General features: G+C 46.7%; 4 protein-coding genes, 1 long non-coding RNA gene and 1 pseudogene across 6 annotated transcripts; 4 read left to right on the top strand and 2 right to left on the bottom strand.

Moving 5' to 3' along the window:
* Nucleotides 1-5,886: 5,886 nt before the first annotated feature.
* Nucleotides 5,887-36,819, bottom strand: LOC144141039 (uncharacterized). 2 transcript variants are annotated; one of them, XM_077672542.1, is made up of 6 exons: nt 36,395-36,819; nt 32,817-32,951; nt 32,696-32,758; nt 24,588-24,708; nt 15,877-16,151; nt 5,887-6,044 (listed from the first exon to the last, which is right to left on the bottom strand). In XM_077672542.1, exons 2-6 carry the CDS (start codon nt 32,875-32,877, stop codon nt 5,995-5,997), a joined length of 570 nt encoding a protein of 189 aa, XP_077528668.1. In that variant the 5' UTR covers nt 32,878-32,951; nt 36,395-36,819; the 3' UTR covers nt 5,887-5,994. The 2 variants fall into 2 exon arrangements, with proteins under 2 accessions (XP_077528668.1, XP_077528667.1); XM_077672541.1 differs by lacking the exon at nt 5,887-6,044 and having other exon boundaries at nt 14,366-16,151; nt 36,395-36,773.
* Nucleotides 36,820-43,500: 6,681 nt separating this feature from the next.
* LOC144141037 (uncharacterized) lies at nt 43,501-64,732 on the top strand. The gene is made up of 3 exons (XM_077672540.1): nt 43,501-43,543; nt 61,264-61,429; nt 63,202-64,732. Exons 1-3 carry the CDS (start codon nt 43,528-43,530, stop codon nt 63,641-63,643), a joined length of 624 nt encoding a protein of 207 aa, XP_077528666.1. The 5' UTR covers nt 43,501-43,527; the 3' UTR covers nt 63,644-64,732.
* A 5,646-nt stretch (nt 64,733-70,378) lies between these two features.
* Nucleotides 70,379-107,623, bottom strand: LOC144141038 (uncharacterized). The gene is made up of 4 exons (XR_013316418.1): nt 107,261-107,623; nt 103,058-103,208; nt 75,890-76,052; nt 70,379-71,495 (listed from the first exon to the last, which is right to left on the bottom strand). It is a non-coding gene; the product is annotated as an uncharacterized LOC144141038 (long non-coding RNA).
* LOC144141674 (uncharacterized) lies at nt 96,765-98,258 on the top strand (annotated as a pseudogene).
* A 776-nt stretch (nt 107,624-108,399) lies between the features above and the next one.
* Nucleotides 108,400-111,574, top strand: LOC144141035 (uncharacterized). The gene is made up of 3 exons (XM_077672538.1): nt 108,400-108,408; nt 108,479-108,590; nt 109,699-111,574. The coding sequence occupies exon 3, from the start codon at nt 109,758-109,760 to the stop codon at nt 110,778-110,780; it is 1,023 nt and encodes a 340-aa protein (XP_077528664.1). The 5' UTR covers nt 108,400-108,408; nt 108,479-108,590; nt 109,699-109,757; the 3' UTR covers nt 110,781-111,574.
* A 6,920-nt stretch (nt 111,575-118,494) lies between these two features.
* LOC144141036 (uncharacterized) lies at nt 118,495-126,725 on the top strand. Its single transcript, XM_077672539.1, has 2 exons — nt 118,495-118,811; nt 125,753-126,725. The coding sequence occupies exons 1-2, from the start codon at nt 118,738-118,740 to the stop codon at nt 126,189-126,191; spliced, it is 513 nt and encodes a 170-aa protein (XP_077528665.1). The 5' UTR covers nt 118,495-118,737; the 3' UTR covers nt 126,192-126,725.
* The last annotated feature ends 5,296 nt before the right edge of the window (nt 126,726-132,021 follow it).

Genomic DNA, 132,021 nt, shown 5'->3' with positions numbered 1-132,021 from the left:
CGCATAGCGCCATCGGCCATCTGCGGCTTCAGCCAAAAGGAGGAAACACTTGACCACTTCCTGTTGTCTTGCCGGCGGTTCTCCTCCCTCCGAAATCATTACCTGAAGGTTCCCCTCGGGTGCTTGGGTCTCGCCTTGTCGGTGCCTAATTTATTGTCATTTGGGGCAATCCGGCTTCGTTGGTGCAACGGGGATGTTTGTCGCGCTCTTCACTCATTTATTGCCGAAACAGGTCGCTTGCCTAGTTAATCAATCGCATCAGCCAATTTTTAATCGTTTATTGAAACACGTGTTGATACAGTAGTATTGAATTTTTTTGTTCTAAAATTGTTAGCATCAGTTCTGTACTCTATTTTCCCTTCATTTGAAACTAATTCATAAGCTTCTTAAACAGTGAACCCACAATAAGACTTGGCCAATCCCCCAGAGTGGGTACGCCACATTCTCGTTCCGTATCCAACCAATTAATTTAAAGGAGCGACAGAGGGGTGGGAGAGGGAGAGGCGACAATTGCAGCCACAGGGAGGAGGCGGAAGCAGCCGAGGCGCAGGAGAGTGTGGCGTGGGGGTTTGATGCTGCCGTATAGCCGCTAAATGGTGTAGAGGGCGTTGCGCAAGAGCTGCGGAAATGCGGGGGAGAAGGGCGTCGAACGCGACACAGCTCCCGCTGCCAAACACGTGGACAGCGTCGGCCGACAAGGCGCAGCAGTTTCGTGCACTTCTTTGGACCACGCCCGAGTCAAATGATCGCTTTATTTTGCCAAAAACTAGGATATCCCGAGTCAATCGTGTTTTTTTTTTCATAAATGTACGCAGTCCAATGAAATCAAAACAGCTTCGCTGGCCAATCCGCCGCCATACGAACACTTCGGACAACCTTTTAACAGCAGAGCTGTTGTTGCTGGCCGTAATGTGAGTGAGTGAGTGAAAAGACTTTTTGATTATCCGGCGGACGACTATCCTAGCCCCACGAGGGGAGGGTGATCGCGATGCGGCCACACATCATCTCGGCATGGTGTCCTTTACTCGGCGAGCAGCCCTCGCTACTCCCGCCTTCTTCTGGCACCCGCACCTGCCCCTGTGCTGTGGTGGTAGCGAGCACCTGGACCTTCGCTCGGGTGCTGCTTTTCGAGGGCAGCCGAAATCCACTGGACGGCCCGTGTCTGTTGCTCCCGTTGGGCGCTTCCCGCAGCGGCCGCAAGCCACAGCGGGATCGTCGTCACTGTCCGTGCCTCCCTCGGATTTTGTTCAGTCATACAAAATGTGGGCCGCAGTAGCCGTTTCCGATGCACACACGCGACACAAGTCACTCACATATACGCCAGAGCACGCGTGTTTCATGAGCACCGGCGTGGGTAGCGACCCAATCTGTAGTTGCCGGAACGTCACTGCCTCGCGTCGGGTCAGGCCCGGGTGAGGCGGGGGCATAGTCCTGCGCCCTAGTCTATACCAGTTCAACACTTCACTATACTCCGTCATCCTGTCTTTGGCTTCGCACCACCACTCCTTCGTCGAGTCGGCCGGTTGGGCGGGGCGGTTGAAACCTCGCGCCGTCTCGTTGGCCATCTCGTTGTGGTTTGCGTTGCCTCTGGCTGACACGTCCCTTCCCATGTGGGCCGGGAACCACACCGCTCTGTCCGTTGGGTTCACCGCGCGCAGCACCCGCACTGCTGCCATACACACACTGCCTCTGGCGTGGCCGTAATGTGTGCGGCGTCATCAGAAAACATGTCATAGTTACTCCCGCCGTTTACCGCGCACGCGTTTTGCGATGATCGTCCGGCATCGTCCGTCCTGGCTTGCGCGTGGCGCTCGCAAAAAATACCAAGGAAACAGTCACGTGCGTCCGCGGCACAATGAAGAGCACAAGACAGCTCGCAGACGCCCAGCTCGCGAAGCCGGTTCTAGCGCGTGCGCGGCGCCTTCCACTCTTGGTGGAATGGGAAAGCCTGCGGACAAAACGATCCGGGTCAGCCAGTCATGCATGCGGACGATAGATGGATATGACGATGACTACTACTGCCACAACGAGAAGCGACGACGGAACACGTAAATAAACTGGTGTGTCATTCAGTGCTTACATCAAAAGAAATCCTCCAGCTTCGCCTTGTGTCACTTAGTGCAAGTTTCACCAATTTTAAAGACGAAGGTGTAACATCAAACGCGAAAAGTGACCGTATATATACGTGGCCGTCGACGGGGCCACTGCTGTATGGACTGGTGTACGACTTGAACTCATTTCTCCAGAGCAGCAGCCAAATCCTCTCACCACGGCGCTAAACCGGCACCTTGGCAGAATGGGACCTTGCTGCCACGTGCACGTGGCAGCACTTATACCCGTAAACGGATGCGCACACATAGCTGTTACTGCGGGGGAACTTCAGCGTGATGAGCATCCAGCCTGCTTGTCAGAAAACGAAGGCCTGAGTGCTTCTTTCTTTTTGGACAACAAACGTCACATGGTTGGCCGGTTCTTCAGCACTTGCAGTGGTTGGCTGTTGGACAGCTGCTGCTATGACCAGAAGCAACACTACTTACATGACGTTTGTATACGTATAATTATGTGCAACAACGCTGTTATCAATTTGGTGTTGACAGGAGCTGTGGGCACAGTTTATGTGAAAGACCATTGTTGGCGCTACTTTTGCTGCCCTTACCAGCGTGTGGTACAGAGCTGTGCTCTCGCTGTTTATTGATTACGAGCACAATTTTTACAACGGTGTGTGAAGTTGGTGAAATGAAGTACAGTGTATCTCCTGGATTGGTCGGTGCTTCCTGCTTCGGCGTGGTTCTTCCCAGGCCATCACTAACAAGGCTGGCAATGGGAAGCAAAAGCCAAAGTTTTTGACACTTTGTGATCAGTTCTTGTAGCACTGCAGTGTATCCCTTGCAACTTTGGAAGCTCGGAAAAGTTGGTACATGACCAAATATAGAGTTGTAGGCACGACGAAAAGGGGCATGAACAGTGTTTACTCCAAACATCTTTTTGTCACATCCAATAAACTTTAATTCTGACCCCTTTTGTACCAGCTGTGCTGATTTAACCCCCCAAAATAGGGCACCTGCTGGTCTTTCTATGCACAGAAAGTATGGCGACGTTGCATTTCAGGCTGCTGCGCCAAAACTATACGCACAAAAACGCTGGTGTTCAGCGGCGCGTACTAGAGTGCACAAGAGCAACTAAATAAGCTTATTTAGTAGAAGATCCAGTGGGCACCAGTAATCTAGGCCCAAGAGAACTCTTGTCAAATGAGGGCCTTTAAAGGTATTCCTTCCGCCTATTCTTCTCCCCACAAAAGCCAAAGATTCTATGATCTAAATGGGAGCGCAAGCAGGAAACAGCCTTCGTGCAACACTATATAGACCTTTGCCGGCAGCCTCTTTAGCCAGTGCCCACGTTTGAGGACACAGACCCATTCTTCCCTATTGAGCCACAGCAGATCAAACCTAATGGCGTGAAATGGCGCGCGCACACACCTTTCAAAATAAAAAGAAAGAAAGAAGTGGGGTTACAAAAGCCGGCGAACTTAAACGTGGAACACAACCCTCCGAATCCTCCACTCGGAGTGGTTTTGCCTTACCCGCAGGTGTGCCGTAGATAACACAACACTGAACGACAGCCGATGTACCAAGGAGGAGAGTTATCAGCCTGGCAAACAATGAAAAGCACAGCCGACCTAAACATGAGTGCCGGCACGGCCAACTATGCACGGCCGGCATGGTACTAGTTTCGGCGATCAACAAGAACGACTAAATCCAAAAAATAATAACAAAAAACAGGTGACGTCACTTCCGTGGGGCGCTCCAGCCGTTAGCGATCGGGCGAGGCTGGAGCACCCGGGGGAAAGGATCCCCGGGGTGGAGCTGCCTTTGCCTTGATTCTAGGCATGAAGGCCCAGTTAGCCACACTGAGAGCAACCCAGCGACGGCGGGAGGCGTGTCTTAAAAATTTGCAAAATAATGTATAAAAATACATACACAAGTGAAACATATACAAATACTATTGTTAAAAGGCTTTCAATAAGTAAATAAACATTTCAGCAGTTACAGTAGCTGCTAGGTTTGCAGGTCACGTGACCGGGACACATATTGTAGTGTAAAGTTGCGACACTACGAACCGCCACTCTTCCGATTTCAGAAAGTGTGCTGCCAAATTAAAATTATTTCTCCTAATTTTTTTATAAATTGCTTGTGGTTACCGGGCTATATAAAACGCTGGCTTTCATATATGACAAAAATCGGTTGTGGGCTAGGTGCGGTATTTAGCAAGCATCATGCATTTACCATTGTAGTGAACGATTTATTTTTAAATGCAGAGCATTTCTTTAACTCATGATGTCACCCGTTCTAGTTGTCCGTAGTAGTCCGCACCCCTCCCCCTACGCTATATAAAAACAATAATACTTACCGGCACCTGATTTCGATCCCACGACCCTGCGGGCGGAACGCAAGGTACATGGTGCTCTACCCACTGCGCCACAAAGCCGACACAGAATGAAATGCTACGAACGCGCCTTATATCCTTGACTCATTCAAACTACGTCAAGAAGCTGCTGATACAACGCATTCACTACCACCAACTCCCCAAACACTAAACGTTAACGCAATACACCCACCCCCTATGCGACGCATTTACTCGAGTCCCCAATTTTTTTAACTTATTACAGGCGCAACAACGTAAAGTTTGTTTCCCTTGGACTAGTGGCGGATGCAGCGGGGAGAACAAGTCTTCCAAGCTGTACTATTCTACAATAGTGCTGCTTAGAACATATTGTGATCTTAGCAGATCGGCGAATTACCAAAGAAAATGGTCGTGTTTTCACTTACCTGAATGCTTCTGTTTTGTTGGCATCTCAAGCAGCTAAACAAGGCACTCGTGGATGGGTTGGGGCTTCATGAGCTTTTTCATTTTTTTAATAGTATAGTGTTTTTGTTTAGATTTCGTGTGCCAGTTTTGAACAACCTTAGTTCGTATTCTTGCTGCAAGTTAAGTAAGGTTTCTTGCTGCAAATTTGATGTGCATAATAAAAAGTAAGGGGAGTTGTCTGCTGTGTAATGGCGCTAAATTGTTTTTTTGGGAAGTCACGTAATTGCTTGATGCAGTTCATTAATTGTGCCTTGCGGCTTGATTCGTGTTTTGTACGTGCCATTCTTGAGAAAATTATTTAATGCGTACGCAATAAAAAATTTTCTGTATAATGACATGTATAAAGCAGAAATCAGGCCGCGAGGCAACTCATAGAATAGACTATGGCCATAACGACTGGCCAGAAACCCTGAAATGTGCCTGAAAACAGCATGGGGTACACGCGTAGGCCATATCATGGTAATATGCTTTGCCAAGCAGTGTCCATATTGGCCTTCCAGAGCTTGGCCAATCGTTGGCTTGTCACCTTTCCCAAGCACCAACCAATAATGCCGACCGAGGTATTGCCAAACTTCGACGCACTGGCCACTGATGGCATGCCATGCTTGGGCTTGACACTTAATTTCTGCTGCTTGAGAATATACTCTATTTATTGCCTTATTTTACTTTTGTTATATAATTTAGTCACTGACACGGTATCCCGGTCCTAAATCATTTAAAAGCCGTTCAACTTTCGAATAGCCACCATAGAAAAATTACCAATAGACAAAACCAACAGCTTATTGGGTTATTGGCACCAATAATTATTGGGGTGCCAGTCTATATGTTTGTTGGCCTAGTCCTATAGGTGTATTGGTACCTATTCGTGTATTGGTACGGTAGCCTTGGCCTACAGGTGTATTGGTATCACGAGCCTATTTGAGCATCAATTGAAAAATGCCCACATGCAAATTGAGCAGCGACTTCAGCATCAATTGAAAAATTTCCAAAGCCTTTATTCCATTGCATTCATTTGGCGACATCACACTTGCTTCAGCAAATTTTTAAACACAGTGTGGTCCCACTATTCTTCAAATACCATAAAGCCATGAATGCTGGTTCACTGCAGCTTTATTCCACAATTATGTCCTACAGGCTGTTGCATTTCCGGTGCATTGGTCGAGTTAGTGCTGTAATACCTGAACAAAGAGTATTGCATAATTAAGGCTTCATAATGAAGAACTTGCGCAGCCATTTTACGCACAAACTTTCACGATTTTTAGCAAGATATCTTTGCCAACCTGGAGCTAGATGAGGTGCCCTGTTACCTTTTCATGCGCTGAATTTTTAAGGCCTAACCAAATAAAGCAACAATTCCGAGTGACGCTAAAAACCTATCTTATTGGGTATTAAAGTGCTTACGGTGTATCTGTCGCCATCGCTCACGCGCCATCCCAGGCACCAGAAGAGAGCCGACGGAGAAGCCCAACGGCAGTGTAATTACTCTGTAGCTCGGCATTATCACCATAGCTCACGAAAATAATGAAACAAAAGCTTCATTTATAGCTAACGTTCAATGACGTCACCTGAATACATCCGAACTCTCATACTGCAAACGTGTCTTGCTTCGATGTATGCTGGACGTCGTCAACCTGCAGTGGAAGCACGGCCGCTTGTTTGGAGAACACAAAGCCTGAAAGAGGATAGCTAGAACTCGCGTCCCACAAATTTCTTAATTCTTTGCAAGAAGCAACAACCCTAAGCAGCATTCAGGCTCGTCAACCGTTACAAACGACAGCTGATGTTTAGGCGGGAACGAGCGCGAGCTCTCGCGTACTGCGCAAAAAATGAAATGGTGACTTACGTTTACAGCTGACGGTCGCAATAGGCAAACGAAGTAATTTATCCAAGCAGATATCCTGTAAATACAGTCACTGACACCAGAACACACTTCACAGATACCTACAGGAGTACTATAGCGTTTTGAACGCCACAAAAGAGATGAAACCATCACAGCGACGGGCCGTCCGGTCCGAAGCCATGGAGACAATAGGAGCACGCAAGCGCACATCGGATGAGTAAACCGGAAACCGTTGCGTTAAGACACACCAATGACCAATTTCTACAGAACATGTAACACTGTCTCGCACGCTATTGTGAACATGCTGCACTCTAGTTTGAGTAGTCGTCGTTCCGTGACCCGGTGCTGTGGCTCTTTAGGTAACTACTTTTGGCTGCATCATTGCCTGTTCACCGCGCTAACTGTCGTGTTTGCACACGCGACACACACGGCATGCACTTAGGCACGAACCGATTTTATTGGTCTGCTAAAGCTTGGCTGACTTGGCCTGCGATGGGCTTTCTGTGTGACGCTCCTTTCGGTCGCCGTTTATTTGGCGCTCAATCTTTCATCCAAGTTACCGATGGGTGGCCGATAGCTCGGAACACAGTCTGCTCAGATAGCTTGTAGTGTGCTACTGAAACCTTCCCATTTGAACTTACACCCCGCAGTCTTAATCTGGATCCAAGAATTTTTCAATAACCGTTCACAATATGTCCTTGTAAATCATCAGCTCTCCAATTATATCCAGTTACATCAGGTGCCCTTCAGGGTTCCATATAAACCCCGTGATAACGAAATCCCGCGGGTACTAAATTCTCGCGGCAACGAAATATTTTCGCATCCCCGGCAAACGTCCATAGACGCCCATGTATTTTATATCGCGCAGGAACGAAACGTTTTTAGAAACTGATCCCGCGTTAACGAAATTCGCTGCAAGTTTGTCGGTATTTTACCTACCCATTGAAGGTTAAATGTGTCCAAAAAGTGCTGAAATTCATTTTTTGTTGGACTCAAAGAACGTAAACTTCTGTCACTGCACGCTTGCATGGCCGCCGCCATATTTGTTTACAAAAGACCGCGTAGCCGGCGGCCGCGGAGGCAGCCTCGCAGCGGCACCACCAGGGGGAAGTCACCATGTCTTTCCCCCTGTTGTGTTGTTTGCCTTCGGCGATCGGCATGTTTGCTCTTGTTAAGATGCCTTCACCAGCCCAAAAGTGGAAGTTTTTATCGCTTCTTGATAAGGCATCCATCACCGCCCAAGTCAGTGGCCCTAGTGGAGGAAGGGAGTATAAAGGGAGGATAGCGCCGAGGAGTTTAGAAACGCCTGCAGCTCGATCAACCATTTTGAAAAGCAAGGATCCCACCACTTCTCAATGGCGTACGTGCGCAAAACAAAACTGACGGCTGTGGCCTTTCTGGACGTCAACAAAGTGGTGCTCACTTAGTTTTCTAAACAGTATTGGCGCAAACGAGGCGCCACTCTGTCTGGCAAAGTTCGTAAACAGAAGCTGGGCTTCGCTTGCATGATCGGACATACTCGGTGCCGAGGGCCAGGGCGAAAAACGTGCAGAGAAGGTGAACCCACGGAATGTTTTGGATGCATTTGACACGATGTCGTCGTTCTTGGGCGCGCATGACGACTAGCAATGAACCACTTGTCCAATGAGAGCTGAACTGCGACGTTGGCTACAAGGTAAGGTTCACGAAGTAATGTACCGACATTAGCAAATAAATTTTTGGTTTGTGGTCGATTTTCCGGTCGTTTATGTTTCGTTCTCACAGCAACGAATTTTCTGGCTTTCCCCGGCAGTTTCGTTATTGCGGGGTTCGACTAGCTTCGACATCTTAAATGACAAAAGAATCGCGGGAAGTTGTTGCTGTTTTTTTTGCATGATGTGCTGAGTTGAATGGTCACTCCAGTCCGAGCATTTCTCAAGAACCGATGAAGAGGCGTTTTGCTTTGAGCCATGTGGTTAGCTGGTGTTTCGGCAGCCAGGCTGGCCGCCCAACATGGAGCCCGACCTGGAGAGCGTGCAAACATTCAAGCTAGCCATACGTAGCCACTATTACGTATTTTCCGGTCTATAAGTCACACCCCCCTCAAAACTGCAGTTTTACCAGAAAAAAAAACCGTGTATATGTCACACCGGTGTACAAGACGCAGCAGTGTACAAAACACACTTGCAGTGATGCTACCAGCTTAGGCCGCTTTGGAGCAGCTTTTGGAGCAGGCAAAAATGCGTTTTGGAGCAGCAAAACCAGCTTTCGGAGCAGGTGTTGATAGAAGCAATTTTAAGACATGTATGGCATTCATGATAGATAATCGCTAAAAGCACACCCTTCAACGATAATAAAGAATTAAAAGTACCCAGAACATGGATATTCTGCGCCCATTTTCATCAGTCTCCTGAAGAACGTCTGCATTGAATTTTGTGCACCGGCCTGCACAACAAAAATAAAAAAAAAAGCTCCCATTTTTATACAATAGCAGATTTACTATGAACAAACTAAAAATTGCTCGCCACAATGAACATGCTATGTAAAATCGAGCGCTATTGGAAGACTATCGTGGGAGTGCTGACCGATAACATCAGTAGCGCCACGGCTTTGACTGCATAACTGAACATCACGCTCCTCCCCGCGTTGCACATGCATCACTATTGAGCAGCGTCAGCGCTGCCACCATAAAGGTCTAAAACGACAAGCCACCGATAGCAGCGCTATTGTTTACAATGGCAGCGGGCAGCCATTTCTGGCAACCAACATGCATCACCAGGCTGAACCGTGCCCCTTCACGACACGTTTGTCGCAAGCAACCAAAACGCGTCCGTTAATGACAAGTTAGGCTATTAAAATCCGAATGAAAAATTGCCTGTGACGCGGGTGCACCGCCATTGCAACAATATTCAACGGCAAATCAGCCATCGCTTTTGCACCCCTGCTACATGGGCACTTGCAATGGCCATTAACGCAAACGGCAGTTGAATGCCCTAACAGCCATGGGAACTGAACTGTGGTGGCTGTGCTCACACGGCACTTCCCACGTTCTGTTCCGTTTGGATGATTTATCACGTTACTCTTGAAATGCTACCTCGCGAGCTCAAAATTTTTCTTCTCTAATTATTTTCTGCACTGCATGTTACACAGTGTATTTCTCTCACTCGTGGCAACCGTTTTTTGTAACAGTACAGTGAGTTTGCGACAGCGCGCTCGCCTGCAGCGGCGACACGTTGCTGGGCACAGCCATCTTGTTCATCTGTCGACGGAACGGAGACCGGTGACCTCCGTTGGCGCGATGATCACCGTTGGATTTCCAACGGCGCTCGCCCTGCCATGTAACCCGCCTAGGTGCCTTTAAGGCCAACTGCCGTTCTCGTAACGGCCATTAAGGTGCCCGTGTATACAGGTCTGGGCAAAAGAACCACTCCGTCATTCGTTTGCACACTGCTATGCCTAAAGGCGGTCATGAAATGAGACCCCCATCGACCTGCAGTGGCAAACACACAAGAAAAAGAAAATACAAGTAAAATGTACAAAGCTTTCAGCTTTGAAAACGCCGTCGACAAGGCCTGTCAACGGGCTTCGCACCCAGTTGTGCGCAGAAACTTCAGTTGACGTTCACACAGCAAAATGGGCAGGCACCTCGTAGGCGTTGTGAAATCCCTCCCCCCTACCCCGAGACTATGCTAATTCCTTGCGAGGCCACACGCGTGCATTTCACCTTCAATTCCCACGTATGTGAATTCTATGCCTCTATGAACTCTGCATGAAATCTAAGACAGGCTTCATCATATGCATGCCGTACTCTTGAAGCTTGGCAACGTCAGGAGTCGTGAAATTGCCGTACTCGCTCGCTGGCGCACGGCCCAAACTCTCTCACCGTTTCCTGTCCTTGCATACTATTTTCTCCCCCCTGCACTCTGTAAATTATCTTCTGTTTACAGTAAAATCTCGATGACTGAATCTCACGGGACCGCGAAAAACATTGGTATCATCCGAAATTCGTATGAACAACACCGACAAAAAAACTAAGCACTAAAACAATTTTTCATTTCTTTTTCTTTTCTTACTTTAGCATGAAGAAATCCGTGACGTTTTTCTGCTTTTTTTTAAACCTCCATGTCGCCGAGCGGTCCTTTCTGGACTTCCATCACTTGCGGTGCCCAAGCTCACTACAGGAGCGTTTTTACGCGCGATTCGTGCGCGTCTGCGTTGTGCACACAATATTTTCACGCCCGCGTCGGCCACTCGGCGACCGCGGTCAGAAAATCACGCGCGACGCGCGTGGCAGTGGGAGGAGCCTGACGACTTGCGCCAATGGGAAGGCAAGCGCTCGAGACAGCCGGCTGGCTCCGCCGGGGATGTTTAGGCTTAGCCCCCAGACAGATATTTCACGGGCGCTTTCACTAGCGGCGCGGATGATATTTTGTAGCACCATTTTCGCTCACATTATAAGCTCATTTACCGCACAAAAAACTTCGTGCGTGCTTTAAGCGGCATTTTAAAGAGCGGTTAGAAGCGGTCTTCTGAGCGCCCCGCACCACTTCGCGGCCGAAACAGCCGCCATGTTGCCACGACCGGCCGTGCCCTGCGCAGCGTGCGGGTGGTTTCGCGGCGGCGTCAGCGTGCCTGTGGAGTGTGCGGCGCGTTTTCGCGAGACGAAAACAGCAGCCCGGCCGTTCCTGGAGAAAGAGCGACAAAGAGGGCAGAGAGCCCGTACGTTGCCGTAGCTTGCTCGCTCGGCAGTCGGGCGCCTCGCTGACTCGTTCGTATCATCCGCCGGGCACCGCAGGTCCGTTCGTAAGAGCCGAAAATTTTCCCGTTTCAAACAATGAAATTTCGCCGGAACTTATCAGAAATTCGTATCATCGAGATTCCGCTGTAACTACAACTCCTGCGTCCTCATCTCTTGCCTACTTTTATTCCAGCACAACTCCGCCAGCACCCGGTCGACACGTACGCTGACGGGGCACGTTGGCGAGCGAGTACGGCAATTTCACGATGCCTGACGTTGTTGCCAAACTTCACGAGTACGGCACACATATCGCGGCCTGAAGACGGTGAGGAGGACGGCCGCGACGGCGGCAGCCGGTCTCGCGAGCGCAATAGGTGCGAAGCGCAGAAAGTGCAGCGAAAGTACACATGGTAGCGGCAGCCACCTCCTCTGAATGCATCCACCGGTAAGCAGTGCTAGAGACTTGCATCTAAGTCCAAAGTCTAGACAGAACTAACTTTTCACTATGGTTTATTGATACACAGAGATGGCATGCACTTACAGGCGGCGTTTAGGCAAAAATATCGAAGCCTTCTTCCTCCGAATCGCTGACAAATAATTCGTTCATTTAGACCATAGAGCTGTGGCTCTTAATGTGCGCCGACATCACGCAGCACACAGGCAACTTTTTGAGCGCGGACCAGGCGCGGCCGCCACGTACAAAGTTTATACCATATATAAGTCGCACCGGTCGATAAAACGCACCAACAAAAATTTCAGAAAAAGAAATCGTGAATTATTCACCGGAAAATACGGTACTTTATAAAAATAGTCTAGGTAGGTCGTTTTGCACAAAGTTAAACCCTTGCCGCCTCAGGGTAAAAAAACAGAAGAAAAGAAAAGGTGTCAGGACCGGCATGGAAAGATGACAGGACTCAAAGAGTGAGAGAGTAAGGAAGATACGGTGAGAGATGAACTCACATCACTGTGTAAATCAAAAGATTTATGAAAAATAGGTGCACAAAGGCTAAACAGAACAAAATAAAAGGTTTTCAAGATTAAGAGAAAGAGAACGGGACAGATGGAGAGAGATAGACTCACATCACTGTGTAAATCAAAAGAGGCGCCTGGCTGACTTCCCCAGAGTGGGTTCATTGTGAGGTACCGTCTGCAGTAAGCAGGTGCCAAAGTAGCATGATGCAACCCCCAAGGAGCCATAAAAGGTCCAAAACAACCATGGCTTTGGCTCAGCCAACAGGATGCCCTTTTTACTGGACATGGCTAAGAGGGCCCCCACAGCCAGGGCGTGGGTGGGTCCAACCCATATGGGCTCAGGTTCCGCGGCGTCGCCACTATCGTCACCTTGATACACAAGGCGCCCTGTGCGCGCATGGTGGCAGAGAAAATCTCGCAGCTGAACTACGTGCTGAGAGGCCCCAACACGGGACAAGTCACAGGGCCCATCCACACGAGCAAGCTCAAGCCGTACTTTCACAGCCCCGAGACAGCAGGAGACACGTAGTAATCCTGGAACCAAGAACCAATGGAGGCCCAATCCATGCATCCCCCACCACCACACGGCTACAACACTTGGTCAAGCGAATGAAATCGCCCACGCCATGGAGCAGCTAGCTTTCCGAACAGCTGTGAGGGGGCGCAGCGGCCGTAGCACAAATGGGCAGCTCACCGCAGTCGCCTGTGCAAGTCTGCTGACGAGAATTTGACAAGTACAGGGAGGCGAAATCGCTTTCCAACGCCATCTTGGGACCAAGGTGCTGTCGTTCAGGCATGAGTGCGGAGAGGGAGGAACCAACGAAACCCGCAAGTGATCAGCGAGGAGGTGCCGTCACCCTGGCTCATCGGCCAGTTGCGCATTCACGATTACATCATAAGAAACACAGAAACCCGGCTGTACAATGGGACGGAGGGGGGAGTGATATGACATTATTGGAAGAGGTGACAACTGACGCAGGAAGCCCCGGTGCAATGGTACTCAACGAGGCAACAGCTAGAGGAACAGTAGTGAAAGTAACCGGGCTTGTCTCAGTCAGCCTCAACCAACATTCGCTGCTTAAGCAATGCAGGAGCCGTCAACGCATAATATGGGAGCGATAGGGTGGATCCGCGAATAAACCTTCAGGATCTCTGTCATGGAACTTGCCTTCTGCCTTCCTTCTATTTCAGCGCCGTAGCCACGGCTTCCGTGTGTGGATTCTTCGAGTGTGACCCATGCCACAAGCTACACAAGGGCTAAGAGGTGCCCGTAATAGAGGACACTATTGTCCTGACCACCTAGGAATCGTTATTACGCGCCAAAATCTCAGCACAGAATTTGTGCTTTTTGCCTCTTAGAAAAGCACTGGCTGTGCCTAAGAATGGAATCTGCGCATTGGGCTCAGCAGCACAACACCCACACCCTAGCTACTAAGCCACCGTCGTGGGTAAAGCTCTTCAGCTGTTGTGGGGTGTGATAAAAGTTAGTGGCCACTTCAGTTAATGCACTGTTCTCATCTGCAGCTGGCCACTCATTTTTCCACGTATTAAAATTATTCCCAAGAAAAATTTTCAGGGTGAATATTCATGCCCTTTGAAAGCAAAAATAACAATTTGCAAACCGCCCACTGATGATTGTTACAAAGTGCACATCACAGGTCAAAAAGAATACCTGATCACTCTATATGCCTGTAGGACCAGAATAATTTCGGAGAAACACTTCTTTTCTGTTTTAATAATCATTACACTTTCACCGGTGCACAACTTTTTTCATAATTACGCTTGTTCTAGTCAATTTCTCCTGACAGCTGCTCCAGAAAGCTGTTAACATATATCCACCCATTCTTGGATAACAAGGTATGATTTATTAGGCTGTTTGATTCACAAGGACTGCATACAGAAGACATCTTATGAGTTTGTGAACAGTCACGCTTAGTCATTTTTTATGAGCACAGCTTTTCTCATTGATAAGACTGACAAAACAGTTATTGTGGAGTGCGGTCACTCATAACAGATGTTTAGTTCTCGAAAGTGTTTCCAAGAGACACTGTACACATGGGGCCCCCTGTCACTGTTCTCCGTCACCCAAGGTTAAAATATGCTTGCAAGTGAAGCTTTTTCAATGTATACAGTGGATGGACTTCACGAGTGTTCAATCTGTTTATCAGAGTGTGATACACGTACCACTAGAAATTTCTCTTCAATATTTTTCGTGACTGCACAGTCATAGTGAGTTATTGAAGCATTCTTCCGGGCAACTTTTTAAAACATTATGAACTGGGCTTTTTGTAGGTATGCATACTCTCATGTTTGACAAGAGACCCTTTGTGAGCAAAGCTTTTATGACGGGTGCTGCACTCGTAAGGACTCTCGTCACAATGCAGTACTTCATGATCAACCAAGTCAAATTTTCTGATAAACCTCTTCTGACAGATGCCACACACGTAGGGCCTCTCTCCAGAGTGCAATCTTTCGTGAGTAAACAGGCCGGATTTACAAGTGAAGCTCTTTGGACACATGTGACACATGTAGGGCCTCTCACCAGAGTGCAAGCTTTCATGAGTGACCAGAAGGCCCTTCCGAGCAAAACTTTCTTGACAGGTACTACAAACATAAGGCTTCTTGCCACAGTGAAGTCTTTGATGAGTAACCAGGTGGCATTTTCAAGTAAAGCGCTTCTGACAAATGCTACACATGTAGGGCTATTCGCCAGAGTGCAATCTTTCATGAGTAACCAAAGTAGATTTACGAGCAAAGCTCTTCGAACAGATGCGACACACGTAGGGCCTTTCACCAAAGTGCAAGCTTCCAGAATGCAATCTTTCATGATTAATCAGGTGGCCTCTTTGAGTAAAGCTCTTCGGACAAGTGCTACACATGTAGGGCCTTTTGCCAGAGTGCACTCTTTCATGATCAACCAGGCCTCCCTTCCTAACGAAGCCCTTCCCACAGATGCGACACACATAGGGCCTCTCACCAGAGTGTACCAGTTCGTGAGCAACCAAATTGCCTTTTTGAGTAAAGCTTTTCGGACAGATGTGACACACATAGGGTCTTTCGCCAGAGTGAAATCTTTCATGAACAACCAGGTCACCCTTCCTACAGAAGCCCTTCTCACAGATGGGACAAATGTATGGCTTCTCACCAGAGTGTACTTTTTCATGAGTACGCAGGGCACCTTTAAGAGAAAAGCTTTTCTGACATATTCGACACACATAGGGCCTCTCACCAGAGTGTACCAATTCATGAGCAACCAAACTACGTTTTTGAGTAAAGCGTTTCTGACAGATGCGACACACATGGGGTTTTTCGCCAGAGTGACATCTTTCATGAGCAACCAGGTTACTCTTCTTAAAGAAGCCCGTCTGACAGATGGGACAAACGTATGGCCTCTCACGAGAGTGTACTCTTTCATGATCATCCAGGGTACTTTTACGAGAAAAGCTTCTCTGACATGTTCGACACACGAAAGGCCTCTCACCAGAGTGCAATCTTTCATGAGCAACCAGCTTAGATTTTCCAGTGAAGCTCTTTTGACAGATTCCACACACATGGCACCTCTCGCCATTGTGCACTTTCACATGCATGTCCAGGCTGCGTTTCTGGCGGTAAGATTTTCGGCAAACTGTGCAGCTGTAGGGTGTCTGAATGGTGGAGACTTCCCAATGTGTTGCCCGGTGGTTGCTTTCTTGACAGGACAGGCAGGAATATAGCTTCCCTCCAAATTGAATTTTCTTACTGTCCGCGGAAAAACTCCTAAAAGGGTAAAATGAGACACCAAATTAGAAAAATTTCACAGGAATATAGCAACAAGCTAAATGCAAACTGCTGGACCTAACAAACCAGTTTTGTGCCCAAAAATGCATTGTTCAAGCAAACATTCTCACAGTAAGCATAGCAGAATAGTAAGGTGCATAAAAATGATGCAATTTATGTGAAGACTTAAAGATTGACTAGCAAGTCCAGCAGTAGGGCCTACATGCATCAATCACACCTGAAGTTTTTTAGATTTTTCACAAGCAAAGTAAGCTCCAATTAAAGTGGCCATGCACTCAAAATAAATGTTTTTTTATTCGAAACTTTCGTGTTCTGTAGTGCCCCCAGCACTTGCCCAGAAGCAAACGATGCTTTATTCACTGAAAAATTAATCAATTTAAGTTAAAATTTTCATTCTGCCACCAAATCGTATTTCCGCGACGTCTGCAATGACATCACAAGAGCATGTCTTCAAGCTAAACCTAGTGTACTGCGGAGCCTCGTTTATTGTTGGTCAACCTAGATGGTGCCACCATATGGCGGTGACCAGTTTCTGCCTTTGCTTTACTTTTGACTGTATTTGTACCTGGCTTGTTTTTCTTGAAAAAGAAAATAATCGTTTCGTGAAACATAGTGTTCACTCAACAAATATGGCCCTGTCAATTACGCCAATCGGCCAGCGTCATCTGAGAGAATCCCAAAGCGCTGCAGTGCTGTGCATAGTGCACACAGTACCAACAGCAGCACGCATCGTTACTTTCACGTTTACGTGTACTTTTGTAACTCCCACTGTTTACCCCATCATTCTTAGTAGTATAAAAAAATGTGCCCTAAATATAAGCACAAAAAGCTCACTCGTTTGCCAAGCTTATCAGCCCTGCCTAATTTGTGTTTGCTTTTGCCGGCCCTAGCCAATCACAGAGCAGTCACACATCATAGGTTCTGTTGCGGGTAAATGAGCTAGAGAGTTGCATGGACATTCCCTTTTTTTTTCTAATTATGCAGCTTATTTGAGTGAAGTTTATGTTAAAAGTGGTATGAGTATGATTCTAACGAGAAAATATTTCGAATGAACCAAACGTGTTTTGTCTGCATGGCCCCTTAGGGCTTCATATTTAACACATGTGAAAAATGCAAGTAATATTAACTTATGGTTCCCCAAATATATGGCAGAATGAATATATATAGTATCAGGAATTCCCCCAAAACTGTGTTTTACTGCCATATAAAATGCAGCAAACTTTCTTTTCAACTTAAAGTAATTGCAGTACTAAGAGTGAGTTAGATCCTCATGACTTTCCACAAGAAATCTTCAATAACATGCCCAATAACTCTTTTGCAAAACATTTTACCTGTTAATACTCTCAAACTCTGTCTCGAAGTTTCAGCCTAAAATGCAGGCTACCAGAACCAAAAGGCACTGTTCAATCAGTTATTTGATTGTTGACTGTAAAGCTATACTTTTAAGTATTTCTCGCCTTTTAATGAGGCACAAACTTGTCATAAGAGTGTCGGGAAATATGGAACTGCTGCAGGTTACTTGGTGTATCGGGATCACAGTCACCACAGAGGAACACGACATCATCACTCTGAGTTGATCATGAGTCTGAGTTGACAAAATATAGCTCACCAAGTACCATGTGCAGGAGCACAGCTTACCATGAAAAAAGTTTTAGCTCAAATTGAGCACAACCGGAACTAAAAAAAATTGGACTTATATCTGAATGTTCCCTAGCATATCTCGCCTATGACAATAACCATCTGGCGCCCTTGAAATGTAATCTGCTCCCCTCTCTCCCCATCACTCTGCATTGTTACCCCCCAGGTTACAGCAATCACAATTTTCTCAATGACATTCAATTTTAGTGTGCTTAGACTTCTCCCCACTGCATAATAGAAAAACGTGCGAATTGCTGCTTTTTTTTACTTATCATGGCTTATTTCATTTGTAAAAACTAGTAAAACATGCATTATTTAATAAAAGAATGTTGCTCTTGTCAGCTATACACCTACAACTCGCCAAAAGCTTGCCTGATGTTTTCTTGGTGCTGTATGAAAATAACTCATGCCCGTGGCACCAGAAAAAATTTTCACATTCGTTGCCCATGAAAGACTATCATCTTTCATATCATCTTTCATCTCACTATACAGGTGTTGTGCAACCAAATTTTAAGTCTGTAATAAGCCTGCTGTAGGCTTTCTCTGTATGCAAAGACCCTCAACACGAAGTGCTGGGTACAGCAAGCGCTTAATACATATTTTAATTCGCTTCTAAAAAGTACCTAAAAGCTCTTCTGGAGATCGGGACACATCGCTAGCACCACTAACCGTGACGTCAGTGAATTGCCATCATAACAAAGTTTGTGACGTCATACCACGTTAGCGACTCGAGCGACATCAACGTGAACTCCACTTACTACAGTTTGTATGGTCGCCTGGTCGGATGAGACACACTAGGCCGACACGACGGCGACGGCTCGCCAAACCATCGGCCAACTGCCAAATTTCCAGACCGCGTTGTCAGACTACGCCGACGGCGACACAAACACGTCTGTCGATAGAAAATCGCCGTAGTGTGACTGACCCACCGACCAAAGACGCCAACAAAACCGGTCGCCCGACGCGTCATCGGGAATCGACCGAGCAGCGAAAACTGCGTCCCGACAACACTCGTGCCGCAATGAATGCGGCTTTATTTTGTTAGTTTCTGGAGTGTAATAAACTCAGTAAGGTCCATGAAGCCCATACAACTCAACACTAGCGCTAATGCGATCCGTATTTTGGCGTTCGACGCTTCGGTGACGCCGCTACCCTGGAGCTGCAAACTGCATATGCATGTGCGATCGGCTCGCCTGTAGGAAATATAAGGTCAGTTTCGTGCAGAAGAGTTATGTAGGGTTATTTGGGTAATAAGAGATCAATATAGGCCAAGGTTTTTAACGTAAAACTTAAAACAAAAGTAAGGCAAGCACTATCCATACAGTGCAAAATCGCAGTCGCAGCCGAGCACACTTATTTTTGCGAGCGCTTTCGCGAAGGAGCAGACTTGATGGCGATAAGCTATTGCGGGGGCTGCGCGGAACCTTACTGCGCAAGCGCTATTTAAGAAATTTCAGTTTACCAGCCAGGAATTCTGTAAACTAGCTAGTAAACAACGACGTACGACTCGAAGGACGGGCCTCCATCTAGTACACTGGCTATTTCGCGGCACTTCACAATTTGCCCGGTAGCGCAGTGGTCTCGCGCGTCGCGCCCGCTCGGTCGACGTTGCGGGTTCAATTCGCGGCAGGGACAGCTTTTTTTTTTTTTGAGCAGTTTTTTAAGGGGCATAGTTTGCATATCCAATTGCATTTCCATGGTTTGCATATCCATGGTTTTGATTTCTCTGCATGTGGCCATGGAGACAAAGAGTCCGTGTCGGAGCTGTTGTCGCGGCTTGACATGACGAGTCGGCGTGTTTACTTCCGTGGTGAAGCATGTGTGTGCGAGAACAGACGCCGCAGTAAAGTCGCAGCGTACCGCAGCGCCGCATGGTAGACACACGTGGCAGAGCGTCCTCGTAACACTGTGACGTCACTGCTTGAATCGGCGCACAGAAACTGAAACCGAATCCTGTTCACATGAATCGTGCGATAATAAATTTTCTGCTCAGAATATGTGCATGTGAGAGCATGTATCATGCTTTCTAAAGATATATATAAAATGTTTGCAACAAAGAAAGCACAAGCAACAAATTGGGTGGCACAACACCTTTAAGAGTTGCAGGGAACATAAGCTTCCTGCTACACTGTGAGAACACATAAGCAACATTTTCTGTGGGTTGTGTGTGGGTGGGAGAGAATGTTGATGTCACTGGCAATAAAAACTCGTGAATCAGACATGATCCTGATGGCTGCGTTATCATGACTGACCGGTCCCCCTTACGGAGCAACGTCACAATTGTGGGTCAGTATGTTGACATCGCAGGCAGATGGGGTTCAGTGAATTGGCCATTACCTTCTTATGGCTGCTGTGGTTAGTGGCTAATCCACCTGAACGGATGTGTTAGTCCTAAATCCAACTTTACAGTAAGTCACATTATAGTGCCTAACCATATGAGAGCAACATTATACTCACTGAACCAGACAAACTCACTCTACAGCCGCCAGTAGCAAGATTCCATTTCCTTGTGGGTACAAGTCTGCCGCTTCCTAAACACATCCAGTGTCACCCACTTGTTCCCTTCTGACACTTCTGCTTCCCACAACCGCTAAAACAGCCTGGTGTTCAGTCTCAGTAGCATAATAGGCACAGCCTGGTAAAATCAAAAAGTAGTCGGGTCTGAAGAGATGCTTGAAGCAAACCTCGTGTGGTTGGAGTGTGAGTAAAAAAATTCAACAAAGAAAAAAAAACTGACAACATGCTCAATATACCTGCACAGGGGAGTGGGAAGAAGGTCAAGATGACGTGCAATGCCAAAAAAAGCAGGTTGAAAACACAGAGACAACTTCAAATCGAACAAGCACTAGAATTAGAACGAAAATTATGCATTACATAATTGACAGCTGTCTCAGGTCACCTCAGCAATTCCTCCCATAGGTTTTGCCAAATAGGAGAGAACTTTTGTGGATATGTAGAGCTATCAATGAGTTAGCTGCTATGGTGTATACAGAGTTAGGATGGCGCCTGAAAAATGCTAGAACAAAGGTGGTGTGTTGTAAGCGTACTATATGAGAATACTTTGAGGGCCAGTAACTTGTTAGGTTTGAAAATGGGGACTGTGAGGTGAACAAAGTGTGTGGCACAGTGGAAAACAACTGCTGCATTAGAAGTAAAGAGGCGCAGGCTGATCAGCAAACACGATGTGGTTTTTGGGGAAAAAACATGTAGATGGGGACCATTGTCATGATTCAAGGAATCCCACAAAGGATTGCAAAGACAATGTGTATAGGAGTGAAGAACGACAAAAAAGCAGAATTAAAATTTGCCTTTAGGGAGCAGACACACAGTGGAACAATGTGAATAAAAGTGGAAACAGTGTGGATAGGGCATGGACCCCGCGGGGTTGCAGCAAGAGGTGCCAATTAGGTATCACCGCGATAGCTGTAAGAAAGGATTTAGGCATGGCAGAAGCACGTGGTGAGGATAAGCGCAAGGAGAAGGAAGGATGCAGAACCAGAAAAGGACACTTCCCAAGAAATTTTGGCAAAGCAAGCCAGGAAAATGTGGCACAACCATCGAATACGAGGCGCACGCCTGCTGGGCAGGTGCTGGCAGATGTCGGATCTGGCCTGACCCGCTGGGCCAAATTGTACATTGGTAATCTCAGTGGCGACAGTCATGTGCTTGCATTCAGCGCCTACGCCCCGTAAATAAATGCTCCGACACCCAGCACGGACAGGCTCCCAGATCCACCCGATTCCTTTTACTGGTACAGCGGCAGTCTTAAACGCAATGGTTGCTTTGCGCGACAAGAGTACCAGAAGCCTACCTCCCCACACACGGTGTAGCCACAAAGCCAGCGCTACCACTGCCAGGGGCAGCAACGCCACCATCACTGTGCTACATGATTTGCAGTATGTATGTAACCTTTACGAATGTTCTGATTAGTTATTCTATAAAACAAGTGCAAAAAAAATAAATGCACCTTCCTGGGGTACACGAAAAATTAAATGTTTTTCGCAATGCCTGGCTTGACACGTAAGAATGAAAGAAAACACTTTTTTCCTCATTGCTACCGTGTGTTTTTATTTCCTACGTATGTAAGTGTAAGCAGACACTTATTATTGTTTTGGCTGCCTTTTGAATATTTTACCTTTACTAAAATGTTACAAGCCGGGCAAATAAAAAGCTATTGCAAACTTCCAACCTTCCCACTATCCCCCTTGTACACGCCCTCTGGCATCACCTTTTCATTTAGCATACTTTATAACACTCACCAAGCTAACAGTCATGAGCAAAATATGGCAGTTTGCTTTGCACAAAGTTTTCCCATGACAGTGTGTGCCCCCCTCCCCCCCCCCCCCCCCCCCCCCCCCCCAAAAAAAAGAGAAGAAGGCTTCCGATGTGCTTTACATGTCATTGGGTCAAGAGTGCCTCTCCAGCCTTTCTTGTACCCCGATCATGAGGCCATGCTCTAGAGCATTTTGTTCATTTTTTGGAGGGCGGGTTCAGTATGACTGGTCGTTCATTTAAAACCCAATTTTACCCTACTTTTACACCTGAACGTGTTTCAGTAGAGTCAGATTAAACCCGATTTCTTCCCGAATGGACCTTTCGAATCTGCACACTCGTGGGCTGATGTTCCGGCGGTCTCAACGAGTCCTTGCTAGAAGCAAGCTTCCCCACAAACACAGCTTTTGAACTCACTGAGCACTAGCACTAGTTACCCCAGGCTGGTAAATGCTGCACTAACATTGTTGTGCCTAGCTAATGGAAGTTGTGATGTCGAGAGAACTTACTCCCAGCAGAGATACGTCCAATGGTCAGAGAGGTCTTAAATGGAGACAGCCATGTTTCGCGTGCAGGTGATAAGAAACGCAAAGACGACTAAAAAAAAACGATGAACAGCTTCTTCTAAAAAAAAAGTTTCATCTCTTAGAAGTTATCGATGCTTTTTACTCTCATAATGACTGATCCTTATCCAAACAAATGTCAAATTTCTGAAAATATTTGCTAGGAAACCCTGATATCCCCTCGATTACCATCTTGAAACAAACACCAGTTTAAATCAGGGTTCGTACAGGCTTCAGAAGCAAAAATTCCCGGGTAATGAAGGACCCGAAAAAAAAATTTTCAAGGTCCCCATCTTATGGTGTATCTGGGGGTATAAATTTTTCAACACAATGCAAAAGTTTTTTATTGCACAATACCTAAGCAGATTAGTGCACATTTAGGTAGATAGGCGCCAATGGGTTCGTGAATGCTCCCCCAGCTTTATCTTTTATTTCACGGTTGGTATTTACAGGTTTTTATTTTTCTTGGTGTTTTGCTCAGGCTGTTTGATTTCATAATTTAGTTAATGCTGCCGGCATTCAGCAAGACTATCAGCTGAAATTACATCAGCAAGTGTTGCTGCAATGCAGGACGAACTATGTACACGTCCACCATTTGCACGTAAAAGCAAACGCAGTAGGAGCGTATGAGGCATAGCAAACATGCAATGAGCGAGCGTCCACACACTAGATGCAAGATAGAAAACTTCTGAGAAGCCGGCTTTCATTGGCTTGTATCGTGACATGCATTGGATTGAGAAGTGCCTGCCCCCAATGTTGTCTCGCAATGATGAAAATTCACCAAACTTGTAATTCCCGCCATACACTGAAACTTGATTGTTACAATGTTTCCTTACATTTGTTAAGACCTAAAATCCATGCCAAAGACATTAAATTCTTGTGAAAAGACAGGGCCATTGATTCTGTCCAGGAAATATCAAGGGTTTTGAAGGACGATCAAAAAATTCCAGGACTTTCCAGGCCTTGAAAATGACACTTCTAAATTCAAGGGTTTTCAAGGACCTGTGCAGAACCCTGTGCGAACGAATTAAATTTTAATGCGTTAAAGAAGCTCATGATGCCTGCTGATAAAAAAACTGAGTGTATAACTTAGTGCATCTGTAGATTTTCCCAATTTCTTCCCTATTATGTTTGAAAAATAGCATCCAATTTTTACCCCCCCCCCCCCAAAAAAAAAATAAAACCCATTATAAATTCTAAACACCAAAATTGCGCCCACCTCCCCGCGACCCCACCTCCACCTGTCGCAACGACCTTTACTCCATCATTGTTGCTGTAAGTGGGAGCTTCTTCTCTTTTATTGCAAGTGTTAATCATTGCCCCATCATGCGTTGTATCAGCAGCTTCTTGAAGTAGTTTGAATGAGTCAAGGATATAAGGCACGTTCGTAGCAATTTATTCTCTCTCGGTTTTGTGGCGCAGTGGGAAGAGCACCATTTACCTCGCGTTCCGCCCACAAGGTCGTGGGATCGAAATCGGGCGCCGCTAACTATTATTTTTTTTATAGTGTAGGGGGAGGGGTGTAGACGGACAACAATGCCGTATAGAGGGACAAGGCGAGTGAATGAGATGCAGTCGCATCTAAAAATGAACAACCCTAAGTATAACACACTAAAGCCACACGTATGCTACGTGGAGTACCACAGTGAATGGCTGCAGACTAATAGACACCAACCTTTGATGTGCGGTGAATTGTTGGCACGGGGGTGCTTCCTTTTTTGCCTATATCACGAAAACTGCAGCCGGAACCTTATTAGTTTTTGACCATGTCGAAATAAATGGCATTATAAGTGGATCAACATTTATGTAGTGTAGCTTTGAGAAGCTTCCACTGGGATTATTCTTTGGTTTGTGCAATACGTCCACAGGTGTTTGGCAGATTGCTCATGCCTATTGTTATTTACTAGAACTTTGAACAGCGCAAGCATCGCCCTAAACCCACCTTTCATCGCCAGTGGGTGGACAGCAGGAGCAACAGTGACAACCAGGCTTCCCAGCAATGTCTCCATCAGCCCGTGTAGCATGGTGCGTCTTCAGCGGTACACCAGCTTGGGCGTCGTCAACTTTAAGAACGAGGAAAGCCAAAGATCAGAAGAGCATCCAAATGCAATGACTGTCACACAAATCCCGAGACAAAATCCACACAACAATGCATCAAAGCACTAAACGTGTTTGCTCCTGCTCAGACATCAGAATTTGTGGAGACAGGGGCATTTTTAAAGCCTGCAGGATTTGCCTACCTCCATACAGCCTAAAACTGCCAAAGCGTGAATGACGGCAGCATACATTTGATGACTCCAAAAAAAGGCTAGAAAGTAGGCACTTGAAAATATGTTAAACTGCGTTTCAAAGCTAATAATGAGGCATCAGAGGCATGCCTAAATAATGGTTATGTGGATTCTTGGCCATTTTTGAAATCTGTAGGAGGCAAAAATACAGGTGGTGAAGCATAATTATGAATCGAGTTTAACAAACCCTGATTAAGGGTAACAGAGTGGATCCCCAAAGACGGCAAGGGTGGCAGGGGGTGGCAGAAAGCTAGGTGGGCAGATGACATCAAGAAGTTTGCAGGGATAAATTGGTCGCAGTGAGCACAGGACCATGATCTTTGGAGATCTGTGGGAGAGGCCTTTGCCATGCAGTGGGCATAGACAGGCTGATGATGACGACGATACTCAAAAATTATGCCTTTATTAAACAAAGCCCCACTAAGGTTGACCGGTTTGTGGAAAGGATACTTGCAATCTCTTTTAAGCAATCACTCTAGCACACAGATCCTCAAAACGCAACTGTTGGGGATTTTATGTGCAAAATATGCCCCTGCCTATAAGGCAGAGCAAAGTAAAGGACCACAGATTAATTTAACCTCCTGGATATTTTTAAAGGGACAGACCACCGATTTTTGTCGAGTATATATTCTCTATCCCAAATGAAAGGGCATCACTTGAAGCACCTTGACGAGAAACGGTTTTGCTGACAACACCATAGAACATTTTAATTCAACATTTGTAGATCTATGAGCTGTATGTGTCCCTCCCAAAAACAATGCTGGCAACCATGACATACAGTAGCGTGGCAACATACTTTTGTCTGCATGCGAGATGAAAATCGATATTTAAAAACTTGTCTCCAGCCAAGAAAAGTGTGAATCGCAGGCTTTCCTGTTCCTTTATGTGTTTTTTTAATGCAACGGTCTATTTTGCACGAATGCACCCTCTGTTGGGACAGACGATAGATAGAATCTGGCTTCACGTTGTGGAGGTGGGAAGTTCGATACTCCCCGGGCGCGACATTTTTTTTAGATGCGACACTGAGAGCATCTCTTGTCGGCGACCCTGTCCTTCCTGCATGCGCCCGTTGTTGTTGTCCGCACCGCTGCCTTCCTGTGTGCGTCCGTTGTTGTTGTCCGCAAGGCTGCGTCTATCCTCCACTCTCCCCCTCTCCTCTCTGATAGCGAACACTGTCTCGCGTGGGGCATTGGATTGGCTTGGATTTGGATTGGATTAAAGTGGATTGTGTTGCGTCATAGCCGCGGCAGACACACTGGCGCCAGCGTGTGCCCAGGTGAAAGCGAACACTCTCTCTCAACATCTGCGGGGTTGCGGCCCAGCGCGCTCTCACTCCACCGGTGGGCGGCGCTGCGCGCGGTGCTGCGCATGTGCAGTACTCTCTCTCTCCACGGTCTTCTCTCCTTCGGGCGCGCTGCGCATATAACCGGTGTGCCGCTCTCCGGCGGCCTTTTGGTCGACGGTTGCTTTCCGCTTGCGCTTGAACCCCCCTCAGCGTCGCATCACACCAGGGTTCCCGTGAGGGGAGGTGGGCGTAATTTTTTTTAAGGTGCCGTTGGTGTATTTGGAAACTGACATCAAATATTTTGGCAGAACAAACGCCCCTGACTCAGACAGGATCGTCAAAGCTCCTTCACTGGTTCTGTTTACTGAACGCTGCCGTTGATTCTGGGCATGGAGGCTCAGTTAGCCACACTGAGAGCAACCCAGCGACGGTGGGCGGTGTGTCTTTAAAATTTCAAAATAATGTTTAGAAATACATATACAATTTAACCTTGCACAAATATTTGTGTTAAAAGGTTTTCAATACGTAAAAAAACGTTTCAGCAGTTACAGTAGCTGCTAGGTTTGCAGGTCACGCGACCGGGACACATATTGTAGTGTCAAGTTACGACACTACGAACCGCCACCCTTCTGATTTCAGGAAGTTTGCTGCCAAATTAAAATTATTTCCGCGATTTGTTTAGAGGTGGCGGAGCATTGTGAGGGATCATATTTATCTAGAATAAGTGCGTTCTCTGCTTATTCGCGTGCATTCAGTCTTTGAGTAGATTATGCTCACTTCTGCAGCTTTGTTTTTCTTTTCTCACGCACGCACAGTTACGAGTGTGTTGCTGTGTTCAGAGTACAATTGCTGCACACGCCGGCTTCTTATAACTGATTTCAACCTCCTGAGGTAGAAATAGCATGCTTTGAAAGTAGTAGTGACCGCGATTGTCACCCAATGCAGTATCTTTTGGTTTTTTCTTCTTCTTTTTTTTTTTTAAAGCTTATCCAGGGACACCTACAATGGCACGTTTTGGAAGAAAACTCAAATGTTATTCACTATCACCAATTCACCTGCTTTTCGACCTTGACGCCCCCCAAATACAACAAACAAGATGGGCGATCCCGTGATTATATTATTAAAGCGCTACACGCCTTCCTGTTCCTTTCGCAGACAACAGTCCTAGCCACTCTTTATTTTCTCACTCACTCAGTCTTCCCTCCCTCCCAGATAATGTAGGACTGCAAAACGACAGCGACAAAGCAATCGCAATTTTTTCCCATGTATAAGAAGTGTCAAGCATCGTCTGAAGTTTTGACGGGCCAAACAGGAGCACATTGCTTTGAAAACACACATGCGACAGTCTCTTTTTCTTTGTCTACTATTCTTTTTCTTGTTTTTTATTACTTTTTTGCTGGCAAAATATCCCAGGTATGGAGTGCTGCCTCACCCAGCAGTAAACATAATCTCGGATACCTGAAAAGCCAAAATAGATAGGTGCAACCATGCTAGGAAGGCTCTTAGGGACAGAAACAGCACTCCCTCACCAGACAAGGATTTGACCACCCTGGTGTAGTAGCTGGCCCAACCTTCCATGATTGCCGACCCAACTCTGCGCCCTTAGTCCCCAGCAGCTGTAGAGCACCTGACCATGGCGGCGGTCAGGCCACTGACACAGCAGAGGGTGCAAAGAATCTCTGGGTCCACGCAGGCCGCCTTTGGAAGTTGAACGTGGCAACATTAAATGCACGCACCCTACCTAGTAAGGGAAGCTTAACTGTACTATTAGAGGAGCTATCGGACATTCAGTGGAATATTATTGGGCTGAGTGAGGTCGGAACAGGAGAAGGATTCATAGAAATAAGTAGCAGGCATAGTCTGTGCTGCTGGGGTCCTCACGAAAAGAAAGAACACAGGGTGGGATTTTTGAACCACAAGGAGATAGCAGGAAACGTGGAACAATTCATAGGTATAAACGAAAGGGTCGGAGTAGTTGTGATCAAGATAAACAAGCGATACAGGTTTAAGATAATACAATCCTCTGCACCAACACCTAACTATGAGGATGAGGCCGTAGAACACTCCTACAAAGATGTCAATCTACGAAGATGTCAAGTCAGCAATTAATAAGAAAACAGTGCAGTTCACAATTGTAATGGGAGACTTTATTGCAAAAGTAGATGCAAAGAGAATAGTAGAAAAATCAGTAGGAAATTTTGGAATAGGAACTCACAAAAGCTGAGGAGATACACTGGTTGGACTTGTGGAGAGAAATAACCTGAAGCTATTGAACACATTTTTTTGCTAATGCAAGAGTAGGAAATGGACAAAAAAGTCCTGACAGGATGACAAAAGGCAAATATAAGGCATACAAAAACCCAACAAATAGGAAGAGAAATCAAAATAATGGGCAAAAATTGTATAGATATATACAACAGAGGAGAGCGATGAAGGAAGGCAAAACATTCTCTGAACAACAAGATCTCTGAGGTCGTGCGTAGAGTGTGCACTAATGAACACATAGCCAAGGAAAATAATCCCAGCCAGAGAAAGGTAATCAAGGCTGTCGTCTTTCGTCCAAGTGACGCTGAAGGTACCTTGTGACGCTGGTGGAAGGTATGAATGCTGAGGGTAATCACTGCATTAGATTGTGCAAAGTGTGGGTGCGTCTTGGTCGGTGTGGTTATGCTCCATGCGGCGTCATTCGTGGGGCCAGAAATGAATAGAAAAAGGGGCGCCACAGCGCCTGGGGTAGTTGTACCATCCAAGGTATGCAATGCGGTTCAAATTCGTTACGGGTGGACAGTGTCACCACAACGGCAAATAAATGTGACGAGCGACTAACAGATCTTTGTATGATGCCAGAGCCCCTCAATGCTTTTCAGGACTCTGGTAATGCACACACCGTGTTGACAAAGCTGAGAATTTCGTCGGCACTGAGCATAACTTTGGTGCTCGTTGTAGGAGCAATGCTTTAGACAGGCTGCCTGAAGGTCGATGGTGAGCGCTCAAAGTTACTATCAAGTCAGTTATCTAAAAGTTGCGATTCACTAATTCGTTGAAACTGCGAAAACCCGTGAACACCGCTAAATTCCATGGGAGCCTAGCTTCGTTGATACAGTGCGCAAGTCTCGCCTGCCCCCTCCGTGCTGCCAGAGCCGCCGTGGCGGCGGCTTCGCCGACATTGCAACCCCCTCCCGAAGCGTTACGAAGGAGTTTCGTGACCAGAAAAGCATTGAGCAACTCTGATACAACATAGCAATAAATACAATGGTCAGCAGGTCTGTCAAAAATATCTACCAACAAGTGGAAGCTTTTCTTATTGCAGACAAGTGACAAAAAACGCCCTTTATTAACACACCATTGCCACCCCAGGGCTCTGTGAGTGTTGTAGTGGTCTAGACCCAAATTTTAAAAAAGCAAAATTCTATAAGTGTGAGCTCATCTATTATGCACTGTGATTGTTGAATTTAGGTTATTCCATACCTGCCTACCTAGCAACATGGAAATTCGGGAGACCGAAGCAGGGGGTGGGGAAGAGGGGAGAGAGACTGGAGATTGACATCAGAAAGGGGTAAGGATGTTTATTTTGAGCTGCTTTGTTCTTTCCGTGAAGTTACAAAACACGGAAACTCAGCTGTGTGTGAGTCCAAAAATGCAAGTACTTTTTTAGTTTTGACAGTGCCATTGACATAACAACTGAACTCGGGAAAACATGCAACTGACGCCTAGGCAGGCGACGTAGGCCTAGCGCACAAAATGCGCTCGCAGTTCCTCCAAACGTGCTCTAAACGACTCCTATAGGCCTCTTGCGCTGGAGTTTTGGCGACATGCAGCGCCCCTAGCGGCCGAAGCCTCTGGGCAGTACAAAAGCAGACGACCCTCGCCGCCCTCCATGTGTTTTCAATTACAAGCCAGAGTGAAAGTTGGTTGTGGCACTTTGTGGCGTGTTTAAATGACTGCATACTGTATGAAATAGCCCTCAAAGTAGTTACAGAGGCTAAACAAAATAATATCCGCTAAAAGAACCCGAATCACCGGTTTTCTTTTGAGCGAGCTGTCGCCGTGGTCGCGGCGTGGGACAGTATCGCCAGGTCGGGTGGTTTAACTGTGTGACGACAGTTACAGGTTTTTCTTCTTGCGTGCGGTCGACAAAGGAAAGTTCACGAGTAGCATAAACACGGAGCGCTGCTCATCCTATATCCTGAGGTAACTGCAAAAGGTTGCTTCAGCGGGACTATGCAAGCGAACGCAAGAATTGCGCAGCCGACTCAGCTGACACTGCTGACCTGGCACCGGCTTTGAAACGAGTGGAAATTTTGTTTCGTATTTTCGCAAACTAAATGATTCTTGCGTAACGTTTTACGCCGCACGATTTACGAACGGCAGGGTACATGTATACTAGCGAGTAGGTGGGGCAATAGCGCCAAATAAACAAATTAAGCGCTATTAAAGGACGCAAAACATGCACCAAATCACACGCCCGCTGCCTGCAGAGATGTGTACTTCTATAACATCACATAACACAGCCGCACACACGGCGCGGGGCCCCGAATATTTACGTACGATCATCACTGACTGTTGGTTTTCTAGTGCAGGGGTCGTCGAATCTGAACGCCGACACGCCAGTTTTGACTTCAAATGGAGTTATAAACAGCGAGACAAGAACAGAAAATTGGCGTCCTCCAGTTGAATTGCCCCCTCATCTTCACACTTCGCCAGATTACTGTCAAATATTATTAGAAATTCGCTGAATTTTTTCTCTTTGCATTCAAAGCCCCCCTCCTCCTCCCACCCGATTTGCCGTCCAGTCCTCCGCCGTGTCGGCTGCATGGAACTCGGCCGTTGCTGACCCTCATTCTAGGCTATTAAGTGCGAACTGGGAATGTATGCTGCAAGAGCGTAATTAAGTAAAGTGAGAGCAAACAAGGAAAGCGAGCGGCCCACTAATTTCGGAATCGCAAAACAGATTTCACGCTTCTGACGGTCGCGACATTTTGTCACTGAAACACGCAACAAAACGGCAAGCTAACGCTGCACCATGTATTCATAACGGCGACGCAAACGAGCACTGTTTAATGAAAGTGCACGCATAGTGTGCAGGTACGCAAAAGAGCGGCACACCGCAGCAGGCGAGCCTGCGGTCCGCTGGACTCGCTGGCTTTTTAAAGCGCAATCATCGCCGATTGCGTCACTCTTCTTTTTTGATCGGCTGTTTTTGAGAAGTCTTTGTCACCTAGAGTATTAGTTTAAACTAGAAATTTCACTTAAAATTTCACTTCGTACGACCATCGATCGGTGAACCTGCGAGTAGCAGACGCCGTCACGGTCCCGGCACTTTCGTCGGCACTGTAAACGTGTTTAGCGCTGCAAAGCTTTTCCCCCTAATGCCAAGTTGATCGCTGAAATAGATCGAACGCGTCGGGGATGAGCTGGTGACCACATCACAAAATAATCGGGAGCGTCGAGCTCATTTTGTTTCTGACAACACGGGATCCTATGGGACCCGCGCAGCTTTGTACTACCCGGAAGTACTGCCCGGAAGCCGCTTGCGCAGCGCCCCCTGGGCAGCGCAGGAGGCCTATAGCAAGATGCCTGCCTGCCGCGTTCATGAGAGACCTGTTTTCAGTGGTGGTAGCTAGCGATCCTTGCGGAGGTCGCTCGCAACAGATTTCCGCACACGGCCACGGCCGTCTCAATCGGCGCCGCCGCTGTGGCGCCGATTCCACCGAACCCATTCCACCGAACCAACCGATCTCCATTGGCAGTTGGCGATCTGAAGTGGCCGGCGTTGCACAAATTTCAAGTGACAACACGCCGCATTAATGCAGACACTATCGAAGTACTCGAATTAACGCTTCGTGCCAAAACTATGCGTGGCACGTCAGCTACGACAGACTGACGCAAAAGTTGTGGTACCATTTCCCTCACCTTCTTTTGGTACGGTGGTGAGCGCGTCTCGCGGCCGGCCTTCGCCCAGATGCGCGGTACTGTATAGCAGTCTATAGCGGTACTCTACGGTAAGGTTACAATAAACTAGAAGTGTAGTGGCGAGTGCTCTCCCGCAGCACCACAACTGTCGCAGCAGGAGAGACTGACGTACGCTCGTGATTAAAAAAAAAAAAAAAAACGCCTCTACTGTGGCGGCCACTTTTCGGGAGATTGAGATAGCTTTCGTACAATCGGGAGATTAGGTCAAAATTCCAGAGTCTCCCGGACAATTCGGGAGAGTTGGCAGGTATGTTCAAAACTCAGCATCACATCTACACTGAATCAGCAACTTTGTGCACACCAGCACACCCACTAATCCACTGTGCCGAGAATGAGTTTACTAACAAACCTAGTTTCCCATCCCATGTGATAGAATTGGCACACTTGGTGGACTTTGAAAATATGCACAAAGTACCAAGCGAAAACATTTCATTGACAATGCATGCAGCTGTTGATTACTCTGAATGAAAACGCTCGCACAGGCAAGAAAGCATGAATCCGAACCTGGAAATTTCTGTTCAGTTTGGGAGGTGGTGCTGATGAGGAGCGTCAGCGCACACTGTGTACCTGGAAAAAAATTAATAGTAATGCACAGACTTGCAGCTAGAGGGAACAGAAATGGTACCTCTGGTACCAGTGGCAATGGCTGCCTGGGTCTGTTGGCTGCAGGCTCCATCGGTGGACATTTCGGGAACACCGCTGTCAGCACCAACAAATGTCACACCCCATGAGACACCAACCTCAGCATTGTACGTGCCTTCTGGAAGCAAAAAACCAACAGAAAAAATTCACCCACACAATGCCATTAACTCTGCTCCCCAGCACGCAGTTCAGCCTACCAGACATACCTCCTTTGTTTCAATGCAAAACAACCCTTGGCCCAAGCATGTATTGCTCAGTACCTTTTGTGCCAGACAAGATTGCAGGATCTATCACCCAGCATAGTTTTCTGTGCATCCCATACATGGTTTGCAGCTTCAAGTTTCTTGCAGGCACACAATTATATCCTGATAATCCCAGAAAAGTTATGCAGGCCCTTGCTCAGTCGCAGATGAAAGCTAGAGGTGCCAGCTGTACAGCCTTGGAAAGAAAACCGTATGAGGAATGCTTAGAACTATCTAAGAATCCAATGGGCAAAGGCCTAGGCAGACGTTCTGTTCATCTGCTGTTGAATTTTCTTCTGAACTTTGCAGGCATGCCTGTCACAACTGGACCACACCCACGTCAGCATCCTACACAGCTCATTCCCCTTGCTCACCATCGCCAGGAGCCATCCTTAGCCCCAGTGGGTACCTTTAGTTCTCAAGGAACATCCCATTCTGCCCCTCTCCTCCCTTAGTTTTGGGCAAAATAAAGATTATCATCATCAAAAGAGCTCGTTTAGCACATGTGGAAGTGGCCTACCCTTCTTTGATGTACATTCTGTCACCCTTTCTGGGAGCCCTCCTCTGACAACGCTGTTCCTCGGAGTGTGTTCGCCAGCTCATGCCTGCGCTTTCACATTTTGTACAATTCTGCATTCCTCACGATTTCTTGTATTTCACACATTCCTGGAAACAAAGCCTTCAGGCTTTAGCCTTTCAACAAAGCAAAACCGCTCTGCCGACGCTCAAAAACATGGTTTCGCTCTACTACCTGTAAATCTCAGATCCCTCAAGCAGGTTGTCTCAGTCAAACCGGACCACGAGGTCAAGGCATTCAGCCTGAATGGGTCTCGCTATTTTCTGGCTGCGCAGAGCCAACTGCAAACACCCAGCCGTGCAGAGTGCGCTCAAGCACATTGGCAATGCCACGCTTGTGAAGGAGTGAGCAACAGTTTCTTGGGAATGGCCGCTCATGAAACAGCAACAGAGCTTAGGACTTCCCGCCGAGGTGACTTGTGCGGGTTTCCTTTGGGGTTTGCTCACGCCTTCTCGTGAATGCTTCCCACACACTGTGGATATTTCACTCGAATGCCTTACATCTTGTTCAAGTTATTTAGTTTAAAAGCAGTCTTATGTAGCTTCCTTTTGGCAAGTCTTCGTATATATTAGGTACTATATATTTCTATGGCTACATGGGTTTTGAAATCCACAAAAACATGTGTTTTTAGAAGTGCAAAAAAATGCCCACAATGAAAATATTTATGCAAAGCAACATTGACATGACAGGAATTTCAGCGAACAGAAGGCATACACCATGGTGGTCTACAGCAGCCGTGAATGTGGAGCCACCTCTGTGTGGCCTTTGTGATCATGCGATGAGTTCACTTAGTCCCAGATTAGACTTTCAAACTGCGGCTCACCATCCAGCAAGGACCACCTCTCATTTAGTTTCCCATAAACTTCAGTGCTCAATCACAGAATAAAATCGGTGGCCACACCATTTGTCTTAGTCAGTTTTGCACTTTTTTTTGGGACAGGGGCTGCCAGTACTGAGGTGTTCTCCTTACGCATCCCACGCTCAGGCGGTGCAGAGGCTGGTGAACCACTCCTGACTCCTTTAACAGCAAACTTCTAAGCTCGTCGTAGTTCTGGACAGAGTGAGAAAAATTCACGCACCACTGCCGCCATTCTGCTCTGTGTAATGTTTGTTCAGTGCTCAAACACTTGTTCATCGCTCTCAACCCCGTACATCAAAAGGTAATCTTCTATGCCAAGCCAGAAGGTGGACGGCAGATGTCCAACGCTCTCTAGCAGAGTCAGAAAAGCCCTATGCCCCCAGCCGGTGGACATTCCTCAGTGTCACCCACTCTGGTGCCTGATTGATTGATTGATTATGGGGCTTAACGCGCCGACACTTCACAGGCGATGAGGCGCGCCGTAGTGGAGGGCACGCCTCATTTTCACCAGCTGGTGAAATCTAAAACCTGGTGTGCCGAAACCACGAACACACGAGCTGTTTTTGATTGATTGTAGGGTTTAACACGCAGACGCAACACAGGCAATGAGGCGCGCCGTGGTGGAGGGCTCCGGATTAAGTTTGATTACCTGGAGATCTTTAATGTGTGCCGAAATTTCGTACACACAGGCGTTTTTGCTTTTCGCCTCCATCAGAAAACCGGCCGCCGTGGCCGAGGATCGAACCCGCGACCTCATGCTCAGCAGCGCAGTGCCTTAGCCACTGAGCCATGTTTTGCTTTTTGCCTCCATCAGAAAAGTGGCCACCGCGACCGGAAATCGAACCCGCATCTATGTGCTCAGCAGCGCAATGCCTTTGCCAGTGAGCCACCACGGCAGAAGTCTGTGGTGCCTGGTGGTGTCGCAGCACCTTGGTGCTCTGTTAAACTACAATGCCTGAACAGACTTACAGAGTGCCTACTCTGTGTTCCCTGTCACATGCATCCCCCAGAAGGCCATGAGCAAGTCAGTGTTCATTTCTCAGCCCTTATGGGAGTGCAACAACTACTACACATTTAATGAAAGAAAAGAACAGTGCAGAAAAGTACACAACAACAACAGATATTATTAGCAAACAGAGTGCCATGTCCAACCACTCTCTCTTGCTGGTGTTTGGCAGTTTACGCACTGCCTTTTTCCTTTGAAAGTGTACCAACTCACCCAGTCCTCCATTTCAGTGGACCAATCACCCTAAATCTCAATGCCAGTGCACTTCCCGCACACTTTCCGGCGTCGCTGCTTCGCACACAGTTGCGAGCCTCCAGCTGATGTAACGACAAGGAAGAAAATCTATACACAACCCGGCAATGCACTCAGCTGCTTTCGCTCGCTTGTGGGCCGCTTCGGGCCAACCAAACACGAGCGACGGCGACGGCCCTTCGCTGCGGTTGGTACGGTGGCCCATGTGTAGATTTTTTTTCCCTCGTTGCTGTCGCCCACGCTACCTGTATGCTGTACTCTGAGTTACGAGTCACTGTGGCTGCATGTGGTTACCCCTTTAATCAGCACGCAACCACGGCTGTGGTTTTATCCTGCCGACACCATTGTGGCTAAGCACCAGCACATTGTCTAGCGCTGAATGATCAGCTTCGAACGTTTGCTTCACGTGCCTGCGGCATGTTGCAGGATCACGGTCGCACAAAATAACCTGACATCGGCAGCCCCCCGATGAGTGTTTAAACGCAATCGGGGTCGTCATTCCCCAACTACGGCCGCGAACGGCGCCTGCTCCCGGGAATGTTTCGGGTATACCACATCACTCCGACTGGAAAGAACGGCGGCCCCCAAGGGGTCGGGACACAGACACGGGCGAAGGCAGACGCACCTTTTCAGGGGAACAGAGGGAGGAGCAGGAGAAGGCGTCACAACAGTAGCATCGGTAACATCGTGAGGTCCCCCGGCGTTTTAGGACGGGCTCGGCACACGACGCTTTCTTTGCCCGCGCGCGGTGAGGCACACGCTACTCTCCTGAACTGCGCCACAACTTTCACGCACGCCGGATCGCCAGCGTTAAAACACTGCACGCAGCGATGCCATGCACACGACAGAAGAAACAGGACTGGGAAAACCTGCTGGGAAATTTCAACAAAGGCGCCGCTTCAGTGCCTTCTTAGCATACCCAAGCATAGCAGAGCATAGTGATCCGTATGACGATCCACCCGCCTGTTGAGCGGTGTGCTCGAGTGCCGTCGGGGAATAGTGGCACTGTGGCGCTGCATGCGTACGTTGACATGGCGGCCGACCGTTCGGTAATCACGTCCTGGGGCTTTAACTAGCATTGCCCTCGCTTGATTGTTGTTTCTCGTCTCATGGCGCATACCCACGCTGTGGATTGGCAAGGTATGGGGCATGAAGGAGGCTAATCCGCCCGCTTCCAACTGAGAAGGACCATTTACATGCATTTACATCCAGAAACAGCGGGTGATTACAAGAGAGAATTAGTTAAAGATTGAAAGTTGAGGATAAATTTTTTGCCCGGTACAAGCGCCCGGGCAATTTACATTTAGAGAAAAAGGCAAAACAGCGTCGCATATTCTTGGGTTTTGGTCTCGCAAGACTTTGTAAAACACGTAAGGTGGGCGCAACCGTTTACGTGTTCACCGTGGTTCGTCTGCAACCGCGGAATCGACGGGATTTGTTGGATTGGAAGGTAGCGCCATCATACGGAATTCAGTTCAAGAAAGCGAACAAAGTGAGCGTACCGAGTTTACGCGGCACGCATTGAAGAAATAAAGGTGGCGATTGATTGCGAACCAGGCAAAACAGCAGTACAACAAAGCAACTACCCCCTTTCTAGCTTGATTGCCGGCGCGTTTGTTTGCAGTAAAAGCAAACTGGCCTGTACCTGAACATTCTGCGCATAAAATTTCCGTGTGTGACCCACCCAATACGTTCGTTCGTAGCTTCGGGCACTACGTCAGCAGCGTGTAGTACCGCAGCGCTTCGTCGAAGAGTGCACAAACCCGCGCAAATCTCGTTAACGAATCGTTGTTTATGTGCGGTAACTGAAGCTGCCATATCCGTGTTTTCAGGCGTGCGTGCCTATCGTCAGGTCTGCAGCAGCTGGGCCGCAGTTCGTTTGCTTGGTGGTGTACCCGATCCCCGTGTGCTACAGAGGAGGCGATGGCGTCAGTAGTGGAAGCTAGCTCCTCGAGGAGTGATGTTAAGGTGGCTGATGTGCTGGAGTGTGTGGCTGGTTTCTGGGTAGGGATGTTCTGAGAGCCAGTGTCTGTGTGTGTCCGTTACTACGAGACAGCCTGAAACCCTTCATGTACCCAACATGTCCTCTACGACGAAAGAAGTTACACGGAGAAAGGAAAACTGCCGTTCAGACAAGTGCCGAAAGGACATCTGGGCCGACACGCACGGGGCCATGACGGTGGTGAGTATTGGGCGAGTTTGTGTTGAGGCGCCCCAGCCAGTGTAGGTTGCCAGTGATCTCACACTGATTGCAGTCAGGTAAGAGAACACCTGTAGCCATATTCACGTTCCCACTTGGACTAGCAGTGACGCGACTGCGTGCGACAGTCTGTCTGTGGCTTACTTCGTTTCTGATCTAAGATTGAAAGAATAGTCACGTATGCACGACATCGTGTAGGCTTGCCGACACTGCCTTTCCGCAGGACCGCACGTATTCTTAAGCGTCGGTTACAGACAAGTGGTTGGCGTCGAAAGGGTATGTCCCTGACGCGAAACGGCTTGCTTTTCCTTGAAAGGCTGCGGCTATGGGCACGACGTCGTACAATCCTACCTGAATTCCTGCATGCTCTGTACGTATCCTTAGTTTCCGAAATACGAGCAGTGTTTTTATGCATGCTGTCTCGACAGCTACCTGGAAGCATCTCCTTACCCTAGCTTCTCAACATACTGCCTTTAAGTGAAATCAGTTAGAATTAAAATAATATTTCTGAACACAAAAGAGTACAGAGTCCCGAAGTACAAAGCGGTGCTCTGGGCCGATACCGACATAAGTCGCACTATGCCTCTCCAGCTGATAAAAATATTGCGTAGAAATATAATAAATTGATTTATTACAGCATGTAAAAACAAAGAAAGAAAACACTGAAGAGTTGGGGTTCAAACCTAGAGCCTCTGAACAGACGTCAAAGGCGATACCTTGACACCAGAAAGGAAAGAGCACTCATTCTCCGTAACCGATGCTGAAGAATGTCTGGTTGTGTGTGTAGCCATTGCTGGCCGCACACAGGATGTGTGAAAAGCTGTAGTCTTTTAGGTGCGGCGCATCTCTTGCTCTGAGGCATGTCCCTCCTGCGTCGGCGGCGTCCGTCCGCAGCCCTCCTCCGTTCGCCTCTCCCACAGCTGTGTGCAACACTCTCACTCCGGCGCATTAGCATAATGACAGCTGGCGCGCTTCGCTGCGTTAACAGCTGCTCCGGTGCGCATGTGCACGCATGCGCGACTCTCCTCCGCGGTCTCCTCTCCTTCTAGCGCTGTGAATATGAAGCGGGTATCGCGCTCGGTGGTGGCCGCTAAAACACGTGTACTCTCTCATTTCCCGTATGCATGTGCATGAAAATGTAAAATTGCTTCCATCGTCCCGTGTATGAGAACATCCGTATGTGATGGAAGGCATCCTACGCGTTCACAATACGTTTCACGCGATGTAGAGAATCAACCCAATGGAAATGCCAATTGAACCCCCAGATGCGCCGCATCACACCAGGGTTCCCTCGCGGGGAGATGGAGGCAATTTTTGAATTGATCATGATGGCATCCCTTATGAAGCGTGTCACACGTGGTCTCCACGCCTCATGGAGAAGCAGAATGGCTGTTGGAAGTAATGAAGTGACGTCAATGCCTGTAGTTTTTTGTGTCGCTGAAAATATTCGCAAGCTGATAGAAGTTTATGTCATACAAGGGTTTGACAATGATGTTTTAAAACTAAAGAGTGATTCAATTATGGCATTTTCAGTGGCTTGGAATAGTCTTGCTTACATATGCAGCCGTACCCCGCTTCAATGAAATATTTCTGATCCCCCGTCAGCCATAGAAGTTAATGCAGCAATGTCCTTACCACAACAAACCATTGATTGTAGGATTTAACGCGTTGGCGTAATGCAAGCAATGAGGCGTGCCGTAGTGGAGGACTCCCGATTAATTTTTGCCACCTGGGGCTCTTTGATGTGCGCCGAAATCTCGTACACATGGGCATTTTTACTTTTCGCGTTGTGCTCAGCAGCACAACGCCTTAGCCACTGAGCTACCGTGGTGGGTCTTACCACAACAAACCATTAGTTGGGCTTGTTTTTTGCATAAACAAAATTTTCACTCAGTGGAGCTGAAAATTGAAAGTTTATGATGAAACAAGTGTAATGCCAGCCATCTGTATTTTATGAATCCGCACCGCTTAGTTTCACCAAAAGTGTGCACCCACTAACTTACGGATGAATGCCAGTATTTCATCCCTCCATTGGGTTAATGGCCTTCCCCTTCTTCTAGAGCCATCTTTTGGTATCCATTCTGTTACCCTAATTGTACACCAGTTGTCGGTTTGTCTCACGACATGACCAGCCTCAGTTCATTTGTTTTTTTTTGTTTTGAGCTATGATATCTACTTCAGTTTGTTCTCTGATCCAGGTAGCTTGTTTCCTGACCAGGAGTGTTACTCTTAACATTATTCAGAGATTATCCTAACATTACCCCTAGCGTAATTCTTTATTAGGAGATTATCCCAAATGAACCGGTGGTGTTGCAGTAGTTTGGAAGCAAACATCCAAGTCGGCTCTCATGTGACACTCTCGCTCAAAAGAACTGGTTCCACTAGTTAAACACTTGACAAAATGCGATACAGTGAGTGGATTAATCTTTGGAGGAAATATTCCTAATTTGAGTGTAATCATTTCGGTCAGTTATTTCCAGATTTGTCATAACATTTTTTTAGCAAAATGAGATTTTAGATGGTACGTATGTCTTGTTGCCGATCGGGAATGGGATGTTTCTAAACGCTATAATAGGAGAAATAAATTACGACCGTTCAGCTTGCAGGATACAATGCCTCTGGCTTTTAAATGTAAGTTAGAACAAAATACTGCCAATGTAAGGCAGTGTTGGTTTGTAAGTTGTAGCCCCTACATTGTGCTATCACCTTTGGGCGTGTGTCCATTTTTTACCAAAAATTTATGCTTTCAATTATCACCATCTATTTTCCACTCATGATAATTGTTCTGTGTTGCACTCTTGGTTTGCACCGTCCATGTACACGAACATAACTGCTCCCTTTTGCATTCCGTCTTGAAATCTGATTTCGCTGTCCTGCTTGCCAGCGGAACAATCAATGCGCAGCCTAAAGGCAGCACGAGTTACTAATGACAACCACAGGCTGGTGAAGTGAGTGATCTCAGGTTGCCTAAACGCAGAAATTTCGGTCTATCTGCCTGATTGTGTCTGTCACTTGTTTCAACCGCCTGGCCAAAGAAAAAAAAGAAACAGTCGAGCGAATGCGTGAGCATGAAGTATATGTAGGTCAGACTGTTCCACAATACTAAAACTGCTGCTGTGGACCATGCATTTCTACATTGTTCAGTGCAAAGAAACCTCTCGGGCATACTTGAGACAAATTATAAGTGCATAACCGCATGCTCGTTGGATTGTTTTCCACTGTAGCAAATTAAAAAAGGCAAGACGAATGCAAACACTGGAACAAAAAAGAAATAGGTCCCGACACATGGGGAGCCAGCAGTGCAAACGCGGGAAAGTGGAAATGATTTGAGTGAAGCTCCCTTGCATTTGTTATTGGAAAAGTGAGAGTGAAAGGAAGAGCTTGCGGGGGAAAGGGGGGTTATGTGGCAGGGGCAACAGAAGCTTTTTGTCATCTTTCGTCAACATTCGCAGCCAATTTTTTGTCTCTCATCCGTGAGAGTCAAAAAACAGTGGTCGTTGGCTGAGCAACAGCTGTGCCATACATCTGCCTTGCCCTCCACCAGGCACAACGTATTTCTGCAGCACTGCGGTTATTGCGCCCGCTCATCTGTACATTGCCTGTGTCCTGCTTGTCCCGCATCTCTCATTCCAAGCGTGTTGTATGCCGAGCTCGGTGTTCCACATCGTGGCTGTCAAAATTGTTACCTCTTCTCTAGCTGGCGTGTGCTTACGCTTCTTAACTGTTTCTGTAAAAATGCCATACTGTAATTGCACTCCATCAAACGCGAATCAAGGAATATGCTAAGTGGTTCAACCCTGAAGACTAGTGCGGCAAGGTTTAAAGAGACTTGCAGAGAGCATTTTCTGCGGCCACGCAGGGTAGCGCTCTATAATGACACGGTGCCAGAGGAACGTCGTTCGTGCTTCTGGTGGAACTGCACCGACCTGCATGTCAGCTTCCGAAAGTCTCCGAGAGGAATGAGCCATAAAGGAAGCTCTCATGGGAAGTGCATCTTTCGGCTTAGTGGTCTCTCTTGTTACAGTGGCTACGCACTCCGGGGTCCAGCGTAGACTGGTGGTGACACAGCTTCAGGGGTCAATCAAGAGTTGCTGGTTTAGTTTACACCGTGCAGCGGGGTCTGTGCGGAGAAGGGGGGGTGGTGCATTTAACTGGTTCGGCTTAATGACCTGACTATCTGGTGCACATCTACCACAACCAATTTGTGGACTCAGACATGAAAACTTACATCAGAAATCACTTTTTAGGTGCATAAATGAAAACAAAACTTATTCTGCAACAGCTTTTTCTTACCTGGCCACCAAATGGCTTTGCTTATCTTAGAAATGCCTTGAACACGAAATAACCCATTGAAGTTATTGTTCCATATTGTCACTTAGCCAAAGGATGGTTCGTGGCATTATGCACAGTTTGAATGGGCACAAAAACTAGAGGGTGAATAGATGCAGAAGTTGTGGCATTGTTGAACCCCATGCCACTTTTTTTTTTTATCCGATCGAATAGGTGCATATTGAAATAGAGATAGGCTGCAAGTCTGCCCACCGTGTCTACATTTATGTACCTAATCATGAAGATACCTTGCATTTACAGTGCAAAAATTTCTGCGAATTAATGAGTGCCACGCTGTTTGCTGATTCGAACAGATTCATAGTGTGCTGGACCTCCTGACCAAAGAACCAAAATACATGGCAGGCCACCTGCCTTTCTGGAAACAGCCGGCCGGTATTTCCAGTTGTGCAAGTGAAGGAACACTTTGTGTCTGAGTAATGCGCTACCTAAGCTGGCTGTGTGGCCGATATTGGCTGACTGGTTTGTGATGGCATTGTGTGACAAAGAGAATTGTTCTTTGAGGGACCAGCTGTGCTGTTCAAAGCAATAAAAAGCTACATCCTGCTTGTTGCTGTTCGACATCGCAGTTGTCGTGGGAGGATGTCTGCAGTCCGCAAGTAAGAATGGTCCTTGAAGTATATGTTCCACTGTATATCAATTTGTAAGGCAGCCTTGAAACCGTAGAAATGCATTATCGGGTTCTCAAGTTGTTATTTCAGTGCTTTACGGCATAGAGGGTGGCAAAGTAAGCAAATTATTTTGTCTGATAGATGAAAGTGCCCAAAGGGCTTGTCTCAAGGTTAAGATCTGATGCTGTAGAAAAAAAGTAACAACTCTGATTCTGTAGCAGTGTGAAAACGGATGGACGAAGCTGCAGTGTGTGGTGTTTTGTAGCAAAGCTTTTGGGCATCAGCCTGGAACTGAATCAGACTGGTGGGACTGAAAGTAGGTAAATTATTTCATCTGAAGCATGAAAGTGCCTGAAGGGCTTCTTGTCTGAAGGTTGAGATTTGATGCTGTAAAAAAAAGTAACAATTCGGATGCTGTAGCAGTGAGAACACGTATAGACCAAGCTTCAGTGTGTGATGTTTTGAAGCAACGCTTTTGGGCATCAGTCTGAAACTGAATCAGCCTGGTGGGGCTGGTGTCTGCGTCTGTGTGGCATGTCTTATTTTGAAAATTCTTTACAGCTACCAGGAGGCCAGTGCAGCTTTGTACCACCCGCTGGCATGCTGACCATCTCGGGTGTGTGGCTGTTTTGACGTGGAGTCTGGATGAAGGGGCCTGAGTACTGTATGGACCTATCAGCTGGCTGTGAGAGCAAGCAGGTGTTCAGCAACTGCGAAAACTTTTCTGGTGGCTGAGGACACTGGCACCACAGTTGTCCTGAAACGTCTGCTTGTGAGTCACTAGGAAGACTGCATGGCACAGTGGGTCCACCAATTCCAGTGCAGGAAAGGCATTTTCATGAGTTATGGCTTGCACATAACTCAACAATTTATGAGGAAAAAGATGTAGACGCATCTTTAATCTCTTGTGGAATCAGCTTTGAATAGAGTTTCCGCTGTGCACATTCCTAATTATGACCTTCCGTATTCATTTATGAGGACTTCGAAGTATATATAAATGTTACCTATATGATTGGGTATAAAATTAAATGTGCACGATGAGGGATGGGTCAATGTTTCAATTAAACAAAGGAATGGGATAGATGAATCAGTAATTAATACCATTTGACCGTTTTTCTTGTAACACTGAAGGAACTTAAGAGCATTAGTCCAAATGATTTCTGTTTTTGTGTGTCCCTAGGAAAATCTGCACCAGCTTTTTATCGGCAGATATTTTAAATTCTCAAACCCTTGCCGTCAATCACTAAGGCAATTTTTTAAATCCTGGAGGCATGTGTGAATCATGGTTTGCTTTGGATGCAAAACAAACCAAAGATGATTTTATCCGAATAGTTTCAAATCAAAGTTAATATTCTGGAATCGCAACAACTACTCTGTGATCATGAATACGAACTCAGAAGTTTACTATTTCTCGGAATCACACCTGTATTTGGTCCGTAAAAAAATTGGGGGAATGAATATAATTGAAAAAATTTTCCATTGCACAAAATAGACTCATTAATAAACAGGCAAACTTTTTGCTTGTTGCTTAGCTGTTTGTTTGAAAGGAACTTTCACCTTTGAACTACGAGGATTGAGTAACAGGTGATGTTAGTTTTCATACTAGTGTTATTATAATTACGTTTATTGTATTTTTAGTACTAATCTGGCTTACGTTTTATTACTGTTACTATTTTGGAAAACTTATAGGCTATGAGCGTAGCCTGTAGGGGCGGCACTTAAAGCCACCTAATAATGGCTCATTTCGAAAGCAGCCGCGGGTCACTCTGGCCCACTTCCCACTGTGGCCGCTGCTTTTCTGGCTGAGATTTCCTGTTTGTACACTTTGGAAACAGATAGTTATGCAGTACAGTAACTTTCTTTGCAAACAAAGCAGAAGTATTTACGAAAGTGAAAGTGTTTTGGACACGACCACTGTGTGGTATCTTTTGTATGTATTAACGCCAAGTCTGTGCCACAGACCAGCTTTGTGAAGCCAGCTAATACACGGAAACTGATTGTAATTCCACGGTATTGAAATTTACTTACGATGTTTCCATAAGCAGCGTTTACTCAGACGGCCATTGTGCAGTAATACACTGTGATGCGAGTTGGTTTTGCACATTTACGTAATCTAGTGGAGCACTCGTACCTAACGAACGCCAGTTACACTTGCCAATATCAAATCTCGGATAATGATCAGTACCCTGGACAAGCCAATGTAGCTTAAGCTTGAAAGAATCCTCTACTAAAGAAACATGGTGGATAAAGCCAAAGGATGCTGAGGGATGAACATGCCTTAGAGGATTTTGTGAAGGGTGTGGTCTTCCTGAGGCGAGCGGCCGCAAAATTCATCTGGTACACTGCCTCCGTGAGCAGTGTGCTGACGGGATGATCGAGAAAGCCACGTCCAGGACTAAATGCTTCTTGGAAGCATAGCCAAGCGACACAGGTAGCCTGCATAATTTAGAAGAAAGTCAAATCAGAGGGCCTTATTACTGCGCTTGTCCAGCAGACCTTTTGTCATTTCTGTGCTGTACTTTAAAACAAATACGTTCACTGGGTGGTCAGCTGTTCATTGATGTTTAAAAACCAAAAGAAAGTAAACGTGCAACTTGTTTGTGCCATTATTAAAACGTTGATTCTTTGATTTTGCTCCACATTTAACACAATAAAGGTTACGCGTTTCCACTACGTTCTGCAGTATAGTAAATTTCACATCCAGTCGGTTCTGTTGAGTCATACCTGGCTTAAGTTGAAATAAACTTCATTAGCATTTTTGAGACATTAGCATTTTTGAGGTTTTTTCATCACGTATGACCTATTCTGTTCCTTTAAAGCGAACCGTTGTACGCCTCACTGATGGGGATGTTGCTCCAGAATGCACTGCACGAAAGCCAACTGTTTCTGGTGACGATGATGATGATTGTGGGTGAAGAGGAAGATGGTTGAAACACGAAGTGAGTGAGTGAAAGTCTTTTATTTACACAAGGAGGGCCCAGGGGGAGAATGGGGAAGGGGAGGGGAGAGGTGGTCACGAGGTGATGTTCATTTGAAGATCCTGGAGAGGAATAGTCAGTTCCTGAATGCACACATAGGGGTGGTAGACCCCGGCTAAACTACATTTGCGAGGCCACTCTCGAGAGCGAAGCTCCCAAGGGCAGCAAGGAAGTCGGGGTCGCTGAGTGTCGTGGGGGGTATCTCGCTTGGATTGGGTAGGGCATTCAACAGGATGGGATGGAAGGTATGGTATGCAGAACTGTGCCAAATAAGGGGGTCAGGTTTGCTATTGTAGCTGTGTTGCAATATGGGCAGTATGGCAGAGGATTGCCGGTTGGGTGATGCCATTTGCGTGTGATGTGGGGAGTCAATGCAGCATTCGCACGAAATTTGTTAATAAAATGTTCGGCTGGACGAGTTAGGGATGGGGCGTTACGCAGGAAACCTACAGGAGCGGCAGCGGGAAGGCGGTTGTGTTGAGCCTGGCGAGCGTGATCCAGCTGTTGCCTGAGGGAGAGCGGGGGAGCAGGGCTGTCAACCAGTGGAGGAGTTACTTGAAGACTCTCCTGCACTGCGTCATGGGCAGCCCAGTTGCCGGAACCCTGAGCTATGTGTCCCGGTATCCACGCAACACGTACAGAGGTACCATTGCGAGCAAGCAGACTAATCATACGTTGAATCTGATGAACCAGAGGTTGATCGGAGAAGGGTTTCTGGAGCTCACGTAGCTCCATTTGGGAGTCAGTGGAGTCAGTCAGGAACCGAATGCGGAGTGGTAGTAGGGCAGACGTCTCGTAGGTCAAGTGGTTGCGGGCTGCGAGGATGGCATGTAGCTCAGTGTCCATTATAGAAGTAGTGGATGTTTGCCGAGTGTGAGCGCCGTCTAAACTAGGTAAACCTGGACATCGCCAAGCCAGTCCCATGCGGCTAGCAGACACGCTCGTGTCTGTGTAAATGTCTTGTTCATCAGGGAGTTTAGCCGCCAGAGTGCGAGAAACAGCATGATGGTGTACTCTGGATCGGGATCTTGGGACGCCTATGCGTTGCAGAGTGTCAACCCCTAAGGGTCGTTTCCATGGAGGAGGGGGAGGCTGCGGTAGGGTCTGGGGAAGCGCCATTTGCGAGTCCCAAGCTGTAAGAGCTGCACCCTGCCAGGTCAAGGAATGGCGATCTTCATGCAGTTGTCGGGTTTTGAGGAGCAGTTCGAGCGGGGGTACCGGGGCTGATTGATTCAGGGCCTCCATGCGGGTATGGCGCGGAAGTCCGGTAATGGTGCGAAGAACGGCCCGATGAAGAACGGGAAGATGTTTCATATGCACTTTGTTGAGCTTATAGACAGGTGCGCCATATGTAAGTCATTGCCACTACTCAAGTAAGCGTAAGGCAGGCTGACTGGCATGCTCCACCGTACTTGTTCGACATACGCGAAATGAGATGAAGCATGGGTTTCCAGTTGCACTTAAGCTGGCTGATCCAACACTTAGCGCTATTGTTGCTGGCCAACGGGACACTTAAAATACGAATTTGTCCACTTTTAGGGGAGACTGGCGTGTCGCCGAGGTAGATTACCTTGCGCATATCCGGTGGGAGCTGATGGCGACCATGAACAGAGCCACAAATGAAATGCTTGGCTGTGTGGCTTGGAGGGCTCAAATGGGCTTGAAAGATTGGGCCATGGTTTTAAAGGGACAGACAACCGATTTTCGTTGAGTATATATTCTCTATCCCAAATGAAAGGGCACCACTTAAAGCACCTTAACGAGAAACGGTTTTGCTGATAACGCCCTATAACTTTTTAAATCAGAATTTTTAGATCTATGAGCCGTATGTGTCCTCCCAAAAAATAATGCTGGTAACTATGACATATAGTAGCTTGGCAACATACTTTTGTATGTGTGAAATAAAAAGCGCATTTAAAAACTTGTCCCCAGCTAAAAAAGTCTGAATCGCAGGCTTTCTTATTCCTTTGTGTGTTTTTTTAATTCACCAGTCTATTTTGCACGTAGGCGCCATCTGTTTAGATGGACGATAGGTAGAATTTGGCTATAGAGGCTTGCTTCACGTTGTGGAGGTTGGAAGTTCGGTTCTTCCCGGGCGCGTCCTTTGTTTTTTAAGCTGCCATTCGTATATTTGGAAACTGAAATCGAATATTTTGGCAGAACAAACTCCCCTGACTGGGAAAGAATCGTCAAAGCTCCTTCACTGGGTCTGTTTACTGAACGCTGCTGTTGATTCTGGGCATGGAGGCTCAGTTAGCCACACTAAGAGCAACCCAGTGGCGGCGGGCGGCGTGTCTTTAAAATTTTCACAATAATGGCTAGAAATACATATACAATGTAACCTTGCACAAATACTTGTGTAAAAAGGTTTTCAATACGTAAATAAACGTTTCAGCAGAGACAGTAGCTGCTAGGTTTGCAGGTCACGTGACAGGGACACATATTGTTGTGTCAAGTTTCGACACTCCGAACCGCCACCCTTCCGATTTCAGAAAGTTTGGTGCCAAATTAAAATTATTTCCGCCAATTTGTTTATAAATTGCTTATGGTGACCCAGCTATATAAAACGCTGGCTTTCATATGAGCTAGAGAACATATACGTGACAAAAATCTGTTATTCGTCCCTTTAAAAGTCGGAAGTCAAAGTCCAAAATCCCAATCGTCACTTCCAAAACGCAGTGCAGAAAAGCACACTTACACAATGGGTTACCACTAAGGCACATCAAGCGCTTTAAGAAAGAAAAAAACGCTTGTTGCTGCAAGAATTGAACGTGCTTCCCTAGCATTATGAAGCCTACATCTCATCTGATTGTGCCATTCTGATATGGTTGAAGCAGTTTCACTAGACTTCGACTTTGACTCAGGTTGCATAGGAGAAGTCTTCGTGTTTTAACCATCTTACTTTTAACAAAGGGGCATTAATTTTATTTACTTGCAGAGCATTTTTTGCATGGTTTTATTAACTTTCCTTGCTTATTGCTTAAGGCATCAGTGTACAGATATCTTAACGTGCAAAGCCTTGCGCTGCGCCAAATATTTCCACGTGAATCATATTTTCACAACAGGCACAAGCAATTGTCAGGTATTCTGTAATCACATTTTCACAATATATTTTTCTGTAGCATATCTGAAATGGGCATTCATTGCACGTGTTGCAAGAAAAAAACCAACCTGTCACTGAACTGGAATTAGGTATAAATATGGCGAAAAGATAGTTCACTAGTGCCTGACGTGTTCGGGGGTGACAGCGGTGATACGCTGTTGTCGCTGATGAAGCCCAAGCAAAGTGCTTCCCCAGATAGCTTTCTCGTTAGTGTTTGAGCACTTCACCATACTGCAATAGTTTTTTCATGTGCCCTGAATGTACTATTTACTTGCAGACGTGACCATAGCAAAGTTTTTTGGGGCACAGAAAGGCGAAAAGAACCAAGAGAGAGCCAAAACACCGCATGTGTCCCTATCGGCCATGCAGCGCTTGCCCCCTAGATGCTGTGGAAAGATGGTGGCAGGCAGTGCAGCACTGGCAAAGCCCGGAGCCCATAAGTATCACACATCAATATTGCCTGCTGTTCTCTTTGGAAAACTAAATTTACCTGCACAGTCTTAGGTTACTCAACCAGAAACTACCGAGCAAAATATTACTCATCTTTCCTTTGCTTGTTTCAACTTTGCCACTTTATCCTGAGCTGGGGCGGTATCACTCCTGGACTAGCGTAATTAAAATAACTTGCTAATCGACACTCTTTCCTAGCAGTCAAGTTTATATTTGAGAAAAATATAACTGCCTGCAGGCAGCAATTTGCACAGTCTTAGTGACAGTAGTGGCATCACTGAACACCTGCTTCCATGTGTGGTTTACACTGCGCAAGCTGTGGCGATGTGTTGAAAGGCAAAGGGTATAAATGTCGAACACTGGCTGTCGCCACTTTGGCTAATCACTGGGTAATTGGCTCACTTTCTGTTTACCAAGCAGGGAGCTCCGGGACATCACTGAGTGCAAAATGAACTCACAGGGCTTTCTACAGTACCATCTTCCTTCCCATATTGTCATGCAGTTTTTTCAAAAATTTTCTCCCCAAATGATGAAGGCCCAAGTGGATGTGGTTTGCTTTTTCAGAAATGATTTATCCTACTTTCTGGACATGCTCAACCTTTTTACGATCCCAAAACAGCTGTTAGAAAGTGGCTGGTCTTTATTTCAGTTTTTATCAGCCACCGTGATTCCATGTTGGTGATTGAGCAGTATTATTTTTCAACCGTGGTGATACTTTGCACTTTTCGAAATACCTAAACTTTTGTGGTACCATAGGAAAAGTTTAGAAAAAGTATTTGACCCATATTTCAGCTTTATATCTGCCAACGTGGTCAGTTTGCTAACTAGCTTGTGTGCTTAAACATGTCTTTGTTTTTAGAAATAGTGATTCAGCGTACTTTTTTGTAAATGCCCAACAAAGCCCAACTGCAGCACGAAATCTTTTTCGCTTCTTAAATTTTCGGGCTATCTGAGCAAGCGTGTGAGGTTTTATGTGGTTGCATGCTCTGCTTCTAGAGTGAAACATGCTCATCAATGCTGTGCACATAAAACGAAGTTCTTTACATCGAGTGGTATCTAGGTTGGCATGGATTCTAGATTGCTCCGTAGATTAAATCATTCCTGGTCTCTAGGTGATGTGCCTTGGATGCTCCGATTCCCTGTGTGTCACTAAGGCAGCAGCTATTTTTTGACGTGCACAATATCTGTGTCAAAAAGTAGGTACTTCGAGGTATATAAGGATACATTTTGCGAGCATCATTCATTTATTTTTTTGTACGATTCCGCAAGCCATTGGCGACCCAAGTGAGTGGGTGGGAACATAATTATTGTGGTAATTGTAGAAATTTATATCTCATGCAAATGTACACTGAAACTGTGAAACATACTGCACTACATTGAAAAAAAGTGCCAAGTTTGCGAACAGTAGAGCCAGTGAGCAGCATACCGTTTCAAACATTTGGATTTTTATGAACAGCACTCACTGGCATTCTACACATCTGGCTTTCAAGTTTTTTGACAATCAGTATATTAGTGGGCTTGAGTTAGCATAATTGCCAGCTACATTTGGAAAAGGCCCACGCTTCTCAGTGGCCAACTGCAATGTGGAATTAGGATCTTTACTTTTCGAAGTTTTCAGAAGCTGATCTCACAACTAATCATATGGCTGTTAGATTTTTTTTTCAGCCTTATGACACTGTCTCGTAGTGACTGCAGTCAGCTTTTGTTGACTGCCAGGGGCTCAACGTGGGAGTGTTATGGCCGGCTGATTGAGATGCACGTCACTTAATTTTTTCGTCAAGAATCAACTTTATTACATAGCATTGTGCTCCAGGTGCCTAAAATACACAAAAAGCTGCAAGCTAACGTTTTTCACCATAGGGTCATTCCAAGCGAAACGTTCCAGCCCAAATTCGGCCATCGTCAATTTTATTGAAAAAATTTGTGCTAGATACCCATGAGGTGTAGGAGGCCTGCACTGAGTATTTTTGTCGCAAAAAATTTTTCGATCGTGTGAGCGCTCCTGGAAGTTTCTTCAAACATGCAAATCGGGGCTGGAGATAATAAATTATACATAAAGAGTGAAACTATGTACAATGGCAAATAATATTTTAGAACAATCTGCTTGCATTGTTCTTCGATGTGGGACCACGATTGAAGCGATGTAATTATTTTTGGTGGTGTACTAGCTAAGTAAGAACACAAGAAATGGCGCATTTTAACGATTTTTTTGTAAAAGCACCTTTGAAGCTTCAGCTGTAATATTTCCGTCGTGCATTTACATGTTCCTGAAGTGTCTATTAAAAATAATTTCGTTTGCCAAAAGAGCTTTCTTTTTAATACAAGTGCTTACAAAGATGACAAAAAATGAGTTTTTGCCAAACTTCAGACCTAAATAAAGAACCGAGGCCCTCGAGTTGAAATTACATACGACCGCTCGTTATACGCACCAAACTTTATCTTTTAATATTGAACATTTAATTCGTGTAAATTTTGTTTAAGGCGAGAAAAAAATTTTTAAAGTTCACAATCCTTCGCACTTGTGTGCACTACGGAACTTCGTCCCCAACTCGGAACGCCCACGTCCTGCTGGCCTTTTTTTTTTTTTCTCGTGCATGCGTACACCAGGCTCTCTGCTAACTAATATTGTTTGTGTTGCTTGAAATCAGAAAAAATACACCGTAAATGCCATACATCACCCAGTTCGCCACTTTTTTTTTATTTTTGGGACTGCTCACAGCCACTAAAGCGAACACAATTAGTGAGCGCTCTGTTGAGGCTGTAATCAGCGAGCTTAACCTCACTCTTGTCTGATGCGGAGTAAGAAGTGTCACAGTCATTTTTCCCTGCGCACTGCACTTTACCTGGCCAATGCACATTCACCGCAGGATACTTTTTACTGCAAACATGAAATTTCTTGCCACAAGTTTCTTTTGCCTCCATTCTTTATCCACAGATGTTCAACACTTCACCCGTTCATTAGCCAGTGTCAAAGAAGACTGCCTGGTTGTTCATTCTCGTTTTTTTACCTGGATTTCTTCGGAGCTTGAGTAGGATGTAATGGCAACACGAAGTGTTGTAAGCGTAGCTGGTCTGAAGTGATGGAATGGCCGCGTTCTTTTGACTGGGACTGCCATGGCGAATCTTGAACCAAGTTGTGTCCTTGTTTCTTGTATTTTATAACTGGGAACCCAGATTAATGTTATTCCTTTGATGTTGTTTTGAGCCCAGGTATACAGGTCCTCTGGGGTCTGACTCTGACCTTGAAAAGGTTTCTGGAGACTTGCTCTCGGTGCCAGACGTTTAAGTGTGCCACCGACGCCATCACATGCGCTTTTGCTGTGAGAAGTGGCGAAGAAATTCCATTCGGCCGATATTTTATGCTCCTCCACGCGGTAGCAGAGATTGAAGAAGTTCTTTTGGTTCTTGTATTGCGAAGGAACTCGACCAAAGAAATAATGAATTTTTTTTAGTCGAGGCAGCTCCTGTTTCTATATTTCGTGCACTGCAACTTTGTCGTGCTCCAAACAGTCAGAGATAATAGCAAAAGAGCGCACAGAAATGTCTGCAAGGTTGCTTTCTTGGTTGCGAAAATACATATCTACAGGGTGGATTGTGGCCTGCGAGTTCACCCAATGGTATGACTGTGGTGCATCCTGGACGATAAAACTGTAATTTTCAGCAAAATCCATCACCATGATGGCCTCGTCTTGACTTAGGTTGGCCTTAAGGTATCGGAAGTAGCTGGCTTGCTGTCTACTGACAAAATGGTGAACCGTAAGCTGTTTCAGCATGGCTATGAACTTAGCCGAAAATTCGGCAGGGGTTAAAACAGTAGTCTCCAGTCTACAGCGTATTCCACGGATCCATTGCTGGACATGTATGCTGTCCTTGCTCTCGAAGACGTCAGCAAGACTCCGCTGGAGTAGTCTCTCTGCGTAAGCCGTACCAGGGCAGGTTGTGCATTGGCCGAAAATGCAGTCTTCGTTATCGAGTTGGCACACTGCCGTAGACAACAGTTCTTCCGTTGTTTCCTTGAGGCACTAGAGTGGAGCATTAACTTAAAATTGTCGTGACTCGTGCAGACACACACTGTGTGCGTACCGCTTCCGCCAGCCAGAACACAGTGTGGAGGATGCAAAGCCGCGAATGTGTAAAATCCACATTTTAAATCGGACATCGTCTTCCATTCTTCGTGCATCTCTTCGAGGTTCATCAACAAAAGTCGCTTTTGGTGGCCTTGGAAAGAGTCCTTTTTGCCTGGTAGGCAGTACAACACTGAATCATCCTCGTAGAATGCTCTAATTGACGCTTTCATTTCTTCACTAAAGGGGCAACCACGTTTTCTTTCCCGGGTGCCTAGAATGCCACTTGCAGCCTTGATTTTCATTGCCTCTCGAACTTGTCGTTCGGATGCTACAAAGAATTCCATTGTTCTCCCACGAGACCATGAATGGGGGGCCAAAGTAAGGTACTCAACCTTTTTTTCTCGCCTCTCTTCACTGGAAAACTTGTTTTTCAGGTTGATCAGTAAGATCACATAGTCACTGAGAAGCAATTGTCCACCCTCATGTGCGTCACAAGTGGATAGGTGAGACACTACGGTGGATGTAGGCATCGCTCCTGTTGGGTTCTCCTGGAAAGTTTTTGTATTTTTCTTCATGCACAACTGCGACTCGAGCTGCAGCCATTTTCTTTTAACGCGGCTACCAGCAGCTGCTTGTGAGTCCTCATCTCCAGTTTGATTACCGGAAGCTTCAGCTTCACCTCGTGCACACATGTCGTTGAGGTCGTTGCACATGTCGTTGCGCACATGTCGCGCGCACATGTCGTTCTCTCAGCGGCACGCTAGTCAGTATTTTTCGAGTGCTGTATAACTGTCGCTTACAAACTTCACAAATTCGGTTTCCTGGAACGAGGTCAAGTGAAGGGGGGGCATCAACGAGGGCTATTGTGATCACTGTTGACCCAGGGCAGAGAGCTTTGGATGTCTGAAAAGTGGGTCCGAGCAAAATTTCGATGCCATTTTGGAAGTGTAGCGGTGGAGGTAAAGTTGCTGGTGGTGTTCACAAATTGTTGTGTCCTCATGAACGCTTTGCTTTGAGCGCAGCTTGAGGAGGCGCTGATGTAGGTCCAACAGTTCACGCACAATTGTGAGTTACCGCTGGCTGCAGTAAGCAGTTTTGTTGCATTTTCGCGGCCCGAAGGTGCATGGAGGAAGTTTGTTTCCTGAAAAAAAAAAAAAAAAACAGGACCAAGCCTACGCATAAGCCTCCGGAAACATGCGCCTTGCGACTGCACACTAATTTATAGTTCGATACACAAAACGCCTTACCCTTTTAGAGAAAAGGTTATTTTATTCTTGAGGGTGTTATGCCCTACATATGACCTGTGCTGTTCAATATTGTGGGTTTGAACGGGTCACAGAGTAAATTTTGATAGAGTCGGTCAATTGAGGCACTCTTGCCGACCTACGCAGCACTATTATTTGCGCGTTGGTCCCTGCCAACATTTTACAGTGACGCTTCATACAAATTATCCTAAATGCCTGAATGGTGCCCGGTGTCAAATCAAGACTTAAAAATCCATCTTGCGGCAAAGCAGACTTTTTTGAGAATGCTTCGTAGCTCGCTATATAAATTAATGGACGAAACTATCATGGTGTTCGTGGTGGCTGAGACGACTCTATCTGCTAGCCATGTTTCATTTGCATGTCAATAATTCTGCAGTGAAGTTGTTAACCATTTTAATTTTTCCGCTTCCTATCAACACATGGGCATCTTTATTAATGGTTAGATTAAGGAAGAAGCTGCAACTAGTGTTTCAAAAGAACAATACCGAAACACTTTGTACAAATTTGGACTTTCTCAATAAACACAAAACCGTTTCATCTCAGCAGGCGTCATGGATAACTATTAGCGGCAGTTAATTACAACGAAGAAGAAGCCGCAGCTTACAAGAATTCTTAGCAGCAATATCAGATTCGACAAAGCCACTGCGAAACAGGCAGCCCCATGTTTGTCTCCTAGAGCGAGGCTTATATTCTTTCAAGTGTCGTTCCCCTAGTAGCCTGGTAAGTATGCAGTATTGCGCAGTACAAATTATCATGTTCTGTTTCTTGCGGCAGTTTGTGGGGAAACCGTTCTGATTTCCCTGCTCACCCATTTTCCCACGGGGCGTTGAAATCAATGTTTTTTCTCACCTCCATATTCAGAAGATCGTGATCCGAAAGTAGTTGGGACACAAGTTTGGATGTCACCACTCATTTTCAGGTTTTACGACCGAGTTCTCTGCCATATATGATATTCAGTGTCGGTTCGCTGCGACTTCGCTTGACCGCTTTCCACGTACGAAATGATCCAAGCTGGCGCAAAGGGACCCTTGGAAGCAGCAGTAACTTTCGGGCGATTTTGCTTCGGCAGACGATGACTCTCAGATGATTCTTCTTCTGGAGGCGATGCCTTGTAGACAGTTTTTCCGCAGACGATAACTTGCAGACGATTCTTCGTCTGCAGCCGATGGTAATTTTCTTTTTGCAGACAATGACTTACAGACGACTCTTGTTCTTAGACGAGGTCTTGCAAAGGACTATTGTAGAGACGACTTCCAGCGGTCAGTCTAAAATTACATTACAAACACCAGCGCGGTGAATACGGGTCTATTTGATTCAGCCTGCACCTCTTGAAGCAGTTCACAGCGGTGCAAAGTGGGTTCCGCCATCGGCGGAACCAGCCCTGCACTTGTTTCGTCTGCTTCTGCACCTCCTCGGCAGGGAGTGCAGGCAAAGCCGTGAACTCGTCCTGCACCCGTCGGCACCACCGGTGAATCGAACGGCGCGGTTAAGGTGCCGCGAGCTGCACCACTGAAACGAACGGCGAAGTGCCGCACTGCCTGAACTGGTTAACGTGGTGCAGGGGAAACGAATAGACCCTATGCGTGGGCCAGGTGAAGTGCGGTGCGCAGGGGAAAATGACTGTGTGACAATTCTTCCTCCGCATCAGGCAAGAGTGAGGTTAAGCTCGCTGCCAAAAGCCACTACAAAACGCTCACTTGCCGTGTTCCCTTTAGTGACTGTGCGAAGTACCAAAAATAGAAAAGAAAGTGGCGAACTGGGCGATGTATGATGTTTACGGTGTATTTTTCCTGATTTCAAACGACACAAAGAATGTTCGTTTACATGAGAGCCCGGTGTATGCATGCATGGCGAAAAAATTGGCTGTCAATTACGATACTCCCTAATGCAATATTTGAACGCATGCGCTGAGGCAGCACTCACTCGTGGGTTCTCTCGACGGCAGCACTGACTAGCCTCTGCGTCGGCGGCACGAAGTGCGCATCACGAAAACACCGCGAACTGCGTGTTAAGCAAACGCACATCGTAGTCACGCTATAGTGCCTAAAAAATATTCTAGGCAGTAGGCACTAGAGTACCATGCACATCCCCCTCACGTTTTCGCCAAGTTTCGCGCCGTCGAGCACCTCGTGCGGGCTCAGCATACTGCCCCCCCTCCTCCCTGTCTTCCACCGCAGACTTTCGGAGAACGCTGGCTCGCACCGCCACGGCGAACCGCCCTCCCCTCCCAACTTTGCAACACTCCTTTGCTTTCTTTCATCGTTCCCTCTTTCTTTCATTCGTTGGTGCAGCCATCATTGGCTCAGTCACGGTGACGGCGACGCGGCTCCCACGAACGGGCGACGGAGGGCTGCGCCCTAAAAAAGGCCGGCAGCACGTGGGTGTTCCGAGTTGGGGACGGAGTTCTGTAGTGCACACAAGTGCGAGGGATTGTGAACTTTAAGAACTTTTTTCTCGCCCTAAACAAAGTTTACTCGAATAAAATTTTCAATATTAAAAGATAAAGTTTTGATGCGTATAATGAGCGGTTGTATGTAACTTTAACTCGAGGGCCTCAGTTCTTTATTTAGGTCTGAAGTTTGGCAAAAACTCATTTTTTGTCATCTTTGTAAGCACTTGTATTAAAAAGTAAGCTTTTTTAGCGAACGAAATTATTTTTAGTAGACACTTCAGGAACATGTAATTGCACGACGGAAATATTACAGCTGAAGCTTCAACTTGTGCCTTTACAAAAAAAATCATTAAAACGCACCATTTCTTGCGTTTTCCTTAGCTAGTACACCACCATAAATACCTATCTCGCTTCAATCATGGTCCCACATTGAAGAACAATGCAAGCAGATTGTTCTAAAATAGTATTTGCCATTGTATGTAGTTTCACTCTTTATTTAAAATTTATTATCTCCAACCCCGATCTGCATGTTTGAAGAAACGTCTAGGAGCGCTGACACGACCGAAAATTTTTTTTTGGCGAAAATACTCTGTGCAGACCTCCCACAACTCATGGGCAACTAGCACAAATTCTTTCAATAAAATCGACGATGGTCGATTTTTGGGCTGGGAGTGGAATGGCCCCATATGGTTGCCTTACGACAAAAAATTTGCTGTTCAGTTGATCATGCTTTCATAACTGGTGATCTCAAAGTTCATAGAATGACGCATCCCCTTCCCAGAGCACCTAATAATCTTAATGAAAAGGCCAGGCATGGGGCATGTACTAAATTATCACTGATTGTCCCATTATAAAAGCATGATGCCACTATAGAAAAGAGAACCAGCTGGGGAAACAAGAATGAGTGCGAAAAGGCAAGAGTGCTTTGGTACAAGTCCCAGAACCTCGGAGTCAGTGCAGAGAAAATTTGTCAGTTCCAAAGCCAATTTTTAAAGGCACAAAGGACAGCACCATTCTTTAAGGTACGCTGAAGAGAAAGTGCTTTTGCATTGCTTTAGTTTTGTCTGCTTCGCACAAAATGCTTTTAATTAACCAATCTTGCATCTGTAACCAACAAGGCTTTGCAGGACATCTCATGTTTTGTATGGATGATAGTGTTTCTTGGGCTACTTAAGCCAGGCTTTGCTGGACACCTTATGTTTTTTTATGAATGATAGTGTTTCTTGGGCTACTTCAGCCGGAAAAATTTGGTCTGCCTGTGTCTGAGCCTCAATTCAGCCGCCAAAAGTTGAAAAAATTCTTAAATACTTTATGTAGGCAAAATCTTGCCAAACCTCTTAACCTTGGAACTCGCTTTCTACTTGTCAGCATTGTTGAGCAAAAAGAAAACATTAGGCATATTTCATGCTAAACGTCAACGCATAAGCAGTACTCGGCATTCTTTCAACTGAAAGTAGTTGGGCAGTTGATATTTGTGATAGAAAATTTAAAAGTGCCCATTGAGAGCGATGTTTTGACCCAGAAATACAAAGAGAGCTCAAGGGTGAGCCTAGACCCCTTGGAAGTGTGTTCAAAGTGTCCGGGACGTGTTTACAAGCAGTAAAATGTGGGAAAACTGAATTGGCGAACAAACCTCCAGCGTGCTTATCGTCAGAGGAGCGAGATGGGAGGGTAAGAGTGTGAGAGGTCGGCTGCAGAGAGAATAGGGATGCTTATACGGCAGGGATGGCAGAATGACATTTGCAGTGAAATGAGTAGATGCGGCCAACATGTTGGTGCACTGTTGCGAAAAATGGTTCATGGCATTGCGGCTCAGCATGCAAATGCACACATGGCTGACTGTGCTTTCTTTGGCAGTTGTTTTCTCTTGTTCACATATTGCTAAGCCATTTTTAGATACCATATTACGATGTGGTTGGAGTGTGTGTAATTTTGACGTGTGGAGGCTTGGTAATAGTGACTACTGTGTTCTCGGTTCGACTTCTCAGGAAGGCTGAAGGGGATGCTGTGTACTTCGCCAGCCAGGAGGACAAGTTCTGCAATTTGACTGTGGCATCTCTTCTGAGGGCCTCATTGGCTGTCTACTCCAGGAGTGCAACATGTGGCTATTTCCTTTGTTACATTGATGAAGGAAATGTTGTGGGTTGTCGCATGGTTAAATTTGGTTTTTTGCAGCCTTTTATTAGTGTTCTATTTTTGGCACTCCTTGACGGTATTTGTAGCGTATGCCTGAATGTTGCAGTGTTCTCACTTGTTTCTTTTTTACATGTCTTGTTATGCTTCATGCCCACCAGAATCTTCGTGTTACCAGTTGCTGTTATGATTGAATCTGTGTCGCTATTTTTTCACAGTCGTTTCAATTTCACTATTAGTGTCTGCTAGGTTTCAGGTTTCAGCTGGCAGAGTTTGTGGTTTCTATGAAGTATGAAAGGAATATCCAATTAGGCACATCTTCAGATGCCAGGTTAAAAATGTGGAACTAGAAATAAGCGAAAAAATAATGAATGTGCGAGCTTGCAGTTTTGTGAATATAAGCGCAGGAACTGCTGTCATTGTGCAATAATCTCACCTTGTATATTAATGTGAACATCTTTAATTCTGTGTCAAGTGGTCAAAGCCTTTTATTATACATTATGGATGAAAAAATTTTTCTCCCTTATGGATGCCAAATGGTTTGGCTAAAATATGTTTCTGAGTATTTTATGCACAGGGGGACCTGGGTCTTTTTTGGATTATGCAAAATTTGCTGCTGGCCTTATCTTAGGTGAGAGATGGGCATACTTACAATCTCGGCTTATGAAAATGAACAAAACTCTCACAGTGCTGTATGAAGATGGAAATTTTCGCTTGTGTTGCACAAAGTGAAAAAGAAACTCCCCACTTTCACTTTTTGACTGCCTCTGTAAGCAGGCTAATGTTGTGTCCACTAGTCCACGAAATAAAAATTCAGCATTAGGTTTACATGTTAATGCCAATAGGCACCGTTTATAGGTTACTGAATACTGTGGCCGCTGCAGCGTGGCAGGACGAGCGCAAGGGCAGGTGGTGGCATTCTCAATGGTTGCTTTCAAACAGCATGCTACAAGGGGTGGTTGATTTCACTCCTCCCAGTTCTGTTTTCTCCCCTTCATGCTGCCTTGTCTTAGCTGCATTTGTTTCTGAGGCAGCAGGAAAACAGGATTGCAATGGTTATTTCTTTTTGTTTAGTCTAGCGTCGCATCACAGTTGCTGAAACTGCTGTCCCATCTTGGTTTGCACTACTGGCATCTGTTAGCTCTTCATTCAAGTCAGTCATTGTCCCAAGCCTAGCCAAACACAATACCTGGCATAGTAACTGTCTGCCTTGTGAGATGTCACCAGTTTTGTGGCCAAATATGTTGAGATGGTTGAAAGGGAAGCGGCACTTTGATGCAGGTGTTTCAAAGAAAAAAAATTTCAGAAGGTGGCAAAATATTTGGAACAGCCTTTATAGCCCTCAAATGTAATTCAAGCTATTAGTTACCATGACTTTGAGTTTAACATTTTTGTGCTTGGGATCTGCAAATGAAATGTGTCGCCTGGGGCTCAGCTTAACGTCGCAATTTTGAACTTATGTTCAGTGCCCTCAGAGTGAAAAAAACAACATAACATCAAGTATAGAATGTTGCACATCCCAAATTATTTTATGTGGTTTAGGTATAGCTTTCAATTTTTTTGTATTAGCTTCTTCAAATCTTCAAACTTGACATTTCAGTCTGTTACCGTGCTTACAGTGCACTGAGTGCCAAAGTGATCAATTGAATTTACCCATGCTGTTGCCTTGTGGTTAGTTGCTGTAATTTGAAATTAGCAGCTAGTACACTAAAATGGGCGTGCAACCTTTGGCGGTGTTCTGAGGCAGCGGCCTCCTGCTATTGACATTGAGGTTACCTTCATAAGGGTCGAATCATCATTTATACCAAGCTAAGTGCTGTGGGAGTAATGGTGTAGAAGCATTTCAAGATGGTACTGAAACCATGCTCCACGTTGAGGTGAAATAATGGGGAAATGTGAATGGGGTCTGTTATTGCCAGCTTTCTGTTCGCTTGTGTCTCCATTCTAGAAGACGAGACCTGTACCGCTCCTGGCCCTGGCATCTTCCTCTGTGATGAGTGCGGGGACTGCTTTTCCTCGCAAGGGTTCCTGGACAAGCACATACAAGATGCTCATGCATGGAGGCCAAAAGGGAAGCTGGAGTGCTCCTTGTGCCCATACAACACCAATGACCAGTGAGAACATTTTTAATGTGTGGCATTGTTTAGCTGGGGGGCTTTTTTGGGGTTGAGGGCCATATTTTTATGAACATTTTTCTTGGTCCGAAAATCCACTAGTGCCACCAATGTGCTGTTATAACGAACTGGAAGATGCATGTATAGACCACACCTTGGTACACAAGTACCATTGGCAGCATGCTTCATACGTCAGTGTCGCTTAGTACACAGGCCACCTTGGGCAGATCTACAGGGATGCTGAAGTAATTTGAAAGCGTTGCAAGACTACTTGTGCAGATGCAAGTTGGGGGCCCGTAGGCCATGTTTCGGCTACTGTGGGTCAGTCTATGTGAATTCACTTAGTAGGAGAAAAAATTCATAAGTGCTGTTCTCCTTTCTCCATCCTGTCCTTGCCAATTTCCTATGATGTTTTGTATGGTGCACACTGGTTTTGATTGGCTTTGCGCGGCTTGCCGACCCCAGCACCAACGGAAATCAGTCAGCCAGCTGCTGACGAGTCGTCACAACTCGGATCGTGTAGCGAAAACAGCCCCGACAAGATTAGTACCTGGAAGATATGGGCTTCATTTTGATTGTAGACTGTGTTAAACTTAGTAAAGCCGGTGAAGTAAAATCACCTCACACCATCACAGATGTGATACGTACTAGTATTTGACAGTTTGCTGACTTTGCTTCAGTGGATTTGTAAGCTGCGTATGTGTGTGCGGCTGTTATGCTCGGAAAAAATTTATGTTCAAAAACAGGCAGACAGCTGGTCTAGGTAACAAGGAATTAAAATCAACCGAAATTTTCATTATTAACTGTGAAATCGAGGTATGAGAAGCATTTTTGTGCACAGTGAACTAGTAGACCAATCTGCTGCATGGTCACACACTTGCGATCACTTTTGTTGCCAGAACAAATGCAGTTGCTGGTGATCAGGTATTTACGGGGGCTATGAGAAAGCTCACTGCAGAAGTGTTATAATACCTCTGGGGGCCTTTGATTTTTTTATTGCATGTGCACCTTAGGCGTTATAAACGTAGGTTCACCTGTACAGACTTGCATGTATGTAAGATTCATGTTCAGCATTTTTTTAGATCACTTTAAGCCTGGCTTTTGTCCTCACTGTAAGTTACTGGTGGGGTAGTATCTTACACCGCTTGTAATTTGTTTTTGAATCTTAGTGGATAACCGTGGTTGTAGAGTGCAAATATTTTGAGCATTTAACTAAAAGAGCTAATAATTACTGAGTATTGTGTTAATACGTCCTGGCTAGAAGGACGTGCAAGATGGATCAGGCGTATTTCACTTAGGTTAATTGAGCATTCACTTAGCTTTAATGAGGAAAACTGAATTTTTTTCCGGAACAGTGACACTGCTTTTCTGTAGAAATACTTCGTGAGGAACATTTTCTGATGTTGAACACCCATGGTGAAAAAAAAGTCTGTCATGAGGACAGCTGACTGACTAGTAGATGCAATACCTGTTTATAACTCAGTCCACTGGTCTAACATAGCCTCTACCCTTCGTAGTGACTCAGGCATTGTGCTGCTAAACCCAAGGATGTGGGTTGGAACCCAGCCACGGTGGCCGACTTTCAGGAGGAGGCAAAAACTGAGAATGCCCAAGAGATTTCATTTCACGTCAGATATCCTCAGGTGGTCAACATTAATCCGGAGCTCTCCACCCTGATGTGCCTCCTAGCCCCATTGTAGCTTTGGCACATCAAACCCCGCAATGAGTCTAATGTAGCGAGTCCAGTAATTAATTGCCTTTACCCTTTGCAGGGGCCTCTTGGTACGACACGAGCAAACACACAGCACTGTCAGGCCCTTCCCCTGTCCATCATGCTGCAAGAGCTTCCGGCGCAAAACTGAACTCGTCAAGCACCAGAGGGTCCATACGGGAGAAAAACCGTACAAATGCGGCATTTGTGGCCAGCAGTTCAGCAGTTCATTCAGCCGGGACCGGCATAGAAAGCTGCACTTGGATGATGACAGGCCTCACGCATGCCGCATCTGTGGGCGCGCCTTCAGGGATAATTCTAATCTCAGACAGCATCTGGCCACCCACACGGGAGGAAGGCGGCATGAATGCCGTGTGTGCGGTCAGAAGTTCTCGTATATTCGAAGTGCCAGACAACATGAGCGACAGGTACATGGTGGGAACATAGTGCCAGTTGACAGTGCCTTTCCAGCAGATGAGGATGAAGAGGCGGAGCCAAAATGAATGTATTAGCCAAGAAGTGCCTTAGTGCAGGACACACTCCTAAATTCTAATTATTCCTGCAACAAATAAAATAAAAATTTAGGTAAATAAAGTTTAGCTGGATAAAAAAAATACTGAACAAGGTAGTGTAAAAGGCGAGGCAGCATTCAACACAAGGGTGGCTTTGTAATTAAGGTAAATTGCAGTTAGGCTTCATTTTCGTTGCGGTCTTGAAGGTACCCTGTTTCAAGAAATCAGTCTCTTGTGCCTAGCTCAATGGTGAAGCTATGCAGAAAAATGCTTGTGACTGCAGCTTTATTATATTACTCATTTTTGCAACGAGGCAGGGAAAAAGTTGAAAATAATCAGATGTTCAGGATCATTATGCTGATTTACTCATTCGCGACCGTGGAAAAATGGCCGATTTTGAGTGCCTCTAAAAACTTTTTTCTGTATAGGTACTGAACACATTTGGCATTGCTATAGATGAAATTGTAGCTTATAGATTTCACTTTCAAACACACAACAGCAGTTTTGTGAAAGATGTAAATATTGAGAGTTTATTGATTAACAAACAAAAAATGCACAGAAAAGTATACAGAAAATACAAATGCGTGATTTTACTGAGCCTAAAAATTATTTTAGGGATTCCAAAATTTATATGTTTCTGCATTCCTAAGCTATGATTCAATATATACATCAATAGTGTACACGAAGTTCTAGATTTTTGCCGGCCCACCAACCTTAACAGCCCTGATGACTGTGCCACTCCGCGAAGCCACTGGAGAGCCAGTTGGTCTCTCTAAAATATGCACCCGAGCATACCTGTTTGCGTTCTGACATGAAATCATTATCACTTCAGCAGTAAAAAACAAGAAAAGAAATTAGTGCTTTTGAGATGCAGTGCGTGTCGCTTTGCAGCGCTAATTTTACGCAAGTGCCAGGCTATCTTGAAGGTGACAATGCTATACGGCACGGGGCATTTGGCAAAGTATTCCTGCCGCAATTTGGAAAGACCCTACACATGAAATTAATACCGCAGCCGTCTCAGATATTAGGCATGTTTTGTTTATAAATACAGCATGAAATAAAAAACCTTCCCTTGCAGCACCTGCCGAAGTTTAAGGCTGTTGAATGAGAGGGTCTTCATTAGATATAAAATCTGAAGAATACACATTGTTGCTGGAGTCATCACTGCTGCTGGGGTAAAAAAAAGCAGCAGCAGTGGCCAAAGTCCTTGAAACCGCTCTCCGCGTTTGCAGAGCGCGCAGTGAAACAGGGCGCCATATTTGCCCAACTCGCCGCTACCTTGGGTTCAAATTTCACTAGCGATGCTCTCTACCCACGTGGCAAACGAGCAATGAAACTGAAGAAGGGGTTTCTAATGAACACTCCAGGTGATGTCAGTTGTCCGAATAGTGCCGCTTTTAGTTTCTGTCGGTGGTTTGAAAATTATCGTTCATCTGCGAATGGTGGCCTGTGGCACGGTCGCAAAATAGTTAAACTGTTGGCCTTAAAGAAATACTGACATGAAATTTTAGTGATTTTTTTTTTTTGGCTATAGGTGCCTATGAGCCCACTAATTGTAGAATGTCATATCAGATTGTCGAACACAGTTTAACTCTTTCGTTACCACGCCTATTCAAATCGATCACCGGTGATTGATGATTTATATTATCTATATCAACATGTTGTAGTCGTTTCTCGTACACCTAATGCGGCCAATGGTTAGTCTAGGCACTGCCCTTTTATAATCAGTTGAAATTTTCCCGCTCCGGCGACATTGAGATTTTTGACGGCGTTTTTTGCTAGCTGAGGTGCGTGTGTTTTTGAGGAAGGGGCGTGGCTGCTGCACTTGAGAAAAAAGGATGCAGGTCGTGGTTAGGCTGCATTACCATAATATTTTTTTTGTCAAAAGGCTCCTGGCAAGTCAAATACAAAATAATGCGGTCAGCTTTGTAATCCGACACCGTTGAGAGGTGATAATTACTTGAAAATGGCCCCAGCTATTCACTAATGATCTTTGGTTCGGGCAAAGGGCAGCTTTATTCTCCCAAAGCTTATTTCTGATGGTCCCCCGCATGTCCAGCGAGTGTGCCTGCCATTTTCAACCAGTTTCCAGCAGTTTCGGTTTCATTTTTGCATTGCGAAATTCATGTTTGGCGCTACTACGCAGTTACCCAACTACAAGCTCATTTGCCATGGCGCCTCCGTTGCCCGCTACTGCTCCTCAAAACAAGCATGCCGCTCGCGCTTGCACTTTATCTACGCCTTGCTTCTGCGATAAGAGCTTCCGCTGAAAGTCAAACGATAACACCAAGTCGTCGGGTATCAGTTAAGACGAGGAGAACGCTTCCAATTGGCCTTGACCTCCGCCAGCTGTTCACCGGCCAGTTTCGGTTTCACACGAGGGTATTTCCGGAGGTCTAGTGTCGCTTCTTAGTAGTACTGTCTATTCTGACAAAGTCCCAACAGCCTTGTATTTGTTTCTTTCCAAAACTGTTAGGTGGCGCTGCCATGTAGTAGGCTCGTAGGGCTGAACTTGCTTCACAGCCCAACGGTGGCTTGGTGAAAGCTTGCTGGGCATGATTCTAGCGCATCGTACCTTATTCCTGCAAGCAGGGCTACCATAGTGAGTCAGAACATGATAATAAACCGCAAATGAAAGTTCTGACTGATAAGTGATCATCAGAACGTCAACAAGCATCCACCAAAGAGTTTGGTTCTCAACTCCAAGCGGATTTTTTCACATCGCTTTCTTGCCTTCAATATTGTGCCGGTCATAATCATTGACAAGGTGTTTTTACATCACGTGGAGGCTAATTTGGGCCTTTAATAATGTGAAACCACCACATTTCTTCTAGAGAACCATCCAAAATAGCAAAATTTGAAATAGTGGTTGGGCTTCACCACATGGCACGGGCACCACGCGGGCTGACATTTTCTTTTATATCTGACAAATTGTACTGCGCAACTCAATTTTTTTTCTAGGACGGGTTTTTGAAATGTCTACCTACAAAATGTATATTCTAAATTTTTTCTACTCCTGGTCGTTTTTATACACAACTTACTTTTTTCTTATTTTCTTCCACGTGTCACGTGAACCGATGGTGGGGTGGTCTTAACCAGCTTGGAGCAATGGACACAGGGAAGCCGTTGGCGAGTTTGACATAACACACATTTAATGCACACACAAAAAAAACCCCAGGCAAAGCATTCCATATTTATACTGCACACAAATGATACCCACTCCAGCCTCTAACAACTCCAAAACACAACTCAAATACAAAACCCTAACTTAACAGCTTAATATACAATTCAACTCAAACCCCAAACGGCTCCACAATAAAGTCCTACACTAAGTACCCTCTAAATACACTCATACAGTTCTAGTTAATCTCTCTCGAACCACAACGCCCTAGTTGTGTCCTTGACAACTGCGTCCCTACTGGACTGGCCTACCCCGGTCGTCGGCGCTGACGTGTCGCACCCTTGCGTGGACGGGACTCGGTGGTAGCCGTCGTCTCGCTTCGTCGGTGCCGGCGTTCGATGCGCGCGGTCACTCGTTGGACGGCGTGGGCTCCGCGCGTCCTGACTTCTTTCCTCTGCGGCTACCCCCTGGTGGCCGCCCTCGCTGGAGGTCCTTGATGCCGGCGTTCGATGCGCGCGGTCATCCCATTGGCGGCGCTCTTCCTCGGTGGCTACCCCCTGGTAGCCGCTGGAGGTTCCAGGTAGGCTCGGCCCGAACGTAGCCTTTCGGGGCCGTCGAGGCGAACGTCGACGGAGCGTGGACGCTGGCCGCTGGTGCCCGACCGATGCCGCTGGGGCCACGAAGACAGGTTCATGGTGCACCTAGGATGACGGTGCCGATGCGACGTCGGCCCGCTCCCGCCCAGGCTCTGAAGGCGTGGTCGATGGCCTTGCCGCGTCCCCCTGGCTCGTTCCGTGAAGCTCACGTGCTCCGGCCGCCTCCTGGTTTCTTCGGTTTCTTGTCTCCCCCTTCTCTTTGTGCACCCCGCTTTAATACCCTCTGGGCTCTCCCGTGGCGCGCTCCCATTGGCTTCTTGCTTCCTCCCTGTCCTTATATGGCCATCTCGCCACTTGTCCCATGCGTGGCCTTTCCTGATTGGCCGACCAGTGTGCTGCCACCTTTGCCCAAGATTCCTTGGTGCGTCGGCGCTGGCGCTTGCTGATTGGCGCGCCCTTCAAAATTCTCGTTCCTCTGTTCTTTTCTCCTATTTTTCGGGGGTTTTGGTGCGTCCCCCTCTCAGGGGGTGCCCTGACACATGACACCACGCAAGGACAAAAATTTCGAATTCAATAGTTTTTTTCGCAATCATTATTTAGGAAAACATTATTAAAACTGGTGTCGTTGAAAAGCGCGTGGAATAATCTGCATTTTGTGTCGCTGCAATGTATGCCTAACCAATATGTATAGCACAAAAAAATATTTTGTTAGACCTCTCAAAATTGGTCAATTTTCCGCGGTGACGAAAGAGTTAAATAATTACAGCTGCGTTAATGCGTGTCAGTTTTGGTTTCGATGAAGCGAACACCTGAGGCAGCTGCCATGACAGGAAGGCGCACTTGACGTCATTGCTCTTGTCGCACCATTGCCAGTCTGGGCACACACGCACGCGCACCAGATTGCCCTTGATCAGCCGTAGTCGCACATGACGTCAGCCCCAAAAACTGCGACGTGATGCACAAGGTGGGAAAGCGCGCGCCATTAGCACCAAGCCACCTCGATACGTCCTGGGAGCCCTGACGTCGCCCGTTTGCGGCGAGGCGCAGATGACGTCATGAACTTTCTTGATAGCACAGATGAGCTTTCTTGTGTGTGCAAAGATTAAACGAATTAAAATATGTTCCACTGGACGGTTAGTTTAAACTTTTGAAGGGGTATCGATATACAAAGAAGGTTTTTGCATAGTTATCTGAGCATTGAAATTTCGTGTCAGTACTCCTTATGTTAGTCAGCTCTGCAGCTGGTGTTATGAAGGCGAATAGCTTAAGTGTTTACTAAGAAAATAGGACTTGCTCGTCTTTGTTTTGTTCAATCTTAAGTTAATGTTTATGATGTATTACCCCATTCTTACTGGGCCGCACGTTTGTGCTGGCACCGAACTAATTTGCAGTAGATGCTAAAGCAAAGGAAAAAAGTTTGCTTTCCTTTCTTGTGCCGTGACCTTAAAATGTCTTGGCAAGGTACAGCTAAACCTTATAGCAAGAGGGCTTATAATAAATTACTACACTCAAAGGGGCCATGGAAACAAAGCAAAAGTTTGGTTTACTGAAGACACTGCTTGGTCTGAATAAAAATATCAATTTTATTCCCCACTGAAATATTAATACTAGGCACTTTTATCTGTGGACCAAATGCCCTCAGTGTCTTGTGCATGCCATTGGTGGCCACTGACGAAAGCCACCACCGAGAAGCATGACTGCAACCGTAGTGGGGCATCTTGTTCAGTTTGATTGGAATGATAGCATGCTAACATGGAGTCAACATACCAAAAAGCATGTTTGTAAGTTACCCTCTATTGCCTCACTGCTTGTGCCAAGTAGGTTTTGAACGCTTTTCAATATTGCAATTTGAAAATTTTTTATATTTCTTGCAGTTGAGAGTGAAGTTTTATGTGGCTAAGTGAAAGAAAATGTGGTGGCCCTGTGCATGCAGAGAACTCTTCCGGCACAACCTCGTGTGCATGTGTATAAAAAGTGAGGTTGGAGAGGAGCTACAAGTGAGGAGAGAGAGATGGGTCAACCTCGTGTGCATGTGTAAAAAAGTGAGGTTGGAGAGGAGCTACAAGTGAGAAGAGAGAGATGGGTCAACCTCGTGTGCATGTGTAAAAAAAGTGAGGTTGGAGAGGAGCTACAAGTGAGGAGAGATGGGTCAACCTCGTGTGCATGTGTAAAAAAGTGAGGTTGGAGAGGAGCTACAAGTGAGGAGAGATGGGTCAACCTCGTGTGCATGTGTAAAAAAGTGAGGTTGGAGAGGAGCTACAAGTGAGGAGAGAGAGATGGGTCAACCTCGTGTGCATGTGTATAAAAAGTGAGGTTGGAGAGGAGCTACAAGTGAGGAGAGAGAGATGGGTCAACCTCGTGTGCATGTGTAAAAAAAGTGAGGTTGGAGAGGAGCTACAAGTGAGGAGAGAGAGATGGGTCAAGAGACGTAGATAGCTACGCTCTTGTATCTACTGGCACAGGCAACTACAAAGGGCACATTAGAGGAGCAAAAATATTCTGAGCAGAACACGCATGCAGTGAACTACAGTGCGAAGCACAGCTGAAGTGAAAACGGTGGGTAGGGGCGGCGGCAGTGTGGGCGGAGCCGCACATTGCAGCTTCGCTGGTTAAACATCTGTACAAAGTGAATGGGAAACTTTTTTTTCGGCTAAAAAAAGTTAAACTAATGGAGCAGGAAATGCAGTTAAAGCTCATTAATTCGAACTCAAAGGGAACCATCAAATTGTTCGAATTAAGCAGAGTTCGAATTAATGGGGGGGGGGAGGTGTGCTAGAATGAATGGACATGGCACCACACTGAACTGGCAGAACACAAAGAAGCCACCTCTGGACTAGCTATCGCGAATTAGATGCTACTACACATTTGTGGCAGGTGATTTTTTAACTAATTTCGTGGAGGTCAAAGAGCGAACGAAATTAATGGATCAGTCAGTTATGCGCATGAAACAGGCACTGACATTGCATTCATGAGAGTAGTGAGCCAAAATGTCAAAACAATCACGCTGTTCATCCACAAAAAAAGTTTATTTACAAGGCAGGGTCGAGGCAATCAAAATAAAAGTAATCGGTAATATGCATTTGCTTGTGTTTCTTCTGTCACGACTTCATGAGCATCACTTACAACTTGCTGAAGACTTCCAGTGCAGCGTCAGAATTCTCATCTGCTAAAAAATAGCGTGCTACAACCAGCCTCGACGCTGATTTGCATGCACCTCTAAAAAATTTGGTTTGGTTTGGATTTGCAACACATTGTAAACACACTGGGCTGACTTCTGCGAGTAACGATGGTAATCAGAAGATCCCAGTTCGAATTAACCATTCTGGATACTGATGTGTTCTAATTACCGGGAGTTTTTACCCATTGAAATATACAGGGCTGTGCTGGGACCAGGGCGTCAGTTCGAATGAACCAAGTTCAAACTAATGAGCTTTTATTGTACGCACACCTTTAGTAAGATTTCAATACAATGCATGCCAATGACAGTGTCCAAGGCTGTCTTGCAGCAGTACATACACGCCAACATGGGCATAAGCAAAATAATGTTTAGAACAAATACGATGAAGCTGTACAAATGACACCTAGATAAATAAAACAATTCTCTTGAAAACATTCTCTTCGATTGCTGTTTTGACTACAGCCACTGGGCTCCCCCACAGTGCCCTCGCCTTCTCAGTGCACATTGCACAGGTGTTTCCTTGGGTGTTGCATACTCCACTGCCCCCTTCCACAGTGCGGGCCCTGCCTGTTGTGCATCACCATCCTGTGTGTCTTCATGCTGGAAAGTTGAGCAAACCCACACCTGCACATGGCGCAAGCCTACGGCATTTACCCTGTGTGAGTACGGAGGTGCTGGTTCAAATCCTTTTTGTAAGTGAATCCATTTCCGCAATGCGGACACATGAACAGACAGTCTTGCTTGTGCACATTTCTCTTGTGATGAGCCAGGCTTGAGCACAAGGTAAAGTGCTGTTCGCAGACTTCGCACTTGTAGGGCCTCTCCCTGTCGTGCACTGTCCGCTGATGTCTCCGTAGATCGCTTTTCTCATTGAATCTCTTCCGGCACAGCTGGCAAACGAAGGGCCGCTCGCCAGTGTGTGTCCTCTCGTGCCTGGCGATGTTCGTGCTGGCCGGATGTAGGTAGCATGGATAAAAGGAATTAAAACGCCTGAGATGAACTGCTGCCAACACCGCTTCTGAAAGAACATTAAAGCAGCTGCTGCCTGGTGCCTATTAAAGACCAACTGCAATAAATTTTTGGGGCCCCCAGCGTTTCCTGGTACTATGCTTTAAAATGTGCAAAGTTCGAAATCTAGAGGCCCAAACATGTGTCACTGCACTGCAAAAGAAGATAAAAATTTTTCTTGTTCCAAGCTGAAACAAGAAAAAGAGCAGCCATAACGGCCATCAAAAAAACACGTCTGAGTCAAGAAACAAGTGGGGAGTCGGCAGATTCGCCCGTGGCCACACTACGGACGACTGCTTCAATTTGAGGTGTTTCAGGTTGATCGCTTCTTTAAAACCAGAAGGTATGCGGGGAAGGAGTTTGAAAGTCAACGCAAGCATTAATTCTTCACTGTGAGTGGCTGAGATGTACAGGTGCCCCAAAAATTATATGGAGCACGGGTTGCAAATTTTGAGGGGATTTCTTCGCCATGTGCCTAGCCAGCAACCTTTAGGTGACTTTTCAAGAAAGTAATTCTAAAGTAAAATCGAGCTGTGCATATTTTATTTATGCTGGCAGCCTCATAAAATATAAATTACTGTAAAGTCACAAAGCCATGCTCCATTTACTTTATGGGGCACCTGTACCTATAGTCATTTGGTAAAAGGCAAAATCAGGTTGAGGTGTTGTGGTGAAGCTCAGAGCTAATAAATAGGTACAAAAACAGCAGTGTTGAGTGCTAGATGGGCACTCACACACCATATATGGCCTTGCTGATCGAACCACCCTGTATTTGTGACAAAAAAAAGCTATCATAGGAGGACAGTGCCGACAGTCGATAAGCGCTGTTCGATATATCGTGCAAGCGCAACTTCCCGGCAATGTGTCACTCAAGCAGAAGCGTTCATCTCAACTCATCCGGTGATCATGTCCATCCCATATTTTCTTCTCTCACACGACGCACCAACCTGGTGTGAAATGCACCCTTGGTTCTTGCACCCGTGTCAAAAAGTTTTTGTGGATGCTTGAGGCTTTGCCCGGCTCAAACATAACAAGCGTAGAGCTACGCGCATGATTTACAAATTATCAACAGCGGCTTACAGCAAACGGAAAAGCACAAGTTCAGATCATTCAGATAACCCCGTGCTGTAACTACCCTAACCTTTCACGGGCGATAAGATTCAAACCGGGCATGGGCACACTTTATACCATCCGATAGCAAAATCAGCGCAGGGGAAGAATGAATTGGAAGATCAGGCAGGTCGCTCAACCACCTGCAGTGCATCTTGTTCCTTTGGCCACTTCCTGCCGAGATATTGCTTGCAGAAGCTTGGGCATTCACCGTGGTAGGTTACTGACTTCAATAATTGCGCAACAATGCTTTTCCAAAACGAAACTGAAAGCATGATGGCCGACTCTTAAAGTGTGACGGAAGCAGCCTCTCTCGCAATCTATAAAAGCTATACTTTGTGTTTTTAAAATTAGATTAAATCATAGAAAGCTTTGATTTACATTTGAATGCGCTCAACCACTTAGCAACTCATTATCTGAGGAAAATATTTATAGATGCTTCTGAGCCCTCCACCGTTTACAATGTTTGTGATGTCAGAAGATGTACAGTCAAACCCGGCTATAACGAACCCGGATAGAGCAAATTATCCTATATATCGAACAAAAATATTTTAGTTACGGAAATACATGGGAAACATATTCCTTATAACGAAGTTCACATCCGATATATCGAACTCTGCGCGCCGAACATTGGCCGCCGAAATTCACGCTCTCGGAGCGGCGATTGGGATGCGGATTGGCCGCGACCGCAAAGCAAGAGTTGCGACTGAGACATTGTGCCTCACACGGACGACGTGACGCCAGACACTTTCCGTAACTGTTTCCGACGCGCGGGACTCACGATGGAACCAGTGAGTCCGGCTCAAACATAACAAGTCAGTGAGTCCGGACCAAGACAGCAGCATCGGTGAACTGCGGGTCTTCAAGAACTCCCCCATGTTCCTGATGATATCTCGAGTGAAAGCCGTCCGACGCTTATAATAAGCGCTTTCGGGAGTCGATCTGCTCGGCCAATGCGTCTTAGATTTTGGAGGACGCAGACTCGAACTGGGGTAACAATGTTTCGTGTAGAGAATGCTATGCTAGTTGAAGCCGCCAAAACGAAAGTGAAAACAAAAATCACCGCTTTTTTCTTTGCAATGTAGGCAGTTCAAGCGGAAAGTAGCTTTAGTACTTGCAATAAATGGATTATTTTGGGTATGGTACTGGCTACTTTTATGTGTTTGTTTCTGCATGCGGGGATGGTGGAGTTGGGGAGGGCGAGAAGGGGGGGGGGCTCCCGCGGATTGCGAACTTGTAACAATAAGTTCGTTATAGGCGGGTTCGGCTATATCGAACTATTGAATATATCGAACTAATCCCGGTGCATATTGCAATTCGCTATAAACGGGTTTGACTGTAGTACACTGACGTATATGGAGTGCCGTCACCTGTTTTTGCGTTTCTAGCGTTTTCTGCCTTGTTACACAACTGCTAGTCCTAGGAATGGAGCATTGTGAACCACTTTTAAGTGGGTCAATGCATACTAAGCATAATTATGATGAAGGGCTGGAAAAAAAGCATGAATGCTTTAAGGTCAAGCTTGCATTCTTTGGAATAGGGCACGGCATAAGCCATGGATAAATACCTAACTAAAAAAAGTTAGCGAGTGGAACTAGTTACGAGTTCTCTAGGGTAATTTTCCGGAATGTACTTTACCCTATACACAATGACTGAGTTACACTTTAGGAGTTCAAATTAAACAAATGAATGACGAGAATTTGCAGAATATTTATACTGTGAAACTGGAGGCAGCTACAAAGTGGGGCTCTCCCGATTCATAAAACTGTGAACTTCAGGTGTGCAGAGAAATTTAAGGATCCAACACTCACTGTCAGGCTTATTGGCGTTCCAGCTGACCTTGGCCTTTTGAGGCCAAGGTGTGCATTATGAAGTACACAGCACTAATGCATAATAGCACTTCAGTGGCTCCCTGCCCATTGCGGGATAACTGGAAATGTGAAGGCGGACGTTGCAGCATCCAAAGCGCATGACCAACGCGGATCAAAAATACCGGTGCCATTTTCTCGCAAAGATGCTTCAGCCCTTGCATCTAGTGTGGCATGGAGCATGCAGCGATCGCTTTGGGCAGACGCATCCCGCCATTACGTGCCCCTCTACTCTATCGACCCGCATTGTAATTTTAAGATGCCACCGGGACTATCCAAGCATGATGAAGCAGTACTGCACCGCATGCGGTTGAACGTCGCCTACACGCGATACTACTGCTACAAAATCAATCAGTCCTCCTCGCCTCTGTGCCCACAGTGTGGTGTGCGTGAAGACCTCCAACACCTAATATGTGACTGTGTGCGCTTTACTACACAAAGAGTGTCTTTCGCAGTGTCCCTGGGCCGGCCGCTGTCCGCAAAACTAGAACTGAGGGACGTATTAGGTCCTTGGAACTCTTCCAAACGTGTCGCTAGTGCACTGAAAGCCTTATTGGCATACCTAAAAGACACAAGTCTTGATCAGACTTTGTAATTAGTTAAAATCATATGTATTCCTCTTCATCATTATAATTATCATCGTCATCGCATTCATCTGGCGTAGCAAGCCAGGCATCTTAGCTGGGCTGACATCGCCAGTTTTCATTAAAGACTGTTCTCTCTCTCTCTCTCAGCGGTGCACACTGATAACCGTTTTTAATTATTTGTACAATTGATTTGATTGATTGTGGGGTTTAACGCGCCGACGCAACGCAGGCGATGAGGCGCGCCGTAGTGGAGGGCTCCGGATTAATTTCGACCACCTGGGGATCTTTAACGTGCGCCGAAATCTCGTACACACGGGCGTTTTTGCTTTTCGCCTCCATCAGAAAAGCGGCCGCCGCGGCCGGGAATCGAACCCGCGACCTCGTGCTCAGCAGCGCAACGCCTTAGCCACTGAGCCACCGCGGCGGGTAATTATTTGTACAATGGTGTTTCTTTAGTAAAGGATGCCTTCTTTGTAAACACTTATCACATAAACATCACAAACGTTTTATCAATTATGTGCTCAGTTGTACAGAATGTTTTCTTATGTTGAAACAATAAAAACATTCTGCATGTTATGCAAGGCCCAAACTACGCATGACCAGCTGCAACAGGAACAGCGAGCTGGCAGACACAAGCCCTCTCAGCAAACAGTGGGGCAAATGAGCTGCTATCTCATCCATGGTCCACCATATTTTACTGCCATGGAGCATGCCAAACAGCTCTGCCTTCTTTTCCTTGGCGGAAGCTTCGTGTATACACATAACTCACCCAAAATCAGTCGAATATGGGCAGTATGAGCACTGGAACTTTCCTGGTGGCTTCTCACTCTGGTCAAGTTGCCTGGGCTCGTCGTGGTACTCTTGGGTTAAGACAAAGCCTTGTGTCCGGCACGAAGACGTCTCATCCAGGCCCCCAGGGTTTTCCGAATTTTCTGATTGTGAAAAAAAGAAAGCAGTCCTAAATTCTTCTCTTTGTAACAGGCATTCCAAACGTCTTCGCTATAATGGCTAGTGTACGTTCCCGCAGGCACTGCATGATTCACAGCACCGTTATTAGAATTGGTATCACAGCTAAAAGATAAACCAATTCGGAGGAAAGTCTTATAATCTGCAATTATTCCTTCTGGCAGCATGTCCACTCATTTCCATTTTGCATATCTGACTAAATTTTAATTTGATTTATTATTCTTCTTCCGTTTTCAAATTTCAACATCTTTTATACCTTCCGCAATTCTCCAAGTTTTTGCAATGCCACTCGTAATTTTAACCTCATAAATGCAATGTAAATAGACATAGCCTGCAGCCATATAAGTGGCAACTGAGCAAATCGCAGCACATTAATTCTTATTTTCTCATCACAATAACAGCATATTCGAAGACAACATGACAATCTACACTTGATTCATCCCCTCGACAACTGTGAGGAGTGCCGTGTGCAACTAAGTACTACTCATTTGTTAGAGCCCTCTTCATGTGTAGGATCTTATGAAGAAGTCACGGCAGTATGACAGTTTGGATAATATTCTCATAGACATCTTGATGCGAGACTTTGAATCCAAGGAAGATTATGGCCAGAAAGACTACCTTCCACGATGTGTGGAACAGAGTTTCAAAACATAAAAACACCTTGTCTTTGTAGAACTCACATGAAGTGTCATGCTGAAGGATGTACAACTATTTCTTTATCTGATTACGTCTTCATTTTAACAGAAGCATGGCTGTCACCTCCAGTGAAACATTTGACGATTTTTCCTTGACATCACTGTAAATGTTCGAGTCATGAAAGAAGTATGCTAATTTCAATAAAGCACACAATCTGTGCCGTTAACATTGACATTAGCAGTCTTCTGGTTACCAGGGGGGTAACTGAGTGGCTGCCAAGAGGTGCAACACCTTAATAGGTGCATATACACATAACTGAGAGCAAAATTTTAATGTGAATGGCCGTTTAATGCCTTTCATCATCTACACACCAAGCCTGTGCGAGGTGATTACTTGGTCCGGCTTTAGGCTGGCCAACGGTCTAACACCAGTGAATGCAATGAGTCAGTAGCCTATTTACAAAGCTACCAGCTAACTTAAAAATTGCCCTAAAAACCCATGAACCACTCAGTAGTGAAGACTTGGCTGATCTTTGAAGAAGTACTTTAAATGGAGCCATGAAAACAACATACCACTTAGTTTATTTAGAAAGAACTGGCTTCAGTACCTCACTCAGCTTCATTCCAGCCACGACAGACAATTTTTAACTGAAAAATACACAATGAGTGTTAAAAAATTTCTATTTTGCAAGTGGTATAGGTAGTTGTGAAGTCATATGCACTTAAACTATTTTTTCAGCGTGATAAGTGGGAAAATTCCGTGCCTCAAGGTGGTGTTCTAAGCTGCACATTGTTTCTAGTTAACTCGCTCTGAAAGGCTATGCCACCAACCATTTTCTGTCTCATGTATGTAGATGACGTTCGAATATCTATAAAATCTGGCAGCTTATCAATTAGCAAACACAAACTTCAACTTGATGTAAACAAACTTACTGGTTGGGCAGACACAAATGGTTTTAAACTGATCCTGGATGTCAGGAAAAAGTACTTTTGCTGCGCTCTCGGCAGCACAGTATTCATGCGGACCCCTATATCACCCTTAATGGCATATCAGTTCTGGACAAGGACGCAAGTTTTTAGGAATATTACTCAAAACCAAGTTGACATTCATTCCACACATAAAAATGCCTGAAAGCACTAAACACCTTTAAAGTCCTCTCGCACCAATCCTATGGTGCAGACAAACAACATCATCTGCGTCTTTATGCGTCTCTGGTAAGGTGCAGGTTGGAATATGGCAGTGTTGTGGAGCTTCAAGTCTGCAACAAAAATGGCACTAGAAATGCTCAACCCAGTGCTGCATCTGGGGCTTTGCCTTCCTCATGAAGCTTTCTGCACTAGCCTTGTCTAGAGCCTTTAAGCTGGCAGCGAGAAATGGTACCTACATCCCCAGAGGATATACGCAAGCTTGCTGAATGCCTAAAAAATCATTTCTATGACTAACCATCCTTTTAATTCAACCTTTAACGATACATCTCCACAGCAACTCTTTTGATATTGTCCATCTACTATCATGCCCAGAGTGAGAAACAGCTTCTGAACTCAAGGTCCCCTTTTTGGTCAAGCAGAAGACAACCTTCATCGATTTCATTCCACCATGGCATCTCCAGTGCTGCGTGACCTGTCTTTTACGCAAATTGACAAAAACAGGTCCCCAAGAATTGCGATTCTGCAACATTTCGTGTTTATGGAGGATAAGACTGGTGCACAGTTTTACAGCGACGTGTCATTCTGCTACCACTGTGCCTTGTGCTGCACTCAGACTGAACTTTCATGTCAGTGAAACGATGAACTTCCACGACAGCATTTTTTTATGGCAGAAGTGTACAATATCCCAATTTTTTAAAATCGCATTGTGCAACATCAAATTCCAAAGTCCATTGTAAACACTAACTCTTAGCACGCTACACGCACTGTTAACCAGAAAGCGTTCCAAAAACTATGCAATCAATTTTGTTTTTAAGGTTATTATGTGATCATATGCCTCAAATTTGGAAATACCCATATGGTGTGTTTCAGGCCGCTCTGGAATTTCTGGGAATGAGACCACACATCAAACGGCCACTGCTGCTGCACTCATGACTACAGCACACATCACACCAGTACCCTACACTGACCTTAAGCCACACATCAGACATCTCCGTAAAACATGGCAAGCAGTCTGGAGCCAACAGAGAACAAACTAAGCATAGGAATAGAAAATACCTCAAGTCTAAAAAACCTGGCTAAAATCTCTGGGCGCAGAAATCGCTTGACAGAAAATTATAGACAAAGTAAACATTTGGATCAAGATTGAAAAATGCTGGGCAAGTTGGTTGATACGTGCATAAAAAACCAGTGAAAAAGGACGCAGGGCACTCGAAGAAGGAGAACAAACACGCAGCTGGACTAACAACTGAACAAACTAAAATGAAACTTTCATGTTTGTGTTCCAAAATCTCTAGTGCCAAGTGGAAAGCCAACCCTTGTCAGGTAAACCACCAAACAAGGTTCACGACATGCGATTAGACATGTGATGTCTAATCAGTCCCATTGTCCTCCAGAAAAATATACATCAGTCAAACGGTTGGGTGCCTTAATGATTAGCTGGGACAGCACCGGACAACTTTGGGCTGAGGAACAGGTAGTAATTTAGCTTTACACGCAAAAAATTGCAAGGATTGTGCTCCTCAGTTTGAACTCACCAGCACTCTGGGTGGGGAAAGAAAAATTGAGATGCGAGCGCAAGCTATTCGAGGCATTTTAAATAAGAAAAAAATTACACCATCTTCCAGTGGGGAACCCTGATGAGAATTCGAAGCATCATGGCAGTTCCGTGTGGTTCCATTGTGTTGCCGTTATGTTGAGTGATCTGGTTTTTACTAGCGTCAGAGGGAATTCCGCGTCCGGGTCCACACTGGTGACAAAGGCATGCAAGTGCTGTTGTGTTACGGTGAGTAGGCGGTGGTTCTCGAGGCGCCGAAACTCGTCCATCATGTTCTTGTCGATGTTGTCTCTGTGGTAGAATCGGTAGTCTCCGTCAGCTTTGGTGAGGTAAAGGTTGTTGACATTGGTGCACCGGCTGAGAGCAATGTACACGCCCTCCTCTTCGCTGCTTTGTCTTCTCGTTCTTCTTCGGCGGTTCCCCTACGGAAAGATGACGACGGTGGTTGAACGCGAACCTATCTCGTGATGGATTCTTTGGTTGGCCAATCCCTAGGGGCATCCTGCCACAATCAGCATCAGAGGCGCTGCGGACGGGGCTGGTTGAGCTGCAAGGCGCGTGGCGCTTCCCGCCACAGCTTTCCCACGGGAAATTCAACATCCCCCTGTAAAGTTTTCAGTTCGTCGTTTCCGTTGACGTTCAGCTTCGCGTGCCTTCGTTGTATCAGTAGCTTTTTGACGTAGTTTGAATGAGTCAAGGACATTAGGCGCGTTCGTAGCACTTGCTCCTGTACCTCCCGTTGCGGCCAGAGTCGTGGGATCGAAACCGGGCGCCGCTAACTATTTCTTTTTTTTTTATAGTGTAGTATCGCGGAGCTGTGGGTGTAAGGAGGAGAGTTGCGCATGCGCAGTGAGCGTGTGGACGGCGCCGCCATCAACGACGGAGGACCAGGCGAGCCTAAGAAATGCTCCGCATTTAAAACAAGGAGACTTGTGTCAGCGATCTCTTGGTGGCCTTAACGAATAAAGAATATCAGTTTTTATCTACGTAACCATGTTTTTTTACATTGGCCAAAGTGTGCCCGTGCGTAGCAATCACATATAAATGTCTGGTTTTTCCGAAATAGATCAGTTGTTAGTCCAGCGGTGTGTTTGTGCTCCTTTATCTAGTGTCCTGCATCCTTTTTCGCTGGTTCTTTTTATGTACAAACGTTTCGGTGTATAAACCATTTTAAAAATATTTGAAAAGTGTATCATAGCACCAATTTACAATACTGAACGTAGACCACATGTCATAGGAAGTGGAAAGTAAAAATATTTGTATAATACGCAGAAATGGAAATGTTCACGTTTCATCAAATTTGAATACAAGCATGCTGCTAAGCTTGCAAGGCTGTCTTGCAGTGGTACATACACTCCGACACTGCCATAAAAAACAATGTTTTCACCAAATATGACATGTACAAATGTAACCTGGCTAAAAAAAACACTGTTGAAAGCACTTTTGCACTGCTGTAGTATCAACATCACTCATTGTTCTCCCCTGTAGCACCTTCACTCCCATCTGGGTGTTGCGTACGCAGGTGATCCTTCAGGTCACGCACACTCGCAAGCCCCTTCCCACAGTGCGGGCAGTGGTGCGGGTACTGCCTCGCATGCACCACCATCTTGTGCCTCTTCATGGAGCCAAGTTGTGTGAACCTCAAACCGCACGTGTCACAAACATACAGCTTTTCTCCCGTGTGGGTCAACAAGTGTCTGTCGAGGGCGTCTTTAAGAAGGAAGCATTTCGTGCACTGCGGACATGTGAACAAGGGACCGTCTCGCGTGTGCACGAGCCGCTGGTGCCGAGTCATTTTCGAGGCCTCGCTGAAGCGTTGGCCGCAGAGCTCACACTCGTGGGGCCTCTGCTTGGCGTGCACTTCTCGGTGGTGTCTCCGTAGGGTTCCTTCCCTTGTGAAGCCCTTCTGGCAGAGCGGGCAGACAAAAGGTCTCTCGCCACTGTGCGCTCTCTCGTGCCTGGTGACATGAGAGCTTTCCAGGTGTTGGTAGCATAGAAAAAAGGGATAAAAGCACGTTAAAATTAATTTCTGCAAGCACAGCTTCTTAACAGATATCCAACACCCGCCATTCAATGCCAGTTAAGAATGACAACTAATAGTAATGTCAAGGCTTCGTGAGGCCAAATGTTATGGTGAAATGGAGGTCGTGTGATGACAATTTAATATCATTTGCTGAGGTGAACTCCTTTTCGGCTGCTTGATAAATAAAGTGACAAACCCCTTTCTTAAGTCACTTTTTTAACTGAGTACAATGTGCCATGAGTAATGCTAAATGGTAACAATCGAGAGCAGATGAATTTAAGGGCTCCTAAAATGGCCAAGTATAAAAAGGTCACTTAAGTAAATGGTCACTAACTACAAAAATAAAAGGCAGCTAACCACCTCATTGAAGCCAAGACATTCCGTACAAAATTATGGTGAAGGTATACTTGAAAATAAAAATATTGGGTGCACACCTTAGGCCAAGCTTGCATTCTAATAGATTCAACAGTGCATTAAGTGGCAGCCGTTGCTTTTCAGGAATCTGAATTAAGCAAATGAAGGACAAAAGTTCAAATAATGTGTCTATATTGTGACAGTGGAGGCAGCTACACACTAACCTCTACTTCATTAAAGCCTTAACGCCGATATGCTGAGTGTCATGATTAAGGGGGCAATCCCCCTTGGGAATAAAGATGACGAGTCATAGTGGAGCCAGAGGCCGACGAAAAGGAAGACGAAGAAAGAGAATGCAAAATTCCCGCAAAGAGAGCGGACTAATGAGGAGGTGACGCGAGGGAGGCACATGGAGAAATGACCAATGTGGTGGTGACCCGTGCGGCAGACACGGGCACAGCGAATGCAACAGTGCCGCGATGGCCGGGCAAAGGCTATTTAACCTCGGGGCACAGGCCGGGAGGGAGAGAGAGATCAGTAGAACGCCACATCAGGAAGGTCAGGTGGCACGAGTCCGAGAAACAAGCCGGGGGTACGAGACTATGCCATCGACCAGAGCCACGACTCAGCCTGGGCCGGAGTGGACCGACGTGGCATCGGCTCCTACTTCCGCGTCGTACCACCAACCTGTGCTTTGGTGGCCCCAGCGACGACGGTCGGGTGCCTGCGTACAGCGAGAACGCCTTGGCGGTCCCCATGCGGCGACGTTCCCGGAGCTCCCCAGTGCTACCTGCTTCCACGGCGACGGCCCCGAGGCCAGGGGTTGCTTCCTGCTACGAGGGCTACCACGAGGGGTAGCTGAAGAGCGGTCTACCGTATGACTACCACGCACAACTACATCGGTGCCACCACCACCGGCACCGTGGCAGCGGACAACTACGACTACCAGCGTGTCACAGCCACGCTACGGGTACGACACGTCAGCACCGGAGACAGCGGTAGGCCCGTCTGCTAGGGACTTGATATTAGATGACCATTGTTGTTAGGATTGTTAACACGGACGTTGTATAGACTGGAACTAGGACGGGTAGCGTTATTAGGGACTTCATTGTAGTGACTTTTGGTTTGGTTTGGTGCCTTTTCTGGGTTGTCGTTAGGGATTAGTATTTAGGAATTATTTGGTTGAGTTCTTTGTTTGCTTTGTGTTTATTTTGCTTACGGGTTGTAGTTGTGCATAATAAATGTGTGCTGTGATAAACATGCCAACAATTCTCCCGTGTCCATTCTTCTGAGCTGGTCGAGACGTGCCACAAAACGTGACACTGAGAAATTTCATGCTCCAAGTGGGTGGCGCCAAAAACCAGTATTCTCCAGCACAAAAACCTATGTGCCTGTGTTTATGTGTTGTTATCAATTTAAGAATAAAAGCAGTGAGCACTGGCCCACAAAGGTGATTCCCGATGATCACTACAGCATTACTCTCTATATACGCCTCAAGCGCGGCCTGTAGGGGTGCCACTGCAATCCCCCTAGCGGCCCGTTTCGAAAGAAGGCGCGGGAGTCCCCGGCCCGCTCCCCCGTCGCCGTTGCTTTTGGGGCTCGTTTAAGTCAGCGATTTACCGTTCGTCCGCGTTTGAAATACCGAATAACGTGGAGCAGGCACTCTGTTTGCAAGCGTGCTGTGTTCACGAGAGTATAAACGTTTATGACGCGATCTTAGTGAGATCTATATGAGCGCCGGGCGTGTGCCACAGGCCGGCGTCCCGAAGCCAGCATTTGCATGCAGCTGATTGCAATTCCGCTGCCCTGAAATTTAGTGGCAATGTCTCCGTAAGCAGTGTTTGCTCCGATGGTCATGTTGCGGCCATACACACTATGATGCAAATCGACTTCGTGCACTTACAAAATCCAGCGGAGCACTCATACCTGACAGCATGCAAGTTACGCCTGCCAATATCACATATCAGATATTGATCAGTACCATGAACAAGCCAATGCGGCATAAATTTCACAAACATTGTACCAAAGAAGTACGATGGTTAATGCAAAATTACACTCCGGAGTCAGCACACGACGACAAATTTAATGCTGGGTCGTCTTGTCCCGAGGTGAGCGCTCGCAAAGATTCATCTGTTACATTTATCCTACACGAGAAGCGCGAAGATGGGCTTATAGAGTAATCCGCGTCCGTCACCAAACTCTTCTTCGAAACATCGTCATGTGACACAGGACTACAGAATCTAGCAAAAACCGAAATCAGAGACCCTTATCAGATATGACACTCTTCCAACGAGCCCGTGTGTACGAGATTTCGGCGCACGTTAAAGATCTCCAGGTGGTCAAAATTAATCCGGAGCCCTCCAACTACGCCATGCCTCATCGTCTCCGTTGCGTCGGCGTGTTAAACCCTGCGATCAATCAATCAGCTCTTCCAATGACACCTCGTATCGCTTGTGAACTGCCTACCCTGTATTCTTCAAAAAATGCATCCGCCGCGGGTGCTCAGCCGTTGGTTGAAGGCGAAAAACAAACGAAAAGTGAACACGCAGCTTGTGTGTGTGATTACTAAAACGTTCATTCGTTGATTTCGCTCCGCATTTGTAAACGATAGTTAAGCGTCCTCCTCCTCACCCCCCCACCCCCCAATGTCTAGCGAAATATCAGTGCATTTCGCATCTAGTTGGTCTAGTGAATACTACCTTGCTTAAACAAACGTCTTTAGCATTTCAGAAGCTGCACTCGGTTTTTTTTTATTCCCGTACGACTATTCTATTTATTCCGGACTTGCGGACCATTCATTTTCCCGTGGTTTCATTAACATATACCTCGGTTCTTACTATAAAGCATGAGTGGGCACATATCTGACAATGCGCAGCCTTTGAGTGTACTTAACATTTTTGCGTGTCTTATATTCCCATAAAAGGCACAAGTTTTTGTCAGCTATCGGGTTATCACATCCCCGAAACATATTTTTCTACAACGTACATATTCGAAGCAAAGCCGCATTTGTTGTGTGCGCTGCAAAACGAACCAACCTCTTACACAGTCCAATATCAGGTGTAAACGAGGCGACAATAAATAGAATTCACTTGTGCTGACGTGTTCGAAGGTGACAGCGGTGATATGCTGCTACCGTCGTCAACGCCCACAAAAGCAGCCAAGAAGCGCGCAGAACCGCCTCCCCGGGTAGCTCTTGTTGGCGTTAGAGTGCTCTACCAAGATGCGGCTGTTTTTTTTAAGTGCCCTAAACGTGCAGTTAACTTACAGACGTCACCATAACAAGTTGTTTAGTGCGCGGAAAGGCAAAGAGAAGCGAAAGAGAACCAAAACACTGCATGACCACCTATCAGCCACGCAGCGCTAATCCCGCAAACGCCGCGGAGAAGCGGCGGCAGGCGGCGCAGCGATTGCGAATCTCGAGGCGTATAACCAGCAATGCATTTAGCAGCTGATGGTATGACCAGAGTCAGTGATATTCATGTCATGAACTACTTTATCACTCTACTAGAGAGCTTGATATGCTGCCAAGAGCAGCCACTGCACCATGCTGTACCATACTGCACCATGTCATAAAGATATTGCCGGTGTGACTGTCACACAGGGCCTTAGTGGTTTGAAAGCTACTCGGCTGGCACTACTCACAAGAAAATTTGCACCATCCCTGTTGCCCTTCGGGCCCCCTATAAACATTCTTGGGTCCCTGTGTACATTGTACATGTTGCTTTTTTTGGTTTAAATAAGGAATTCAAACTTTAAACTAGGTGCACAAACTTTAAACTAGTTGCCATGTGCAACATGACCTAAGCAATGCCCAAATTGCACTATGTGACGAGGTGGCACTCTGGGGCAGAAGCAAAACTGGCTCACTCGTGACTGGCGCCGATTACAGGGAGAAGCAGAAGAGGGCTGTTGAAAACAAAGAAGACACAGCACTGTGCGCTATCGTTCTCAACGTCTCATAACTACTATTTTTCTTTCTCGCCACTGACCAATGAAGCCCCTGCTAGTAGTGAACTAGCCACATCATCTTTCTCTTTCTTCCACTGTCGCAAATTGATTGTAAGTGTGATGCACGTCTTTTCGGGTAGTTGACATTCTCCCATGCCCGAAGCCTTTGCGCCTGGCAAAGCACATCTGACGGGTTTACCAGTTGGATCAAAATGCGAGCTCCTTTGATACGGACTAAAAACAAGGCACTTGCGCTGTTGCTTGTGATGTGGAGCTTACTTGCTCCTCCGTATGGCCCTTGAGGTACCCAGCCAAGCACTGTCTCAACAGTGCAAAGGTTATCGTTGAAGTACTAGATATGTTTGCTAACAAGCGAAAGTTCGCTTACAAGCGAAAATTGGTGTCAGTAAAGGAGTACTGACACCAATTTTCGGCGTTAATATTATTGCACAGTGCGCTTCCTTTACTCAACAGAATACCCTGGCTGAAATTTGAGCGGCCTGCGACGCGAAGAACACACTTTAATTGGATCTCATTTATCGCGCTGACGGAGACGCGCGCGCAGCGGCATTCAGCAAATGGACATCAGCGTGACATCACCCCGTGAAAGCCAAAAGAAGTGATGCGACAGCGCTCGTCAGAAACTCGTGACGTCACTTCACACACGCGGCCCCGCGAGCGGCGAGCGGGTGCCAGCGCAATCATAAATGGGTGCCCGTAGCCAGAGCTAGAGGCATAACTGCTGCCCAGAAAGGCACTGTTGGCAAAAATAAAGTTCCACACACAGGAAAGTAAGCGATAATATAGCCCAGAATCACAATAGAAGTCGCCATCAGGACTTTTATTGAAAGCGATCATCGAATTTCTGCCACAATGGTAGGCCTAGCACCTTCAGGCAGCTAAGCTGTTCAGCTCCGGCGGCGGCGCGGTTGAAACAACGCCCCCACCGGCCTCCCCAGCGTTTTGACGTCTGCACAAAGCAGTGAGGTCATGCCGGGATTCTGTCATATGCGCCTTTCGGGATGAAAGCACGGGAATTTGAAACACAATTTTCAGGGCGTTCAATGTAATTGATTATTGCGCGCTGAAGTATTTAAAGTGCTGTTTCGGGTTCGCCAGACTATTAAGCATCGATAAAAGCAATAAAAGTAGAACATGAAATTTTCGTGTCAGTACTCCTTTACTTTCTTAAGGCTCGGTCAGTAAGAGCAAGCTACGGCCGCGAATCATCACTATGCGTGCTTTCTTAAACGAACCCTTGACGGTGCAGACTTCTAGCACTTCGAGTGCTTTCTGGGTAGGTGCACTCAAGTGAAAGTTGCTGCCGAGTGTGACCGCAACCTTCCGGCAGTGGTACTGCCACAGACGGTCCAAGCTGCCAAATGCGAACACCACTAAGTGTGCGATTCCGGATCAAGACAAGGCAAGCTGTCGAGACAGCTCCCGAAAGTACGTTGGCTGGTCGCGTCGAGAAGTATCTAGATCAAAACACAATCACTCAATTCATATGGCCACTGTGGCCAAGTTTGGAGCAGCACCAACGAGGAGCAAGTGCTACCAGCAGGAGTTCTTATGTAGTGGTCTCCCAATCACTGTGCTTGTCCCTGTTGACCTTCCTCGCCTTTTGTGTAATTTTTGCACTTTACTCATCTACCACGCAATACCAACTTGCCCAGAAGTCCGCCATAATCAGTTGTCTCGTTGCCAGAGACCCTCACGATTGACATCTCTATGAAAGCAAAGGACTGCAATATGGTGTCTCAAACAGGTGTTACACTTACACCATGCACTAGTAAGCCATGTGAATTTTTAGCGCACCTGAAACAGCAGTGGCTCCTAGAATGCGCCATAGCTTTTCCTCTGCTGAAGACTGCACTGTGATCTTGCATTTTGTGCTCCTTACCATTGCACAATGGCACTTTATTTTTATTCGCCACAATAAATCCATGAAACCCCATGCAAACACTGCTGGTAAGGTCAAGGTGGATGGAAACTGGGAGAAGTTTCTTGGCGATTGGGGGAATGATCATGCCTTAAAGATGGAATTCCATAAAAGACCTGACCCTCCTCCCTGTTCTCCACCTGAACACCCACAATGCCACGATGGCCTTGACTTGTTCTCCTTGAGGCACTGGCTCGGGGTTGTCGTCGTTCGCAGTCTCCTTCATGCACTAACAGTATAGAACTGCCAGGTCTTCTGGCAGTGCGCACATAAGGACGTGATGCAGAATCACTGCGTAGTCCGCAGCCGGAACACCCAGGCTTTGGAGGCAGCTAGTCCTGAATCGAACCTGCTAATACAAGTCTTAGAGGAGCGACACTTGCGCTGATGATTTCACTAGAGTGATGATGACTAGGCTGTTGATGACGTCGTCTACGAGTAGCTCCGTATGTCCAAACCAATCGGTGAGCATATTCATTGCTTACGGTAATGCTTTCGTTGAGGCAAATCCACTCAACGCCGTGTTTTGCATCCCCAATAAGGTACGCCGGTAAATGCTTAAATTTCTCAATATTGGGGGGGGGGAACGCTGCAGGGCAAACGCTTTCCGACACGGTGCTCTGTTGTTGGGGAGGTACTGGATCCCCTGAACATCCGCCATCGAGAACTCTCACGCCGGACGCCCACAGAACATTCAAGGCTGAGAGCAGCCGACTGAGGGCATAACATATGCTTTTGTGGTACTCACAGGCAGTGGTAAAATCCTGCTCAATTTTGTCGCCCTCAAGTGCCTCTGCAATCTTGTCATGAAGCTGTTTAAGGAAGGCTCTCGCGAGCTGGCTGGTGACCGCTTGAAGGTCATGTGGAAATGGCGATGGAGTTCGATTTAGCTCAGTTGCTGCTTTCATCAGCCTCGCAACGGCTCCACGAAGAGTGCCTTGCAGACAGCAGAGCTTGTTCATTTCTGGCGCATGATGCTGGTCTTCTATACCGTTTTACAGCGCCATAATGCTGGTAGGAGACACAACAAAGTGCACTATTGTTCCGAACGTTTCTTCAATTTTACTTTTTCGTTCTCGCCACTGCCCCATGCACCCCGCGGCTAGCGATACGCTACCCACACCTTCTTTTTCTTTCGGTGTCTCAAATTGACTAAAAGTGTGGCACATACCTTTTCAAGGATTTAACAAGGGCGGTATTGCAGTTGGAAGCTGGCAGTTTTAGCTTAGTTTTGACTGAATGAGAGTGTGGGTCGGTGAAAAGCATTTCAAAGCCATCATATTATAAGAACTTATAACGTTACCATAAGCAAGCACGTATTGCCACGAGAGAGAGCAGGGCACTGAAAATGAATGAAGTTTTCTACCTCTCGACAACTCACATGCACCAGATACGAATGTTGCCTTGATAGTTGCAGTCCCATACAAGTCACTAGCCTGGAAAATATCAGATTCTTGGCATGCCTGAAAATCTCCAAAATGCCCCCTAAACCAACCCAGACTGTCAAACAAAGCTATATTTATGAGGACCCCCATACGTGGAAACAATATGAAAACTAGCCGTAGGCACTTGATGAATCAGATGCTCGTTCACTAGCAGTTGCGTCACATAAGAGCAACTACCGTAAAATTCCGGGCAAGCGCCCCCACCCGAGCAAGCCCCCCCCCCCCCCCCCCCCCACTTCAGTGCTAATTTCAAATTTCTGCGCCGTTCCGGGAAAGCACCCCCTCCTCCTCACCCCATCCTTCCGCGCATGGAGGAAAGAAAAGTTATCACGCACCGCACGCAGGCAACACTGGCTTGCCGGATCCAGTCTAAGAATCCAATCCAATCCTACTTCAACTTCGCATCCCGAATGCTACGCGCCATTTGTTTCTCTGTTTTGGCGGTGGTAGGTCATGCATTCCTACACAGTCGCGAAGAAAATCGAGGTGATCCGATGGCACCGAGAGCACGGGAAGAACGTGCACCAGACCTCTCGACAGTTCAAGCTCGACCGAAAGCACATTCGGGAATGGGAGAAGAATTTCGACAATCTCCTCCAGCAAAACTTCGGAAAAGCAAAACTTCGACGGAAGCTAAGCAACGGCGCCCCAGTGTTCAGCGAGTACGTGGACGATGCGCTGTTCGAGTTCCTAGAGCGCGAAAGAAGCACGGGATGCGCTGTTAGCAACCGGCTGCCGTCTGAAGAGGCTGTAAAAATAGCAAACAGCATGCAGTTTGGTAACTTTGTAGCTTCCAGCCACTACATAAGCAGGTGGAAGCAGCGGTTCGGCGTTGCAATACGCCGCGCCACAAACGAGAGCCAGAGGACGCCCGAGGAATCTGCGGAGGCAGTAAGCGCCTTCCGGACTTCCGCGAACTCCCTGCGATGGAGAAACGACTACACGCTGTACAACATCGCCAATATGGATCAGACGATGGTGCGCATCGACAACCCCGCCAACAGGACAAACAACGTGGTCGGCGAAAGCACCATTCGCATCGCGAACACCGGATGTGCCCGGCGAGGCTTCACGGCCGCCCTAGCTGCACGTGCCTCCGGCCACAAGCTCCCGGTGTTCGTCATCTTCAAGGAACCAAGCGGCAAAATTCCAGCCAAGACTTTTGCGTGTCTTCCCATACCAGGTGAGAATAACTTTATTTTTTGATGGGGGTGAGGAATCGCGATGTTGCCGAGGTGGTTCTAACACAATGCGGACTTTTTTTTTTCACTCGTAGCAAATGTTCGTCTCACCGCCACTAAGAACGAGTGGATGACTTCGGAGAAGCTGCAGGAGTGGCTCTCAAGGGTTTGGGGCCCAAACGTCGATGATGTGCGGCGGTTACTGGTACTGGACCAGGCACCCATCCACAAAACTGAAGCTGCGAGAACCGCTTTCAAGGAGCACGATACCGACGTGCTTTACGTGCCTGCGGGGTGCACCAGCATCCTGCAGCCGGCTGACGTATACTGGAACAAGCCGTTTAAGCCCACCTTGCGGCGCTTGTGGGAGGAATACATGCGCAAGGAAGAGAGGACGCCAAAAAGCAACTTCAAGAAGCCGTGGCGGCAGCAGGTTCTTGATTTTGTTGCCGAGGCGTGGGCTGCTGTTTCGGAGGAAACAGTGGCGCGCTCCTTCAAGGGGTGCGGCATTGCAAACGCACTCGACGGCTCTAAGGACGGCGACCTGCACGGCGGGCTGGCAGATGTTGGAGCCGTAGCACCAGAAGACCGGGGCGGACTGGAAGCCGAGTGCGCCAAACTTTTTCTTGCAACAGACTGTGAGGAGTCTTTCGATGGTTTTGAAAGTGACGAACAGGATTAAGATCAAGCCGTGGCACCCCATGACTGGGGCAGCAGAGTGCTGCGAACATTGTTTTTGCAGCAGAGTGCTGCAAACTTTTTTTTTTGCTGCTAAGTTTGCTGCTAACAGTAACATCTTTTGCATAATAAAGCTCATCTTCCTAATGACAGTTTAAAACCACGCACACTGCGTTTTTTTTCATAAAAACAATTGTTGCCGCCATCTTGAATTTCGGTGCCATTCCGGGATAGCGCCCCCCTCTACTTTGCTGGTAATTCCGACTTGCTGGGGGGGGGGGGCGCTTGCTCGGAATTTTACGGTAGGTAAATGGTATAGTACTGATGGGTGAGCATACATGTACAAATACTTAAAACGATGTGCACACATGTAAATGTAACAGATGCCCCTTGTACATTGTAACAAAAGTGGTTGAATAGATTGTCATGTCCAGAAAAATGTGTTTGAGAAAATCCCATAGCCGAGGTGCGCTAAAAGAAATCTGTGACCTACCTTAACCACACAAGTCGTGCGTCAGAAGCCCCCAAACAAAACAAGCGATGGGTACACATAAGTTCAATTCCAAGGTTTGGAAAAAAAAAAACTTCTTGCTCAGCTGTATAGTTGGCTTGGGTACTTAGTGAAAGTGGGACTTCTGTGCAAGAGATAAAAAATGAGATTAAGGCAGATAGTGCTTTTGTCCTTGCTATTCGTGATTCATGACGGTCATGTCCCTCAATTACTTTGTCATGTGGCAAAGACAGAAATCCTACCAGTCTTACAAATACCAGGGATATTCTCGCAGCCAAAGGAGAAAAAAAAGAGAAGCATTGCACGTGTGCTTCTATTGGCGGTGAGATGTTTGAGTGGCGCCCTCTGGCTCTAACGTCGGCTTAGGGACTCGCTCCGCTGTCGTTTGCTACACTCCGTTTGTGAGGGGCAGAAGTGCCTGTGCTAGAAATTGTCCGCTTTGATGCTTCAGTGCATTAAAAACTGTATTTCTAGTAATGCAGTTATTTTGCCAGCTTCTGACACATCTGAATAATTTCAAGCTGCATCCCCCACAAGTTTGCAACACACGAGGAGAGATAGAACAACTTTCTTTAGAGCACCGGCCAGAAGATCGTATGAAACTCGTCCTTTCTAGCTTATTCACGAGGTTCACTGCTTAGAGCTCCTCGATAAGTATTCAGAATGTGTAGGCTTCCCTAAAGTACTTTTGAGATGCTTTTATAAACCTCAGCAGTCTAACGCTATGCACCAAGCAGCAGGCCCTTAGACACGCACTGCAAAGCAGGAAATAAAGCGGCTGTCCACTATTTTTTTCCTTGTAATTTACTGGCAGGAATCTGATAAAATGTTTTTTTTCTGTGCACAACGCAGTAATTTTTCTGCACCGTCACAAACATCTTATTAGTAGGCTTGGGAATGTTTGGGACGCTCACAAAGATTGTGTGGATATTTTCTTCAGGCTGTATGGCATACATACCCTTCTTCACAAATTGTCTTTCTTTATGGCTGCGTGCAAGAAGGTGCATATCCACAGCGTGCGTTGTTTACTCACATGCAAATACAATGACAAGGTTTGTGCTACGCCACCGCGATCGCACCCAACTGGAGGGCGGCTTTTGTGCTCCGAATTTATATCGTAACCATCATTATAATAACGAACTGACTCTCAACACGAACAATTATGACATGATTACGGTGTTGAAGGCTTGATATACCGTACTCGCTATTGAACGCATTAAATAGTATGTGTGCATGTATTACATGAATCGAAACCGATGAATATTTCCAAGCAGCTGTTTATTGTTTTCCAACCCTTCAAGGCATAGAGAACAAATCCTGGTCTCCTCGGGATGGCGTTCTACGAATTGAAAAAAAAAATTACTCTTACTCTCTTGTCCTGGACTGAGGACGCCGCCCACAAACCAGCTCGATTTTAATGTTAAATAATGTCCTCTCCTCCTTCCCTTACTCCTCCTCCTCTTTAGTGGAGCTCTGTTCTAACACATGTCTGAATATTGGGAAAATATGGCTGTGGGAAATGTACAAAAATATCCCTCCAGGTCTTAACAAATATAGGGTTACTGTATATTTACCATAGACGTGACTGGTTTTGCTCAATAAACCTCCGTACTGGCTGGAAGCCTGGTAAAAACTAGCACGCGCCTATACACACAGTGGGTTATTCGGAACTCAATCTACAGTTTTTGCACCCCATAGTGCATGTCGGCAGGCTTTCATTGCATGAAAATGTAAAGTGATGTGATACAATACTTTCGAGCGTTCGGCAAGCTTGTAAAACTGCTTTACTTTACGTACGATCACTGGGGATCGTAATGCCTTCTGCCGAAGCCGACATCCCCGAAGGCCTGGAATTTGTTTTGGTGTTGCTGTTGCTGTTGTTTCACTGTTGTCGGTTACTATAGCAGCTGGCTGTTACCTTTGTTCGAAAGATTGCTTAATACAGGAGCTGACGCCTAGCTCCGACTCTTCGAGCTCCGCACAGGACCGGCTTCGTAAGGAATGGGGCGACGCCAGCAATGTTTCTTCCGCAGCGGTATCCAAAACTATATTTTAACTCCCGCCGTGCTAGAGTATGCGATTTTAACACAATTATTACCATAGAAAGTTACGTAGATGCAAAATCTCGTGCGGACAATCCTCAGAAGTCAACCGAGCGCTAAGAAACAGCAGGGAGAGCGAGCCCAAGTGAAGCAGACAACAAATGCGAGAATCCCTAAGCCGACATCACGGAGGCGCGCTTCGCAGCGCCGCCCATGGTCGCGCTCACCGCCAATACTGAATCTGTTCCTTTTTGTCCAGTTAGGATCGCAGACATTGCTGTACATTGGACGTTTCGCATTCTAAAAAATTGCATTTTTTTGGCCGGTTTCGCGTTTAGGGTCAAACATAGTCTGAGAGCGAGGACAAGTTGAGTGAGTGCGCAAATAAGAGCGGACGGGGCTGTTGTTTCCGAACCGGACAAGCAGGCATATATTGCTCTATGTTGAATAAACATTTTGTGCTGCTGATCGATTACATAAGAATCCATGAACAAAGCAGTGTAGGGCGTGCTTACAGACATGGCTGAGCTCCAATTCTTGAAACATGCAACAGAGGCGCGATACATCCGTTGAACGGATCCTTGCCAGGGGGGTTTACACAACATAAGAAAAGAAAGCCCATCTTCCCGCGAGGGAACCCTGATGTGATGCGACGCATCGGGGGGTTCAATTGGTCGTAACGTTGCATTGAGCGTTTGCGCTGACGCTGGTATTGGATTGTGTCAGCCCACTCGCTGAAGGGACCGTCGCTTCCATCACGTCTTCATCGGAAATCAAGTCAAGCACGGAGTCGTCAAGCAAAGTCACGCAGAGTCGAACGAGAGCGAGCGCTGACTGAACCACCGCAGCGCGCTAGGTGCTTTATATTCACAGCGCTTGAAGGAGAGGAGACAACGGAGGAGAGTCGCGCATGCGCGGACTTGTGCGCACCGTGCGTCGCCGCGCGACAGGAGTGGAGCGAAGCGAGCAAAGCGCGCGCACGCAGCTGTTGTTTATGATAATGAGACGGAGTGAGAGTGTGGCGCACAACGGTCAGAGAGAAGAACGGAAGAGGGATGCGGACGGACGGCGCGACAACGACGACACAGGAGGGACATGCCTCAGAGCAAGAGATGCGTCGCATCTAATAATGAAACAAGAACTGCGCGGCAGAGGTCACTCACTCGTTTATGCGACAGGACAAATGACTTAAGCAATGCTGGTTGACTAAATAAGCATCTGAGAAAAAAATCCCCGAGGGGCACGCTTGCAGACACAGCTGAGCTCGGTTCTTAAAACACACAACGGAAGCGTGATACATACATGCGTTCGAAGGATCCCTGCCGGTGAGGTTTACAACATAAGCAAAGAAATAATGAAACACAGGAAATACTGCAACAGGAGCTGCACGGCCGAGGCCCCTCACTTGTTTGACGGACGTAAAGAATAAGACTTATGCGAGTGCTCATTCATTCAATAAGCATCTGAGAACAAAGCAGTGTGGGGCGCGCTTGCAGACAAGAGCTCTGATTCTTCAAACACGCAACAGAGGCACGATTACGTGTTGGAAGTAACCATGCCAGTGGGGTTAACATGACATGAGCAAAGAAATAATGAAGCACGGGAAATAATGCAACAGCAACTGTGCGGCAGAGGTCACTCGCTTGTCGGGATGGGAAGATTGAGACTTAAGTGAGTGCTGGTTGACTAAATAAGCATCGAGAACAAAGCGGTGCGGGGTGCGCTTGCAGGCATGGCCGAGCTCTGATTCTCCAAAGACGCGACAGAGGTGCGATGCACGCTTTGAAGATATCCTTTTGCCAGTGTGGTTTACACGGCATAAGCAAAAAAATAATGGAATATGGGAAAGAATGCAACAGGAACTGCATGGCAGAGGTCACTCACTCTTTTGCGAGACGGGAAGAATGACTTATGCGAGTGCTCGACGACTAAATGGACATCTTAGAACAAAGCAGTACGGGCGGTGCTTCCAAACATAACTGAACTCTGATTCTTAAAACAGGCGATGGAGGCGCGATATAAGCGTTGAAATTATCTCTGCCACGGGGGTATACATGACGTGAGGCAAGCAAAAATTGCCCCCATCTCCCCGCGAGGGAACCCTGGTGTGATGCGACGCATCTGGGGGTTCAATTGGCGTTTCCATTGGGTTGATTCTCCACATTGCGTGAAACGTATTGTGAACGCGTAGGATGCCTTCCATCACATACGGATGTTCTCATACGCGGACGATGGGACCAATTTTACATTTTCATGCACATGCATACGCGAAATGAGAGAGTACACGTGCTTTAACCATAACCTCTTCATCGAAGAATCAAGTGAAGTACGATGTAGTCAAGCACACAGTCGTCAAGCAAAGTGTCGCGAAGTCGAACGAGAGTGAGCGCTGACTGAACCGCTGCGGAGCGATACCCGCTTTATATTCACAGCGCTTGAAGGAGAGGAGACCGCGGGAGAGAGTCGCGCATGCGCGCACATGCGCACCGGAGCAGCTGTTAACGCATTTTTAACGCAGCGAAGCGCGCGCCAACCAAGCGCACCAGCTGTCGTTATGCTAATGCGCCGGAGTGAGAGTGTTGCGCACAGCTGTGGGAGAGACGAACGGAGGAGAGTCGCGCATGCGCAGGTGGCGTGCGGACGGACGCCGACGACGCAGGAGGGACATGCCTCAGAGCAAGAGATGCGCCGCATCTAATAATGAAACACAGGAAATAATGCAACAGGAACTGTGTGGTAGAGGTCAGTTACTCATTTGCAGGATAGGAAGAATGAGACATGAGAGTGCTGGTCGGCCAAATAAGCATATGAAAACAAAGCAGCGCGAGTGTGCTTGCAGACACGGTTGAGCTTCGATTCTTAACACGAAACGAAGGTGCGATATACGCGCTGAAAATATCCTTGCCAGGGGGGTTTACACGACATGAGCAAAGAAATAATGAAAAGGACCTGCGCGGCAGGGGTCACTGTAGTGTCCATGAACAGCCAATGTGGAAATGTAGGTTGGCAACCAGGATCAGGGAAGCCACACCCAGAATGGCTGTATAGTTTTGGAATAAACAGCAATGTTCTTCCCAGCTGATTCATGGTCGTATTACGCACCTCCCACTGCGTTACAATGGCGACGAGGATGCATCTGAACGCAGCAGCTGCCAAGTGAAAATTTTAACCGGAATGAAGCTGCCTCCACTCGTACAATGACGGAATTTTGCGGTATGGCGCATAGTTCGCTTCCCCCGTTTCCCCTCTTCAACGCGCATGCCACTGACGCCAATAACGTCGGCACCGAATGGTTGTGATGGGTGAAGCGCTTCGAAAACTTCAACGTGGCCTGCAGCATCACAAACGACGCCCGGAAGACGGCCATGCTACTACACTACGTTGGAGAGGAAGTTTACAATATGTACTGTGCGTTACCCGACTCCCCTGCTGCCGCAGCTACATCTACCGTTTCAAGCACCAATACCCCTGTCGCCGCAACTTCCCTCTACTCTGTAGCCCGCCAGAAGCTCGACAACTATTTCACGCCACGGGTGAACACTACATCCGAGATCTACTGCTTCCGTCAAGCTAAGCAACTGGAAAGCGAATCGCTCGACACATTCTACACGAGGCTGCGCCAGCTCGCAAATCACTGTGCCTTTGCTTATGCTGACACCGAGATCAAAAATCGAATTCTACTTCTACATCAACACGCCTCTGCGAATACACCATGTAGCACGACCTCGACCTGGCAGGCATCCTCAGGCAAGGCAGATTGTTTGAGGAAGTTGAACACAACCTCTCTGTGATGGAACACGACCATCAGCAGAGCAAGGACAACATAGCGCCTGTACTTGCGGTAAACACCAAGCAAAACTCACGACCTCATTATCAGCCGAAGCACCGAGGAAAAGCCTCTCGTGAACCCCCACACCATCAACAAGCAGATGCAACGTGCTACAACTGTGGACAATCGTGGACTCGCAGCGAAGGACGCTCCAGCTGCCCCGCCTGCGGCAAGCAGTGCAACGCGTGCCGCAAAATCGGACATTTTGCTCACGTGTGTCGTTCTGCATCCAAAACCATACATGCAGTCACGAGGGACAGCGGCACTGACAGTGATGAACACGTGTTTATGACTTCAGCCATCTCTCACAGCAACCACGTCTCCACAGGTGGACATCAACGTCAACGGTGAACCCATCTGTTTTACGATTGACACTGGTGCTATCGTGTCCATGGTCACTTCGAACGATGTGAAAAGTCGTTTCAGCAAGGAGACGTCCAAAACGTCGAGTGTTTGCTTATGGTGCAAGTTCTCCGTTACCATTACTCGGAAAGCTGCACGTTTTCATGGCATACAGGGAGCGCAGCAGCCACGTAGCGCTCTACGTCGTGTCTGGAGATTGTGCACCGCTGCTCAGCTTTTCTGCCACACCTCGTCTGGGAGTAGTCCAGATCGCATACAGTCTAGAAAAGGTAGCAAGCAGCTGGACCAAAGAGTGGCATACCTAGAGCTCTTCCAAGGTGTTGGCTGTCTCAAAGACTTTCAGGTGCACCTTCATGTTGACTCCTCTGTTCAACCACTAGCACAACCCCACAGATGCATCCCCTTCACCATGCGGCAGCCCCTGGAAGGACTTGAACGCCTGCAGTCCCTCGACATCATTGAAAGGGCTGAAGGACCAACCCCCTGGCTGAAGGACCAACCCCCTGGGTATCTTTAATTGTAGAAGTCCCAAACCCACATGACCCCCAGCAAATTCGAGTGTGTTGACATGCAATGTGCCAATGAGGCCATTCAGCGTGAGAGACATGTCATACCAACAGTGGATGACATCCTTGTTGCTTTGAATGGCTCTACTGTGTTCTCCAAACTCAATCTGAAAGATGGATACCACCAGCTAAAACTTGACGCACCATCCCGTGTGATCACCACTTTCTCTACGCATGTGGGACTCTTCCGATACAAGCGACTCAACCTTGGCATCAACGCAGCAGCCGAGGTCTTCCAGGACACCATACGTCAGGTATTAGCCAACATCCCTAACATGCTCAACGTGAGTGATGGCATCCTGGTGTATGGAAAGACTGAGAAGGAGCATGACGAAGCGTTGAAGGATACACTGGAATGCTTACTGGCGAGTGGTCTCACATTGAATGACAGTAAATGCATGTTTTACCAACAGGAGCTTAACTTTTTCGGGCATGTATTCTCAAACAAAGGCGTACAGCCAGACCCCACAAAGGTATCTGCAATACTGGATGCATCACCACCCTCTAGCGCCAGCGAAGTGAAGTCTCTCCCTGGTCTTGTCACCTACTGCGGTCGGTTCATACCAAACATAGCCCACCTCACTAAACCACTCAGGAAACTCATAACCAAAGGTGAGGACTGGTGTTGGACAGACAAACAGCAAAACGCCCTGGACGAACTGAAGGGAAAGCTGTCTGAAGGCACAGCACTTGCCTACTTTGACCCAAGAAAAGACATCACGCTCATTGTTGATGCTGCTGCCCATGGCCTTGGCACCATCCTCACGCAGACATCCGGAGGTGAAACCAGAGTAGTAGCATATGGAAGTCGTGCCCTTTCCCCACTCGAGGCACGTTATTCGCTAATTGAGAGAGAAATGTTAGCAGTGATGTGGGGAATTGAGCATTTCCACATTTACCCGTACGGATCAGCATTCTGTGTACTGACAGACCACAAGTCATTGGTCAGCATCCTGAGCAACCCCCGCTCTCTGCCATCAGCACGTCTAGAGCGTTTGGCATTCCGAATTCAACAGTACACATTTAGGGTGCAACACACCAGTGGTCGAAGCAACTTTTCTGACTACCTCTCTCGTCACCCAGTAAACTTCACCGAACCGTTTCGACGCATGGAGTCAGTTGCTGAGGAGTATGTAAACTTTGTCGTGTCCCACAGCATGCCTCGTGCTATGACCATGGAACAAGTGACCAGAGCAACAATGGCTGACCCTGGGCTCAGCTCACTCAAGCGGGCCCTCAATCGACCTCAGCATGATAAATGCTGGAAGAGCACAACATTACGGCCTTTCTCTCCTGTTGCGACAGAACTGTCAGTATCGAAAGAAGGCCTGGTGTTGCGAGGCACGCAGATTGTACTCCCAGCACAGCTCCAGGCAAGGGCAGTGCACCTTGCACATCGAGGTCACCAAGGCATTGTCAAGACAAAACAGCTTTTACGTGAGAAGGCGTGGTTCCCAGGGATAGACTCTCTTGTGGACCAGACAGTAAAGAGCTGCCTCGGATGTCAAGCTAACACACCTACACACCAGCGCGATCCTTTGCCGATCCAGGAACTGCCTCGAGGTCCATGGGCTCAGCTGTCAGTGGACTTTGCTGGCTCTTTTCCTGATGGCAAGTACCCCATGGTGGTTGTGGATGACTTTTCAAAGTAGCCAGATGTCAGCATCATACACACTCTTGCAGCACCTACGGTCATCAAGCATCTGCGCACCATCTGTTGTCAGTTTGGCTGCTCAGAAATTGTAAAGTCTGACAATGGCTCACCCTTTCAGAGTGACAGCTTTGCAAAGTTCGATGATGAGCTTGGTTTCAAGCATCATCACGTCACTCCATGGTGGCCAGAGGCTAATGGAGAAGCCGAACGATTCATGCGCACCCTCAAGAAGTCTATACTCCCAAGTCGTGTCAGCCATTTGGATTGGACCAGTGAGCTTCAGTCGTTTCTGCTTGCCTATCGGTCAACGCCTCATGGTTCCACAGGAAAATCTCCATTTGAACTCCTGTTTGGGAGACCCATGAGGAATCTTCTCTCAACACTTGTGCTTGGTGCTCGCAACTCAACATACTCCGTACCTAGATGGAATGACACTCAAAGGAAGGTGTACAACAAACAGTATGCCGACACGCGGAGACACACCAGCCCCAACCAGCTGCGTGTTGGACAACGAGTTCTCTGCAGGCAAGACAGGTCAAATAGGTTTTCTCCTTACTATGACCCGCATTCATACATAGTTACCAAGGTAAATGGCTCCAGAATCACAGCGTCCAGGAATGGAGTGTCGATTTGTCGCAACTCGAGCTTCTTCAAAGATGCAAGCACCGTTCAGGTGAAGCAACACGAAGATCAGGTCAACATGCCATGTCTGGATGATGAAACTGTGCCAGGTAACAGCGACCTTGTTGGCCACAGTGCAGCTGCTCCTCGCCAAGCCCTGTCGCCAACTCCCAAGACTGTCTCACGACAGTACCCTCAACGAAACAGGCAACGACCTGTGCATCTGAAAGATTTTGTGTAACCTGTTCTTTGCTTTCCTGAGGGGATAATGTAGTGTCTATGAACAGCCAATGTGGAAATGTAGGTTGGCAACCAGGATCAGGGGAGCCACACCCAGCATGGCTGTATATTTTTGCAATAAACGGCGGTGTTCTTCCCAGCTGATTCGTGGTCGTATTACGCACCTCCCAGCATGTTACAGTCGCTCACTCATTTGCCGGATGAGTAATATTAATATGCAAAAAACGCATATCTAAAACTGTTTGCTAACATTGTTTTAGCACTAGGAACATGTTCATTGTACACCAGCTTTTGTTATCACATTTCGTGTGTTTACACTAATCATGCATTCTGCACAAGTAAATGTTTAATGCACGATTTCACCAATAAGTTGAGTTGCCGTTTAAAGCAGAGACTGTTTCGTTAGCATTATTACTTTTCACGAAGGTGATGGTCAATTTTTGTGCAAATAGATTTGTTACCTTGCCGAAGGCTGAGTTTTGTCATTTATTAAGAGACAATAAAGCCACTCAGATGTTTACATCTTCAAATAGACCAAATTTAATTGGGTCATTAAACTTTTGGAAATTTGCAGAACTGACCAGCCAAAATAAAACAAATATTGGGTGCTAGAATGTAAGTAATTAACCAAAGGAGGCTTTAATTGATGTTGTCTATTCTATTTTCATTATTACTACACGTCAACTTTACAACATGGCTTAAACTGTTTTACTCTATTTTTTGCAGTTTCTTTGACAGGGCTGTCACAATGTAAAACCGCAGCACCTGAGCAGTGATCTTTAGATAATTTGGTGAAATCTTTCTGCCTAGAGTGCTTGTAAATCTACAATGCTTGAGCTGCGTGTTAAAATGTTCATTTTCTAGAATAAGACACCCAAGGTCACTTAATAGTATGACTGTTTGTGTGCAAGGGCATTACATAACATTATTTAGATGCGCGTGCTTTCGTGGAACACCAAGGCATCTTATCCTGTTCTGTCATGCAGACATCGGAGAGCAACTTTTTCATTGGTCAACCTAAAAAACATCGGACAAAGAATCCTGCATTTCCTCAACTCCAGAGCCACTTAATAAAACAACGTTGCTTTCATCGAGGTGCATGATTGCTTACCCCATGTCAATGCAAAAGCACAAACCACTTGTTGCTTTTTAAGCCATAAAGGAAATAACTGGTTGGGCAAGCGTGTACGACTACCACGGTTCACCGTCACAGAAAAACTCCCTGCAGCCGGCAACAAGCCCGGCTATGGAGGATACGGGACAGATGCCTTATTTTCGTTACTGCAGCACAGGAACTTATTTTGGCGACTCTGCACTAGGTGGAAACGTGGCCTGCTACAAAGTTAATTTGAATACTTGCAATTACTCTGATGTAAGGATTGAGCTTAAAACTGCGCCATAGTGATTTCACTCACATAACTGCCAGGTTCGCTGAGATGGCATTAGGGAGATATGTACCGGGCAGGGAGGGGGGGGGGGGGGGAGAGTGCGGAGGAGGAGGGATACAAAAATTAGTAGCAACAGAATGGAATGGTTTACATTGACATGCATTTCTAAATTAGTTACAACAGAGTAGGAGCTTAACTGTTTCGTCCAAACTACTAACAAGCTACACGACTGGTCAGCTGCTAAATCTTCGATGCGGCTCACGCCGCCTTTTTCAAGAACCCCTGGGAATACTACCGAGCATAACAATTTTCGTTTCTGCCACACTTCGCCAAAAGAACGCGACTGAGCTGGGATTGTGCGAGAACTTGATGCTCGGAACTGGGGGCAATTTTGATTTACCATGCTGAAATGCCTCTCACATTCAGAGTTTCTGTGGTACTGACCAGTTCAACTTGCGCGCATTGCAAACTATGCTTTACAAATTATTCCGATGTCCAGTGGTGTAGGATGCGATTGGGTTGTCAGGTAGCTCCAGCGCAATGTGGCTAGACTGGGAGAAAGGTTTAGAAACACGGGTGTGTATTCGGGAGATTTTTGTTTCGACCGTACACTCGTACAAAACCATCAAAATCCGGGAATCTCCCGGATAATTCGGGAAACCTGGCTAGTATGTTGCATTATCAACTTATCAGGATTAATTTTAAACAAAAATTTGGGTGCATTTGACCTTGAAGTGTTATGTGGTTGCGGGAAAGCAGCACCCCGGAATCTACACCGACCCCTATTTTTTAAACTATTTTTATAGAAAAAGCACCGCCCCAGATTCAAGTAAACATGGTAACTCACCTTATATCGCTGGAATAGATGCACCGTGAGCACTGGAACTTTCCTGGTGGCTTCTCACGGGGCTGGTCATCGTACTCTTGGGATAGAAAGGCTACACCAAGTACCTGGCACGGGATGGTCTCAAGGTGTTCGCTGGGGTCCACTGCATTCTCTGGAATTGTGAAAAATGAAAACTAGTGCTGAAGCCGTACTGTAACGGACACTCCAAACATCTCGCTACAAACTGCACGACGCACAGCACTGTAGCTAGACTAAGTATAGCAGTTGAAAGATGAAAAATCAAGGTTTATGCTAACATTTTTCTAAGAACGATACTGCAACGTTCAACTGAATGAAACAACCAAGTGCAGGCACTTTTCAGACGCCTGTTTTTCATGCCATGTAGATGCAGACCCGACAAGAATCCAGATCTTCACTGAAACAAGGAAGTTATTCGGTTTTCCTGCCTAACACAAGTTAATGTGGACCCGGCTACATCACACCTGAGGCATTCAGATATGACCACAAATTTTTACATTTGCGGTTAACGCACTGCAGCTCCACTACACCTGCGCTGTGCCGCAGACCCCAGTGGGGTGCTACAACTTAAAACCAGAACGAGATTTTTAACACGAGCGCAAATCTCAAAACATAGGTATTTTCATTTGTTGCCTCCATCACAAAGACAGCCACAGCGGCCAGGATTGACCGCATCTCCATGCTCAGAAGCCCAACACCTTAGCCACTGAGACACCCCTCCGATTCACAGTGTCCCAACAAACAAACCTCGATGTAATTTCATTTCCTACTTTTTCTTTAAAGTAAGCATAAGCACTATTATTCACAAAAGAAAATAAATGAATAGGCATAGAATCCAGACACGTCGGCCTCACATCAAGCATGTGTACGCTGCTGTTCGAGCTCATAACTTTTGCCAGTGAACATGCTTTATGCATTCATAACACAATCGTGAGTTGAGAAAGTGTAACCATGGTAACAACACCATAAAGATCAGAAAGACGCAGGCAAAGTGACCGTGGGTCGCTTCTTGTGCTGTTTTCACTCATCCCTTTGTATCATGCCATCAGGGCGAGTGCAAAACAGAGCTACAGAACTTAGATTTTCAAGAATGTAGTTGCAAATTAAAAATGAGAAAACTTTATTTTTTAACTAATCTCAATCATACTTTTTGCGTCTATCTCTGCATAGCACAAAAGCTGACGAAGGCCCAAAAAGCTCCTGAAAATACAGTGTTGCACGGTCCCGTAATGGCACCCTTGAGAGTCTAAACAACACATCGCACTGTTAATAACTCGAACAGCTTTAGGATGGCCAAATTAATCTTAACACTGGTGAATGCAGATGTTAGCCTGTTTAAAAAGCTATGAACTAGCTCGAATAATCAACTATGCAACAAGAGGAACATCTTTAGACTTTGAATTGTGTTATTATCTTGTCAGATCTAGGTAGCCTACTATCTATTCACTACCTGAAATAAACAATTAAAGAAAAATAAAACCGACCTCAGACGATGTTACAGCGCCTAAAGCGGAATTATATAGCCATTCTGCAGAGCTCAACTGGAAATTGTACCCGCCGCGGTGGCTCAGTGGCTGAGGCGTTGCGCTACTGAGCACGAGGTCGCGGGTTCGATTCCCGCCCTCAGCGGCCGCTTCTCCGATGGAGGCGAATAGGAAAAGTGCCCGCGTGTACGAGATTTCGGCGCACGTTAAAGATCCCCAGGTGGTCAAAATTAATCCGGAGCCCTCCACTATGGCGCGCCTCATCGACTGCGTTGCGTCGGTGCGTTAAACCCCACAATCAATCAATCAACTGGAAATTGTGAGTCAAAATGCAAAACCCATGAACAAAAATACCTGGAATAAGTATAGGAATGTAAAATACAAGATATCTACCTCATGATGAATTTGAAAAGAATATTCTGATGCACTAAAAATGCAATTAGTGTGCAGTGCAGAATGCCAAGCCAGACTTTTTTTGCAAACATTACGAGGCCTGCTGAAAAAAACAAAAAAAAACAACCCAGGACCTCTTTGGAACATGAAAACACAAAAAACACCTCTCTGATAATTTGTTTCGCCCTAATAATAAACAAGTCTGATTGTTGATCGATTGTAGGGCTTAACGCGCCGACGCAATGCAGGCGATGAGGCGCGCCGTAGTGGAGGGCTCCGGATTAATTTTGACCACCTGGGGATCTTTAACGTGCAATGAAATCTCGTACACACGGGCTTTTTTGCCTAAATCAGAAAAGCTGCTGCCGCGGGCGGGAATCGAACCCGCCACCTGGTACACAGCAGTGCAACGCCTTAGCCACTGAGCCACCGCGACAGGTAAATAAACAATTCTGTGATGAATATTAGGCCAATTGTTTGAACAGTGCCTTCTGCGTTGTTTTTACACAGAAAGCATCAGCTTCATCCAAAACCACATTCTACCCAACGAAGGCAATTGTTAATGATTGTCGTCTGAACAAGAATACCTACCATAACTGCCCTGGGAAACAATCATAGGCATATAAAATTCATAAGGTACACAACAAAATATTGAATACAAAGCTTCTGTCATTGCCACTGCTTGCGTTACCAAGCAAGCTTGTTTACCTATAATCAGCAATCCACCGGGAAAAGAAAAAAATAAAATGGTTGAGAGAGAAAGAGACAGTTGTCAAACGTATTGCAGAGCCCAACAGAACAGGAACAGGTACACTTTTCAGCGTTAGTGCACTTAAAAAAGAAACTTTTAAAATGCACAGGCTCTCCAAATGACACCTCCACATGAGCATCATGAAATCAATTTTGAAAGAATGCAGGACTAAAGTGCACACCACACAAAAAGGGCTCATCCAACCTTCTGTCAGCATGTCTCGCCGTTTAGCAATCCCCAAGCATGTTTAGCAAGCATGTTTAGCAATCCCCAAGTCACAGCAAGAAACAAAAAAATAAATAAAGACATAGAAGACCAGGCCATTGTAACGATTCTCAAAAAAACAGAATGCATCACTGTACAGGTATACCTTTGGCGTTAAGCACACTAAAAAAGGAAAATGTAAAATGCACTGATAACATGCAATAGGCACAGCTTGTTCCAAGGAAGGCAAGCACAGGGGCTCGCACTCCAGACCACCTTCACCATGAGACGTCAGCATAACGTATGCCCTCTCTGTAGTTCACTACCACAGGCTTCATACAATAAGCACCAGCGCAGATGATACAGTCCAAATTGTTTGTTGAGGCTCCTTGAAGAAACGTGTAGTTTTTTTCAGTGCTCAGCACTTGCCACATCGTATTCCATACAAACATCTTGCGTGTCGATTGACTCTTTTCCCCTTGTGAGAAAACGTTTGGTGACACACCCTGGCACCTATGTCAGATTCACTTGCCAGTGGGGTGGGGGGCAATTCGGACTCCATTTGTAGGTATACCCATTTACACGTACTTGGATGGTTTGCTGCTGCAGCAGCACAATCCACTCCCCTGCCTCTGATTTGGCACTTCCAACCGTCTCGGTACGCTCAGCCCCTACACCAAGTCCTTCCCGTTACCAGCAACGTTGCCTCGCAGAAACTCAGTCTCCTTTTTACGGCTGTTCATAGGCGGCACACCACGACAAGGAGCACTGTGACGCTTCCAGGTGGCAGAAGAGGCAGCAATTTCCAAGTGAACCGATTTTGCAGTGCTGGCCACTCATCTCTCCGTGGTGGTCTCCCGACCTGCGCGAAAGACATCCCCTGCGCATTCACCAAATTTTCAGGGTCGCAGTGAGACCCTGTGGCTCACTGGGGTTCAGGAGGCCCGTCGAGAGTCCGGACACGCGCTGCTTGGTCCGGGTATTTTATCCACGGCCTCGTGAAAGCCACTCGCGCGGCCGGCGTTGACACGCGCTTCGTAGGCGTCAAGAATCGCGCTACCTTCGCGTCGAAGCTCCTCAGCAACGAATTGCGAGAGCGCTCGTTGTATCGAAATCCACGCTGCTCAAACGTTTCGCGCACAGTTGAAGTGGATACGGAAAGGCGCTCGCTGCCACCTTCTAAGTGGGCCATCCGTTTGTCCACCACAGTGAGAATCTCGTTTCCCGAACAAATCTGTGTACTACCACTCTCAGCACTCCCGCGTTAGACCTCTTCTGTCGGCACGTTTCTTCGGACTGCCTGGCAGTCCCTTCTTTATCCGATATTCACTGGTACAGCGTCCCCTCGCTCACCTTGGCGACTGCTGCCGTGCTGTCGACTGCAAAATCCACGCCGGTGGCCGCGCCGCCCGCATTTAGGAGGGATCTCGACTTCGCCTCTTCATGGAAACAGTTCATCTAAAAAGAACGGCGCGCGACCGAAACGCGACGACGCGACCAGGCTTGCGAATGCCGCCGCACTACCTCGCAGCGAGCCCGGCGTTTCCTCCTTCGTTCGCCTAGCCAGGTGTGAAAAGCTCCAAGGACTTCTTCAACAACAAGCTGAGGTTACTGTCGAATCGGTGGAACTACTTCCAGCACATTTTCTGCACATCCGAAATGCAAAACAACACTTGTTTGATGATCACTGGCGTGGAAAAAAAAAAAGACTGTAGTGTGCCATTCGACGGCTCCTTAGCTGGGAGTTGGAGCGTTGGGGAGCGCCGTTCAAAGGCGCTGCAAGCGCGTGCCCTTGTGCATGCACCACATGCACGCGTGCACTCACATCCTTCGGTACGGGACGTTCATTTAGAAACAATAAATCAATAAATAACACAGGTGAAAGCACGCGCTTTCATTCCATGGCGATGGCGGAAAGCAGGTTTAGAAGTAAAACGGCTGAGTAAATTTCCTCTCACATTTGAGCAAACACTTCTGTTTTGTTTCAGCTTTGCCGAAACCTAAAAATATCAAATATATAAACAGAAAATCTTTACACTTTTATTAGGACGAGTTTTTACTCGACGTATCGAACACAAAACCAAACATTAAACGGGCAAAACAACCCCAATTAAACATAACAAGTCCTGATCCGTGCTTTTACCGCGTCAGCGACACAAAACCTCTGACCTGCACACAACGAGCGTTGCACACTAGAAAGCGTACCTATCAGCGGCCACTTTTTATGCTGAAAGCTACCACCGCCTTTACATAAAGTCATCATGCAGTTTACATAAATTAGTCTAAAGGAAAAAAAAAAAAACAGACAGAAAGCATTGGAAACAATGCGCTGTATATAGAAGAAGGCCCAGAACCCTCGGGAACTACTACTCAAAGGTCTTCAACGGCAGCGCCACATTTGCCGAAATAAAACGGGCATTTAGTGAACTAGCCGCCTTCTGTTTGTTGTCGGCGTTGTTTTGACCGTTGCAGACGCGTAGCAATGTGGCAATGTTTACTTTGTGCGTCTCGAGTTGGCGGTGCCGGTAGCTTAGTGCCGAAAAGAAATAACGGAGACATCATTCTTCACAGCACGCCGGTCCGCAGAAGGTGCTCGGCTCCATTCCGGGGGAGTTCTCGCCCTGCGCTGTCAATCCGGTGCGCGAACCACGTGTTGGCCGTTATCAACTCCTCGAACCTGGAGGTAGGTACTCGCTGCACGGAGGTGGGCTTACCCCGTCGTTTTGTTTCTCGTTAAAGCAGTGTGAAAGTGTATTCTTGCGTGACGTGTGTGTTGCAAGCTTCTTAACGAATGCTCTGTTGTTATTGAGGGGACGTCGTCGATAAATGCGTCCAGCGTGCGTTACAACCGTGATTCCTTGCGAAGCAACCCTCCGTCGTAGCGGTGGCCCGCACCGTAGTTCCAAAGAGCGATTAGGAGCCGAATCCTACTGATCCGAACCGTTTCGGACTAATGACGTCCACTTGTGTTGCTGGATTCCTCTTCGCCGCTGTCACGGCCGGGTGCGCGCACGACCACCGGAAAGCTGCTAAATCTGTGCAAGCATCCAGCTTTCTCTCGAGTGTGTTTTGCGTTTCAAGAACCGCATAACTTTGCTGTGCTGAGTGACCTGAAAAAAAAAAAAAGAAAAAAAAAACATTGCAAGTTGACATTGTTAAAATCTCATAAAAACCGTGCATGTTGAAACACGGCCGGCTTTTTGCTGGACTACACACACTGTAGTCAAGCAGGCATTTGTTCCCACGTTACGGGGTTCAGTAGGGAAGGTGAGCAACCAGGTACAGTCGAACCTCTCGCGTAATTCGAACTGGGTACCGGCAAAGGGGAAAACTGTCGCCGATTGGAAACTGAAACACGTGCCATGGTTGATTCGAACAATATTGCCCGGCCCCACGGATTACTTTTCGTGAAATTCGGAGCCGAAGGCCAAAGTTCAGTGCGCCACTAGACTCCTCTGCTTCCCAAACCCGCAACCGCGGGCTTGCTCCGCATACAGGTGCCCCAAAAAGTAAATGGAGCATGGGTTCTTGAAATTAGAATAATTTCTTTTTTGTCCGGCTGCATGCGGAAATAGAATACGTGTGGCAGAATTTTATTTTAGAATGACTTGAAAGGCACATGGCGGAGAAATCCCCTCAAAATCTCCAACCGGTGCTCCGTTTACTTTTCGGGGCACCTGTACACTGAAGCAGCTGGCATAAACCGCGCGGCCTCACTTCGTGTGCTTGCAGGGGGCGGGGTCCTTTTCTTTCTCCCGCGAGTGCTGCTTTCTTTTCTCTCTTTTTTTTAGAGAGAAAGACGAGACCGGTGGGGGGAGCGCATTTGGCAGTGTTCAGGCTGCTGCTGCCCATGCGAGGGTGCCAACGGCGGCCGATACACTGTGGTCACTGCAGCCGCCTGGACCACGTAACGGCCTGCTGCTGGGGCAAGGAGAGGTGCGCACGCTGCAATGGAGGCCACACCAGCCAGCAGCGCACTGCCTCGGCCCCCCACTGCAATAACTGCTGTGGCCCGCTCTCGGTGATAGATCCCTGCTGCCCTCGGTGGCAGGCCGAGCGGAAGATGACCATGGTCATGGCACGGGCACGAAAGCTGCTGCCCCGAGCTGAGGCCGAGGTGTCGGTCCGCACGGGACTGCACCTGAGATACGCGGTGGCGGCAAGGTGGCACATCAGCCAGCAGCAGCAACCCAGCCTCCAGACCTGGCCTGCTGTCACCCAAGTGCGCCAACAGCAGCTGCAGCCTGTTTCTCAGTGGCAGCCAGCTGAACGGCCACTGCCCAGACGCCCGCAGCCACACACACCAGAGTGCAGTGGCCACCAGCTGCCCCCTGCCCGAATCAGCTGGTACGTATCTGGCTGGTCCTGGTGTACAACCTGGTGGGACGACCGCTTATGGAGAACCCCGCACGCCTGGCAGCAACTGCAGCCCTGGGCATCTGAGCCCTCCCTCTGCCCTCCAGCACGGCTGGCAGACCCTGCTTTACAGGCCAGAGACCATGTGTTCTTCAGTGGAACTGCAACCTCCTGGGCCACTGCTGTGCAGATCTGGTTGAACAACTGCTTCAGGAGCCCTTTGACGTACTGGTGCTGCAGGAGCTCGACATCTGTGGCAACTCCCTGCGCCTGCCAGGTTGGTGGGCCACCCCAGTGCTGCCAGCTGCCGCATTCGCTCCTGCAGCAGCAAGCCATGCTGGGATGCCAGCCACCCACCAGGCAAGTCACAGGCTGCCATCTATGTGCGGGCCACCTCAGCAGTGCCCCAGTCGACCTGGCCGCAGTGGCGGAAGGTCAAATGGAGTGCGCCGCCATCACAGTGCACATGGGGTCCACGGACATCAGTGTGCCAAGCATCTACGTCGAACCGCAGTAGGCCTGGGACGCTACAGCAGTGGGTCGGTTGCAAGCCCTCCTGGGCTCGGCAAGGTGGTGTGTAGAAATTTCAACGCCCACCACCCAGCCTGCCCTGGCACCATCTGTGGGGGACGAGGTCTTCTGGATGCCGCCACCTCCTGTGAAAGGCTCATGGCCAACACGGGCAGCCACACGGGTGGCACTGTCCAGCTCATGCACATTTATGTGACCCTGTTGTTGCAGCGATGCGCCTACTCCTGGTAGACTGCCACCAACATGGGGGGGTTGGACCACTTCCCCATCCTGGTCACTCCCAGGAACGGCCATAGGCAAGCTTACACCAGGGCCTATGCAGTCACCAACTGGGCTGACTTCCTAAAGGAGATGACACAATGTGCAGAGGACCCAGTTGTTGCGCGCAGTGCCACCAAGGCTACGGTACGGGGCGAAACGGAGGCTTACTCCAGCTTCACAACAGATGCGCACAAATTCGTCAAGAATTTTTTGGGATTTCACAGCATTTTACCGTGGTTATTGCTGTAGTCTTTGTGGAAGACGTTGCAGAATTTCTATATGTCAGTGCAATGTCTGATGGCAAAAAAACGTCCTCACAGAAAAAGGCAGCTATTTTGGACATTGACGCTGTCCGAAATCTTTCAGAACAGCAAGTGGTGAGCTGCTTGCAATGCTTGACAAATTTCATCACTGTTTTGACACGCCGTCCGGAGTTGGCTGTTCCACCACCGCTAAAAAGGATTTCCACTCATGCCATGCATACAACTCGCCAACCACCTTACCAACGTGAAACATCAGGCAAGTTGGTGATGCATGTTGAACCACAACGCGAACGACAGGACCCAGGACGATAGCAAGGGGATGCACAAAGCGCTGACTTACAATTGGATTTTATTTTCTCCAACGGCGCCAGATAGAAACGAAATTGAAGAAAGCAAAACATAAAAAACAAAACATGTTGCAGAAGGTATGCTTAAAGGGACCCCGAAAAGCTTTGTGAAGGTGGCAATCAAATGTATTCAGGTGGTAGAACACATAACGGGGGATTTTTGAGCCAAGTGTGAGCCCCATACGTTGTACAGATAATTTGTAAACAATTTTTGAAGATCGCCTTTCTCAGCCGATGAGCGCGACGCCGCAGCGAGCCGACCGCGGGTGACGCAACGGCGACCGCGAGTGACGCAACGGCGATCGCTGCTGACGCAACGGCGAAGGCGCCCCCTGATTCGCCCAATCACCGGCAAGGTCGGCCGCCGGCGGCGTGACTGCCAGTGGCTTCCGGCTGCTCTTCCTCCTTCCTGCGCGATCCCGAGGCAAAGGCGGGTCCGCAGTGATTGACGCGAGCCTAGGCGCAGGAATGTAGCTAGCTGCTTTGAAGGAGGCAGAGAGGGAGGAGGAGTCGATCGGCAAGTGGGGAGAGGTGCATTTAATTGCTTCTGGCGCAGCTAATACTGAATGTAGATCAATAATTCCAACGGCATTGCATCGCTATATTGGTGCTACGTGACAATACAGGCCTTTTGTAACTTTTACAGAAGGCTTTTCTGGGTCCCTTTAAAGCCAAAAAGCAGGAGTTGTGGGGCTTACAACCACAAGACCAACAACAAAGGCCGAAGGGAAAAGTGGCTGTGATCCTGTACCTTCATGGCATGTCAGCCCTCTGCAGCATGAACCACGGTTCGAGGAGGGAAAAATCCTCGTGTCACATAAAGCACAGAACGCCCTTCGTTGATTGCGTTGTAGGCGTCGGTTACGACCTACCTTTAAATTGTGGAAAGAGGCATACTGGTCAACCGGAAGATGCCTCAGTGACCGCCTGCGGGAGCACCTTAATAATGTTAAAAATAAAGCGGTTGGTCATCTCGCCACTCACTGCGACACATGTGGCTGCGAGCTGCTGTTTGAAATATGCCGAGTTATCGACAGAAACGTGAACACGCTAACTTTGTAGATTGAGCTCCTGGGTGAGAATTGCATCAGTAGAGCCTCAATTGCACTCACGAAGTAAATAGACTATCTTAACAGGACACGTGCTGATAATGGTTAGTTGTGTGCTTGGCTCTGTGTTTTTCATGCCGGTTTTTCTTTTAGGTTTTTTTTTATGTTTTGTCTTCAATTTCATTTATATTTGGCGCCATTGGAGAAAATCGAATCCAGTTGTAAGTCAGTACTTCGTGTGTCCCCTTGCTATCATTCTGTGCCTTGTTTGCGCTGTGGTCAACACCTTACCAAGTTTTGCTCAAAGAATGAGAAGCGATATAAATCCATGTGCAAGAGATGCTCAAGGAAGATGTCATCCGGCTGCTTAACGGCCCTTGGGCTGCCCCTGTTGGGCTGCTAAAACATTAGGATGGGTCGTTATGCTTTTGCGTCGATTACAGGCAAATGTGGCTAAGGCGTTGCGCTGCTGAGCCCGAGGACGTGGGTTCGATTCACGGCCGCAGCGGCCGCTTTTCTGGTCGAGGCGAAAAGCAAAAATGCTGATGTACATGATTTCGGCACACGTTAAGGATCCCCAGGTGGTCAAAATTAATCCGGAGCCCTCCACTACGGCGCGCCTCGTCGCCTGCAATGCTTCGGCACGTTAAACCCTCCAATCAATCGATTACAGGCAAATGAATAGAATAACAAAAAAAGACCTGCCCGCTATCCCACATCAATGACACTGGATTGTCTCCGCCATGCCTGCTACTTGCCAGACCTGAAGAGTGGGTACCTGCCGAGTGGGGTAAATGAGCCTGACCGAGAAAAGAATTCTTTAATCACATCAGACGGACTTGATGAATTTAAAGTGGTGCCTTTCGGACTCTGTGGCACCAACAACATTCCAGCACATCAGGGCACCAGCTCACGGACCTTAAAATGACAGTCTTGCCGAGTTTATCTGGCTGTCACCATCTATTCTGGAATATTTGACGAACACATTTTGTTGACGACCCATACATGACACTGACAGTCTAACCGAGATCCTACCAATGCAGTCTAAAGACGCAACAGGATCTGCTTGTCTGTACCGTAGGATTCGTGTGAGAAGACCTTAAAAACATTCATTGTTTTTAGACATTTTGTTTCAGCTGTTTTTATGGTGGGATGAATGTCAGTCTGTTATCTAGTATTATGCCTAGTTTGTGCTCCTTTTTAACAGGAATTGACGCTCCGTTCGGAGTAATGTCTCTGTCCGGGTGGATCCCATGCTTCCTAGAAAACAACCCAAGTATTTTTTTCCTTGATTAAGTTTGAAAACAGTCCTGTCTGCCCCGTCGGCATAATTGTTGGCACATCTATGTACTTTACTTTTACGTTCACAGATTGACATTTTACATGCATGAAATAAGAAATTGTAGGTGGCAATGTTTTTCCAAGAGAATTCACCTTAACTATGAAAAGAGTGCAGCTGAACACCGCCTTGTCAAATGCCATTTTCTTGCATGTGAACCTTTGAGATTGCACTGTCAACTCTAACGCAGAGTGTTTGTTTGACAAGTAACTAGTAAGGGTGTTTAACGTATTGTCCGAAACACCGAATGCTTTCAGGTAACTAAGGATCCCGTATCGCGAAGCGGTGTCAGGCCTTCTCAAGATAAAAAAAAAACTGTTGTGCAAAACTGTTTATAGATGAAAGCATTTTTGATGTACGACTCATGGGTGACGAGTTGGTCATTCGTGGATTGTCCTGCTGTGAAGCCAGCCTGGCAGCTCTTGAGAAGACCATTGTACTCTAAAAAGTGCACAAGTCTCCAGTTAATCATCTTGGAAAAGCTTGCACAGGCAGCTTGCCAGTGCAACGAGTCAGTAGCTTGCAGGAGAAGGGTCCTTCCCCTCTTTCAGAAAAGCCACAACTATGACCTCCCTCCAAGGACTTGGAAGGTGCTCCGATAGCCATATTTGGTTGTTTAGATGTAGGAGTGTCTCAAGAGTGTCTGCATGTAGGGGCGGTATCATAGTGTATGTAATGTTTTCTGCACCTGGTGCTGAAGGCTGACAAGTGGCAAGAGCAATCTTTAGCTCATGAAGTGTAAATTCAGATGTAAGCAGATTTCTGAGTTGTTCTTGTCACGTAATGGCTTCTTTTCTGCAGATCTTTTGTTGCGTGAAAGTTTGTGTGGAGTCCAGAAGTAGACACCTGTTGGAAGTGTTGTGCGAGTGTGTTAGCGACCACCCCACGACCGGAAGAACCCGGGTTAAGCTTTAGAGTATATTTTTGGCTGTGCCGGCCGACGGTACTATAAAGTGTGTCCCCTGTTGTGATAATTATGGGCAGGCAGTGTGTGTGCTGTCCTTGCAATTTTTGTATTTGTGTACGTACCTTGTGTGTGTGTATGAGTTTACGGGTGTGAGGAAGGTGCACCAACTCTCCCATTCGGCTTCACGGTGCACACTCTTACGTAATGCCTTTGCCCTTTTAAGTGATGTAAGGTCAATGGTTGGGGGATATCTACGGAGGATACCCCACCCCGCGCACCTACAGTCGTTCCACCAGGGCCTCCTTGTGTTTCATGGGGCGGAGCAGGCCTGAGGAATGGACTTTTCGGTGGCGGTGGGGGTGTGCGCCGTGACGAGCTGGGCTGCCTCTTCTACATAAGTGTGTTATGTATGTGTAGCATAGTTGAGATGTCTGTGAATGTATTCCAGTTTGCTCTTGTTTCATTGAACCTCTTTTGAGGAGGTGAACTGTTTGGCCTATGTATGTTAGTGAAGTAGGGTAGTGGTCACTATCATATGGTCATATGGGCCACAGGCGTTGACTACAAGGGGAGGGGGGGTCCGATGTTTCCAAGGGGGCAAACACCGAAGTCTCTAGATCTTTTTTGAAAGGACTCCTTGCGAGGAGTTGAGGGTCCGGTGTGGTGTCACAGCGACGGACAAGTCGGCCAGCATGGGCTGTTTTTGTAGGTTCTCACTTTGATTTTTCCTTTTCACTTCAACGAGTACATGACCAGTACGAGTACAACTGACGACAAACCCGATGCATTTGGCCAAAAGTATGACAGGCTTCTTTGCAACCAGGATGTTCTCTACAGAATGAATGATCTCTTGAAATATTACTTCGGTGTAACCCCTTTTGGAGGGCTGATAATTGGAGGGGGAGCATAAAGAAAAAACCATGCAGTATTGAAGAAAGCTGCGGATGGGGGTTCTTTCTTTCCTCGGTTTATCCTGATGTTGAGAGAGGTCCCGGAGTTCCCTGCCAGGTAAACAAACAGAAAGTCCATCGGCTGGAGCTGGGCCATGGCTCCAACTGCTACGGTTCATTGTTTCTCACTTTCCACGTATAAGCGCAGCATCACGGCTGGTTACAGCTTATGTTTCGGGGCTTGGGGTCCATGGTGTCGCCAATACCGTCACCAGGAGTACTCAAGGTGCCCTGTGCGAGGTCAAACTAGCCCAGCAAGTTCTATTATGGACAACTGGTTAACACCTACAGCAAACAGGGAACCCATTGCATGCTTTGTGCTCATGTCCTGTTCTAATCATTGGACTGGAACTGTGCTGCTAGAACTGTATGGGATGTCGTCCGCAGTAGTTTATTTTCTTTGCTGTTTGTCTTGCTGTCTCCTTTCATTGTGCATTTCCCATTTTAGCGCTTCTAACAATGTCCTGCTTAACATCCGTGTCATGCCGCCTTGCCCACTATTTCCTAGCGCGAGCCACATGGTCATGTCATGCATTATACCATTACACTGCGCAACCATTGAATACCTAAGGGCCATTTTTCAAGAGGCTTCACTTTATTTAGTTTTTCACAGCTGCTTCTTTGAGACATCTATGTACTCCCCAAAAATGTTAACCCCATGGAAACATCTATAGGGACATTTTAAATAAAAAATGTGCGTGTTGCGCAGTTCGAACACTTCCATAAATCCAGCAACCCTTGGCTGTAGTTTTAATGACTGTTCCAGTTATGTTCACTCTTCTTGAGACTTACTTCGATTTAAAAATTTATCATATTTGAATACTCCTAAATTGAATTGGCAGTACAGTGATGTGGGAGTGCGAGAGTTTCGGGGCAAAGTCACTTTGCTAACTGCCGAATTTGCAAACTGAGCAGCAAGTGGAACTTTAGCTTGGCCTGAAAGGATGATGACATGCTCCAGTGGTGTGCCAACACATATGTGTCCCCTGTGAGCTGCTACTGCAGACAGCAGGATTAAAGTTCCCATAATTCACTAGAAAAACTGCTTTGTTCCAGTTCCTCCCCCTGGTGCTGCAGGCTATTGGCATGATTTCAGGAAGTGTTATAGAATTACTGTGGATTGTGGAAGACTACAAAAGAAAAACGAACACAAAATGTGATTTTGTTTATTTTGGTTTTGCTCACTCATGTTTTGCAGTCTTACAAATAATAATGGGTTTAAAGGTGTGCCTGCAGATTTGACACAAGATGTCTTTTGATAAAGTTTGGATTACTTGTATTTCAACTTCAAAAGTAGTCAACCCGGGAGACAACTTTGTCCTGTTTTCTTTGAAATGACTAAACTGCTTTTTCTCTCTCTTTTTTCAGAAAAATGGCACTGCTTGTTCCTCCAGTGTGCTCCACACATCTATAGCTGCTGTGGAAGTTCTGTTCTTAGATTTTTAGTTGCAAGTTTACTGTTATGTTTACATTTAACCTCCTCACTGCAATCGTGTGTATTATCATTTCTGAGAAGTGGTGGTATTGAAGTGTAAGACTGGGAAATTGCTATACAATTGTGCTATGTGCATGAAACGCCTTATGCCAATGCTTAAGTGATACGGCTCATTAGCAGATAACCTACCTAATGTCTTCAACAACCTTATATCATCCTTCCTAACTAACTGGCATTACATACTTTCATATCTGGCACACCCATCTTCACCAGGTTGCTCCAGAGCTGTCCATATCCCTAATTTACCAGCCAACATTGCTATAGTTATAGAATTTTCCTTTTCAATGGCACACTGAACAAGTTATTGTTATATTTTTTGTACCTATTCTTTTTTTTGAGACAGCCAGCTGGTTATATTTTGCCTTGTTTTAATTAGTTTTTGTCAGCTTGGTTGGTATTTAAAGATGAATTAAGCGCTTGTGCATGCTTATTAAACAAGAACAATCACAGTGCTATGTAAAGATAATGTTTTGCAATGGATTGGTTTTATTGGACAGCCAAGTCCAAAAAGAAGATTCATGCCTGGCCCATTTCTTGCAGTTTGTATGTACAGGTGCTGTTTTAGATGCACTATCCTAGAAGTTGAGAGATTTGGCATAATCTTGAAAAAGTCCAAACAGCGCAAACGAAATGACCGTGGAATAGAAACACTAGAACACAGACAGGCACTGACTACCAACTGGTAGCCAGCAGCACCACAGTTGGTAGTCAGCGCCCGTTTGTGTTCTACATGTTTCCATTCCTCGGTCCTGTTTCGTTCGTGCTGTTTGGGTTGTTTTATGAACATGAACCAACTAACTCGCACCAGTCCTGCCTTAGCATAATCTATGCGTGTTAACGCTAGTAAACATTTGAAGTTTGTGAAATAGTGTGGCTGCAGAATTCTAGCAAGAGGAACCATATGGGGAAGGGTGCTTTTGAAGACACGCTAAAAAGTGTGGTTTCTGTACAACTCCTTTTGTACTGTGTTTTCTCGCTGTGAACTGTTTAACCTTCGAGTACATATGCATGCATGATTGCGGATAGTTTGTCGTGAAATTTAAAGAATGGGTACGCAGCGTTAAATACATAAGCTCCAGTCTAAGCATCAAGACCCACTTATTCAAAACAGCAATAGCGTGAATTGAAATGCCATGGCAGGGAATATTTGAGCCAGTGAAGCTTATAGAGAAATCGTGAGCTACATTAGTTGTGGAAAGTCTTGAATGCTTCTGTTTTGTTTGTGGAATCTTCTCAGAGGACAACACCACCTCTGCTTCCCCTGGTCCTGCTGTCTTTGTCTGTTCGGAGTGCGGGGACTGCTTGTCCTCACAAGACTGCCTCAACGAACACATGCTGGACTCCCATGCCCAGAAGCTGCAAAGGAAATGGGATTGCTCCTACTGCTCGTACACTACCAATAGGCGGTAAGAACACAATATGTTTTAGCTTACGGGCTGCTTCCTTGTGCTGCTTCCACAAGGTTGCTTGCTACCTTGTATCTTTTAAGTTAATAATTGCAATGTTTGGAGAACGCTTGTTTCACTCGGGCAGTATCAATGAGTACCTTTTGTCCGCTCAGAATACCAGAGTGGCCCTTATTGCTAAAACTTTACGTGCATGATGTGCTTAAATTGTTATGGGGCCCTTAGATCAATTTCAAAGTGGTTTTGTTTGTCAGAAACTGGCTCTCTAGTTCTTTAAGAGGTAAGCCCAAAAATAGCAGGTATATTCACTCTGGCAACAAAAGCTATTACTCCGACAAAAGACAGCACTACTTGTTGCCTCGGTGACTTGTGATGACGTAACAGTCCGAAGCAAAGCATGCATTTCATGGTTTTGTGCATGAATTCGCCTTTATGTCTGTGAGTTTTGATGGCGATGCTCCACCCCAGGTTGATTTGAGGCCTGATAACTGTGGTTACTTCAGCAAGTGAGTCTCGCGTGCGACAACAACGCTTTGTGGCTTGGCATGCATTAGCTCGCGTTGCATTGAAATGAGCTAGCTTCCTGATCTTTATGGACTTTGAGCAGGAGGTACTGGGTATATCGGGATTGCGAGAGCTGACTGTGCATGCGCGAGAGTTACCGTGAATGGTAACTTACCGGCACAGGTTTTACCATCGTCGCATGGCTCCTTGCGCTCGCAAAATGTACCTTCATATCTTGATTACAGCAAGTGCACTATTGTCAGTGCTTCATGCTTGGTACAGCCAATATAAATGTCTTAGTGAATGTTGTTTATTACATTAGTCTTGATAAATGATGCTTAGGAAAACAACAAATTATGACTTCACCAGAGCAAAATCGTACCCCTACTTTTCTAAGCCATGCCCACCTCAAATGGTTCAGATGCATTTTGAACTCACAAAGCTTTTTTCTGCCTTTAATCGTGGAGGGAAAGGTAGTATAGGTATTTACTGCACCATATTTTACTTATTTTATGACGAAATATTTAGTGGAAGCATGAAATCTGAGGTCCGTTCTATTCACCTTGCACCTCTTGAACCAGTTCACAGCAGTGGAGTACTGGCTTCACCATCCTGCAGGATCAGTGTAATCACACCTGGATTTTTTGGCCTGCTTCTGCTTCTGCACTTTCTTGACAGGGAGTGCAGGCAAAGCCATTAACTCGTCTTGCACCCTCCTGAACCACCGGTGAATCGAACGGTGCTGTTGAGATGCCACAGGCTGCACTACTGAAATGAATGTTGAAATGCTGTACTGCCTGGCTGGTTCACGTGGTGCAGGTGGATCAAACAGACCCCTGATTAGCAATACTTGGTACCAATTGTTCCCCTAAATGGTGTCACTGACATCATGTTTTCTTTTTTAAGCTGTAGGGGAGATTTCTATGACTATTTTAAAAGAATTACTGTATCATGAAAGTCTAATCTAAAACGTTCAAGATTCAAGCTATATCAAGCTTACACGAACAGTTCTAGGAAAACAAAGTTTTTTGTCATTTGCTTTGACCTGTCAGATGTTGCTACTTGCATTTGCGTTTGGCAGGAGTTATCGTTGCCATAACCAGGGGCTGCTCATGCTCTTTTACCCTTAACAGAAATGTTGAGGTTGTACTCGAAACAGTGAATCACAGAAAAAGTGCAAAGAACTGTTTCGAGCACACCAGCCAAGAATACTCAAATGATGAAACTCTTCTGTCAAAAATGGAGCGCTAAGCACTTGTTCTGCACACATTGTTGCTTCTGTGCTCATGGTATCCTTCTGCCACAAACAGGTGAGCATTGAGCTAGGTGTGTCTGCCTCTGTATGAATGCAAACACAGAGGAAAGATATTCTTTATAGCTTTTTGGCATTTCTACGCCTATAAAAATTGCTTTAACTCTCTTGTGACCATGAAAAAATGGCCGATTTTGAATGCTTCCAGAAAACATTTTTTTTCTCTTGAACGACTGGACACATTTAGCATTGCTATGCATGAAATTGTAGCTTATAGATTTCTCTTTCAGACTCATAACAGTAGTTTTGTGACAGGTGTAATTATTGACAGTTTATTCGTCAACAAAACAAAAAGTTCACAGAAAGTATACACATAACACAAATAGGCGATTTTAATGTGCCTAAAAATAATTTTAGTAATTCTAATATATACAAAATGTTTCTACGTTCCTAAGCTATGATTCAATATATATACATCAATGCTGTGCACCAACTTCTGGATTTTTGCAGGCTCTAACCTAACCGCTCTGACGCCTGTGCCACTCTGCGAAGTCACTCGAGAGTCAGTCGGTCTCTAAAATATGCACTCAAGCATGGGTATTTGTGTTCTCACACCAAATCCTTATCACTGCAGTGGTAAAAACAAAAAAAATTAGCGCTTTTGAGAAGCAGCATGCATCGCTCCGCAGTGCTGTTACGTGAGCACCAGGCCATCTTGAAAGTTATAACACGATATGGCGGGTGCATTTGGTGAAACAGTGCGGCCATAATTTGTCCAGATCTGCACAATGAAGTAATACTACAGTCGTCAGATATTAGGCACGTTTTTATAAATACAGCGCAGAGTCAAAAACAAACCTTCCCTGCAGCACCTGTCGAAGTCTGAGGCTGTTGAATGGGAGAGTCTTCATCAGAACTAAAATCTGGAGAATCCACATTGTTGCTGGAGTCATCACTGCTGCTGGGGTAAAAAAATTAGTAGCAGCAGTGGCTGAAGTCTCTGAAACCGCTGTCTGCATTTGCAGAGTGGGCAGTGAAACAGAGCGCCATTTTCACCCAACTCGCTGCTACTTGGGTTCAAATTTCACTCGTGACGCCATCTACCCACGCGAGATGTAAACAAACGTAACGGAACTGAAAAAGGGGTTTCCAATAAACACGCCAGATGGTGGCAGTTTTCCGAATAGCGCCGTTTTTACTTCTTGCGGGTGATTTGAAAATCATCGTTCACTCGTGAACAATGGCCTATGGCGTGGTCACAAAAGAGTTAATATAGGTGGGACTCTTATGTCACAGGTTGGTTTAATAAATAGCTGTTGCGTGGCGATATCACTGACCGTAGGAAAAACCCCATTAAAAAACCATCTAAGGGCCACTTTTAGAGCATACCCTTTGTGTCCGCTTTATTATGGGGAAAATGCGTTTTGTTCGTTACGAATTGGAAGTATTACACAATTCTCCTTGCCTTTTAATACGTATTCTATAACCCTTTCAGGGTTACGGACGTACATGTACGTCCTCTGCAAACGCCTTCCAAATGGTCAATAACGTACATGTACGTCATCGCTTGTATGTTTAAAAAGTGCGCATTTTTCGCCAACTTCTCTTGCTTGGCATGTGCTGCCACACTGTGGAAATACATCAAATTATTTTCTTGCGCTGATGGCTTTTATTTTTAATTTTTATGATTTACTTCAGCGACGCGCCGGCTATCGCTTTTGCATTTGGTAACGAGGGGGCGCGCTGGGTATCGCCCACCTAAAGCCCCTTATGCCCACCGGGTACATCTCGCATCTTGTGCTTGCCACAGACCAAGGGCGCCTGCGAAACTGATGAGGCTCGTTTCTCCTTTTTTGTATTCTTTAGGAGTGGTGCGCCGTCTATCGCTTGCGCAGCCGGCCGCACGCGCGGGCGCAGCGGCTGGTTTTGGTATCGTCCTCCAGGCACTTTCTACTTTTTGCACCCGCAAAACTGATGTCTATCTGATTTCAATTCACTCAAAAGGTGCTGGCTTGTTACTCTCTCGTTTCTATTTAGAATTTTTCTGTGTTACTTATGAATAAACCATATGTATGTAATAACACAAACGATTTTTTTGTGACTTCATTGTCATCCTAAAGAAATTACGATATTTTTTTCTCGAAATAGATTCCTCCGAAGAATTTAAATCAGCAATAAAAGAAATTGACCCTGGGGGGTCGCATTTGCGAAAAAATTTGACCCTCTAAGGGCTAAACACGTGGTGCATAACTGAGGTCCTCAATTCAATGTTTTAAACCTAACATGGAAGCATTATCTTGCATCTACTAACACAAGATCGTTGCGTTGTGGGGACGAGGGTTCTTACGGCGACCTATCTCGCACTCGAAATGGCTGCAGGCTAACTCCACTGAACTCCGCCACAGACCGCCGACCGGCGTAGCGGCAGAGAACAGCAAGGATGCGCTGCTGAGCACGAGGTCGCGGGTTCGATTCCCGGCCGCGGCGGCCGCTTTTCTGATGGAGGCGAAAAGCAAAAATGCCTGTGTGGACGAGATTTCGGCGGACGTTAAAGGTCCCCAAGTGGTCAAAATTAATCCGGAGCCCTCCACTACGGCGCACCTCACCGTCTGCGTTGCGTCGGCGCATTAAATTCTACAATCAATCAGAACAGTAAGGAACACACGAGACACAATGAAACATCCAAACTCGCGTCTATTGGCGCTCCAATAACATGGTTTGACTCCTCGCTGGTCTTGATGCAGCCGTCCGGCGAAGATCAGGAGAAAGGCGCAATGGGGCAGACAAAGGAAGGCAGAGTCTAAACCCCGGTACTCAGGTCTGTGGTGGCTGACCTCTCGAACCCCTAAGAGACCCTACCTTCGTCCCGTGCACCCAGACCGGCCCTCGGGGGCCCCTGATGAACTGGTCATGTGAGGAGGTCTGCCGCGCCACTGTCGCAACACGCCTGCGCCGCGGCGGGGAGAGGGCGCGGCCACTGGAGAAGAGAGGGAACCGCCCTTGTTGCCCCGGCGGCGGATGGCGAGGAATGGGTAGAGCGCCGGGACTCCGGGTTCCCCACAGCGTTTACGAAACATAGTGCTTGTATTTAATGAAGGTCACAGATGTAACATGTTTTGTGACAGTACAAGGTGTACATTGTAATCGCTACTAATAAATTTTATATACCATTTAGAAGCATCAAAACGAATTTTGCTGTGTCTTTAGGATTTCACTCAACACATCCTTAAGAATTTGAGTGCGCCTTGTCACTGAGTAGTATATCAAGGGAATCGTCTGGTTTTTTGGGCATAGGTGGCTAATTCAGGGATGTTACAGCAGCGCTTATAGCACCAGAGCACGACATTTGTGAGTTTGTGCTACAACATGCACCAAAACTGCAAAATTGACCCAAATTGCACCTATGCTGCTCCAAAGCACAAAATAAAGTGCAGGTCCACCCTTTCCCCGTGGAATTACCCGCCAGGGTTGCCACTGGTGGCTATTTCTTGCCAAACTGGCGAATTTGAGAGGCCTGTGGCGACCTGAAATTCACCTTCTGGTTGCTAATACCCCTGTCACACGGGCACTTTCAATCGCGATTGAGTCGATCTGGATCGAGCTCAATCCGGATCGGGCACCTGCTACACGGCAGTTTCAATCGCGATCGAGCTCGATCCCGCTCGAACTCAATCCTCGTTTCTCAAGCGCGATCGAGGCTTCCAAGCGCGATCGAACGAAAGCGGCGATACTCTCGTCCCCGCTCAGTAATGGCACAGAATGTGACAACTTGAACTAACGCCACAAATTGTGTCAAATAACTTGACCCAAATAAGCGTGAGGTAATATTTACATAGTTACGTATACCTACGACCGCGCGAAGTTACCAGACGCCGGCCGCAAGTACATGGTTAGCGCCATCTGGCGAACACGAGCGCAACCCGTGCAACTTCTCAATCGCGATTGAAACGTGCCGTGTAGCAGCGGCAGTACGTCGAGCGCGCTCGAAAACTCGATTGCGATTCACTTCAATCGCGATTGAAAGTGCCCGTGTGACAGGGGTATAATTTACCCAAGACATTTTACCTTCTAAAACAAGTTTTGTTTATGGCACTCTGCTCCTGTGCTACTCAAATATTTTTTTGCATGTGCGAGCTGCCCCAAAAGGGGGCTTTTGTGCCTTAAAAAGCAGTAGCGTAAACAATCATTTATGACGGCATTTATTCATGTCAGTTTTGGTTTCGACAAAGCGAATGCCGAGCGGCCGCCATGACAAAAGGGCACCCCTCACGTCGCCATGGTTGTTGCACTGCTGCCGATCTGGACGCGTGCGCGAGTGTACGTCCAGACCGGTCGAGGTTTTCACCATCCCCACACACCCGGGCAGCATGACGTCAGTCCCAAAACCATGACGTGTACACACAGCATAGCAGCGCGCACCAAACGCAGCCAGCGCGTTGGCTACGTCACGGGAGTCCCAACGTCGGCAGCTTGGGGCAAGGAGCAGATGATGTCATGCCGGCCTGCTCTGGGCGTTCTTGTGCATGCAAAGATGAAAATGGATTTAAAGTATGTCATACTGAACAGTTACTGTTGAACCTTGCCGGGAGATATCTCCCGATTAATAGGAAACATTTTACATAGTTACTCAGCTTTGAAATTTCGTGTAACTACTCCTTTAAAGGTAGTTTTCATGAGCACGTGTTTAACCTCAAGCAGGCCAGATGTATCATTTCTGCTGTTACTCTGTCATGGCTGGGAAGTGGGATCGGCACAAAATTCCAAGATGTGCTTCACGTGTATCATTAAACACATCTGTTGGGCAAGTTGGTACATTATGATTGAAAAAAATAGAGCGCGAGTTAGGCAACGACAGTTAAGAAGGACGACGGGAGAAGCGCTTATCCCGTCGTCCTTCTTTACTGTCGTCTAAGTCACGCTCTATTTTTCATTCACGTGTATTGTTTACGTACGTGACGTTTGGTTAGAAAAAAGCTTTGTGTTCAATAGAATGGCATTGCTTTTCTCCGAAGCTTGACAACAAAAGTTGTCAATCAAATTGCTCTGTCAAATTTTAATTTGTGGAATTTTTCAAATAAAAACACCACATTTGCCCTGTTGTTGACGCTGCCCTTTGTGCATTCGGCTGTCTAACATTACCTGCAAAATAATTGAATCTTTGTGTTGCTGGTGACCATCTTTGCAGAGACCATTTGACGAAACACGAGTACATTCACACTGGTGCTAGGCCGTTGTCCTGCCCATCATGCAACAAGACGTTCACGCAGAAAGGCAACCTCGTCCGCCACCAGAGGGTCCACACAGGAGAAAGGCCCTACAAGTGCACCGTCTGTGGCCAGCAGTTCAAGGATTCATCTGCCCTGTCAAAGCACAGAACGCTGCACCTGGATGGCGGGAAGCCTCACAAATGCCATTACTGTGGGGCGGCCTTCAAACATGAGCGCAATATGATAGCTCACCTCGAGATCCACACTAGAGAAAGACAGCATGCCTGCCGTTGGTGTGATAAAAAATTCAACCAGAGTTCAAGTGCCAGGAAACATGAGCAACAGATGCATTCTAGCGAAACCTCACCCATTAACAGTTCCTCTCATGGAGGCAGCAATGAAAAGCTCAATTCATAGTAAATATTTTTATGCAACTAATGCCTTCTTAGCTGAAAGACACCATTCTAGGTTCTTGAATTCTGGCAACAAACTCAACGTAAAAATTTGGTTGAATATTGTTGATGTGTAGGACACCTAACCAAATACCTATGTCTTTAAAAAAAAAAATCTGATCTTATCCTTGGCTACCACGGTGGAAACAGTAGAAAGTAAAGCGAGTTGCACAACACTCAGTATGGATGTATGGATCACAGTAGCAATGAACAAACTTTTCTTGTGAATAGGAAATTTTTTGGCCATATTCAGGGAAGTCGTTGCAAGAAGACTCCTATTGTGGTTATATGATATTGCTATTTCCTCGAAAAAAGGCAATGGCGAGCCAAAATAAGGACTAGGTGTGCTACGTTCTCTGGAAAGGAAGAAAAGTCATCTGCATTTTTTACCTCATTGCGTTAGTTTTTTACAGCTTTACATATTTAGTTTGCACAATCACAGTGTCACCAAAGACTACTTTTGGCACCATGTAAAAATAAAAACTTTTTCTGGAATTTACTACACATAGGGTTGTTTTTGTATGCAGGCTTGTCATAATGAAGGCCTTTTGAATAGGTTGATTGCTTTTGCACCACTTTGGCAGCAGTGTCCATTAAATGCGTAGAGACAGCATACCACCTTGTTCCATTCGTATAGGAGGCGTTTCAGGTATTGCAGAGTTCAGCAACTTTAACAGCAACTGCTTCACTGCTGCTCAAGTATTTGGTAGGTACAGGGCATTTTTCAAGCTACTGTCCTGTTGTGCCATAGTCTGAAGACAGAATGAAACAGCTGCTCATGAAAGGCCAATTGTCTGGCTGCATCCCAACTCCTAAAATAATCCATAGCTCTCGATATCAACAGCTTGAGAAACCTAGAAAAACATCACTGTAGCATTGCCTAATTCACTTGCGGCCATGAACCATAGCATTGTTTCTCTTGAGATCGCCAACCTATATTATTCGGTTCAGAAGAGCTTGCCATGCTGGATAAATGGGTGAAATCGCTGAGATTGGGTCTTACACTGCTGCATACATTCTAGCCTTGTTGCTGTTTACTGCCATCACTTCTAGGCCCATCACTGCTACGGCACTGCATGTTGGGTGTGAATACCTTATAAGACATGGCCCTGCTTCTACTCCAAATTCTAAAACAGAGCAGAGGCCCACACTACTGCTCTTGTATTTTGCAGAAACCTGCTTAGAAGAAAAAAATTGGCTCCAATCCACGCTGTGAAGGGTGTTGAAAAGCAAACTTTAAAGGACACCCACAACAATTGCCCATGGGATGTCGCTTAAATTCACACACGTGGCTCTACAAATCGAGACAAGAGGTTCTGCCAGCCATTACTGGAATTCGCGGGGGTGGCGTCCTGAACGCGGAGCCTCGGCCGTGAGTCTGAAGTGAGAAAATGGAGAGGAGAGTCTTTCGAAGGGTGAGACAGCGGAACCTAACCATCCTGATGTGCTAGCTTGGGGCTACACCATTGCGTGCCACAAGCGCAGACACCAAAACAACTTTGCACGTGAACTTGGTGATTCCCATTTATATTGACTTAAACTAGTTAGTTTAGTACGTTTGAAAATTACAAAAAAGCTGAAAAAACTTAAATAATCGCTGTTGATCAGAACCAGTTGCTCCTTTTGCCTTTTGTAATAGTTGTTAAAACACAACCGACTTGGTATTCACCAATTTAGAAAACGGAGTCCCATTCGTGGCAAGCAGTGTTTTCTAGCTGCCAGATGTGTGTATATGGTCTCTACAATTTGTTTTCCCGCCCTGCACACCAATCCTTAACGTATCTGCCATATGTCCACTTAATTCTGCTGGGTGCGGGTTGCCCAGGAGATGCTTTGGAACAAGTTAATCAAGCTGTGCGAAGAAAGCGGTCAATGGACGCGAAGCACTCCAGAACAGACAAAACAACCGTCGTTAAATCAGACGGCGAAGCCGCCCCTCCAACGCGCCTGCCGTTGCGAGCAGGCAGCTGCGTGTGGGGAACACTGGGTAATAGTGCCATATCTCTGCGCCATCCACACTGTGCTCCGGGAGTGAAAACCGCCCTCCCCAACCGCGTTTGGAATTTCTTGTCCCGCACGCCATGAAGGAATCGTTGGCTGGTAGAGTTAGAAAGCTTTGCTTTAAAAAGAGTCGGATTTGCATTTTCTCAATTTTCTCGGGCAGAAAAATTGCCACATTTCTATCATTTACTTGGAATCAAAAATGATAGTAGACTTGGGATCTTTTGGCTCATCATGGCTTGTCAAAAATGGGCCTTGATAAAGCTGAAAATTGGGACACAAACAAGTTTCTTTGGTAATTAACTTGCTTCACTGACTATGAAATGTGACAAGTTTATTGAAATGCAACAAATCGATGTCAAACAAAGTGTTTATATATTTTAAAACTTTGTGGAGAGGGGAATCGCGGAAACCCGCAAGCGGCCGGTGGGGTAGTGCCGTCCCCCTCACTCAGCAGCCACGTGTGCGTTCACGGTCACATCATGGGTCATAAGAAAACCCGGTCATCCAATGGAACGGCGGAGCGACTGGCATGACATCATTCGAAGAGGTGGCAGCTGACGCGGGACGCCGGTGCCAGGGGTTGCGACGAGGCGATGGCCAGAGGAATAGGAGCTAAGGGATCGGCTTAACTGCGCTAGCTACAACCAAGATCGCCTATCCATTTGTGGCTGAGCCAGACGTCTTCGGACGCGAACCAACGAGGGTCCCATAAAAGAAGAGATCGCTGGGTGGTTTGGATAATAATTCCCCTTAAAGATCTCTGTCCGTGGGCCTTCCCTGTTACCTACCTCCTATTTTGGCACTGTAGCCAAGGAAGCCATTTGTGGAGGACTCTGAGTGTCACCCATGCTGTTTTAGTGACCTAATGTGGGCTCCGTTTGCAAACAGTTGAGGCAAAATAAGGCGACGTGGCAAGCACTGCCAGTGAGTGGTGTGATGTTACGATGGTCGCATGCCAGGCCGTGGAAACCCACAATCGCCGAACGTTCACGCCACCTACGAATGAAAACGTGAGTCGGGAACACCGCCCCCACGGTTGAGACATGAGCGTGGAGCGCGTACAGTCAGCTCCCACACATTTCTGCCGGCATGGCAAGAGGCTCACGCCAACCAGCACCGAGTGCTCGCCCTTAGCGTCGACTCGGATGAGTAAGATAAAATGCCTACAGAGCACACGCCGCGGTATTTGATTCGCCGACACTCGCCTGCGCACGTCACTTAGTTGACTGCTGCTTCGCCGCCTGTGTATTCATTGACTTTTTAGGGGAGCACAAGTTTGATCCAATAAACTTTTCCTTCACGACAACTGCGTCGTCTTTGGCTTCATGACATCTGTTAGAGGTGCCGGGTACACACTTTTAAGGGCGAAGTCCTTGAGGACCTCGCAATGTCCGTGGCGATGTCTGTGCGCAAGGGACTTTACGTTGATTTGATGATTATCTGATCTGACCTCTGATCGCTATTGGTTTCCCCTTTGTAGCGGGGTGATGACATGTCATCTAACCAAAAAGGACTGATATACCTATGTTTTATACTCATGGTTTAATACTAGCGCTGCTTCAGGCTGGCACAGAAAACTCATTAGGCACTAAATACTTTTTTGTTACAGGTGGTAACTGTCCTAGGCAATATTCCCCTCTCTGCTTTTCGTCCACCAGCATTCTAATCTTCCTTTTGTCGCGTCGACAGCCTTGAAGTTAACTTCCTCTGTGCTACCCTTAAATCCTAGGGCTTCCGGAAGCCCAAGATTTCCCTCATCTAGATTTGGATAGATACCCTCACATTCTAACACTGTGCTGCATAGTTTCTGTTTCTTTAACGCAGACGATGCATACCCCATCGACGCATACCACGTGCGCACAGCACTGTACGCCATCTATTATAAAGTGCGGCGCACACTGCTGACTGACTGAATAAACTTTATTGAAGTAAAGATGGAGGACACTGCAGTACCATCCGCGCGCGCCATCTGGGAGGAGCGCCGGTAACTGCAGAAGAAAAGAGCGCGAATTTCAAAGGGTAGAAAACGCAAAAATAAAACAAAAACCCTAAACTATCTAACGATAATGCGCTGAAAAAGACACCGTGAACGATGCCGAGGGTGCGAAGTACTAGGACGTCACTTGCATTTGTCACTTTCATGGCATTTGCCAGTCGGTTGTGCACGCACCGTGCGCAGTCAGCAGTTGCCATCCACGCTGCCTAGATCGTCATCGGGCGATCTGGCCAAAAGTGTGCCACGTCTGCTAAGAGTGCAAGCCGAGAGGAGGGAAGCTGCTGGGTAGGCAGCCCATAGTAAGCACGAAGCCATGGTAAATACATGCGTGCGAGCTCATGGTCCCGCTGCTGCACAGCGAACAGGTGTAAGTACGTACTCATAATGACGTCACTACGGCCGGATCGCAGAAATCTACCAGATGCACAAGGCTACACTACAGGAAATCTTGCAAACACGATCCAAAGTGTTTCGTTGCAATGGCTTTCCAAAGCAGCTGATCACGGACAATGCCATGTACTGACATCGGAGGTGATTTGGGATACGTGCGCTGTCATGGGGGTCACGCAGCAAACTTTATGCTACAGTTCCCAGCCCAACATGGAAGTGCACCGAAACTGGGGTATGAAGAGCTACTCCGAGGCACCTTCGTGCGCACCCGCCGGGATTGTGATGAACACCTAAATGACATCTTGTTTTCACTGTGCTTTAGTGAGAACCGCTCGATTGGCTTCACACTGTCCTTTCTCACCTTCAGAAAACTACTAACACCCACGGACACACTTTTGGCCAAATGGCCCGACGACGTGCTAGGCAGCGTGGACGGCAACTGCTTACTGCGCACGGTGCCTGCGCGACCGACTGGCAAATGCCATGAAAGTGACAAATCAGGACCGGGAGAAGGCTAGGGTGGTGTAAAAGGCCACGTATGACTGGGCTTACCAGAACGTGGAGCTTCAAAATTTCTGCGCCGTGCTGAGATATAATTATGTGCTCAGCGACACTTCACAGGAATTGCGGAGAGCGGACCCATTAGGGTTGTCAGGCCCGTAGTGGCGGAGAAAATCCTCCCTATGCCCGCTTCCGGAAGACATAGGGAACATAAAAAATCACACATCTCCACGCCGTGAACGATGCCGAGGGTGTAAAGCACTAGGACGCAAGTTGTGTATTGCTTGTGTGATTAGCGTCATCGTCCGTGCGTGCTGATGCACTCTGAGTTTTAAATGACTTTGAGGTGCAGTAAATGCACTGTAAATGACAAGCGCCACACGAAAGACAATTCGCGTCCCAGTACTTCGCAACCTCGGCATCGTTCACGGCGTCTTTTTCCGCGAATTATCGTTAGATAGTTTAGGGTTTTTGCTTTATTTTTGCGTTTTCTACCCTTTGAAATTCGCGCTCTTTTCTACTGCAGTTACCGGCGCTCTTCCCAGATGGCGCGCGGATGGTACTACAGTGTGCACTGCTCTCGATAGATGGCGTACAATGCTGTGCGCACGTGGTGTGCGTCGATGGGGTATGCGTCGTCTGCGGAAAAGAAAGAGAAACTATGCAGCAAATAGTGTTAGAATGTGAGGGTATCTATCCAAATCTACATGAGGGAAATATTCGGCTTCCTTTCTAGAAACCCTAGGATTTAAGGGTATCACAGAGGAAGTTAACTTCAAGGCTGTCGAGGCGACAAAAAAAAGATTAGAATGCTGGTGGGCGAAAAGCAGAGAGGGGAATATTGCCTAGGACAGTTACCACCTGTAACAAAAAGGTATTTAGTGCCTAATGAGTCTTTTGAGCC

Source organism: Haemaphysalis longicornis, unplaced genomic scaffold (assembly GCF_048455015.1).
Source record: "Haemaphysalis longicornis isolate Haplotype H1 unplaced genomic scaffold, Haemaphysalis longicornis Haplotype H1 scaffold_6, whole genome shotgun sequence".
Lineage (NCBI taxonomy): Eukaryota > Metazoa > Arthropoda > Arachnida > Ixodida > Ixodidae > Haemaphysalis > Haemaphysalis longicornis.
This window is presented reverse-complemented; position numbering and strand designations above follow the sequence as displayed.

Bases quoted from the DNA above. Each gene is read 5' to 3' on its own strand.
- LOC144141037 (XM_077672540.1), top strand. The intron at 61,430-63,201 runs GTGAGAACATTT...TACCCTTTGCAG, and splicing joins CCATACAACACCAATGACCA to GGGCCTCTTGGTACGACACG.
- LOC144141035 (XM_077672538.1), top strand. From the start codon at position 109,758: ATGCGAGGGTGCCAACGGCGGCCGATACACTGTGGTCACTGCAGCCGC.
- LOC144141036 (XM_077672539.1), top strand. From the start codon at position 118,738: ATGCTGGACTCCCATGCCCAGAAGCTGCAAAGGAAATGGGATTGCTCC. The intron at 118,812-125,752 runs GTAAGAACACAA...CCATCTTTGCAG, and splicing joins TCGTACACTACCAATAGGCG to AGACCATTTGACGAAACACG.
- LOC144141039 (XM_077672541.1), bottom strand. From the start codon at position 32,877: ATGTCCACCGATGGAGCCTGCAGCCAACAGACCCAGGCAGCCATTGCC. The intron at 24,709-32,695 runs GTTCGGATTCAT...TCGTTCTTAAAG, and splicing joins AACTGAACAGAAATTTCCAG to TTGACGACGCCCAAGCTGGT. The intron at 16,152-24,587 runs GTGGGTTTAGGG...TTACCCTTTTAG, and splicing joins CCACCCACTGGCGATGAAAG to GAGTTTTTCCGCGGACAGTA.